At 61.0% G+C, this 110,058-nt stretch overlaps 5 protein-coding genes and 1 non-coding gene across 12 annotated transcripts in view; 2 read left to right on the top strand and 4 right to left on the bottom strand.

The window, feature by feature from the left end:
- Positions 1-414: 414 nt before the first annotated feature.
- Positions 415-35,831, bottom strand: GRK4 (G protein-coupled receptor kinase 4). Its single transcript, XM_037530527.1, has 17 exons — positions 35,550-35,831; positions 35,097-35,229; positions 25,117-25,212; positions 24,787-24,899; positions 23,246-23,323; positions 20,151-20,248; positions 17,401-17,493; positions 16,643-16,706; positions 14,712-14,852; positions 11,967-12,157; positions 8,011-8,048; positions 5,033-5,122; positions 3,893-4,101; positions 3,152-3,289; positions 1,905-2,042; positions 1,401-1,535; positions 415-549 (listed from the first exon to the last, which is right to left on the bottom strand). Exons 1-17 carry the CDS (start codon positions 35,829-35,831, stop codon positions 496-498), a joined length of 2,091 nt encoding a protein of 696 aa, XP_037386424.1. The 3' UTR covers positions 415-495.
- NOP14 (NOP14 nucleolar protein) lies at positions 35,830-47,573 on the top strand. The gene is made up of 18 exons (XM_037529793.2): positions 35,830-36,021; positions 37,173-37,307; positions 37,639-37,780; positions 38,187-38,329; positions 38,487-38,621; positions 40,221-40,343; positions 40,490-40,621; positions 40,929-41,184; positions 41,890-42,020; positions 42,388-42,473; positions 43,115-43,250; positions 44,679-44,780; positions 45,141-45,294; positions 45,916-46,075; positions 46,622-46,769; positions 46,922-47,040; positions 47,107-47,262; positions 47,438-47,573. The coding sequence occupies exons 1-18, from the start codon at positions 35,830-35,832 to the stop codon at positions 47,535-47,537; spliced, it is 2,550 nt and encodes an 849-aa protein (XP_037385690.1). The 3' UTR covers positions 47,538-47,573.
- A 325-nt stretch (positions 47,574-47,898) lies between these two features.
- MFSD10 (major facilitator superfamily domain containing 10) lies at positions 47,899-50,394 on the top strand. Its single transcript, XM_037529448.2, has 12 exons — positions 47,899-48,072; positions 48,149-48,245; positions 48,343-48,446; positions 48,549-48,707; positions 48,774-48,935; positions 49,170-49,278; positions 49,374-49,485; positions 49,577-49,685; positions 49,774-49,864; positions 49,944-49,991; positions 50,082-50,171; positions 50,247-50,394. The coding sequence occupies exons 1-12, from the start codon at positions 47,899-47,901 to the stop codon at positions 50,360-50,362; spliced, it is 1,371 nt and encodes a 456-aa protein (XP_037385345.1). The 3' UTR covers positions 50,363-50,394.
- Positions 50,395-50,769: 375 nt separating this feature from the next.
- ADD1 (adducin 1) lies at positions 50,770-99,894 on the bottom strand. 5 transcript variants are annotated; one of them, XM_037530752.2, is made up of 17 exons: positions 99,823-99,894; positions 81,622-81,836; positions 78,555-78,717; positions 74,326-74,477; positions 70,081-70,161; positions 69,698-69,847; positions 68,047-68,190; positions 67,856-67,954; positions 67,020-67,196; positions 64,003-64,347; positions 61,717-61,818; positions 61,049-61,138; positions 60,279-60,371; positions 56,455-56,611; positions 53,852-53,950; positions 53,288-53,323; positions 52,238-52,279 (listed from the first exon to the last, which is right to left on the bottom strand). In XM_037530752.2, the coding sequence occupies exons 2-16, from the start codon at positions 81,814-81,816 to the stop codon at positions 53,304-53,306; spliced, it is 2,067 nt and encodes a 688-aa protein (XP_037386649.1). In that variant the 5' UTR covers positions 81,817-81,836; positions 99,823-99,894; the 3' UTR covers positions 52,238-52,279; positions 53,288-53,303. The 5 variants fall into 5 exon arrangements, with proteins under 5 accessions (XP_037386645.1, XP_037386646.1, XP_037386647.1 ...); XM_037530748.2 differs by lacking the exon at positions 53,288-53,323 and having other exon boundaries at positions 50,770-52,279; XM_037530749.2 differs by lacking the exon at positions 53,288-53,323 and having other exon boundaries at positions 50,770-52,279; positions 64,096-64,347.
- On the bottom strand, positions 96,512-96,675 carry LOC119230240 (U1 spliceosomal RNA). The gene has a single exon (XR_005121702.1). It is a non-coding gene; the product is annotated as a U1 spliceosomal RNA (small nuclear RNA).
- A 4,279-nt stretch (positions 99,895-104,173) lies between the features above and the next one.
- SH3BP2 (SH3 domain binding protein 2) overlaps positions 104,174-110,058 on the bottom strand; it is a 14,307-nt gene continuing 8,422 nt past the window's right edge. For 2 of the 3 annotated variants that reach the window (XM_037530085.1, XM_037530084.1), the window contains exons 4-13: positions 109,533-109,650; positions 109,275-109,345; positions 108,680-108,768; positions 108,423-108,485; positions 107,308-107,950; positions 106,212-106,320; positions 105,960-106,015; positions 105,608-105,689; positions 105,084-105,143; positions 104,174-104,767 (exon numbers count right to left, since the gene is read on the bottom strand). In XM_037530085.1, coding sequence (XP_037385982.1) covers positions 104,630-104,767; positions 105,084-105,143; positions 105,608-105,689; positions 105,960-106,015; positions 106,212-106,320; positions 107,308-107,950; positions 108,423-108,485; positions 108,680-108,768; positions 109,275-109,345; positions 109,533-109,650 — 1,429 coding nt within the window. In that variant the 3' untranslated portion in view covers positions 104,174-104,629. The remainder of the gene's footprint in view (positions 104,768-105,083; positions 105,144-105,607; positions 105,690-105,959; positions 106,016-106,211; positions 106,321-107,307; positions 107,951-108,422; positions 108,486-108,679; positions 108,769-109,274; positions 109,346-109,532; positions 109,651-110,058) is intronic. The other variant, XM_037530086.1, reaches the window with a different exon arrangement.

Raw genomic sequence — 110,058 nt, 5'->3', positions numbered from 1 at the left:
CAGCCAAAGGACCCCTTCTCCTGAGACCTAAGCCTGACCTGCGCCCACTCGCCGAGGTCCTGCCCCAGGCTGCTCTGCCAGAAACCCCTCTGACACCCCAGACAGCCAAGCCTCACCGCAGGCTCCTGGCAATGCCCTCTCTCCAGGGGGGGACAGCAGTGTCCAGGCAAGTAGCCACAAAGACGGGCACTCAGGCCAGAGCACGAGGTGAGGCGGACACAGGAGCAAAGACATCCAACCCCTCCGGGGGGCATGTGGACCCCAGGCCAGGAGAAGGGCCCATTCCCCACACTGCTGGGAGGAGGCCCAGGCCCCACCCCATCCTCATCCACCTTGGGGCATCAAGCGCCCTCGAGTGGCTGGCCCATCCATCCGGCTTTCACGGAAAGACAGCTCTTGCGCAGGAGACGCAGATCACACGCAGGCGCATCTTACACGTTTATTGCAAGTCCGGGGGGGCAGGGCTGCAGCTCCCGACGCGGGCTGCATGTGCGCTCACCGCCTGGTGGACAGCTCTTCCTTCTGGCCGGGGCAGTCTTTGAGGCAGCCCTGCAACACAGCAGCAGGCCGGCCAGTCAGCCCAGCCTAGCCGCCTGGCCCCCTGCCGCCAGCCACACTTGGGCCGCGCACATGCAGGTCACAGGCAGCGTACACACCCTCTCTCCCCCACCACGGCGGCTGGACCCCAGGGGCGGGCCCGGATCTGCGCCCCTGCACAGACCACAGCCCGTGGCACACTCACTCCCACGGACACGGCAGGGCGGGTGGGGGCCAGGGCTCCTCTGTGAGCCCCCGGAGCCTTCCTGTCCACGAACGCCCAGCTGGCCACCCTGCCGAAAGCAGCCCGTGCCCAGGGACCGTGGTCACGCCCAGGACCTGCACGCCCCAGGGGCTTCCTCTTCACAAACAAGGTGGCGAGGATGCTAGTGGACAACCTCGAAGCAAATTGCTTGGGGAGGAACGCTAGCTAGCTGTCCGCCCGTCCAGGAGAAAAGGCCACTGGGAAGAAAAGTCCTAAACGTTGCTGCAGACACCATCCCTCCAGGGCAGTCTCGCCGGAGAAGCAACTCTCGCTGTGAAAACCGGCCGGCGAGCAGACACCCGAGGGGCGGCCCGCAACGCCGAGGCAAGTGGCACGTGACTTTATGACCGTCTGAGAAGGTGCTGGCGTCTGAGCCCAGCGGGACGTGGCGTTGGAGGGGCACCTGCTGCTGGCCATGGGCCCTGGGCCAGGACAGCCTGGCCCCACGGCAGAGGCCAGCCAGCTCTGGGGCCAGCAGAGCCTAACGGCTGCTCAGCGGCGCGTGGTGTCGAACACAGGGGCCTTGCCAACAGAGAAGGCCTCTGTAGTGCGGGAACCGTCATGTCACAAACAAGCCGCCGACGTCCGCTCTGCTCACCCCTCCGCTGAAGAGTCTAGAGAAGAAGCCCTTCTTTGGCCTGGAAACTAGAGGCTTCATCTCTTCTGCACTGAGCGTCGTATTTTCCTCATTCATAGTTTCATTGATGTCCTTGAAACATTCGGATTCGATCATCTGCAGAAGAGCAGGGGAGTGGAGAGGCACAGGGCAGCCAGTCCCGCCGCCGCATCCCTGCCCAGCGCTCCGGCCCTGCAGTTCCCGGCCTGGACGCCACTTCCACTGCTTCCCAACTGCTTCCTGAGGCCAGTAACTTGGCCACCCCCTCCTCCTTTCTGAGTGTGCCCCCAAAGCAGCTGGCCACAGTGGAGCTGGCTGCCAGCCCTCCTGGGGAGTGGGACTCGGGACCAGGAAGCCCGCGTCAGCACGGCCTGCGTAGGGAGCGGAGGCTGCTGCCACCCAGACCCACTCACACACGCCCACATGGAACTTTTGCTTTTGTCATCACCGTGACCAGCGTCCACTGCTGTGCTGAGCAGGCGGTACCTCATTCTGCCAGGGGATGGAGACACAGCCGGTGGCAAACTCAGCGTAGAATTCCTCATCTGAAGTGTCTAGGAAGACCCCCTTCACGGTGGAGAACTGATCAATGTCCAAGATGTCCTTACAGTACACTGCCTGAGGCTGCACCAAGAACAAGGACAGCCACTGGAGGCCTGCTCGGTGTCTCTCTCTCTCTCTCTCTTTCACGCACACACACACACACACACACACACACACAGAGTCATGTGAGGACGCCCCACGCTCCCGTCTGCCCCCTGAAGCACTTCCTAGCCCCACGCAGTCTCTCTCCCGGCTCGTCCTCTAGTGGCATTCCTGTGTTCAGAGGCCAGGAGTGGGGCGAGCAGGCAGGTAGTCTAGGCCTGGGCCACCTCCTCCAAGTGGCTGCCTGGACTTCTGAGGCCCAGGCACAAAATGCACAGGAGGAGACCCCGACCAGGCCACCCGGATCAAGAGGCACCGGGGTTCTGAGCGGCAGGCAGGCACTGCCCTCAGGACAGTCAGGGAGGCAGGCTAGGAGGGGACCTGGGGGAAGGCCAGCACCCCAGACCGCTGGACAGGCTGAGAAAGGCCCGAAGCACCTGGAGAACATCTGGCCTATCCGGTGGGAAGCAGCTCTTTGAAGGCCCGCAGAACTGGCTCGCTGCCACCGTGGCCTCCTCAGCCTGGTTTCACTGCCGTCTTCCCAGGCCGCCACGGCTCCCCACCCATGCCCACCCAGGCCCTGATGCCCGGAGCCTTGTGCAGTCGCAGGGAAGCCCGCGGCCTGCGTGTGCGAGGAGAGTGCTCTAGTTTTTGTTTTTAAACTCTTCTTCCCTGCCCCTTTGCAAGGAGAATAATCATCCAACTTCCGCACATCCCACAGGAGCATCTCGGAGGGCTTTCTAGAACATGCTGGTGGATGTTTTCATTTGCACGTGCCCCTCCAGGGTTAGGCCTGTGGTCTCCGCACGGCCCCAGCACTGGCCTGTGGACGACATGGCCTCCCTGGGCCACAGCCCACTCCGGCTCCCAGCCCGCTGCAGGCCCAGCTGCAGAGCCACCCACAGGGAGGTGCGGACCCTGGGAACATGGGGGCCCGGCAGGGCCCAGCACAGAGGCACTCCAGCAGAGGGGCCTGGGAGGCTGGGGAGCCACGTGGGGCTTGGGGGAGAAGCAGCAGTTCCCAGGGGCTCTGGCATAAGAAGCTGCAAGGCAGGTGGCCACAACCCTCACGCCCCAGAGGAACTCACATCAGGGCAGAAAGGGGGCTCGAGCATATTTGCTTCCAGTCGCTTGAAGTTGATGTCCTTGAACACAGGGTGCTCCTTCACCCTGGCTGCCCCGTCACCCGTGCACCCCAGGCGCTGCTTGGGGTTCTTGGTGAGTAGCTGTGGGAGGCAGAAAGGAGCCAATTTCAGGGCCTCCCTGATGGCGCAGGGATTAAAGACAGTGCTACCCAGCTATCCGCAGCCTCTGCAGCACAAGTTTGATCCCTGGCCAGGGAGCAACCCACAGGGCGCAGTAGACCTCTTCTGTCTCCCCGCTGCTCCCCTCGGCAGTATGTTTCAGTGGATCCGCCTGTTCTGCTCCCCACTGTCTCTGGAGAATCCTCTCACCCCCACACCTCTGGCCTGCACCCCAGTTCTTGTATGCATAAATACATCTTTTAAAAAAATCACTGAGGACCTTAGTAAAAATTTCCCAAACGCAGGTCTAGATGCTGTGTATTCTTAAAATTAATGCAAGGTGTTTATTTTATCCTATGAACAGAAAGCGTCTCTCTGAAAGACACAGGCATTTTTGTCATTGTCACACACTGAATCAGGCCTTCCCCACGGTGAGCATCAAGCACAGCCAAGCGGTCCCCAGCCCAGGCAGGAGACCTGGCGCCGCTCCCCGGGGGAACCTCACCAGCCCTGCAGCGCCCCCGCCCCCACTGCCTCCCCAGGCCGGAGCCGGGCTCAGCTCCCAGTGCCCCGAACCTGACCCACCATCCTGCAGATGGATTTGGCGTCCTCAGAAAACTTCTCGGAGTACTGCTCGGGGTCCCGCCTCACCCTGCGGTCCACCTCCTCCCGCCTGACCTTCTCCTTGAAGCGCTTGAAGGGAGCGTGTCCCTCGATCATCTCATACAGCAGGCAGCCGAGTCCCCACCAGTCAGGGCTGAAGGTGTAGCTCTCGTTGCTGATGACTTCGGGGGCTACGGGACGGACACCGGAAATGGGATCAGATGTCTGGCTCTGGGTGCACGTCCCTGGAGCGCCCTGCGGCACACGCTTGATCACTGGCACGTGCTCCTGCAGCACAGACACCACAGCCCTGCACTGGAACGCGCGTCTCAAACGCGTGAACTGTGAAGTCATGTCAAGCCAACAAAGCCAGACACAAAACCATAGTGTGTGACCCCCCTTAACCGGAGGGGGCGGGACAGCCTGGCCTGGGCACAGAGTGGCCTGGAGGCTGCGGGGCAGGGGAGGCCGGCGATCCTCGTGAGTGTGCGGGCCGGGCTCTGACTGGAACTGGCACAGAGCTGCCACCGCAGGCGGGATTCCTGGGCCGCGCTACCCGTCCGCACAGCTGCAGTTAGAAGAGGGCGCTATGTCCGTTGAGGATGAAGCGGGTCAGCACAGAGTAGCTAGCGCGGGATCACGCCTCCAGGGAAGGCCTGTCTCCCAAGGGTGCTCCCCCACGCTCAGGGTGCCCTCTACTCCCAGGCATCAAGAGTGGGGCACAGGGACCACCATGGGGCTCTGCAGAGGCAGCCAGGGACCTCTGTCCAAGGCCACCTGGGTCAGGAGCCACTGCAGCTGTGCGGCCACGCCTCCGGAGCTGACCACGGCCCCCTGCCCCCACCGGGAGATGGAGGCCTCACACAGAGGGTGAGGCCAGCAGGCAAGGGTGGGCAGCGGCCGGCGGAGACGATCCCGAGTCTGCCTTCTCCTGGCTGTGTGGCATCTGGGCCTCAGTCCCCACCTGCAGGCGAGGAGGGCGGCCCAGAGGGTCCACGCCCTGGCACCAGGGCAGGCTTGACCACCCACGGCATCACTAGCGCTCGCGGGCTCACGCGGTCCCACCTCAGCCTCTCTGTGCCCTGAGGGCGTGGCCTCCGGAGCTGGAGGGTCTTCACATACCCATGTAGCCCACCGTTCCGACTCTTCCTCGAACCGTCTCCCCTTCGGGGACCACCAGGGCTAGACCGAGATCTGAAATCCGGATGTGCCCTGTGTGTTCAAACACAGGACTCAAGTCACAGGGGCCCGCGGCACTTTAACAACAATGAAAAATGGGGGCTTCATGGGGGACCAGGGGTTAATCTCAGCACTATGAAGCTGTCCGCAGCCACTGCAGCCTGAGTTTGATCCCCAGCCAGGGAGCTACCCACATGGCGCAGCAGACCTCTCCTGTCTCCCCGCTGCTCCCCTCAGCAGTGGATTTCAGTGGATCCACTTGTTCTGCTCCCCGCTCTGTCTCTGGTGAATCCTCTCACTCCCCACCCCTCTGGCCTGCACCCCAGCTTTGTGTGCATAAGTAAAAATAAATCTTTAAAAACAGTGAAAATGGGGGAAGCACATCTGCAAAGCCATGGATGGAAATGGAAGCATCCCACACTCAGAGTCCCTTCATCTGACATCCCAGAGAACTCCCCGCGCTCCTGAGGCCCCACTCCAGGCAGCAGCACCATGCACAGCAGGGAGTGGGGCTTCAGAGACCACCATTCCCCTGGGAAACCCGCCAGCTGGTGAGAGGCGGGGCCTGTGCTCTGACCTCTGGGCACGACAGGCCTGCGGGGCTGCAGGGGAGATGACCGTCTGAGCAGGCTTCTCCGCAGAGACCACAGACGGCGGGGGGGGGGGGGGGGGGGGGGGCAGGGGAGGAGCTGTCTCCCAGGACAGATGAGTTAGGGAAACAGCAAATAAAATCAAAGAACTCACATTTAAAACTGCATTATGTGGTAATACATAGGAGGATTAAGAGAGTTTCAAAATTCCTTACAAAAACAACAAATCATGGAAAACATTCTTTTGGAAGTCTGGGGCGGGAGGCCGCCTGAGGCAGGAGCCAGGTCCGAGGCTGGCAGCCTCCTGCGTGCACGGAGACTGGGGGTGGGGGTGGGGGGAGGTGGTCAGTGAGCATAAGCCAGCAGGAGGGCGCTGGCCTCCTCTATGCACCCTGGAGAGCAGCGTGGAGAAGCGCCTGAGGGCTCGTGGCCGCTGCCCTAGCAGGGAGCAAAGGTCAAGCACAGCGAGAGGGCGCAGTGACCTGAGCCCAGGGGCTCCCTGGGCCAGCAGGATGGGGTCTGATATCTGGAGGAGCGTGGTCTGCCTTGGAGCCCTGTCTTTGGAACCACAGGCCTGTTTTACTCAATCACAAGACAAAACTTAGACAATTGAAAGCACAACGGAGAAGATGCAGCGAGCGCAGAGCAAGGCTGGCCGCCCAGCAGGGGGCCACACAGCCGAGCAGCCGCCCTCCCGCGTCAGAGCTGCGCCGGCCGCGCAGTCACGTGCTAACCCACGAACACCAGCGTGGCTCCAAAGCTCTCTTACGTCTACGGTGGGTGAAGCAGATAGATGATTAGGAACTAGAATTTTCAGAAAAATACAAATGTGAACCAAGAATTGGAAACAGTGATAGGAATCCATGACGAGCATTTTCTTAAAAAAATTCAGAACAAAGTGTCCCTCTGTCCACAGCAGGGGCCAGCACAATGACCGGCGCAGCAGTGGCCCCACAGCCAGGTACCAGGTGCTCGGGAGAAGAGGCCGATGCCCGCACAGTCCCCGACTTCATGACGGCGGGAGACCAGGAGATCGTCCAAGACAACAGCCTGCCTGGCCGGAGAAGGGACAGCCCGGCCAGCAGGAAGGACAGTGAGGCTGTTAGGGGGAAAAGGCTGTCCTAAAGCTGATCCCATACGGGCTTTGTGGACTCCACCCCCACCCCAGGCCAAAGCCAAAGACACTGGGGACTCCACATCCCATCCCCACCCAAGGGAAGGTGGCTGGGACTGGAGGGTGGGGTTCAGCAGCCAGGTGGGTACAAAGGCAGACACGTGGGCTTTGGGGGGGGGTCCCCCATGTTGGCTCCCCGCCAGCTTGCAGCGTCCGGCCAGCTCGGAGAGCGCCTTTGGGTTTCCAGGTCAGCGGATTGGGTAGGACGCATTAGACTTTATTTCCCTATTTTCTCTCTGAGTTGTACATGTTCCTTATTTCCTTTTCCCTTGTAAATAAACCTTTTATGAACCTTTTGTGTGTGCCTGTAGTGGAGTATTCGTAAGTCCCTTGTAAGCGCGCGGGTGAGGACCCACAGCCAGGAACCCGTTCAATATCGGGGCTGTCCTATAACAAGGCCACTGGCTGAGCATCCAGACGGCCAAGATCCTCGTGGCCACAATGTCCCAGGACAGACGCCTCGTGGGCTGTCTTGACGCATGACACAGCACCGCAGCTCTGGACAGTGGCGGTGAGGGGGGCCACGCCCCACCTGCTCCTCCGTCTGTGCGGCTTAGAGCCAACAGGCAGTTGCAGGAGTGGCGGGATCCAGCATGTCCTTCCCTTTCGGAGGAGCCATGCGTCCCCACACTGGCCCACAAGACAGGCTGGTGGGGACGGGGTGAAGGCCGGATCACCACCAGGCAAGCTGGACCTCGAGCAAAGAGCCACTCGGGCCCTCATGCCTCCTGTGCAGTTAACAGCCGTGCCCACGGGGTAGGCCCACAGCAACCGATCACATCCAACCCAGCCAGCCCAGAGCAAGGGTGAGCCGGCGGAACAACGTCTGTGCGGGGCAGCCACAGCAAAGCGCTCTGGGGCAGGGGCAGTGCCGGGGAGCAGCACAGCCGTGGAGCACAGGAGGGGGTCAGCAGAGAGAAAACATTCTCACCCTGAGTTTACTGCACACGCATCTATCTGAGTTTGTGAACACAGTTAGCCAGGAGCAGGGACCTTCCGCTACGGGCGCACGGGACGACAGCGTGCCTGGGCGTCATCCTCTGAGGGACTCATGCCGGAGAATTCCTTTGCTGCTGGCTCTATTCTGCATTAACTGGCAGCCCCTTGTTAACTGTTTCCAAGTCCCTGTTAACACAGCCTACAAGGCCTCCACTTACCCCGGTCATCCAGCAGAATATTCTCCGGCTTTAAGTCTCTACGAGGAAAGAAAAAACACAGGAGCTCGGTTACACAGAAGCCCGCACGATCCCAGCCACAGCCCCAGCCCTGGGCTCTGCGCCTGCACCCCCGGAGCCCGCGGCGAGCCTGGCCTGTGGGCACAAGGAGGGACGGGGTCCACAAAGGGCTGGTGGCCGCCGACCTGGTCTGACCTAGGAAGACTGCCAAGCGCACATCCAGCCCCCTCAGGGCCAGGGCGGCCGGAAGGGCTGGCTGGCCCTCGGGTGCCCGGCCTCAGCCATCTCCGGGGACAGACACCGCGAGAACTGGGCGTGGTGGGCGCCACACAACACAGCCTTGCTCCCCGAGGGAGCAGGAGGCCGGGCCAGCTTTCAACCGTTCACAGCTTAAAATAAATTCTCCCCCAAAGCGGCTGATCACCATGACTCACGCGCGCGCCCTCCTCACTGCCTCATGGCCTCTTTCAGGGCAAAAAATTGCTTCCTGACCCTCAAGAAGCTGCCTGTCAGGGCCTCCCCGGTGGCGCAGCGGTTGAGCGCTGGGTTGCGAAGCTGCCCTCAGCCTCCGCAGCGCCAGTTCGATCCCCGGATGCTCCCCGGCCACCGGAGGAGGGTCCCACATGGCGCGCAGACCTCTCCTGCCGCCTGCTGCTCCCCTCAGCAGTGTCCTTCGGTCCTCCTGCCTGCTCTGCTCCCCGCTCCGGCTCTGGTGGATTCTCTCACCTTCCCCCGCGCTTCTGACTGTACCCAGTGCTTGTATAAATAAATAAATAAAAATAAATCTTTTTTAAAAAAAAAAAGAAGCAGCAGCTACCTGTCAGCGCACTCCTAGCTCCCAGGAGTGGAGTCAAGCACCCAGGCCCCTCAGAACCTCAAGAGTATGGGGCAGGCCCTGGGGCCGGGATACCCTGCCCCTGGGCGGAGGCCTCAGCCTGGGGGTTGATCTGCGAAGGGCTCGGTACAGCTGTGGCTGCTGAGAAAGGACCTCGGCGTTCTGGCCTAGACCTTAATTTCCCACCAAGACAAAGCAAAATAATTGATCTAATGGTTAATAAAAGCAGCAAAATTGAACTCCCAGTCTGATAAGGGGACTTGGAACCCCGAGAATCCACAGGAGAAAATAGCAGACCCAAGAAGACAGCGGCGCGAGCACCGTGCCCGGAACCGCGGCCTGCACGCCCCCCACGCACACGCGGGCGCCTCTGCCTGCCGCTGCCGGTCGAGCCGGGAGCTGCCCACGTAAGTGAGCCCGAGGGCAGGACGCCCCCTCCCTCGGCTGCGGGGAATCCTGGGTCATGTGGTGTTTCTCTTTTCGGTTGAGAAACCTCCACACGGTTTCCATAGAGGCAAAACGGGAACATTTCTTTTGAAATGAGAACATTTTAGACGTTCATCTTTCCTATTTTCTATTCTCTGCCACACACGTCTGCACATGCAGCAAACATCGCTATGAAGACAGTGACTCCTGCACTGAGGGGACACCCTCAACGCAACAAAGCAACACACAGCACCCCGAGAACCGGCAGTGGTCCTCCAAGTGCAGCCCCCCGGTAGCCCTTCCCTCGCCACAGGCCGGTCTGGACTTGCCCCCAAGCTCGGGTACCCAGATGCCTTCAGACGGAGGTCAGACTCTCAGAAGCCTGTCCCCGGGCTGATTCTAAGACATCAGACGCTCGGCCGGTCCCGCGTGCCCCTGTGCCCTTGAGTGGTTTGCTCGTTGTTTCGGGCACTTTAACTGAACAAGCAGCCCGGCTGCAGAGAAAACGCATAAGAGAGGGCCTCAGGGATGGGGCTTTCTCACCCTCTTAACCTTCTCTCCAAATAACTAGCAGCTGCAGCAGGCACAGCCTCAGGCCTGACAGGCAAGGGAATGCCAGGCTGCCCCTCGCGCCCGGGGTTTGCTGCTCTGATAAGAAAGAAAAGGCGAGGGCAGGCCTCTGGAGCCTCAGGGCAGGGCAGCCGCAGGACCCGACAGCCCGGACGTGTCCACAGAGAAGAAAGGGCCAGACTGCCCGCCATGCCCAGCAGAAACCCAACCAATGACAGCCTGGCACACTCCCCACCGCCTGGCCTGCGCTGCCTGCGGGTACACCCTTGCAGGTGCAGCCCTGCCCGGTGGCCCGCAGCCTCTGCCCCCGGGGCTTCCTGCCCCTGTGCCCAGCGGGAAATAGGCGCCAGTGGCCAATGAGGCAGTGGAAGGCATGTCCCCAAGATGCGGCCTCTGCTTCTCACCCCGCTCCTGTCTCGGTGTCTTCCAGCGGCTACCTCCCTCCACCAGGAGGCCTTTGTGGTCAGCCTGGACCTGCTGAGTTGCTGGTCCTAGAGGGGACTCTGGGCTCCCTTTCATGGACTTGCAAACAAGCGCGGTTGCTCCCGGCCCGGCGCCCGGCCCTCAGCTCAGTGGCGACACACTGTTCCCTCAGGACAGCTCAAGCCCAGGGGAGAGCTACCCAGGTGAGGAAGGCGTTTGTGTTCTGCTGTCTCTTTACCAAAAGGGAGCCCACCTTTGTGGTGTCTGGTGTGACAGCAGCTGGGGGCGCTCCCTGGTGACAGAAGTGAGGACAAAAGCCTCCCGCAAGGGTGCTCCAGAGGCTCAAAGGGAGGACGGCGCGCACACCCTTAGGGGCCCACCAGTGGCAGGCGCTGTGGTGACTGCGGAGGACACGACACGGTCCAGTTTCCATGCATGTGGCTGCCGCAGTGCGGGCCCGGTGAGGGACAGGGAGAACCTTCTGGCCTCCAGCAGACCTCGGAGCCCCGGGGCGAGCATGGCCCTGGACAAGCTCCGCTCCCGTGCCTCCTCCCAGAGAAAGCGCAGCGCTTGTCTGTGCCCAGCACTGCCACCCAGCAGGCCAGCAGTGGTGACAAGGCAGCACACCCTGGCAGCCACCGCAGTGTGGGGCGTCGAGGGCCGCTGTTCGCCCTTGCTCTGCGCTGGCGGTTCGAGCATGTCAGCCCAAGGAGGCAGGCGTCTGTCCTTGGCAGAAGGGACAGAGAGGACTGAGGTCAGAGGTCACCAGAACAGGAGGAATGAGATGCGGCCTTCCGAGGAGCTCAGGCGCGAGGGGCCTGCTGGGCGTGAGGGCAGGCTTGCTTGCGCAGGCGGCCGGCCCTGACTGAGGGAGGGGCCGGGGTGGGGAAAGACACCCCCAAACGCATGGAGCCCAAGGGGCGCCCAGGCATAGGGTGCCCCAAGAGCTCCCAGGCCAGGCAGGGCTGGCAGTGAGGGCAGAGGCCCCCCTTGGGGCGCAGCAGGAAGGACAGGGCCAGAGAAGTCAGAGGGGAGTGGGCTGTGGGGCCCCAGTGGGGCCAGCACCAACTCCAAGCCAGAGAGCAGGCTCGTGCGGGCTGTGGAGAGGGACGGGCATGGCCGGGGGCAGCTCGTGCACCGAGTGTGGCCCGGGTGACATTGAGGGGAGATTTGGTGACCCCCTAGTCAGGGACGATGAGGCGAGGACCCCAGACCCTGCAGGAACGGAGCACGTGAGGCTGCCAGCGCCGCGAGCACGGGGAGGGGCTGCTTTCCCCACAGCTAGGTCCACGGACGTGCTGGACTGGCCCTGACCGTCACGTGGGCTTCATTTTCTTTACTGAATTCTGAGGCAAAATTTTTTAATTTTAAGGCATTTGTTGTGTTATCTTGTTAGAACAAAGTTATTAGCAGAACTGTCGAGGCAGCTGAGGGCCTTGCAGTGGGCCCTTCTCTTGCCTGCACCGGCCGTGCAACCTCTATCAACTGCTCATTGGAAACTAAAGAGAACTGAAAAGAAAACGAGGGTCCACCTCTGACTGGCCAAATTTCCAATAGTGTGCGTGGCCGACCTCTAGGAACCAACCCAGGGCTCCCCAGCTGCCCTCAGGCCCAGGCACCTAAGCCGGGAGCCGGGGCTGGGGAGCAGCCGGCCCCGAGGCCCACGGGTGAGTGCCCATCGTACCTGTACACAATTCTCTCCCTCTGCAGGTCCTCCAGGCCACAGCACAGCTCCGCGGCGTAGAAAAGAGCTCGCCGCTCCTCAAAGCCGGGGCTGCCCAGGTTGTAGATGTGAAACTTGAGGTCCCCTCCATTCATGATGGTCAGCACCAAGCACAGGCAGTCTTTGGTCTCATAAGCGTAGGCCAGACTGACCTGTGGGTGACACAGCACAGAAGCCCACAGTCACCGGAGACACTCGATTCCTGCCACAAGCAGACAGCGTCCAAGTAGCCCACACTAGAGTCATCACCGGGCACCGGTGCCATGGCAGGGAGGGCCAGCATCGGGCGCATCGCAGCCCTTTACCCATCCAGGGCCTCCCAGCAGTGCTGTGGCAAAAGGAGAGACCTTTCTATGCCAAGCGGGCAGCTGGCAAGACTTCCTCTAGACTCTGGGAAGCCGTGCTCTGCCGTGCAGCCCCCCACATGCCCTACTTCCGGAGCAACAGCTGTCAGCACCTGCAGTGAGGCTCTGCCTGGGCCCACGTTTATCATGGGGGAGAAGCGGCATCTTCACATGGAAGTGACACCCTCGATTGCCAAGGCCCCTGTAATTTGCTGTGATGGCTTTTAGCATTTCTCAGTCTTGCAGTTTTGTTAGATTTTTGCCTTGAGTTTTACATTTCTTTTTTTTTTTTAATGTGTAATTTCACAATTAGGTTTTTTCAGAGAAAAGAAAAGTTATATGCACCCCTAGAAAAATTCTATACCATTGACAAGTCCTTGAGTGTTTTAAGCGTCAAGGATTTAAGCAACCACTGTAGAGAACGGCAGTTCAATGCAATAAAAATTTTGATATGGAATTAAAAAAAAATTTAAAAAAAGATTTCTTTCTATTTTTTTTTTTTTTTAGAGATTGATTTATTTATTTATACAAGAACCGGAGTACAAGCCAGATGTGTGGGAGGGTGAGAGGACTCACCAGAGACAGAGCGGGGAACGGAACAGGCAGACTGACTGAATACACTGCTGAGGGGAGCAGCAGGAGAGACAGGAGAGGTCTGCTGCGCCATGTGGGATTCTCACCGGCTGGCTGGGATCCAACGCGCACTGCAGAGGGTGCGGACAGCTTCACAGTGGGGTGCTCAACCACCTGCGCCACCAGAAAGACTCCAAGATTTATTTATTTATGCACACAAGAGCTGGGGTGCAGGCCAGAGGTGCAGGGGATGAGCGTATTCTCCAGAGAGAGAGCGGGGAGCAGAACAGGCGGATCGACTGAAGTACACTGCTGAGGGGAGCAGCGGGCGAGTCAGGAGAGGTCGGCTGTGCCATGCGGGTAGCTCCCTGGCCAGCCAGGGATGGAACTCGTGCTGCAGAGGCTGCGGACAGCTTCATACTGCTGTGCTTAACCTTGTACCACCAGGGAGGCCCCTGAGTTTTACATTTCTTGATATCTTTCTAAGTGGAGTCAATTAAAGCTCCTCACTTCTATGGTCTGCAGCGGTGTCAGGTCTGGGAGCGTGGTTCAGTTCTTGGTTACCCAGAAAGCTGTGGCTGCCACACATGGCTCTGGGAGACAGCATCCTTGCCTCCCCTGGCCCTTGGTTCTGAGCTCGCCCTGCTCATGTGGGCCCGCTTGGCCTGGCCTGCCCGTGTCTGTCCAGTGCTTGTCCACAGCCTGCCCCCACCCCGTTCAACACAGAAACAAAAGTGCCTCATCTCAATAGAATAGACCATAACTGCTACTTGCGTCACTCTCACCAAGCCGACGTGGAGGTCCATGTTTCAAGCAGTCACATACATGTGTTCCAAATGCTAAAAGCCGTCACAGCAAATCAAAGAGGCCTTAGCAATCGCGGGGTGTCGCTTCCGCATGAAGACACCACTTCTCCCCGCGTGGTAAATGCGGTCCTGGTCAGAGGCTCACGGGGGGTGTGTACTTGGACACAGGAAACAGGCACTTCCCCACAAAGCTTCCAGATGGGTGGGCGGTACCTATGTGGACAGTGCGGCAGGCGCCCCCGTGTCTGCTCATGTAGAGAAGCAGGTGGACACCGCACAAGCCGAGTCCTCTCAGCACTTGGTCATGCTCCGTGCACACCAGCCCGTGCACGCGGGCCCTGACTGTTACAGCTGAAGAGGCCAGGAGGCTGCCCGTGTGCGGCCTTGGCCAAGCACAGAGCAGCTGACATCAGCACCGGGAATGAGCCGACCGCGGGGCATTTTCTGCACGCCTGTCTCCACCGACCCTTTGTGGCGCAAGAGGTAGAGAGAAAGCCACACTGAATGCCCCACCTGGAGCCCGGCCTCAGTCCTGCCCCTGCCCCAGCACCCCCACCCCTGTCTAGCCCTCCCCCGAGTCAGTGACGGCGGGGCCTGGGCTCCATCCAGCCGCTCCTGCTGGTCGAGGGCCAGTTGGTGGGTGGCCAGGTCAGAAAGAGGCCCTGGGGGAGAGGGCTAGAGGAGGCACGTCAGCCAGGGTGCCCCGTAGCCCGGCGCCCACCCAGACCGCGGGCCCCGACGGCTCAAGCCCTGCCAGCAGCAGCAGGGGGAGGGCACCGGCAGGCAGAAGAGCCACAGCGGCCGGTGCAGTTCAGGCGGTCACCCTGCTTCTGTGCCCTGCCAGGGGGCCTGGTGGGAAGCAGGCATCACCCCCGCATTGCCCTCCAGGCCCGTCACCTGCTGCAGCACAGCGCGGTGCCCCGGATATTGACCCCGAGCCCACCGGCTGGCCAGCCGGGACACTGGGGGCAGGGAGCACTCACCACAAACCTGCTGTGTACTTTCTCTAGGAGCCGCTTTTCGTTCAGAGCCATGGCTTCGCCTCTCCTCCTCTTGATTCTCTTCTTCTCCAGCTTCTTGCAGGCGTACATCTTCCCCGTGGCGCGCACTTGGCAGGCGCAGACCTAGAGCGCAGAGAGAGGGTTCACTGTCCCCGACCTTTCTTGCGCTTGGCCCAGGCCAGTCAGTGGAAGGGACCCTGGGCCTGCTCAGCCCTCTCGCCCCAACGGTGCCCCCAGCACGGGCCCCAGACCCAGACGGAGAAGCGCCGGTACCCCCAGAGCTCTAGCTGCCCCACAAGTCGCGCCTCACACCAGCCCCTGTGGGGTGCCCGGCCTGCGGTGAAGGAAGGCACAGAGGGCCTGCCTTTGTGCCCTGGATGCCCCGGGCACCGCGCCGGCCCTAGGCGGGGGAGGCGTGAGTGGGAGGACCACCACGGGCCTACAGCCTCCTGCAGACAGGCCTTGGCCCCATCGCCAGAACCGTCTGGTCTGGGACACGCCAGGCCCCTGCCCACAGTGGAAGCTGGTGCTGCTGGGGGTGGGGGGCGGTGCCTCCCCTGGGGCGACTTCAGGCTGGCCCAGGGTCAGGGCGCTGAGAACGCCAAGCCCAGGCTGCGACCATGGCCTCCGTGGGAGCGAGCTGCTCTAGACGCGGTGTGGCCTCCCACGAGACTGTTCTGACCTCCAGGCTGCTGACCACGAACGGTCTGGACTCACACAAAAGCGCCCCCCACCTCCCCCGCAGACACAGCGGATGGCCCGGCGCCAACATTGAGTCCCCAGTCGCCCGCCAAAGTTGCGGGTTCTCCGGGAAGCCCAAGGAGCCGTGCAGGACAAGCATGAGAAGCCCTCCCGCCCGGGGAGAGGCAAGCGCAGCCCTGACTCGGCCGGCGGTCCCCGGCCTGGCTGGGAGGACGCGCGATGGCCGTGCGGGCTGCCCCTCGGCCGCCTCCGCTACCTCAAAGCTCCACGTCCCCTTTCCCTTATATTTTGGAAGACACATGCTGTGTGTTTCTTGAGCTGTTTTCACACGAGCTCTCCCCTCCCTGTGAAACAGCTCCCCCATGAAACATGGGCCCCCGAGCCGTGAAGGTGGCGTGGGACCCAACAGTCACATCGGCGAGACTGCAGTCCAGCGGGGGATCCACCTTTGTTTCCAAAATTAAATTAATCCTGGGTAAGAGCTGGTTCTTCTTTTCCCTAGAAGTTAGTCCTTGACCACGAACTTGGTTGGCACTGCCGTTTTGGGTGCAGGCCTGCACCCAAAGTTCCTGCACTCACGGGAACTTGTGAGTGCTTGTGACAGAATAAACTGCTTTTCTACGAAGTGCATAAACACCGAGCCGCTCACACAGACGACGCCTGATTCTCTCCGCCACCCAGGGGCCCGTCCGGGAGCGCCGTCCCGGTCCTCAACCAGCTCACGGACTTGTGGGCAGTTTCCTTAGGACTTGCCCGAATTTACACAACCTCTAACACCTTCAGATGTAGGAGTGAGGCACATAAAGGCCCAGAGTTGAGTGAAAGAAGCGCATTTGCTAATACATGCCCTGACCTTCTAGGCTGATCCGAAGTTACAGGAATAGAGTGACAAACGTCCCCATGGTGACAGGTGGTGTTTTCAAGCAGGACAAACCGGGCCACCAAGCACAGAGACACATTCTTCGAGAAATGCGAAGTGAAAGGTAAAATCACACAGATGGAATTTTTTTCCTGGATTCCCCAAATTTTTAAAACGTTTGCAGCGAAGTTCCTTTTGCTCAAAATTCAATCTTAATTCTCAGAGTTGGTTAAATTAAATCCCCAAATAGGCAGTAAGGAAGTAAATGTGTCAGTCAAGTTGATGCTTGATCCTAAGACCAAGCCTCTCCCGGTGGGGGAGGAGCCAGCTGGCCCCTGCGCGCAGCACTCACCTCCCCAAAGCCACCTTTCCCCAGGACTCTGTAATGGCGGAAGGTGTTCTTCGTCACCGGGCGCCTGTGAATCCAACAGAAAAGCTTCAGATCCCCATTGCTTGTGAGCAGGACAGCCAGGTGGCCACCAGCTGCAGGAGAGCAGCAAGCCTGGGGGCCTTCAGGAGGCACTGACCACAGGGAACCAGGAAGACAGGAAGCAGCCCCAGTTCCCCTCTGACTGGGGACGGTCTACCTCACCCACCGGGCCCCGGACAGCCGCCAGGCAGCTCCTCAAGCCCACCCGGGAGTTGTTGGGGGAAAATGACACGCTGACTGCACACCCTCTTGAAAGAGGACCTTGGAGGAGGTCAGACCCGTTGCCACAGGGAGACGTGCAGAGCCGGGCAGCGGGGGCCACAGGCCAGTGGTTGGCGGGGCCCCGGGGCAGCCGCCCATCCAGAGCAACCCGCGCTGTGCCCGCGCGAGCTGCGCCTCGGGCCCCACCCGCCTCTGGTGACCCTGTGCCCACAGGGTAGAGTTGCCACTGCCTCTGCCTGGCAGAAGAAGGGCCAGGAGCTCAGAGAGGCCGAGGACCTGACCCGAGCCACGCAGCTAGAATGAGGGCGAGCAGGGCGAGCAGGGCGAGCAGGGCTTCGCCGTGAAGACACAGCCGCCCAGGGCCACACTCCCGAGTCCAGGGCACAAGACCCCCTGGCTTCCACTCCCCGGGGACACCTGCGCTTTCACAAGCCAGAACACAGCTGAGTGGAGCATACCTTTCCAGCCATTTCCACTGTAAAAACCGAGAAAAATATGTGCTTTCTTGGTATTCTTTAAATGGTTCTCCACTTAAATAGTTATGGACAATTCTAGAAAAAAATTATGCAATTATATACATTTGTTGCATTATAACATGAAAACAGCTGTGCTTCAGTGCACTAATGAGCACTGGTTACGGTAGAATCAGCACACACCACTCGACATACTGAATGTTGGCAGTTAGAGAACCCCACACAGTGCCTACTGTTGTCAGGGAAAATAGGAAGGCAAGGTCTCAAAAGAAATGAAAAGATGTTACCCTTCCAAAACCCAACGTTCTTGGTATGCACATGAAGAGCAGAGAAGCTGTTGCGTCATAAAGACGATCCAATAGCAGCGAGATGTCAGAAATTAAAGGGTGCGTCATGTGTGCGCGTGCGCGCACGGGCATGCAGGCGGGTGTGTTCCGGAATAGAATGAGAACATTCTGCGAGCAGGGCTGGAGTGGCCGCCTGGATGAGAACAGCTCCACGGCAGAAAACGTTAGCATGCGACACCCCCCGGCGCCTATCATCGTTCCATTACACGCTCCCTGGAGAAACGTTGTGCAGTTAGCCACGACTTAGGTTTTCTTTAAAATTTTGTCACAGAGGAAGGAAGATGCACGCTCGGGGGTGGATGAGGGACAGAAGGCAGCCTGCTGTTCCAATCGTTCCTCGTCAGGGAGCGCCTGCTGGGCGGGTGCTGGGCTCCAGGGCAAGGCAGGCAGCTTCCCGGCGAGGAGGCGGTAGGCGGCTGAAGGGACACCTCTGTCCTAGGCCGAGTGTCCCAGGTAAAGAAAGAAGGGGGCCCAAGCCCAGGCCACGCTCCAGGCGAGAAGAGATGAAGCTGTGTGAGGACTTGCCAGACTCAGAGGCTTTGGGGGATCCCATCGTCCCCACTGATACTCAGGATCATGGAACAATGATCCTCAAAATGTGCTCTGAGGGTCTCTAGGTCCTGAGCCCCCTCAGGGAGCTCAGCGACAAAGCTGCGTTGGTAACAGCCCCGGGCCTTCACTGCCTTTACAGCCTGAGCCCCGTGGGCGCGGCTGCGGGAACTGTGGGCCGGGGCCACCGTGTGACGGGACTCCTGTGTCCGCTGTTATCTGAAATGAGCAACAGCCCTTGGGCTGCTCGGTGCTTTCTGGGCATGTGCCAGACCCAAGGCTGCTGCTCACCACAAGCCTGACCCAAGGCTGTCTGGAAGGTGTTGTGGCCGCTGGCTCAGGGTCTCCCTGAAGGTGCAGGCCCTCACCTCAGGCCCTATAGGCCCCACTTGGGGAGCCTGGCAGTGTGGGCACAGTGCGCCCTCTCCATAAAAGTGCTTCCGTGGAGGGGCCCACACAGGGACCGGCCCACCTGAGCATTGCACCTGCACAGCCCAGGGCCGCGGGACGAAGGGATGGACGGCCGTACCTCTCAGGCCCGCACGCCAGGACCTCTCACTTCAGAAGCTGCAGGCTGCCCAGCCGGCCGGCCTGGGGAGCCACGGGCCTGAAACTCCCGTGCAGCCCCTGGTGCACCACACCGCCCCCGCAGCGGGCAGGTGGCAGCCATTCCTGGGCACGCAGCCGCTCCCAAAAGAGAAGGGCAGGTTGAGGGGAATGAAGAAACCAACCACTAAGAAGTGAGGCAGAGGGCCTCCCCGGGGGCGCAGCGGTTGAGCGCTGGGCTGCGAAGCTGCCCACACGCAGCTTCTGCAGCGCTGGTTCGATCCCCGGCCGCCGGGTGAGGGTCCACATGGCGCGCAGACCTCTCCTGCCGCCCGCTGCTCCCCTCAGCAGTGTCCTTCGGTCCTTCTGCCTGCTCTGCTCCCCGCTCTGGCTCTGGTGAATTCTCTCACCCTCCCGCGCTTCTGACTGTACCCAGTGCTTGTAAAAATAAATAAATAAATGAGTCTTAAAAAAAAAAAAGAAGTGAGGCGGAGTAATACAGACTCCCCAGCCTGGGCTCACCACGGGCCGGGGTGAGGAAGAAGCAGACCAGAGGGGAAAAACACAAATGAGCTGTGAACAGGAAACAGCCCGGGCCGGGCGGGTGGAGGGAGACGGCGGGAACTAAAGACGCTCTTCCAGGCAGGAAGAGGAGTCACGGACACGGCTGAAGCTGAGTGACACGGAGGCCAACCGCAGACAAGGGGGCGAGGGGCTGGGGAAGGGCGGGGAGCCGTGGGCTGGGGAAGAGAGCCTCAGGCCGGTCCCACCAACTGGGGCTGCGCCCCCCACCCCCAGCCCGGAGACAGTGCAGAGTCTGGCTTTTAGGAGCTGGGGCTCGGGCGGGCGTGGAGCCCTGGACAGCAGGCCCCGCTCCAGAACCCGCAGCAATGTGCGCTGGCACTTCGCCACGCTGGCCATGCAGACATGCCAGAGAAGGCAGGCGGGTGAGCGCAGAGGTGGGCCCCGGCCTGCACTGACCCCTGGCGCCGCCCCCAGCAGGCCCGCTCCCCAGTGCCAAGGGAGCTGGGCCAGCCAGTCTCTGAAGGACGGCTTCTTCCATACTGCAGGGATCCAGAGGGGAAATAGTTTCTCGCAAGCGCCTGGTCTGAATGAAACCTCTGCGGGAAGGCCTGGCGCCCTAGACAGGCGCGGCCGGGGGCTGGATGGGCCGGGCTGTTGCTCTCCCTCTGCCTCATCCCATGGAACGACCACTTTGTTTTGGAATATGCTCTACTAGGAGCTGGCCCTGGCCAGGGGAGCCCCTGCAGGCCACACCCGAGGGCCACTGACCTGGTGCACTCCTCAAAGATGTCCTTGGAGGGGTCCTTCCGCACTCGGCCTTCCAGCACGCCTCGGGGCGGGAGTTTTGATAACGGGGCTTCCCGCTCCTTAATAAACCAAACCAACAATGGGTGACTTCATAATTCCCAAGGGGGAGAACTCACAGTCACTGCAAAAAAGCTAAAATATGCAAGGTGGAAATGCTGAGCCTGCCTCACGTCCAAGGTAGAGTGGCCGCCACCCCCTCGCACACCATCCTACGCTGTCAGAACAGGGTCCCCAGACTCGCAGCCATGGTCACCGGCAGCAGAGACACAGTGGCCGAGCGAGCCAGCGCCAGGGAGGGAGTGAAGACCAGGGGGCAGCGCCCCTTCTGTTAATCCTCATCCTGAGGACTGGATGGAGACACAAAACCGCTGTCCAGGGCACTGGGGAGTGCCCACGGCCCGTTCCGTGTGGGCCTGGCGTGACCGGACCGGCCAGCGTCCCGCAGGCGTTTGCTGAAGGCTGTGGGGGCACCCCCCCTCCCAGAGCACTGGCGTTGCCAGTGCAGCACTGTACTTCTTCTGTTACGCCTATTCCTAGTTCACGCCTTCTGACGCTATTGTCATGGAATTTCTTTCCTAGTCTCATTTTGGGGTTTCAGTTGCTAGTGAGCAGAAGCGTGTTTCAGGTTCCAGTCAGGCTCTTCCATCCTGCGACTTGCTGACTCAAGTCCCTCAGACTTTCCATGTACACGTGTGTCCCCCAAAATTCAAACACTGAAATCCCGATCCCCAAAGTGACACTGCGCAGAGGGAGCCTTAGGGAGGCGGGGGTCCTGGGGCAGCGCCCTCCCCGTGGGATTCCGTGCCTGGGGAAGCAGACCCTGGCCTCTGGCACCAAGGTCAGCTGTGTGGGCACCTCAGGCTCAGACTTCCGGCCTCCAGACCTGGGAGCAGCAAGTTCCGGCTTTGGACAAGCTGCCTTCTGGCGCGCTCTCCCTGAGCAGCCTGAGCGACGGGGGTAGCCAGGTCACGCGGTCTGCAAGCAGCTTTCTTCTCCCTTTCCTACCTGGGTATGTTCTGTTCACTTTTCTCGCCTAGTTGTCCTGGTCAGAGCTCCCAGCACAACGCGAGGCGGGCGGCAGGAGCAGGGCGCTGGTCTGTCCCTCCCGCGTCGCCAGCACGGCGCGAGATGTGTCCCGTCCTTAGTGGGATGAGCCTGACCAAGAAGAAGTCTTGGGGCCTAAACTACAGAAAGACACCCCATGTCCACGGGTGAGACTGACTCTACAAGACGGGCGCTGTCCGAGGTGATGGGCAGAGAAACAGCCCCTGTCAAGACCCGAGCTGCCTTCGCTGCCAAGTGCTTCGTCACGCGGAGCTGGTGAGGGCGCCCGCCGCGACGGCGTCCTCGGGTTTTGTGAAAGCCTTTTCTGCCTCTACTGTCATGACGATCGGGGCTTTCTGTCGTTTGTTAATACGATGTTTTTATATTAATTGCTTATCAGATGCTGCCCCAACTCGGTTTTGGTCATTTTTCACATTGTAAATAAAATTTGGCTGGGAGTCCTGAGGAAACAACAACTCAGAAGGAGCAAAGATACGCAGGTGCACATGCCCCCTTCGCCTCCCTTCCGGCCATGACAGCCGCGGGGTGCTCCCTTTCCGTGCCATCTCCGCTCTGCTGCCGTCCCCCCGCAATGGCTGAGCCCGGCGGCCGACAGGAGAGCCTTGGACTTGGGACTGAGGCTGGGTGACACGAGTGTGGACTCACGACTGTGCGGTCACACCTCCACCACCGCTGCCGCGGCCCGGCCGCTCTCGGCCCCTCGCTGGTGAGGAGACCCTCCGCCTCCCCTGCAGCGAGGCCCCAAGTATGAGCGCCCCGACCCGTTCTCCCTGCACTGCTCGTCAGCTCTGCCCCACGCGCCTGGCTCCCGGCTCCTGTGCTTACTAGCTTGTAAAACCTCCAGGGAGGGGGCCTCCCCGGTGGCGCAGCGGTTGAGCGCTGGGTTGCGAAGCTGCCCGCAGCCTCGGCAGCGCCGGTTCGATCCCCGGCTGCTCCCCGGCCACCGGAGGAGGGTCCCACATGGCGCGCAGACCTCTCCTGCCGCCCGCTGCTCCCCTCAGCAGTGTACTTCGGTCCTTCTGCCTGCTCTGCTCCCCGCTCTGGCTCTGGTGAATTCTCTCACCCTCCCGCGCTTCTGACTGTACCCAGTGCTTGTATAAATAAATAAATAAATAAATAAATAAATAAATAAATAAATAAAAAAAATAAAACCTCCAGGGAGCTCCGAACCAGCCTGGTTTTGGCCTCACCACATGAGAACGAGATCTGGGCCTGGAGTGGTGCCTACTCCCAGGTCTGCTGTGGGGTCACGCGTTCACAAGGAAACTTGGGGTGGCGTTGCTAAGTGTCAGCAATGTCGCTGTGACTGTTCCGTGACCCTACAACAGGCTCTTCCCAGTGTGGGGGCTTCTGATGGCCCTCAAAAGGAGATCACATGAAGGGAAGCAGGTGACTTCTAACGTCAGTGCCAAATCTCATGAGTCAGAAAGTAAAAACTAAGATCCGATGGTACTTTTAGGGGGGAAATATTATTTCCCATTCAAGAGAGGCAAATGCAATCCTCTTTGCCCATGTTCTGTTGGCGGAAACATGGAAACTTCCACATTCTTGGAATCAAATTTTTAAGAAATTCAATTGAGCCTCCCTGGTGGCGCAAAGGGTTAAGACGCAACCTATGAAGCTGTCCGCAGTCTCTGCAGCGCAAGTTCCATCCCCGGCCAGGGAGCTCCCCACAGGGCGCAGCAGACCTCTCCTGGCTCCCCGCTGCTCCCCGCAGCAGTGTATTTCTGTCGTCTGCCTGTTCTGCTCCCCACTCTGTCTCTGGTGAGTCCTCTCACCCCCCACACCTCTGGCCTGCACCCCAGCTCTTGTGTGCATAAATAAATAAATCTTTTTTAAGCATTCAACTAATGTCCTTACTGCATTGAAAGGAGCTGCACAAGAGGAGCACTGATAGGAAATTAAAGATCTTAACTTGCCACGGTTTATCCAACTAAGCAAACGTGGCTTCGGTACGCTACAGACCTTTATACCTGAAGAAGAAAACACACCTTGTTACTGAGGAATTTCTCTAAGAGGAACAATCCACAGTCTCTCCGGTCTTCATCAGCGGCCACTTCGTATTCTGCCTGATGACAGAGACGGGAGACATCTGGATTCCTCCGGCTGACCGGACAGGATTGGGGCGGGCACAGGGCAGGATCAGCACTGCAGGCCAGTGTCTATAGCTCTGGGGCGTTAGTCAGGTGGAGGCGGCTTTCCCAAGGCTCCTGACGGAGCAGAGCAGCGCCCCAGGGGACTGTGAGGTCAGAGGCCAGCCCAGACGGCTGCAGGGGGATGATGGCGTTCAGGAGGGTGCGAGTGGAAGTCCCAGGTGGGCAACACAGGCGGCTCCCACGCTGCCGCTGCCGGGGAGGGGCTGCCGAGGGGGAGACACCCCACAGGCCAGGAAACAAAAGACAGGTCAGAAGTGGACCTGAGCCACACCCAACCCCTTCCAGGGGATGAGCCCAGAAGAGACGGAAAAGAAGACCAGAGGGGAAGGCTGGAGGCCCTGAAGCCCGGAGAGGGCTTCCGGACGAGGTGCCTCCACGCTGTCCCTGGTCGCAGAGACTCGTGGGAGGGCCTGTGGCACCCAGGTCTTTGTGAGCGAGAGGCCCTGGAAGAGCAGGGAGGCGCTGAAGGCCCTGGGCCCTCCCAGGCCTAGCACAGGGGGCGACCACCAGTGGGCACCGGGCAGACCACCTCCCCGCCCCGGGGTTCAAGGACATCGCGTGGGTCCTGACTGCAACTGGCCACCGTTCACTGAAACTTTAGATTTGGGTTCTGGCGTCCTGAGCCCGGGGTGGCAAGTGTTGTAGAAAGCACAGCGCTGCGACCCTGGGCTCGCACTGAGCGCCCACACTCAGTCGCCCCGAGACCCTCCTCAACAACCCGGGTGGGCCAGAGCAGAGCTGAGGCTTCCTTGGAAAAATTCTGCCAGGGGACAACAGCTCACCCCACTGCTGGAGAGTTCCAGCTGCCCCTGCCGACGGCCCCCTACGGACCTCAGACTTTCTAGTCGGGCTTCACAAACGCGTGAGTCAATCCCTTGCAGTAAATCTCTTCCTCACTCTAATAACTGGAAGCGCCCACACATTTAGGATATGGTAGGCATCTCGGGAGAGAGCCCCCCATCAGTGCGCTCTCTAATAATTGAGAACACAGTTTCCTGCCTAGAAGGATATCACAGTAACTACTGCCCAGGACGCGGGAGGGTGCGGGAAGACGTGTCGCTCACAGTAACCGCCCTCACGTGCTAGCTCTGGGGACACTGGCCTCACGGGGCTGCGCCTGAGTGTGCAGCACACAGGGTCTGCTGGGGAGAGCGGGAGGACGCGCTTCAGGCGGCCAAACAAACACTTCCCACAAACAGGCCAGCCAGCCAGCGCGCCTCTGCGTGAAGGCCCCGTGCCCCGCGGGGCCTCTGCGGGGACAAAACAGCGCTGACACACAAGCGTGTCCGCTCCAACACCGTCCAACCAACCATCGGGGCCTCGTCTTAGCTTTCAATTTTCAGAACAGGGTGCCCAGCGCCGAGTGAGCCACTTACCACCGCGTCCAGGAAGGCAACGCACACCCTCAGCTCCGGCCTGGTGTCGCAGAACTGCCGGAACAGGAGCCGCCCTATTGGCTGCTTGTCACAAAGACTGCCGTAGTCCCTCTCTGGGGGGAGAGGGAGGCAGTCAGTCTAGTTGCTGCAACTCGGAAGGGACTTTTCCGGGCCCTCCTGTTCTGCCCCACGCAGTGCCAGCTAGAAACTGTATTAATCTGCTGTCTACTCAGACCGGGCCACTGTGGACATCTACAAGACCGAGGCAGAGCCCCGGACTCAGAGGAAGCGTCGGGAAGGGCCTGCTGCCGCCAGGAGGGCACCACGCACCGGTGGACTTCCTCAGCTCACTGCACTGGCTGACGGGCGGCAGCTTCAGCATCTCCTTCCACTTCTTACTACGGCCACTTTTTCTGCCATAGCCTCCTGCAGTTGGGGGAGAAGGCACTTTGTAAAGGCACCAAAAATATCCAATTACAAAAACTACTTTTCTGGAGTGCCCCGCCACGGACTAACATCACCGCGCGGTGACACTGGTGAGAACAGATGCCCGGGCCAGGCTGGGTGTGACTGAGGCTCCGAGGATCCCGGCTCCAGCGTCCAAGAGCCAGGACCGCTCGAGAGGCCCGCGCACCTGGAGGGGCCAGCGCCGGCGGACACGGAGGCTGTGGGCGCTGGAGAGGTGGCAGGCGCAGTCCCAGGGTGAAGGGTGCCGGGCCAGCCTCGCACCTCACTCGCCTCTCATTGCGCTGTGTCCACTGTCCTCGCCCCGCCTGAGGCCCTGAACCAGCTGCCCCAGGAAAACTGCAGCCCCAGCCACAGAGCGCCTGCGTTGGTCCTCCAAACCGCCCTGTCCACACGGCCGTCCTCCTGGCCAGCTGCTTCCCCAGGCCAGCCAGTCCCTTCTCCGCGGCGCTGAGGTGCCTTTAGGAAGGACACGGTCCGGCAGCACCAGCAGACAGGCCGCAAGCAGGAGGGGCCCCCGGGGCAGGCTCCGGCCAGGCTGCAGGCGCCGTGGAGGTGGGGCCCGGATGCAGGTGAGGGGGCCTCTGGCCCCAGGCCCGCGTCCTGGCAGGAGCAGCGAGGGCCCTGCCAGGCGGCCTCTCCCTGCCAGGCGGCCTCTCCCTGCGCGCACAGGGAAGGTGGCGCTGCTGCTCCGGGACCAGACTTGGCCAGAGGGAACCGCCTCGCTTGTCAGCCTCGACTCGGACCTCCGCGGAGTCTCGCCGCTCACTGCTCACTGATTTATAGGCGATCGAGTGAGCGAAGTGCCAATGATTTACCTTAGACTCTGATTTACCTTAAAGTCTTTGGAAGAAAAATAAAGTCGTGTCACATCAAAAAACTAGGCGTTGTGCCCACCTAGCACCTCCCCGGGTGGGCTCCCGCCGCACTCCCCGAGCTGTGGATGGCAGCAGACGGGCGATGGCCGTGTCACTGACCCTCTGCCCCCAGGGGTGGCCAAATGCAGCGCTGCCTTGCGCCGCGCCTGGGAGCTGACCACGGCCTCGCGCGCACATGAAGTGAAACATGCTCCGTGCTCTCTGGATGTGATTTTAACTTTCTCTGGAACCATCTTTTAATCCTCCTTGGTCCTGGCCAAGCTGCCTCAACCCGCCGCCTGGCCCAGCGGCAGCGCAGACCCCGCTTCTGGGTGGGTGGGGCTCCGGCGCACAGCCGAGCAGAGGCAAGGAGGGAGCACGACGCCCCGCGGACCAGCTGTGTGCCTCCTCAGCCCAGGGAGCGCGGGCCTAGCTGCATGCTTCACAAACACAGCTTTCCAGAAAATCCAGTTCGTGCTTTGTCCTTCTGTGCAGCCCCACATTTTGTCAAGAATGTCAAACAGGGGCCTCCCTGGTGGCGCAGCAGTTGAGCGCTGGGTTGCAAAGCTGCCCCCCCCCCCCCCCCCGCATGGCGCGCAGCCCTCTCCTGCCGCCCGCTGCTCCCCTCAGCAGTGTCCTTCGGTCCTTCTGCCTGCTCTGCTCCCCGCTCTGGCTCTGGTGAATCCTCTCACCCTCCCGCGCTTCTGACTGTACCCAGTGCTTGTATAAATAAATAAATAAATAAACCTTAAAAAAAAAAAAAAAGAAGTGGCTCCCGAGGGCGGAGCCTGGGCCATGATGGACGAAGGATAGGAGGTTGGGCGTCCACCCAGAGGGCAGAACCAGGTTCCTACCGAGGTGCGGGACTCCACTCCCAGGGCCCACGGAGGGGCCTCCATCCTCCCCCTTCCTAGAAGGGGGTCTTGCAGGTCCCCTGCTCGGCTGCCAGGCCCTCCATAGCACACCCAGGGAAGGCCGTCTGCAGCTTAAGGAAAGCCGCTGGCCCTCGAGGAGAAACCCAGCCCCAGGCTATTCTCGTGCTCGAGTTCGGGCTTCTGACCCTGTGCAGAAGTCGCTGACTTAAGCTTTGCCCGCCGGGCCTCAAGGCTGTGGTCTCAAGCAGACACACCACCAGCCTCAGGGCTGGGTAGAGCCCGGCTCCCCTCACCCCCACTTTGCTTAACACAGATGGCTGGCGCCCCGCCCTCTCCCTGTGCTTCAAAGCCCCACGCTTCTGTTTTAAATTCACCTCTAAAGAGTGAGCCTGTGACACTGCAGGCCCTACGGCCCCCAGGCCTGCGCTTACTGAGCAGCCAGCACGCGCCAGGCGCTGCTCCGGCGCAGAAGACTCAACGGCGAAAGACAGACGACACGTCCATCCTCTTTTAAGCGGCATTTCAGGCAAGACCAGGGAACAAAAATAAGCAAAACGCGCAGCACAGTAGGTAAGTGCTACAGAAAACCAGGAAGGAAATCAGGCAGTGAAAGGGGCACCATTTTCAAGTCAACTTTATTTCTTAAGTAAGTTTTAGACTTAGAGAAACGAAGGGGAAAGCAGAGCCCTACATGCCCTCCCACATGCACAGCCCCCACCCTCAGCACCCCCTGCCGCGGACCAGCACAGCAGGAGACGATGAGGCCGTCTCAGGGTTGAGAGAAGCGCGCAGGGTGGTCAGGGCGTCGGCGAAAGAAATGACACACAGACACACTTCAAGAGAGTGAAAATCTGAGTGTAATTTAATTTGAGTTGGTGACCAGCATATGTATGTTCTCTAAAGGCATAGGAAAGGCGAGCATCAGTGAAGAAATCCGCTTGCTTATAGGTTTAGCTTATCATTGACAGGGCAGTGATCTACACCTGGGCCCAGGCGCAGTCCTAAGTAGTTAGGGTATTCATTTTTCTTTTTATTTTATGTGATTACTTTTTTGTTTTAACTACTCACTACCACTAAATTACTATTAATTAGCACGGGTGAGTTTTACTTTTCACAATGTAATATTTTTATCATTAAGATTAATGCTAACAGGGCCTCCCCGGTGGCGCAGCGGTTGAGCGCTGGGTTGCGAAGCTGCCCGCGGCCTCTGCGGCGCCGGTTCGATCCCCGGCTGCTCCCCGGCCACCGGAGGAGGGTCCCACATGGCGCGCAGACCCCTCCTGCCGCCCGCTGCTCCCCTCAGCAGTGTACTTCGGTCCTTCTGCCTGCTCTGCTCCCCGCTCTGGCTCTGGTGAATTCTCTCACCCTCCCGAGCTTCTGACTGTACCCAGTGCATGTATAAACAAAACAAACAAACAAACCAGCAAACAAATAAATAAAGCATGCCTCTATAAAAAAAAAAAAAAAGATTAATGCTAACAAGGCTAAGCATACAACAGAGAGATTATTAAGCTAACGGTTCTATTAATACGCAGAGTTTAGGGCCTCCCCTGATGGCGCAGGCGGTTGAGCACTGCACTGCGTAGCTGTCCGCAGCCTCGGCAGAGCCGGTTCGATCCCGGCCGGCCGGTGATGGTCCCGCATGGCGTGGCAGACCTCTCCTGTCGTGCCCGCTGCTCCCCTCAGCTGTGTGTTTCATCAGCCTGCTTGTTCTGTTCCGCGCTCTGTCTCTGGTGAATCCTCTCACCCTCCCGTGCATCTGGCCTGCACCCCAGTTCTTGAATAAATAAATAAATCTTTAAAAAAAAATACGCAGAGTTTAGTAACGTTTCATTTGAATTAGCCTAGTTATTAGATTTTGTATGTTTTTTTTTAATCAGCAACCAGTGACCTTTTTAGACAGAGAAAGAGAAAAGATTTTAGAGAGACAGTTGTAGTAGAATAAAGTTTGTGGGCCTTGAGTAGGCGAGATAAGGTTCCGTGTGGTCAGCATTCCTGTAGTGGCTCCTGGGGGTCATTATCTTTCAACAGGCTTCCGTCTTATCTATGTCTTCGGGGGGTTTTGCTGTTCTCCCCCTGCGCGCTGGTTCCTTGACAGCCGGACCTAGGGACCGAGGCGAAAGCTATTAGCCCTAAAGGTCACTGCAGGGGGAGGTGCAGCACCCCCACAGCAGCGGTCCCTTTATTGTGCCCGATGAGTCTGCAGAGGGCAAACATCAACCAAAGTCCCAGGGCCTCCTGCAGTTGGCACATCGGGTGGTCGGGGGTTGGGTGAACGCAGACAGCAGGCATCCTCTGCCGCAGGACCACAGAAGCCACAGACCCCAGGGCCTCCCCGGTGGCGCAGCGGTTGAGCGCTGGGTTGCGAGGCTGCCCGCAGCCTCTGCGGTGCCGGTTCGATCCCTGGCTGTTCCCCGACCACCGGAGGAGGGTCCCGCATGGCGCGCAGACCTCTCCTGCCGCCCGCTGCTCCTCTCGGCGGTGTGCTTCAGTCCTTCTGCCTGCTCTGCTCCCCGCTCTGGCTCTGGTGAATTCTCTCACCCTCCCGCGCTTCTGACTGTACCCAGTGCTTGTATAAACAAAACAAACAAACAAATAAATAAAACATGCCTCTATTAAAAAAAAAAAAAGTTAAAAAAAAAAAAGAAGCCACAGACCCCAAATGCTCTTCGCCTTTTCAACTCTCCCTCTCTCCCAAGTCCTGGCAGCCACGTCTTGGTTGCCGCAAGTTTTGGGAATAACAAACCACCACTGGAAAGGTTGGGTTTTTATGTGGACAGAGACTGTCCACTCCTTTGGGTAAACACTAGGGAGCGTGACTGCTCAGCTGGGCAGTGTTTCATTTTCCCTCTGAAACCAACCGTCCCAAGTGGCTGCACCACTTCTGACAGCGCGAAGGGGCCTTCCTGGGATGCCATGCCCTTGTCAGCATTCATGGTTGTTTCGATTTTGACCATCAGAACAGGCACATGGTGGCCTCGTGCATCTCCCTGGCACGCCATCCTCTTCCGTCGGCTCTCTGGCCAGGTCTCACTGCATTTGTTAAGTGTCTGTTCAGATCTTGCCTTTTTTTTTTTTTTAAGATTCATTCATGCACACAAGAACTGGGGTACAGGCCAGTGGTACAGGGAAGGGGTGAGAGGCTTCACCAGAGACAGAATGGGGAGCAGAACAGGCAGATTGACCTAAGTACACTGCTGAGGGGAGCAGCGGGAAGACAAGAGAGGTTCGCTGCGCCATGTGGATCAGCTCCCTGGCAGGGCTGCAGGGGCTGCCGACAGCTCCATAGTGCTGAGGCTTAAACCCTGCGCCCCCAGGGAGGCCCGCTTTGTGTTTTATGTGCTTTTTCTAAACATGTGGATACCCAGTTGCTCCAGCGCCATTTTGTTGAAAAGCCTATCTTTGTTCCATTGTAGTAACTTCGCTCTTTCGTCAAATCCAAATGACTCTATTTGAGCCCATTTTGGACTCCATTCTGTTCCACTAATCTATTCCTTATCACTGTAACATCATAGCAAATTTTGAATTTGACTAATTGAAGTTTTTTTTGGTTCCCACAAAGCATTAGAATCAATCTGCTGATATCTATGAAATAACTTGCTGGAACTATGAGTGGGGGTTACGCTGTCCACAGACCAAGTCTTGATCTTTCTTGACATTGTGGAGTTTTTCTATCCATGGACACTGAATTTTCCACTTAGTCTCTCTTTGGTATCTCTCATCAGAATTTTGGAGTCACAGGGCCTCCCCTGGTGGGGCAGGCGGTTGAGCGCTGCCCTGTGAAGCTGTCCGCAGCCTCGGCACCGCGGGTCCAATCCCGGCCAGCCGGCGAGGGTCTCACATGCGCCGCAGACCTCTCCTGTCTCGCCCGCTGCTCCCCTCAGGAGTGTGTTTCGGTCTGCCTGTTCTGCTCCCCACTCTGTCTCTGGTGAATCCTCTCACCCTCCTGCGAATCTGGCCTGTACCCCGGTTCTTGTATAAATAAATAGACAAATAAATCTTTAAAAAAAAGATTAAATTTAAAAAAAGAATTTTGGAATTACAAAGCTCTTGTGCATATTGTTAGATTTTAAGTATCTCAGTTGGAGGGAGAGGTGCTAAGGTAAATGGTAATATTCTTAGTTTCGAATTTCAATTGCTCATTGCTGGAATCTAAGAGACTTTACATTACCTTGTGTCTTTCAACTTGGCTGTAACCACTTCATCTTGTTGATTCTTTCAGATTTTCTACAGAATCATATCACCTGTGAGCAGTTTTATTTCCTTCCCAATCTGTACACCTTTTACTTCCTCTTGAGTCATGCCACACAAGCCAGGACTCCCAGCACAGTGGGAACAAGCAGTGACAAGAGGGAACATCCCTGGCGTGTCCTGCCTACCAGCATGCTGCGTTTCTATTAAGTACAATGATGGCTGCCAAGTTCCTCAAATTGAGGAAATTCCCCTCAGTTACTAGTTGCTAATTCTTTCATGAATGGCCGCATTTTGTCAAGTGCTCTTCCTGCATCCATTGATATGACATGATGTTTCCTTAGCCTGTTGATGTCATGGTTTAACTGATTTTCAACTGTGGAGCTGACCTTGCATACCCGGGGAAACTGCCCAGTGACTGCAGCATGTAACTCTCCGTACACAATCTTGCACTTGACTTGCTAGTCCTCTGTTGAGAATTTCTGCATCTGTATTCACGAGGTATCGCTCTATGCTTTTCTTGTAATGTCTTCTCCTGGTTTTGGTATTACGGTAACGCTGGCCTCGTAATGAGGCAGGAAGCAGTCCCTCTGCCTCTACAGATGCAACTTCTTACCTAATGTTTGGTACTATTTACCAGTTAACCCATCTAGGCCTGGTGTGCTTGCTCTGAAAGGTTAATTACTGACTCAATTTATTTTTTTTAAAAGGTTTATTTATGCATGCAAGAGCTGGGGTGCAGGCCAGAGATGCGGGGGCAAGGGGTGGGGGGAATGAGAGGATTCACCAGAGACAGAGCGGGGAACAGAACAGGCAGACCCACTGAAATCCACTGCTGAGTGGATCAGTGGGCGAGACAGGAGAGGTCTGCTGCGCCCTGTGGGTAGCTCCCTGGCCAGGGATCAAACTCATGCTGCAGTGTCTGGAGATAGCTTCATAGTGCAGTCTTAACCCCTTGTGCCACCAGGGAGGCCCTGACTCAATTTATTTCAACTGGACAATTTATATTATCCTCTCCTTGTGCAAGTCTTGATCATTTTCTCTTTCAAGGAATTCATTCATTTCATCTAATAAACAAAACTGCATTCAGTTGTTCATAACATTCCTTTATCCTTTTAATGTCCGTAGGGTCTGCAGTGCTGGCCCCTCTCATATCTGATACCAGTGATGTCTTTTTTCAGTGACCTTCGCAAGAATGTTCGAGACTTTATCAATTTCTCAAGAAATTTTTGATTTCCTGCTGTTTCTGCTTTATTACTGCTTTTCTTCTACTCTGAATTTGATTTTTCTATTTACCTAAAGCAGAAGTGTAGATTCAGAGTCTTCTCTAATAGCTGCAGTCAAGGCTATACACATCCCTCCAAGCACTGCTCATTTGTCTTGATGTTTCATTTTCATTCAGTTCCAAATATCCAATTTCTCCTGAGATGTCTCTGACCCATTTGTTAAAAAGGTGCTGTTTAATCGCCACTTAGGTGTTTTTAGCTATTGTTGATTTCTAGTTTAACTCCACTGGGCATGAGATGTTGTGACTGCTGTTCTTCTACACTGGCCAAGTGTATCGTGTGGCCCCCAAAGGGGTCTACCTTGGAGAATGTTTCATGTGTGTGAGGAAAACGTGTAGAATATTCATCTATTTCTCCTAACAGTCCTGCCAGGTCTGCCTTACGTATTCTGACGGCGTTACTAGGCCACACACACTAAGGATCGCTGTGTCTTGGGGAACTCACCGCTCTATCATTACGTAATACCCCTATTTACCCTCCACACTTTCCTTGCTACGCATAAGCTGTCTGTGTCACGCAGGCGCTCTCCCTGCTCCTGCACAATGTCTCTGCGAGGAGCGGTGACCGACGGGCACGGAATAAGGGCCGCAACCGTAAGAACGGCCCGTCCTCTCAACCGGGGAAAAGCGCACGCTCTACATTCCGAAAGAAACACGCGTGCCTGGCCTGCTGCTGAGGTCATCATTTCTGGCTGACCCTGCTGCTACTGTTAGAGATGAACACACGTACATATGTGTGCGTGTACACGCGCACATACATGTATTTCGAGAAGGGGACTGCTGGATGTGTCACAAGTATGATGGAACATTTTATTAACGATTTATAATGACTTTATGAACAATAAAAACACTCAAACAAGCAGCGACGTGCAGGGCCCTCTAGCACTCCAGAGACGGGGTTTGCTCTTTAATTCCAGGCATTAGTCCGAAGGGTCCCCGCGACCTTGCCCCCTGGTTGCTGTCGGCACCCACCGGCTTCCGGGCGTGTGCGCTCTTGTCCGCGGCCCCTGCGGAGCACCTTAGACAGGAGCACGGAGGCGGGCGCTGGTGCCACACAAGCAGGCCCGAGTGGCCCACGTGTGCCCAAGCAGCCACAGCCCACCCTGGCACCACCACGGCCCGGGGACCGAGTGACCAAGGCTCCCCAGCAGCATGCACAGCCCCCAGAAAAGATAGGTGAAGTGGAACACGATGGAGAAACAAGATCGTGCCAGAGAAGAGAAATGGCCAGCGGCGTGGAGCACAGAGCTGCGGGCAGGAGCCACCGCGCGAAGGGAAAGAGCAGGTGGGGGTGATGCAGAAAAGACCTGTGTCCCGGCAGCATGAGAAATGACGCACAGAAACGACGTCCGGGAGCAGAGCCACCAGGCAGGAAACGCCGAGTTAAGTCTTCCGGGACAAAACTGAAACTCCCGTTTTGAAACTATCCCCATGGGCCTCAGCTTTGTTAGAAAAACCTGGGCTTACGTTATGTGACGTGCATGGAGTGCTGGATTTACTGTCTCATCTCTGCAGCACTGCGAGGAAGCTGGCTGGGGACACGTCCCCCATGTGCACCTCACACCAGGTGTGGGGAGCAGAGTGGGAAGGAGGCAGGTCAGCTCAGACCCAGTTTCCCTGGAAGATGAGTCACTTCTACGGTTGATGTGGGACAAAGCGCTCCCCCCAGACAGATGTCAAGAGCACGTGTGAAGGGTCCTCCCTGGGGGTGCAAGGGGTTAGGCATCAGCACTAGGAAGCTGTCCACAGCCACCACAGCGTGAGTTTGATTCCTGGCCAGGGAGCTGCCCATGTGGCGGGGCAGACCTCTCCTGTCTCCCCCGCTGCGCCCCGCAGCAGTGTTTTCAGTCAGCCTGCCTGATCTGTTCCCCGCTCTGTCTCCGGGGAGTCCTCTCACCACCACCCCCGTCCTGTGCCTCTGGCCTGCGCCCCAGCTCTTGTGCGCATAAATAAACAAAGCTCTAAAAAAGAACCCACGTGAAGACCCTGTTCTCCTCCCAGTCATGCTTGGCCCTGCTCAAGCTAGTGCTCGAAGGTAGGAAGGTGAGGCCTGTGTTTCCAACTTGCAATGCTGACAAAGTGGAAGTCTGCTACTTAATTCCAGATCCTTCCATCTAAACCCTGAGTAACTCTCCACGGGTACAAAGCGCCTTCTATCAAGAGCTTCCCCCTAGAGATCACTGAGGACACGGGGGACTGGACGGGTGGGGGAGGCGCAAAAAAGAAACAAAATCCTGGGCGTCCCTGGTGGCCTCGGGTTGGTCTCAGCGCGATGACCACTGCGCCGAGCTCGACGCCCGGCCAGGGAGCTGCCCTCAGGGCGCCGCAGACCCCTCCTGCCTCCCCCGCTCCCCCAGCACAGGGTTTCCGTGGGTTCGCCCGTTCTACTCCCCGCCGTCTCGGGGGAGTCCTCTCACACAGAGCGCCCCCACCCCTAGCCTGCACCCCACTTCTCCCTCGCAGAAACAAATAAAATCTCAAAAAAAACCAACCCAAAGACCTGGAACTCGAGCTCCGGGCGGCGATCGCGACGCGGGCAGGCGGCGGCACCGGAGCCCTCGCGGCGCCCGCGGCCAGCGCGGAGGGGCCGTCCCGGGGCGCAGGGCCCGCCGCGCCGGCCGGGGCCGGGGCACCCACCTTGGCGCGCCTTGAGCAGCAGCGCGTTGGCCAGGAGGCTCTCCAGCTCCAGGCGCCGCCGCCGCCGCCGCCGCCGCGGCCCGCGGCCCGCACGACGCGGCGAGGCCGGGCCGGGCGCCGCCTCCGCGCTCCGCTGGCCGGACGCCTCCAGCCCGCCGGGCCCCGCGCCGGGCCCGGGAGCGCCGCCCCGCGGCCGCCGCCGCCGCCACGGCCAGCACCCGACCCGCCGCCTCGGGGCCCGCCGCCGCCTCGGGGCCCGCCGCCGCCTCCGGGCCCGCCGCCGCCTCCGGGCCCGCCGTCCGGGCCGGCGAGCCGGGCGCGGGGACTCCGGGCGCCGGCCGCCGCGGGCCTCCGCGCTCACCGCCGCCGCGCCGGGGCCGCCGGAGCCCTCGCCCTCGCCGCGCGCGCGCAACGCCCCCGGCCGCCCCGCCGCCCGCCAACGGCTGCCGGCACCCGGGCCGCTGCCGCCGCGCCCTGAGGCGGCTGTGGGGTCGCGCGACCGCGCTCCCGGCGGCCGCGCGGCGGGGCGCGCTGGGAGTTGTAGTCCGGGCGCCACCGGAAGTGGCGGCGAGCGCCGGCCTTACGCGTCGGCGGCTCGCGGGCGGCGCGGCGGGCGCGGGGGGCTCTGGGAGTTGTAGTCCGCGCGCTGCCGGACGCGCCGGGATCGCGTCGGGAGCGGCGGCCGCACGTGTCGGCGGCGCCGGGTCTGCGCGCCGGGCCGGGCGGAGGGGCCATGGGCAGGGCCGGGGCGGCCGGGGCGCGCCAGGCCCCCGGGGGCCCGGCGGGAGCGCGGGGCGGCCGGCCGAGGCCCAACCCCAACCCGTTCGAGGTGAAGTTCAACCGGCAGAAGTTCCCGGTGCTGGGCCGCAGGACGCGCCACGACGTGGGGCTGCCCGGGGTGTCGCGCGCGCGGGCCATCCAGAAGGTGAGTCCGGCCTCGGGGCCCGCGGGCAGCCCCGCGTCGGGCCCGGGACGCAGACCCCGCCCGTGGGGCCCCCGCCGCCGGGCCCGGGCCCGGGCCGGGCTCGCGCGCCCTCCCCGGCGTGGCGCGCGGAAGCGGGGTGCGGCGGAGCCCCAGGGCGGGCCGGCCGGCCGGTGGCCCTTCCCAGGCGGGTCACGCCCCAGCCCTGAGGCGCGAGCGGAGCAGAGGGCGCGCAGCGGAGTCCAGGCCTTGTCCTGCGAGTGGCGGGCGTGGACAGCTGCCGAGGCGCCGGCCAGGGCAGGGCACGCTGCTGGGCGGCCCCAGGAAGTGAAAGGCTGTCCCGGGTGCCCTCGTTCCGCGGTGGCACTTTGTGGGGACCCTTGATGGGGGCGGGTCGAGGCTTGGGCAGAGACGCCAGGCGGCTGGCGCAGCCGGCGCTCCCGCAGAGCCTGTCTCCGTGTTCTGAACTCAGTGCCCACCACCGTCCCTGCAGCTGCCCCTGGGGGGGGGTGCGGACACCCTGCGGAGTGTGCCTCGGATCCCCGCCCCCAGCCAGGGTGTTGCTGTTTGGCAGGAAACAGGCAAGGCGCTGTTCCTACCTTTCTCAGGCTAGAAGCTGTGGAGCCCAGACCGGGATCCCAACTCCAGTGACCTTCACTGACCAGGCAGTCCCCAGGCTGGCACAGCAGGCCAGCTCCACCTCCCAGGCCACATGCCCCCTAACTGCCAGTCCTAGCTGGGAGTGGTGGTGCGAGCTGGTGGGCTTCAGGGTCCACAGCTCAAGGCCGCATGCACTTGCCCCTGAGTGCCCCAAGAGTGCTGTGAGCGTTGGTTTGGGGTTGCAAGTTCACAGATACGGAGTCAGCGGATAGGCAGGGAGGCTGTACAGATCACAGCAGGTATGTGACCAGCACCGAGAAAGGCTGCTGCGCCCGCCTGTGCCGCTCACGTTGTCCTGGAGGCCCGGTGTTTCTCAGGCAGCCCCGGGCCCGCATGCACCTGCGCCTAGGCGGGGCCTTTCACCTGATGGAGTGTCTTGTTCTCTGACTGGCTTGTCAGCTGTGGAAGTGCTGGGTGCCCTGAGCCCTGGGTGCCAGCCGTTGGGGCACAGCGTCAGCAGGACCTGACTGAGGTGGCCTCGACCTGTTTTCCAGCGCATGCAGACGCTGCTCAGGGAGTACAAGGAGAGGGACAAGGCCAGTGTGTTTGCGGACAAGCGCTTGGGGGAGTACGACAGCGGCCTCACCCCCGAGGAAGCGATGACGAAGAGGTTTGCGCTGGAGCAGCAGGTAGGGACCAGCGCACTGGCTGGCGTGCCCTCTCGGCGCACTGGTGCAGCCCTGAGCCCTCTGCCGGCAAACATGGAGGGTGGGTGAGCCTGGGATGGTGGGTGAGCCTGGGATGTAGCGTGGTGGCGGTGCATGCCTGGGGGTGTGCCCCAAGCTGGCCCCTCAGGCAAGCCTGCCTCCCGCGGGGCCGGCCGCATCACCCAAATGGGCCAGGGGCTCCGGCTACCTTGGTTGCATCGTCAGGGTTCATGAGGAACGGGAACGTATTGGGTTTCACTGTTAAATGGCCGTGGAATTTTAGGGAACTGATTTCCCCCCTTTCATTGGCCAGCGACAACATGAAAAAAAAAGTATCTACAACCTGAACGAAGATGAAGAGCTGACCCACTACGGCCAGTCTCTGGCAGACATGGAGAAGCACAATGACATCGTGGACAGCGACAGCGACGTGGAGGACCGGGGGACGCTGTCGGGTGAGCACAGGAGGCGGGAAGGGGGCGGCCCCCTGAAGCCCTTCCGCCTGCCCTTTAGGCCGGCTCTGGGTCAGGCTGTTGCGGGTTTCCCCTCGGCCCCTGCCAGGGATGTGAGGCCGGAGGGCGTGCAGCTGCCCTGGCCCTGACTTGCCACCCGCCCCCCGCCTGTCTTCCATGTGGCCTGAGCGCTGCCCTTGGCGTCTCAGATGCTCAGCTTGGGGCCAGGAGGTGTTTTTCTCTCTGGGCTTTGCTGGAGGGACCCAGCTGTGCTGTGGGGGCTTTTCCTGGTATGTGGAGTCAGTTCTCTGGGTGCAGTTGGGAGGTGCTGGCAGTGCTGCCCCCAGCACTGGTGACGCCCCTCCCCATGCACTCAGCTTCACCCAGGGTCTCTGTCCTCTGTCTCCAGCCGAACTGACCGCAGCCCATTTTGGAGGTGGCAGCAGGCTCCTTGCTAAGAAGGCCCCTCAGCAGCAAGGCAAGGAGGCCGAGAAGCCAAAATCACGCAAAGAACTGATTGAGGAGCTCATCACAAAGTCAAAGCAAGAGAAGGTGTGGAGCGCCCTGGATGCGGTGGCCACAGTGCTCTGAGTCTCTCTGGTCCGAGGCTGTTTTTCCTGTTGACACCTCGGGTGCGGAGTAAGTCAGGGATCCTTGTGTGTGGCCTGCACACTGACGTCAGGCTGCCTTGTCTGTCCTTTCTCCCCAGAGGGAGAGGCAGGCGCAGAGAGAAGACGCCCTGGAGCTCACGGAGAAGCTAGACCAAGACTGGAAAGAGATCCAGACTCTCGTGGCACGCAGAACGCCCAGGCCAGAGGGCAGCAACAAAAAGGAGAAGCCCAAGGTGCGCGTGGGCAGCGCCAGAGCCAGGCTTCGGCCGCCACCTGGCCATCTGTGGGGAGGGCGCCGTGCGGAAGTCTGCCTGTGGCCTCGGCTGGCACCTCTGGTCTCCATATCTGTGAGGGTCTGCATTTACTGCTGCGCTTTTCTGTCAGCTTTCCCACTGCCCGAAGGGAAGAGAAACCTTTCATAAGCCCCTGTGGTGTAAAGCCCAGAGTCAGCGACCATTAGTTTTTATTTTATTTTTTTTTAAAGATTTATTTTACTTATTTATGTATAGAAGAACTGGGGTACAGGCCAGAGGGGCGGGGGTGAGAGGACTCACCAGAGACAGAGTGGGGAGCAGAACAGGGGGATCCACTGAAATGCACTGCTGAGGGGAGCAGCAGGGAGACAGGAGAGGTCTGCTGCGCCCTGTGGGTAGCTCCCTGGCGGGGGACCGAACTCGTGTTGCAGAGGCTGCGGACAGCTTCATGATGCTGAGACTTAACTCCTGCGCCACCAGGGGGCCCCCCCCCACTAGTTTTTTTTTTTTTTTTTTTTTTTTAAAGATTTTATGTATTTATTTATACATGCACTGGGTACAGTCAGAAGCGCGGGAGGGTGAGAGAATCCACCAGAGCCAGAGCGGGGAGCAGAGCAGGCAGAAGGACCGAAGCACACTGCTGAGGGGAGCAGCGGGCGGCAGGAGAGGTCTGCGCGCCATGTGGGACCCTCCTCCGGTGGCCGGGGAGCAGCCGGGGATGGAACCGGCGCTGCAGAGGCTGCGGGCAGCTTCGCAACCCAGCGCTCAACCGCTGCGCCACCGGGGAGGCCCCCCCACTAGTTTTTATATGGGAAGATATTTCAGTGTTTGCAAACCTAAATATAATGTGTTCAATCGTACCAAGTAGCCCACAAAGCCTGAGCTGACAGCGGCGCGTGCACACACGGGGCGCCCGAGTGCGTGTACAGCCTTCCTTCCGGGAAGGGCGGGCTCATCTGGACTGGGCGTGCTGCTGAGCAGACATGACGCTTTGCCCGCTTTTTACCTTTGGGTCTCTGTGAGCAAAGCAGGCGCCAGCACAGGTCTTTGTGACAGTGCAGCGGTGTGCCGCGGGCCTCAACGCGGGGCCGTGCATCTGGCGTGGTGTCCATGTGGATGCCGGTCCTGACCTGTCCTCCGCCTTCGTGGTGCCCCAGAGGTGTGGGCTTCCTGGGGCATGCGTGCACGCCTGCAGGAGCACTCCCCCCCGCCCTCCCCCCACGGCGTCTGGTTCTGTGCACTCTGTCTGGGTTGCCGGGAAAGGCTGCGTCATCTGAGTGCCTGGCTTCGAGAGCCGAGAGCTTCACCAGGTCACCTCAAGCCATCTCGAGTCACCCTTCTGTCCACCCCAGCACCTTTGGGGGCTTATCGCATAGGTGAGCTGCATTTAGTTTTGTTAAAGCAGATTTTGAGAAGAATTTTCTAGCAGAGGCCCAGTGATCACAAAGCATCCCGAAGACCGGTCCCTGAAGACGAGCCTGGCAGGGCACGTGCAGCGTCTCTGTGGCGTCCAGCCGGCTGCACACATCTGTCCTTAACAAAACGCTGAGCGTCGACAATTTCCCCCCGCTGCCCTAGCCTGATGCGTACGATGTGATGGTGCGTGAGCTCGGCTTTGAGATGAAGGCGCAGCCCTCTAACAGGATGAAAACCGAAGAGGAACTGGCCAGGGAGGAGGAGGCGCGGCTGCGGGGCCTGGAGGTGAGGCCTGCGCCAGTGCCACAATGCTTATTTTATTTTTGTTGAAGTCTCCCACCTGCTGCTCCTGGACTGAACCCAGGACGCAGCCCGGTGGCTGGGGCACCCCCTGCAGGCCTAGCCCTGAGGCTGTGCTTCCTCCTGCCCAGGCTGAGCGGGTGAGGCGCATGCTGGGCCAGGACCAGGATGCGTGCGCCAGGAGACCCCCCCACGCTTCGGCCGATGACCTGAGTGACAGCTTCGTCCTCGATCACGACGACAGGCGTCTGCTTTCTTACAAGGTAAGGTGCTCCCTTAGCTTTCTTTCCTTCTTCTTGCTATTGAGAACCTCCCTGTCACTGCATTTAGGAGATGCTGGCCACGGGTGGACCTCGTACCTCTAGAAGCGGTTTCTCCGCTGGGGATGCCGTAGGCCCTCCACCCGGGAGCGGGAGTGGATGAAGGAGGAGGCCCAGCGCCAGTGCCGCGCCGGCACCAGGCTCGCAGCCCACGCAGACAGGGGAGAGGCTCGCCCCGCGCGCGTGGCATTTCCACAGGGTCACAGGAGGCCGTGGCCCACTCCCGGCGGTGTCCATCCTCTGTGCCCAGGATGGAAGGATGGACGTGGAGGAAGAGCCAGGCCAGGATGCCAGTGACGGCGAGAGAGAGGAGCAGGGGGGCGAGGACTCGAGCGAGGACGACGCAGAGCAGAGCAGTGGCCCGGACAGCCACTCGGACTTGGACTCGGACCTGGACTCGGACGCAGAGAGCGAGGAGCGCGGCGAGGCGCCCAGGGGGAGCGTGCCTGGCGAGGACCCTGGCGCTCGGGCTGCGGCCGGCACAGAGCTGCCCTACACATTCGCAGGTAGGCAGACGCGGGTGTCCCGGGCTTGGGGGTGACCACGCCCCGGCCGCGCGCCTTCTGTGCTGGGCTGCGGTCTGGAGTGGAGCCGAGGATGCACGCTAGACGCGTAGACACATCCCCGTCCACGTGACCACGGGCAGTGGGTGGCCACCGCAGGTGAGGACACGCGCCCTCCTGTGGAGTCTTCTGCCTGCCCCGTGGACAGGTGCCCACGAGGCCCAGAGTTGCCTGTGACGCGGCTTCTTCCCTCAGTCCCGGGCGCCCTTGCTCGGCCACGTGTGCCTCCCGGGATGCAGCTGCTTTGTCTGGCGCACAGAGAACCCGCCCCATGACGCAAGCGCCGTCTGGGAGCAGGGCGGCTGGTGAGGCGGGCCTCCACAAGGCGGACGGCTCGGCTCGGGGCTCCTTCCCGCGCCCTCTGACCCAGCCTGACTCGTGGCATGTCGGGACTGAAGCGCATTCTAACCAGAGAAAGTTTGGTTGTCTCTGCTTTGAGCCTGTTCTCGGGTCCTCCCGGTCCTCAGGACGCGCTGGTGCCTGTGGCTTCTTCCCACGTGAGACGAGACCCCGCCTCTGGGAGCTGGCCAGTTCCCTCTCGGGCCAGTAGGCGGGCGGCGTCGTGCTGTCGGCCGTATCGCCGCGTTGTCAGGAGCGTGCGTGACGCTCACTTGGAGCGCTCAGTACGGGTGTTGGTGGTTTGGACAGCTCCCGAGTCTTACGACGCTCTGAAGTCTCTGCTGTCGGGACGACCCCCGGAAGAGCAGCTCCTGGTGGTGGAGAGAATCCGGAAGTGCAGCCACCCCAGCCTGGCAGTGGGGAACAAGGCCAAGTTAGAAGTAAGCCGCAGGGGCCCCGGCTGGGGAGGGGTGGCTCCGGCAGCAGAGGCGTCGCATCAGTCATCGGTGGGGCGGACATGCCGACCAGGCCCGCGGTAGACCCAGGAAAGGCGCCGTGCCCTTGGGTGCAGGGAGCGCGCCTCACCTGCCTGTGGCGACGAGCACACATTCACTCTGCTCTGAGTAAATGCCGAGCGCGTGTGGAGCGGGGCCCCGCGCTGGGCCTCTGCTCCCTGACAGGTCACCGGCTGGCCTGGGGACACGGTCCTCGCGCTTCCCTTCCCGCCCCGCCCGCTCTGGCCAGAGCACTGTGAGCCTGCGGTGGCTCGTGGGTCCCCCTGAGCTGTGCCCACTCACACTCCTGCAGAAACTATTCGGCTTCCTCCTGGAGTACGTTGGAGACCTGGCTACGCGCGACCCGCCAGACCTCACAGTCATCGATAAGTTGGTTGTGTGAGTAAAACGGCTGTCCGCAGCGTGGGCCTGAGCCGAACAGGGTGTGTCCTCTTGGGCCTGGGCGTGCCTTCCCAGTCAGCCAGCCCAGCCCTTCAGCAGCCACGCAGCACCACGAGCGGGACCGCGCCAGGGGTGGCCGCTTGGACGTGTCCTCTTGGCCAAGCCCCCTCGGGCCTCTTCCGGTTATTGGGCGGCTGTTTCACTCACCGGCAGGACCCCTGGCTCTGCTTGGCTGGGCGGAGGTGCGGGGCCTGTGGGTAGCACCCACTGCCCCCGGGAACACCCTGCAGTCCGCACCCCAAGGTGCTGGGGCACCCTCGCGTTAGCACCCCACGGGGTAGGCCCTGCCACATTGCTGGAAGACTGTGCCTCGGGTGCAGGCGGCCTGGGGGCGCACGCCACGTCCTGAAGCCTTGGCCTCCGGGTGCGTTCACACGCCCAACGCCTGGGCCGCGCCGTCAGCCGCTCGGAAAGTTACCTGGGCGACCCAGGCCCGCAAGCGGAAGGCGAGTCCCCGGCGTCAGGGCCCCGGTTCTCGCCTGCTCCGAGGCGGCCCCCAGGAGGACACCAGCACGGAGTTGTGGCGCTTTCCGTGCCGTCCCTGGACGTGGCCTCCTGACTGGCGTTCTGACTCGCAGGCAGCTGTACAGCCTCTGCCAGATGTTCCCCGAGGCCGCGAGCAGCGCCACGAGGTTCGTCCTGCGTGACGCCATGCACGACGTGGAGGAGCTGGTGGAGGCCAAGGGCCGGGCTGCCTTCCCGGGGCTGGATGTGGTGAGCGGAGCGGGTGGTGCCGGGCAGGCGGGGGCGGGCACTGAGGGGTCACTCCCCCCTGCGCTGCCAGGGCAGGCGTGTCTAATAAGAGGAGAAGCCCTGGCTTGAGTCCACGTGACTGGAGCTGTTTGGCGGTAGCAGCAAAGGGGTCTTGAAGCAAGCATGGCGCGTCCCCCAGGAGCCCTGCCCTGCTCTGAGGCGGCGGATCCAGCCAAGGGGGCGCTCTCCGCCCCGGGGCCCAGTCTCCGTCCACGGCTTGCCGCGCTCCCGTAGCGCTGGTCGGTGCTGGAGCTGCTGCCGGAGCAGAAGGGCGAAGTGGGGCTCCCGGTGCCGACAAGCCCCACCGTGCTCGGGGCCGCGTGTCTCGGGAGCTCTCGATGCCCCTGGGCACGCTGGGGCCCTCTGGAGCCCCCACGGCCTGGCTGCCCTGACTGGGACCAGGCTTTTTGGCCCTGACCCTAGCCGGGGTGGGGTGCCCTGAAGCCCCACCCGGGCCCTCGGCCCCTTCCCCGCCTGTCCTGTCCACGTGGGTCGGCTGAGGCGTGTCCACGCGTGTGCGGGACGGTCCCTCCGTGAGCCGCCTTCGCACGGCCCCCACCCGTCTCTCCGCCAGCTGGCGGGCGTCTCGGAGGCCCAGGTGTGTGGGGTGACGGGGCTTCGCCCGGGGCCGCTTTTAGCGAGAACAAGCCAGTGGGACGTGCGGGGTCCTCTTCGCTGGTAGCCACTCTCCTGCCCCGGGGCTGTGCCGGCTGCTCCTGCCTCTGGCCCGGGCCCCCCACCGCTGCGCAGCGCCGCGCTCCCGGCCCGTCCTGCGGGGCCAGGCAGGCCAGGACTCCGTCTCCTCGGCCGCCGTGCGGAGGCTGTTTCTTCCGAGTGGCCCCTTTTCAGAGGTCCCGGCGTGACGCGCGAGGAGGGCAGCCTGTCCGGGGCAGGCTGGCAGCCCGGGTGAAAGGGGCGCCTCCCGGGACGCCGAAGCCATGTCTGCGGGCCGGGCGAGCAGCCAAGGCTGCTCCCGTCACCGTGCGGGCCGTGGGGCAGGCTCCGGGCGGGAGCAGAGAGGTGGGGAGGGCCCAGCTGTGGCCCCCCATCCTTCCCGCTCACAGAGCCCCTGTCCTCCTGCTGGACAGGGAGGGCGGGCTAGAAAGAGGCTCCCCTCCCTTGGAGCTGGCGCCCCAAACAGCTGACAGTGCTGGCTCCAAGCTGCGGCTGGCTGGGGAGGAGGGGCCCCTGCGCCCCCGGCCTGGAGAGGCGGCGCTGGGGTCCTCAGCAGGGCCAGGCTTGCGGGGAGCCCCCTTCCTTGCCCGGAGAGTGAGGGGCGTGTGCGGCCACCATGATGCACGTCTGGACGCTTCGTGGCCTTTCAAGCCCTCGGAGGCCTGGTTTTCGCCAACGCTGCTCCCTTGACGCTGTGGTGCCCTCTGTGTCCAGCTCGTTTACTTGCGAATTACTGGGCTGCTGTTTCCGACCTCTGACTTCTGGCACCCCGTCGTGACCCCTGCCCTGCTGTGCATGAGCCAGCTGCTCACCAAGGTGCGTCGCCCCCCCCCCCGCCGGGCTGGGCCCTGCAGGCGGACGGGGTCCAGAAACGTGGGTCAGCGGGAGGGGCCTGGCAAGGCAGGCGGCGTGGAGGGAAAAGCAGCAGAGCTGGGGGCCTCGGTAGCCCCGGGGGGTGGGGGTCCCTGCCGCCTTCTGTTCCTCTGTCTTAAAGGCGATTCCCTTTCCCTGGTGGGCCAGGAGGGGGCGCCCGCTGCAGGGATCTGCCGCGTGGGGCCGGAGCCCAAGCGCCCGCAGCCTGATGGGCCTCCCGGGGTCCTGCAGCACCGGCTGGCTGCCCTGCTGGGGGGCGGGGAGCGGGGCGCCGGGTGGGTCACCGGCCTGCTCCCCCCGCAGTGCCGCGTGCTGGGCCTGCCTGACGTGGTGAAGGGGCTCTTCGTGTGCTGCACCTTCCTGGACTACGTGTCTCTGTCCCGGAGGCTCATCCCCGAGCTGCTCAACTTTCTGCTCGCCGTCCTCCGCATGGCAGCCCCCGGCGGGCCAGGCCAAGGTGAGCGGCTCGAGGGACCACCCGCAAGAATATTGTGCTTTAACTGTAGAAAGCTTGGGGTGTGCGAGGTGGAAGACAGCCCCCCGCCCCCCCAGGCCCCTGACTCCACTGGGTGGAGCCGCGGCCCCACCTGCTGCCAAGGCGCACGGAGCCCGTGGTCTGGACCGACTGTTGCCAGAGGGGTGGTGTCGTGCTTCAGGCCGAGCAGCGTCTCGCTGAGACTTGTCCATGCGCTTTCTTAGACCCTGGTCCCCTCCCTGTGGGCCGCAAGACTCCGGCCGCCGCAGCGTCGGGCCTCTGTCAGCAGTGGTCAGTGCCACCCTGCGCCTGACGGCCTTCTCTCTGCCCACTGCTCCCTTCCAGTATAACGCCCAGTCTGTTCAAGGCCGGTCTCCTCACGAGGGCAGGCCAGCCCGTCTGGGGCCTGGCCCGCGGTCCTAGAGCCACATGGCGCTTAGTAGGCCCACAGGAAGCACTGGTTGAAAGCAGCCTCCGGCGTGGGGGCAGGCCTGCGTCTGCTGCCCCCCAAAGCTGCCCATCCGCCTGGGGTGGACGTGCGGGCTTCCGTGCAGTCTGCCCGGGCGCTGCAGCCCCTCCTTGCCCGTCGTGCTTGGCATTCAGGTCGCCCCCCAGCACACCCTGTCAAGGCCCTCGGGAAGAGCGCGGAGCTGCTCTTGGTTTCGGATGACGAGGACGTGGCCACGTGGCAGCGGAGCAGCCTTTCCCTCCAGTGGGCGAGCGGCCTGAGGGCCCAGACGAGGACGGAGGCCAACCACGCCAGGTGCGTGCGGCCCGGGCAGACGGTGGGCTCTCCCCTGGGAGGCGGGTCTGCTGAATCTGGCAGGTTGGGGTCACGGGAGGTCAGCACACTGTGCCTCAGGAAGGGCCGGAGCTGGGGGTGAGGGCGCCGAGGAGCAGGGACCTGTGACAGACGGGAGAGGCCAGCAGGCGGGACCGGCCTGGGGGGTGGCCCCTGGGCCTGTGGGGGGCAAGGCGGGGGCCATCCCAGCTTCTGCTTCCCGGTTAGCGAGGGGCAGCGCAGCACCGCCGCGGGGTGTGCAGGGCAGGGGGTGTGGGGTGGCCGCAGGTGTTGGCCACTACCTGCAGCCACCCCAGAACCCGCCTTGCTGGTCAGGGCTGCCGCGCACACTCGCTCCCCACCGCTCCCCTGCGGGCCGGGCCGGCTGGCGCTGGGCCATCGCAGGGGCTTCCTCCGCCCATGCCTGGGCTTGCCTGGCCAGCGGCAAGGACGGGACCCCCTTCTCTGGGGCGCGGTGGGCCGGCGCGCCTCTCCCCGGCTGAGCGAGACCCCCGCGGCCTCCTGCAGGCTGTCCTGCCTGGCCGTGTGCCTGGACCTGCTGCGGCGCTGCGCGCTGACCTACGGCCCGCTGCCCGCCTTCCACGACCTCACCCAGCCCCTCCGGGCGCTCCTGGAGCAGCACCTGGCGCGCGGCGTGCGCCCCCCGGAGCTGCAGGTGAGGGCCCGGCTGGGTCTGTCTGCGCAGCGCCCCTGCCCCGTCCACCCCCACGGCCGGGGCGCGCGCACAGCGTCTGCACGCACACCCCGTTATTTGGCCAGGGGCAGGGGGTTCAGAGGCCTGGGGGGGCCGCGCCCCTGCCGTTTCAGGCGCTGTACCGGAGCGTGTTGGCGGAGATGCGCGCCCAGGAGCGGCGCTACCGGCCGCTGGTGTGCGCGAGGAGCCGGCCCGCGCCCCTCAGGCTCTTCACGCCGCGGCTGGTCAGAGTGTGAGTGCGGGGGGCCGGGGAGGGGGGCCGGGCCGCCCCGCGCGCGCTGACCGCCGCCGCCCGCAGCCTGGAGTCCGGGAGGAGGCAGGGGGGCAGCCGCGAGGAGCAGGAGCGGCGGCGGCTGATCCACAAGCACCGGCGCGAGTTCAAGGGCGCGGTCCGCGAGATCCGCAAGGACAACCAGTTCTTGGCGCGCGCGCAGCTCGCCGAGGCCCTGGAGCGGTGAGGGCGCGGGGGGCGGGCGCCGGGGTGGGCGCGGGCACCGGGGCGGGCGCGGGCACCGGGGCGGGGGCGGGCGCGGGCGCCGGGGGTGGGCGCGGGCACCGGGCGGGGGCGGGCACCGGGGCGGGCGCCGGGGCGGGCGCGGGCACCCCGGGCTCACGCCGGCCGCCCGCAGGGACGCGGAGCGGCGGCGGCGGGTGCAGCGGCTGGTGCAGAGCCTGGCGGCGCAGGAGGGCGAGTGGAAGGCGCTGAGGAGGAGAAAGTCCAAACAATAAACGCGTTTCCCACAGGCCGGCTCCGGCTCTCCCTGCGCGGCGGCGGGCGCGGGGGGTCGGGGGGCGCCGGGGGTGCGGCCGGGGGGCGGCGGCTTCTCGCGGGGGGCCGGGCCGCGCCCAGGTCCCCCTGCCGGGTCCCCAGGGCGGCGGGGCGCCGGCGGGCGGGCGGAAGGGGAGGCGCGGGGCGCAGCCGCTTCCGGGGCGGGGGCGGCCGGGCGCGCAGGGCCGGGCGGGGCGCACTCGGCTCCCGGGGCGCGGGCGGGCGCGCGGGCGGCGGCGCGGGCTAGAGGCGCGGCGTGCGCGGGGCGTGCGCGGGGCGGCCCTCGCGGGGAGGGGGCGCGGGCGGGGCGCGCGGCCCGCCATGGGCTGGGGGGCCGGCGGCAGCTGCACCCCGCGCCCGCCCATCCGCCCGCGGCCGGCGTCGGAGCGCCGCGTGGTCGCCGTGGTCTTCCTGAGCCTGCTGCTGGACCTGCTGGCCTTCACGCTGCTGCTGCCGCTGCTGCCCGCGCTGCTGGAGCGCCACGGCCGCGCGCAGGTGAGCGCGCCCCGCCCCGCCCGCGGCCCCCGCGCGCCCCCCAGCCCGGCGCGCCCTCATCGCCGCCCGTCCCCAGGACCCCCTCTACGGCTCCTGGCAGCGCGCGGTGGACCGCTTCGCCGCGGCCGTCGGGGTGCCGGCCGAGAAGAGCTACCACAGCGTCCTGTTCGGAGGTGGGGCCCGGCGCGCGGCGGCGGCAGCCCGAGGAGCGCGAGGCCGGGGCGCCGGGGCGCCGGGCCGGATCCTGACCGACGCCCCGGCCCCGCGCAGGGCTGGTGGGCTCCGTCTTCTCCCTCCTGCAGTTCCTGTGCGCCCCGCTCACCGGCGCCGTCTCCGACCGCCTGGGGCGGCGCCCCGTGATGCTGCTGTCGCTGGTGCGGCCCCTGGGGTGGTGCTGGGGTCCGAGGGGCGTCGCCGGCTGGCCGGCCCCGCTCTGGGCCCCGTGACAGCACCTGCCCCTTGGCCCGGCCCCGCAGGCAGGACTGGCCGCCTCGTACGCCGTGTGGGCCGCCTCCTCGAGCTTCGCCGCCTTCCTGGCCTCCAGGGTCATCGGGGGCGTGAGCAAGGGCAACGTCAGCCTGTCCACGGCCGTCGTGGCCGACCTGGGCTCGCCGCCCGCCCGCGGCCGGGGCATGGTGAGTGCGCGGGGGCCGCGCGGGCGGGGCCTGGGCGCGGTCTCCGCTCAGCCGCCCTCTCCCCAGGCGGCCATCGGGGCGGCCTTCTCGCTGGGCTTCACGCTGGGCCCCATGCTGGGCGCCTCCCTGCCGGCCGACGCGGTGCCCTGGCTCGCTCTGCTCTTCGCGCTCTCCGACCTGCTGTTCGTGCTCTGCTTCCTGCCGGAGACGCTGCCCCCGGAGAAGCGGGTACGAGAAGCGGGTGCGGGGCTCCGCAGAGAAGCCTGGCGGGTCGGGGGCTGGGTTGGGTCCCCAGAGGGCCGCCCTGGCTGAGGCCGAGGCAGGCCCTGCCGGCCGGGACTCCTGGGACTTTACCCTTCGGCGGCCACGGGGGCCAGGGGCCGGGGCCTGCGGGGCACAGAAAGCTGGGTGGGCGCAGCCCGACGCCCCTCGGGCGGCTGCAGCTCCACAACCCCCGCCCAGGCGCCCTCCTTCGCCCTGGGCTTCCGGGCTGCCGCGGACCTGCTCAGCCCCCTGGCCCTGCTGCGCTTCTCAGCTGTGGCCCAGGGCCGGGACCCACCCTCGGGAGCAGGTAAGAGCCAGAGCCTCCAGGGCAGGGGGGGCGGGCTGGGGGGGGGGTGCGCCCCACCGGCAGGGCCGACGGCCCCCAGCTGCTCCTGTGCCCAGGGCTCAGCCGCCTGCGCCGCCTGGGCCTGGTCTACTTCCTCTACCTCTTCCTGTTCTCGGGCCTGGAGTTCACCCTGAGCTTCCTGGCGCACCAGCACTTCCGGTTCAGCAGGTGGGTGTGGGGCCCACCCAGGGGCCTGCTGGCTCCGGGGCGTGGGGGCTGGGGACGTGGGGGCGGGCCCGGCGCTCACGCTCCCTCCCAGCCTGCAGCAGGGAAAGATGTTTTTCTTCATCGGCCTCACCATGGCCACCATCCAGGGCGCCTACGCCCGGCGGATGAGCCCTGGCCGGGAAGCAGCAGCCGTGAGGCGGGTACGAGGGGCTTCCTGGAAGCGGGGGGGGGGGGGGGGTCGGCGTCCTGCAGCTGAGGGGCGTCCTGAGTTGGCCGTTTGTCCCCCAGGCCATCCTGCTGCTGGTCCCCGCCTTCCTCCTCATAGGCTGGGGGCGCTCGCTGCCAACACTGGGCCTGGGCCTGCTGCTCTACTCCTTCGGTGAGTGGACCGGCCAGGGCTGGGGGGCTGGAGCGCTCGGGGCCCGCCTCTGGCTGACAGGCTCCCCGTGTCCCCTCAGCTGCCGCTGTGGTGGTGCCCTGCCTGTCCTCCATGGTCGCCGGCTACGGTGAGTGGCCCGTCCCCCGACAGGGAGACCCAGGCCCCTGGGGTGGGGGCCGCCCCTGACAGCCTCCCTCACCCCCACCCCCCCCCACAGGCTCACCCGGGCAGAAGGGCACCGTCATGGGCACGCTGAGGAGCCTGGGCGCCCTGGCCCGGGCAGTGGGGCCCGTGGCGGCCGCCTCAGGTGAGGGCTGCAGGGAAGCCCCGGGGCGTGGGGCGGCGCCCCGCCTGCAGCCTCCCTGACTCTGCTCTCCCGCAGCGTACTGGCTGGCCGGGGCCCGGGCCTGCTTCACCGCCTGCTCGGTGCTCTTCCTGCTGCCCTTCCTGCTCCTGTGGGACCTCGGGCCTCCGGAGCAGACGCTCAAGGCCCAGTAGCCACAGCCCCGCAGCCCCGCAGCCCCGCGGGACATGAGACCCGCCCTCCCCGTGCGGGGCAGCCGCCCTGTCGTGCCGGCCAAGCGGGCTGGGCTTCTGCGCTTTCCACCCCGCGGACAGCCCAGGCCTCTGAGCCACAAATAAAGCAGCTATTACCACAAGTGCCTCTGTCACTGCCCAGCGCCCGCCTCCCAGGCCCCGCCCTCAGCAGAAGCCGCCGTGCAGGGACGCTCTGCTGGGCTGTCCTCGCCACAGGTCCCGCCCCATCTAGGCCGATCGCGGGGGACGGGCACCGGGACACGGCCTCTGCTCCTGCCCCCACCGCGGCCCAAGGCCAGCTCCAACGCAGGCACCCGCGGGGAGACGGGCGGGGGGTGGGGGGTGACGCAGCGCGCTCCCTGCTGAGGTTCAGGCGAGGAAACGGCTTCAAGGTTTTATTTGTGAGTAAAACACATTACGGTGAAGGACGCGGCCCGTCCTCCCAACCCGCGCCCGTGCGTGTGGCTACACTTCATGTGGTGATACAAAGAGTTAAAATAAACTACAAAAGTGAAATCAAGGAGCTGCGCGGGTGGGAGGCGGCGGGGCTGCAGGAGGCGCCGGCGCCTGGCCAGGGGACCACGCCCGCAGCCTTGGGCCTGGAGCTCGAGGGCAGTGGCCACGCGCCAGCCTCGGGTCCTGCCTGGGCCGGGCTGGTGGGACGCCGGGTCTGGCACTGGCCCTGCCCCTCCCAGGCCTGTCTGGAGGGGCTCCTGGGGCGGCTCCATCCCCGGGAAGCATCCAGGGAAATAAACTAAGCCTCGAACCGGGCTGGGGGCGCCTGGGACGGCGGGTGCCAGGCAGGGGCCGCGGGGACTGTCGGGACCGACTGACTCTGCCTTGAGCTACGTTTGATGAAAACCAGAGTCTTCCCGGCGGCATCAAGGCCGAGAAGACAACCTTCCTCAGTCAGGAGAAGAACGCCCTGCTGCGACCACAGCGGGCCCTAGGGAGAAAACCAAAGCGAAGAGCGGCCTGGGCCTGCGCGTGGTCGCCGTCACAGGCGGGGCGGACCGCCGGCCTGCTGAGCAGCTGCAGGAAGGTCTCGTCCCCTCCTGACGGGCCCCACTGAAGTCTGGGGGCCCAGGGGGTGAGACACGGCCCTGAGCCTGGTTCTGGCGGGTGGCTGGCGAGACCATGCATAGGTTGAGCTGGGGGTGCACAGGGGCGCTTGCTGCTGGGGTTCCCACCTTGTCGGGGCCCACGGGGCCCCAGGCGGGCGGCGGGCACTTGAGTTCTCACAGGACTGAGGGTTTGTACAGGAGCAGAGTCACCGAGCGGAGGACGCCGGCGGGAAGCCCCCTGAGACCTGGGGGGGGCCCACCCTGCCCGCCGGGACGGCAAGACCGAGGCGGGGAAGTGGACAGAGCGGGCGCGGAGGGGCCGGGAAAGCGCGTCTCCTGGCGGTGGGCTGGGGGCGGGGGTGGGGACCGCGCGAGCACGAGGGTAGCACCGGTCTCCGAGGGCTGGTCACGCTGAGGGGAGCGCTAGCTACGTGGCGGGCGGGCGGGCGTCGCATTCCATGGCGCGAGAGACAGACGAGACACGGGGCGGGGGGCCTTCAGGCGTCGCTCCTCTTCTTGGTCTTCTTCAGGAAGGAGGGGGTGCGGAACTTCTTCTTCTTCTTGGACGGGGACTTGCCGGGGGACCCGTCGCTGCCCGGGTCCGCGGGGGCCCCCTCCTCGGCAGCGGGGGAGGCAGCCTCTTCCGCCGCCGGGGCTGGGGCCGGCTCGGGGCCGGCGACCAGGGTGGGCCCTTGCGGCTCCGAGGCCGGGAGGCCCGCTGCGTCCACGGGCTCGTCAGGGGACAGGTCGGGGAGAGTTGGCTTGAAGGTGGCCGCGTCGCTGTCGTCTCCCGAAGTTGGCTCCGGCGGCAGGTCTGGGGGCGGGGGAGGAGAGGCCGGGTTAAAGGGCGACTGCCCAGCCCTCCAGGGGGGGCCCGAGACAGGCAGCGTCCCCCGCACAGAAGCTGCCTCTGCGCCCAGCTCGGCGTTCCCCACGACCGGTGTGGGCGCGCCGAGGGGCTCAGGGGCGTGGGGCTGGGCCGCAGCGTGGGCGGCGCGCCCCGGGCCCTCGTGGCACACAGGGAGCCGACCCACCCAGCCCAGCCCAGGCGCGTCCCGTGGCTGAGGACACCCCAGCCATGGGGACATGGCGGGAAGGTTTGCTCCAGAACCTGGGGCGAGTGGGGGGCCGGGGGCACTAATAGCAGCAGCAGCAGCCCTGAAATGATTTGGGTCCACAGCACCTGGTCTCCCCGAAGGGGGAAACCACGGAAGCCGGTGAACCTCCCCAGACCACACACGCTGCAGAGCCAACAAAGCCGCTGCCGGCCCGAGCTCGTGGACACGCGTGCGCAGTGGCTGGCTTTGAAGAAAGCCAGGGCAGGCCCCGGGGAAGATTCCGCGCGGTTGGGGGAAGCCAGTTTTCTGGATTGTGTTTATCAGCCTACGAAGTTGCAAGCGACGGGCCTGTTAGCAACACGGGGTTTGGCCGCTGGGAGCCAGCCCAGGGTAGGGCGGGGAGACCTGACTGGGCGGCGGGGCGGCCGTCGGGCTCGGCCGTCACACGCGGCACTGTGGCGGCGCCTGCCGGAGCGAGGCCAGACGGGCGCGGCCCCCATGGCCACCCGCCCCGTCTGGGCCCGCCTGGACTGTGTGTGACCCCACACGGCAAAACCTTCCCACCGAGTCTGCGCTGAACAGGACAGACTCTGAGGCCCAGGGAGCCCGGGCAGCGCACTTGGGCCCCTACCCCTGCCCCTGCCCCCTCCCAGAGCGCAGGGGCCTGTTTTTATGTGGAATGAACAGAAAACAAAAGCGAATGAACAACGAGGGGGGGGGGCGCAGAGCAGGCGAAGCGCGGGCTGGCGGCGGGCGGTACTTACTATGGCGACAGGTACTCTAGCACATCCGCCTCCCGTCTGTGCCGCAGCCACAGGGAGAGAAAGCACAGGAAGAGAATCTACGCACGCGGCCGTGGCCCCGTCACAGGAGAAGGGCCGGGCCGTCCCGGGGCCGCGGAGGGCGTGGGAGGCGAGCCGCGGGCTCCTGACAGGCAGGGAAGCACGAGGACGAGACCGGGGCGGACACACGGGCCACAGACATGCGGGGGCCGCCTGCGGGGCCGGACGCCCCCGACGGGCAGGCAGGCATCCTGGCACCGACACACAAGACCTCTCCAGAGGGGAGTCGACAGCGAGGCCCAGAAGGTGCAAGCAGTGGGCAAAGCCGACGTCACAGGAGGTGGGCCCGAGTCACCGCCCACCTGGGGGGGCACCTCAGGCGGAATGTTCGGCCTCGAGTCACCAGGACAGAAGCAGGCGGGCGGCCCAGAGCACGTGACGGACGGTCTCCCGCGCACACGCACGTCTCCACGCGGCCTGCCCTCCCCGCACGCCCAGTGCCCTCCTGCTGGATGACAGCGCGCCCCCACCTGGCCCGGGGCTCACCTTCCTCAGGCTTCACCGGGGTGCTGGGGGGAGTGTGGGGGGCCATCGGGTGCTCTGGAGGGCTCTTTTCTTTCTGTTCTTCAGGCTCATCCGGGTTCTCTGCAGAAAAACGAGGAGGACGACGACGCGGTCAGGATCGTCGGGTGCCACGAGCCCTCCCATCTGGCCATCACAGAGGGGGCGGCAGGGCTTCCTGGGGGGGCCTCATCCTTCCCCAACTCCCTCCCAGCGGAGGAGGGGAGGCCTGCTTGCGACGGGGCGTTGATCTAAACTCCAGAAGCATTTACTCAACCTTGGACATAAGGCTAATTTCCACCGTTACCTGGACGAGAACCTCCCCGAACGGCCCTGCTGCGCAGGGAGCCAGTGGCGCCCCCCAGAGGCCTGGCCTGTGAGCACGGCTCTGGCTTTTCCCACCTTGAGTATTTTCTACCAGGGATTGTAACTTGGCCGTTGTAAGGCCTGTTTTCAGTTTCTGAAGTAAAATACATGCATAAGGACCAGAGGGAAAATGGCAGGAATTAGGACCCAGAATTTGGAAAATCTACTTTCTCATTTAAAGAAAAATGCAAAACCGTATTATCCTTATTCTTTAAATCTCTCCTTGCATTTTTCACATTACTAACTTGGGGCCAATAGGTCCCACTTTTGAACAGCAGCTGTGAGCAGAGCCTCAGGCCTCACAGAGCTACCAACCACCTTCCTATGCCAAAGGCCTGGGCAAGTCTTGCCTGCATGAGCCAAGGCGAGGCTGCCCGTGGCCACCCCCACCAGAGGGACTGATCTTGACAGACACCTTGAATTTTACCCGTGACTCACGGCCCCTGGGCCTCAAAGGCCAGCATCAGTGGGGGCCGGAGTCTCCTGGCAGCCGCTCACCACTGACAGCTCAGGATGGAGGTCAGTTGCACCACCCCCCGCACTGACGTGCAATAATGTCCCTCCTGATAGAGCTCAAATGAGGGGACACTATGCATCTTGTAATTTGACTCAAAAAAAAAAAAAAAAAAAAAATCCAGGCTTTCCAGCTACCCAAGGGCCGCCACACTGAGAGGCACAGAGGGCACCGGGTCCCGGACAAGGGCCAGCATGCCCAGGCCGTGCACCCAGGGTGAGGGCTCAGGCGCTGTGTGCAGGGAGGGGCCCCCGGGGACACACGTGGAGGCGGGACCCAGCGAGGGCATGCAGAGAGCCTGCCTCGTGCACACCACTGACAGGAACCAACAGGCTAGCCCTCAACCCAGCTCAGCAACAGCGTCCACACGATGCGTCAGTCACACAGACTGAAGAAGGCAGGCTGGGACAGACCTGGGGCGGGCGTGGGAGCAGAGCACAGCTCCCTGATGAGCCCCACCTGGAGGGGGATGGTGTGAGCCTCCTGGGGGACCCAGGGCACATGGCGCCAGGCAGGGCACTGGGGAGAGTGTTCAGACCCTCCTGGCAAAGGGGTCAGGGGAACCCCATCTCTCGTCAACCTTCAGGCAGCTCACAGCCCAGAGCCCGCCGTGTTGAGCAGCCCGCCCCATGGCTCCAGCTGGCAGCCATCTTACTCTTCTGAGGTCAACTAGTCCCATCACGTTCACCGAAAAAAGACTGCCCTGGTCAGCGAGTTACCGAGAGAAACAAAGACTGCACAGGCATGAGGTCGCCCTCACCCGTGAGCGGGGACGGGCTGGAGCAGCCAGCACGCCAGACCTGCCTGGGGTCCCTGGGAGTTCTGGAGGCAGAGCACCTGTGAGGGACCCCGTTGTGAGGACTGAGAGGAGGGTGGCTGTGGGGATGGCTGGGCACGCGGAGCCGACGCCAGGCCTCCGCGTGGGGCCCGAGAAGGTGCCGGCAGATGTGCTGGGTGAGCGCCCACAGGACACGTGGAGGAAGGAGCCCCGCTCAGAGGCTTTGGCAGAGGACAGCGCAGGCCACTGGCCCCAGCACCTCAGATGACTGCTTCGCAGACGCCACCTTCTCCAGGAGAAGGCTGGCAGGGCCCACGTGCAGCCTGACACCCCCACAGCAGGGCCCGTGTGTCTGTGTCACACTTAACCAGGTGTGCCCGCTGCCCTCCAGACACAGCAGTGCACACGCAGCGGTGTCTCCCACCACGGAGCTGTGGCACGTGTGACCAACCGTGCCGTGTTTCCACCGGACACATCCAGGCAGGCTTCCCCACTAACAACCCTGGTCAGGAGTTCCTCTGTCAGTCCTGCCTGCTGCCCAGGGCCCCGGGGGCAGAGAACCCTGTGAGCACTGCCAAGGCCTGGTAGGGACACCCGGGCTGCTGTGAGCGCCACACAGGTCCACGCCCTCCTGGCCCTGCCCTCCCACCCGCCGTGTGCAGGAGAACGGGCCTGGCTGGTGCTGGTGGGCACATGCGAGCCAGGGCCCCACTGTGTCTGGGGACAGCACAGAGGCTGTCTGGAAGTCAGGGGAGGGATGTGGTCTCTCACACGGACTCTGGGCCCCTGCTGCCCAGGACCACTGACAAGCATGTATGCCTTCTGGGCCCTTTAGACCTCGTCGAACGAGTGGGCGAGAAACGGCACCGGCATCGTTCTCCCGCCTGTCCTCAGTGCCACCTGCGCCACCCTCTGCCCAGACCTGCTCACCTTCAGGGCCCCTCTGCTTGCGCGCCACCTCCCTACGGTACTCCTCCAGCTCCCGGTCGGTGAGCGTGTTGAAGGGATTGGGGCCTGTGGTGCTCACGATGACGTGGGGCTGGTACTCCTTCTCGATGATGGCCTTTGAGGCCGTGACCAGCTCCCCCTGTGAACGACAGAGACACCCCATCTGCAACAGCCTGCCAGGAGCAGGGCTTCCCTCCTCCCAGGCCAGGCCTCGGGCAGGCGGGGTGCCCCTCAGGACTGCAGAAGCCCCCTCTCCTGACACAGGCGCGGGGGAGGACAATCTGCCAGCTCCATCACCCTCCTGACGCCAGAAAGGGCCCTGGGCCGCAGCACTGGGGAGGCTGCCTGGGGCTCTGTTTTCTGAAGAGCACAGCTACGTTCTGTTCTTGATGATGCGTTTCGTTTAAAATCATCGCCTAGAACTTCCCCCAAAACCTTTAAAGATTACAAAATGGTGCCAAACAGCAGCGCTTATCTGGGAAATCTGGGAGACTGAAAATGGTACTGCACAAAGGGAAACCAAGCCAGGCACAAAGGGGCCTCCCAGGCCAGGCCTCGGAGCGGGGTGCAGGCAGGCCGCCCGCCCGCCCTGCACGGTGCTGTGCCCCCAGGCTCTGCGGCTGCCGGAGGGAGTTAAGCAGACCCAGGCCCCGACACCTGGACAGGTGCTTCAGAGCCGCTCGGAGCCCAGCCAGGCCTGGTCGGGGCTCCTCTCAAGGACGGGCAGCACAGGGGCGGGGGCGTCCTGCATCGAGCACATGTGGCAGGACCCGGGAAAGGGTGCACGTGACGGCTGGCCAGGCCGCAGACCTGGGGCGGGGGGCGGGCCAGGGTCTGCTGGGGCGGGCAGCCTGTGACTAGACAGCGGGAAGGCCAAGGGGAGCCTCCTCCTGACAGCCTGACACCTGGCCGGCAGTCTCCTTTACAGCAGCCCTGCCTCACTGGACAGGGTGGCGCCTGCGCCCGTGCCTGACCCAGGCCTGCCCCCACCCTCCCGAGGGTGCTGAGCCCCACTGAGCGCTGGTGCACTGGGATCTGGGCCCCTGGCTGGTTGCATTTGCACCAGGCTTCCCTGCCAATAAAAATAAGGCTGGGGAAGCACCAAGGTCACGTCAGTCAGAAGTTCAAAATCAGTAAAGGAATAAACTCCGCAGAACCAACCGCAACCCATGGGCAGCCTGGCCCTGGGCTGGGCGCAGCGCCAGGTCCCGCCCCCACCGGCAGGGGGCCCGCCTCCAGAGGTGCCCAGCCCCGACAGGACCTAGGGACAGAGGCAGCAACCTGGGGGAGAATCGGGGGCTAGCTGCTCTCCCCCACGGGCCCCACGGAGGCCCTGGTTTTCCTGCTCCCAACCGCCTAACAGGCACCTCAGCAAGAGATGCCCAGGAGCTACCCGCACCCAGGCACGACTGGGATCGCGGCCCTGTCGCTGACGCGTGGCAAGGGGCTGGCCTCGCTGAGCAAATGGGCTCATCTGTGAAACCCACTTGGACTGTGACATACACCCTTAGCTCATCATAGGTGCTCAGCACCCAGCCACCACGTGAGTCCACAAGACAGGCCCAGGCCCTAGGCATTTCTGCCCCCCCGCACGGCAGGGTAGGCACAGGCCAGGGAAGCTGTGCATGCAGATGATGGCAGAGGCCTGCCCGCCCTGAGCTCAGCCTGAGCTTTCACTGCTAGACTTGTCTGCAACGAGATCCAGAAGGCAGTTCAAACTGGGTATGCCACACTTGAGGCTGCGGCCCTTCCTCCGCAGAAGACGGGACAAGACTCCCCTGCAGGATAGGCCAGGCCTCTATGGTGGCGCAGGCGGTTGAGCACCACACTGTGAAGCTGTCCGCAGCCTCTGCAGCGCAGGTTCGATCCCGCCGGGCAGTGAGAATCCCACATGGCGCAGCAGACCGCTCCTGTCTGCCCGCTGCTCCCCTCAGCAGTGTGTTTCAGTCAGTCTGCCTGTTCTGCTCCCCACTCTGTCTCTGGTGAATCCTCTCACCCCCCGCCCCGCATGTCTGGCCTGTACCCCGGTTCTTGTATGTATGTATGTATGTATGTATGTATAAATAAGTATATAAAGGAAAGGCCGTCTTCAGGAAGAGAGAAACCGACCCTTCCAGAAAAGCCCACTCCGAGTCCCCAACACCAGCCCTGCAGGTCTGCGACCAGGAAGCAGGAGTCCAGACACTGGCCTCCCAGGAAAGAAATATTTTCAGGTATTTGTGGAACACCATCCTCCCCACCCCATCAAGGAGAAATCTGACTTGCTAGTGAGCCAGAGGGAGCAGCGTTACCTGTGCTGAGGCCCACGCAGGCCGGCCTGCCCCAGCATCGAGGGCTCCAGAAAGAATCACAGCCAGCCAGCGGGTACAAGCGCAGGCACCAGGAAGAGCACAGTGGACAGGAGAAAATGTGGAGCCCAAGAGGGTTCCAGGCCTGATGCCCCAGCCCTGGCTCAGCACGCTGCCGCTGCCCTCTCCCCCTGACCCAAGCCCGCCGCGCGGCACTGAGACTGGAGCATGAAGAACTGTCAGAAACCCCAGCCCCGCACAGTGACTCCCAGGCAGCAGAGCTGGGTCTACACTTCAGGAAGCCACGGGTCGCTGAAGCCACCATGCCTGAACTGGACAAAGCAAAACACCCTGACTGGGCCGGGTCGGTCCCAAAGGCTCTGCTAACACAGCCAAGCAGCCTGCCTCACTGCGGCACTAACCAGGCACACCCCGCAACCTTGCACCGCAAGGCAACCCCAAGTCTGCCAAGTGGGGCTGTGGGACAGGCGCTGGCTCACGCCCTCACATCTGAGACAAAGACTTACAGGACCATGACCTTGACCCCTCACGCGCAGCACCGAAGCAGGACAAGAGGCCGAAGGAGCCAAGGACCGGCACGGCCTCTGCCCTGCTCTCGGGGGTGCCCCCGAGATGGCAGCAGGAAGTCAATCCCAAGGGCCAGGAAAGGAAAAGCAGGCCCATCAGAGACAGTGGGGAGCAACATGTCACTGGCGGGGTCCTAGACAGGACTGCAGAGTCTCGTGACCGGGACACGGCTCAGGTGCTCTCACTGGATAGCGAGGCCTGAAGACAGCCCCTGGGGTGCCGTGGAACTCAGGCCAGACTGGACAGAGCCGCAGCCTCCTCTGCCCTCAGCACTGAGCTCCGCACTCCAGCAGCCCGCGGGCCAGAGGCAGTTTCCTTCTGCCAGGAAAGTCAACCCCAAGCTCCCACCCATTCAACAAGGAAGTGTGCGTGTACGTGGAGAGATGACCGCTCTGGATCTCAAATATTCACGTCTCTCTCCCTTGTAACATTCAAGGATTTTATCCAGTGTTTTCAGAAGTGAAAACGAGCACAGTGCATGCATCAACAGGGCTGACGAAAGCTGCCTTGTCTGATTCACACTCTCCTGAACTGATGTCTTCCAGTCAGACAACCCTAGTGCTGCCGGCCTGTGGCATCCAAGGTCACGGCGCAGCAGACAGTTGGCAGCTGCTGGCAAGCAGCACCTTGTAAAAGACAAACTCCTAAAACCCCAGAATATGCACCAACCACAGCCACATGCAGAACCTTGGCAACGCCTACACCCCGGCGACGGGGGCCTCTCGACCACAGCGCGCAGCCCAGCGTTGTGAGAACCCCCATCACACACTTTAAGAGAAGGCAGCACAGAACCTTCTGTGGGCTCACGGACAAGCCAGAGGTCCCTAGCAAGCCACCGTGACAGACGAGGCAGCGCCTGGCGAGCGGAGACCAGGGGCGGGGGGCAGGCCGAGCAGCACTGGCAGGCGGGAGGCGCGGGGCAGTGAGTACCTTTCTACAAGACAGAGATCTAGCGGGGCTAAAGGTCTGCCCTGTGAGCTCGAGCCCTTCGATTGTCTCCGTACAGTCAGAGAGGGGCGCATCCTGCAACAGTAAACTGAGTCATCAGAGCCCACCAGTCCCAAGCTGAACCCCCCCCCCCGGCCTCCCTCCCCGAGGCAGGGCGGAGCTGGCAGGAGCATGCAGGAGGGCGTTGGCGGGCAGGGAGGGCGGTCACGTGCAACAGGCTGGCAGGCCACCAGGCTGGCCAGATCCTGGGAGCACAGCCCGCCAGGTCGCGGGTCCAGGCAGCAAGCACCAGGCGGCGCCTGACCCTCCGAGGCCACTACTCTCGCACCCTCTTCCAGGAACACCAGGGCAGCCCTTCGTAGAATGCAGCGGGCGCCCCACACTCACCACCTCCGTTGCCAGGCCGCGCCGTGCCGCGCACAGCAGCATGTATGGAGCAGAAACCCAGGGAGCCCACCCTCTCCTGTGGCTGGCACTCACACGACCACCTCAGGCCAGGACTACCCAGAGCAGGTGGCCAGCTGTGGCCCCTGAGGCATGCGGGCACAGAGGGCAGGCTGGGGACATGGCCTCGCATGCGGGAGGGGGGCAGCTCAGCGGCTTGGGGGAAGTGGGCGATTCCTTATCAGGAATCATTTTCAACACCCGGTTGCCTCTGACACTTACCTCGGGGGCTTTCACAATGTAATGGTTTCGGGGTCACCATCAATAAGGTCACACCCATTCATGGCACAGACACCCTGAGCTCTCACCTGGACGAGGCTCCTGTCCATCACGACGCCGCACAGAACCTGCGACTGGGGGCCCGCCGTCTTGATGTCCTGTAAGTTCTGCTCCCGGATCTGAGGACCACAGAGTAACAACAGGTCAACAGCGCAGAGGCCTCGCAGTGCGTCAGGCATAGCCGCACTGCCACTCTGCCGTGCCCACGGGCTGGGGGGCCACCACGCGGCTGGATGGTGCCGCTTTGGCCTGCCGAGGACCTCGTGCAACTGAGGGGACAGAGGGCCAGGCTGACTTGGGCAGCTTCCCAGAGCCCTGGCAGGCTTGGGTCGCCCCAGTGCGCAACAGGTCAGAGCTGCCCACAGGTGTGCACCTCACGTGGCTCTGCGAGCCCTGGCAGCTCATGTGCTGCCACCGGGACACTCAAGAGTGTCTTAGTGAACACTGAAAGGCAGGCAAATTTGGGCTGCACCCCAGGCATAGGCTTTCCAGCTTCCAATTCTGCTCCGTCACGTGAGCCAGCAACAGCTCAAGAGCCAAGGGCCTCAGTCCGTCCGCTGACCTGGCATCACAGGTGAGCGCAGCTGCAGAAGTGGTGCAGGAAGCCGCGGGCCGGGACTGTCTGCTGCAGCGCGGGCCCGCCAACCTGCACACCCCTCCCTTGGGCCCCCCCAATGCCGCTGGCGGCCATACGCACCTTGTTCCTCATCTCCTGGACCTCTTTGGGGTTAGTGTTCAATGGAACAAACAGGTTAGGGACAGCAGAGGTGGAAGTTCTATGTCCCTCCTCTTTAGTCCACTGCAATATCAAGAACAGCGGCAGTCAGAACGAGGCACTGTCGGGGGAGCACAGCGTCCACGTCGCCCAGCGCATCTCACACCTGGTCATGCACTGAACGTCACAGAGAATGAACCAATGACCACACCTCCTGTGTCACCCCCGCGGCAGGACGGCCACCAGAGTGTGACTGGCTGGCCAGTGCCATTTGGAAAGCCCAGCTGAGGCTTGGGGCGCGACCGGCTGACGACAGCCAGGGCCCAGGCCGGCGCGGGACCACCAGAGCACATTGGTTCACTGCCCCGGGCGTCGTCAACACCGAGCCAGCCGGAAGCATGAGATGACAGGCCGTGGAAAGCGATGAGATGTCGCCCCCCCCCCCACCCCGTAGAGAGGAGGCTGGGCTGCACGGGCGTCGCCGGCGCGGCGCTGAGACAGCATGGGAAGCGCCTCTCTGGGCCGTCTCACCTGAGAGGACTGCTGTCTGCACCCTGACCGGGGCCGCCCGGAGAAGAGCTGGGTGACGCTGAGTATTTCACATCACTCAGTACTCGAGTACTACAAAATACCCCGGGCTGGAGGCGCTGCGTGAGCCTGACTTAGGGGGCCATTTTAGCTGCCAGTGCATCTCGGCGGTGCGGCACCCTGTGCCCCGACGCCGCCTTTTGGATTCCAATCAAAAAGGAGCATTTTAGTCAAATTCCAGCTGTTAGGCGCAAGCAGGCACTGAACATTAAAACAAGCCCATCCTAGAAAGCAAATGTTACATCTTTTGGGATATTTTCAGGGCGATCGGATGGCCATAAGCCGCAAGAGTGTCGAGGAAGCAGGGCACTGCCAGGCGGGGCCGCCGCGGAGGGTAGGAGGGCATGGGGCCGAGAGGTACTCACTGACGGCATCTTCTCAGAAAAATAAGTCCAGCTTTTTGTTAGGAACAACTTTTAGTCAAAACAGTGAAACAGCCTCAGAAGTCTGAACAGTTAGGGCAGGTCAACATACCAACCTGGAAGCTCTGCACGGACTCTGCGTGACTCCAGAGCAGTGAGAAACAAGCGTGACGGTAAGCAAGGTCTCCCGCCAACGCACACACTGACTCAAAGACCAGAAGTGGCTGAACGTCTTTTCAGACCAACGGGATCTACAGCTTGAAGCTGCTGCCTCTACACACACTTGGGAAACTGTCGGTTTCTCGGCCTATGAACTTGCGTCATCAGCAGAAGGGTTTTTAAGGCGCATTGTTGTTTAACAAGCAAATTACATAAGAACTAAACAGACGGAAATAAAAACAAGGGGAGAGGGAGGCAAGGAGGGAGAAAGGAGGCGGCGGCCGCGCCCACACCAAGCCGGGCCACGGCCAGAGTCTGCGCCGGACCCGACGGTTCAGGACACTCCAGAACCACCTGGGGGAGAAAGAACTTTCCTTTAAGTGACTCTGTGAGTGAGAGCACGTCACGGGCCCGGGAGGCGGGGCTGCCGTGGGGGCCACCGCTCTCAGGCCTCCGCACTCATCCAGCTGAACCGACAGCCGTGCACACAGGAGTGCGTTCCGCCGGGTCTCCGCAGAGACGCCACCCAGGCCTCTCCTGCTCTGCACAGCCGGGCGTAGTGAGGGCTGGGACCCTGCAGCCCCAGGACAGCGGAGTCACGGCGGCGGCACCGCACTTGGGTCATGCCGCACCCAGCAGGAGCCAGAGGGCCCCACTATGGCCGTCTACTCACATGCAACAGTCCATGCAGAAGGTAGCTGGCTGGTGGCGTTCGGAGGCTTTGGGACAGCAAGCAGGGGACAAAGCTAACGAGAGAGGACGAGGGTCAGCTGAGAGAATGCCCACGAGTCACGAGGGAAAACTGCTTAAGAAAACAGAAGACTTTTGAGAACAAGCTCCAGAGACTGGGTGGGAGCACTGCGTCCACTTCGGCAAGCCCCAGGAGGCGCGGGCGCTCCTGTGGGGCAGTGGCCGGAGCAGGCCGCGGTCGTGCCGTGTGGCTAGCGGTTCCTGGAGAGGAACAGTGAGCGCATCTTAAGCAGTTTCAGGCCGACAGCAGTAAGTCACAGCGACTGCACACAGTGGGCGTGGCCCCGGCCAGAGGAGGTTAGTGAGGAGGGTTCGCGGTCAGAAGGGCTGGATTCCCGAAGCCTCCGAAGCCCCAGCTACCCAACTTGCTCTACATCGTCTAACTATGAACAGTAAGGTAGGCACAGACCAAGCAGTTGGTAATACAGCTTGGCACGCAGACACCGGACGAGAGAGACTGCAGCAAGGGTTTCACGTGATCGTGTGTAATGTTCGTCCACACCTTAGTCTTCGCCTTGGGACTGCTTCCATTCTGCCCTTCCTCTGAAGCATCGTCACCCCGGCCAGAGTTCAGCCATCTTGTCTTCTCTCGCTGCTGCTTCTGAAAACTGTGTCTGAGAGGGGAGCCAGCGCCCGAGTCCCCGTCACTAGCAAAGGAGTAACCTGTGACGCTAGCAGGGACCTCCACGTCGCTGTACTTTTTACACCTCTCTCTCAGAGCAGGGTAGCGGTAAGGGTAGCCGGTTCTGTAACCCTGGGGTTTAGAAGAGGAAGAAACAGTCAAAATCCCGCTGGAAGGTTGTGAAGAAACAGCCACCACGGCAGAGCACAGCCCCCTCGGACTCAGCGCCTCCGCACCCAGGCGCACAGCCCAAGGGGCTCAGGCACACGCCGCCGGAGCAAGGGACGAACGCCACCGCTGCACCCCTCCTGCTGGTCACCCCCAATCAGGCGCAGCCGAGAGCCCACGGTAAGCGTTTGCCGACTCGTACGCTGCCCCTGCACAGGACACAGCTGCGGCACACAGAAGGGCCCCACCAGCCAGCGCCGAGGCCACAGGCTTCGGAGAGGACACCGACTCCACTGGGACTCTTTGCCGCAGGAAGAGGGACAGTTGGCGCCCTCGGGTGGGCTGAGGGCTGAGGGCGCTGGTAATGGAGTGAGCTCGGTTCCTCTTTAGCGCGCGGAATGCCCGCCTGGGTGTGCTCTCCCAGTACACGCTGCACCGAAACCCAACCCGGAATGTAGAGCGCCGGGGCTCCGCGGCGCGGCTCCAGCACAGGCCATGCGGCCCAGCCCACACGCTGACACATTCTCCCCTTTGAGTCACGCCGAAGCAGCATGACAAGTCACTTGTCACTGCCTCTTGAAGGGTCAGCTGTCAGCCCCAACTCTGCCCCTGACATGCCCTGGGCTCGGTCAACACACCCCCTCAGCGGGTGGCTGCAACAGCGCTTACCCCGGTGCTGCCCGGCCGGCCACCGGCTCGGGCACGGCTCGCTGACAGCGACCAACGCAAGGAAGTGCCTCGTGCCCCCTCCTGAGCAGGGCTCCGTGTGGAGGCAGGAGGGGCCACAGGGCCACACAGCCCCCACCTCCCAAGCTGCCCTCCTTGAGCACGGGAGGGGCCTGGACTTGCTTCCAGCACTGGAATTGGGCGAGAGTGGTGGACGAATCACACACGAGGGCAGTGCCCACCAGGAGCGCCGTGTCCGCTCCCAGCTCTGAGGCAGCAAGCTGCCAAGGCTTCCCATCTGAGCAAGGAAATTCTGCCCAACACCCGGGGGGCTCGGAGAGAACCCTCCCCCTTTGGGCAACACCCTAAGTCAAGGACCTGGCTGGCTGGGCCTGGACGCCAGCCACATGGTTCTATGCTGGGGTTCATGTTCCTGGCACCTTCACAGCATGGACCCCACAGGGCTGCTCACGAAGGCCCCGAGCCCAGGGGCTCTGGAGTCACTCACCTATCTCTCCCCCCAGGCTCTCCTCACATCCGGGCCGCCTCTACAACCACCACTCCCTTTAACACACTTAGAAGGGCAGTGCCAGCCTGCAAGCGCCATCCTCAGGAGGCCGGGCGTGTCTGCACTAGGGCGCCCCGCTGCGAGCAGGCTTGGCTGAGGAACCGCAGGAGTGACTCGGCTATAAGGAAGGCCGCAGAAATACCGTTATTACTGATGCAAGTCTCCTCTGGCCTCAGGTACCAGGGCTCTTGAGTAACCTCCAAAACACCAGGACAAACCACCCAGGAACCCCCAGAATTTTACCCTGAGAGGGTTTGGGTTTTTCTTTATTACATGCTCTCAAACCGAAGTGAGAGGCGGTACTCGGAGCTCAGGTCTTCCAGTTAAGAATATCGACTGTTCCTTCACTGAGAAGCTGGGACTGCATCTTGATTGGGGGGAGGCAACGCAGCGTTTCTCCTACTAGTATGTGCTGAGCGTCTCTTACGGCATGTGACTCGTAGGCGGCGCCCTGCCCCGCGCGGTGACCAGCAAGCGTGGGCAATGCGAGTGCTCGGTCAGAGACTGCCCTCGGTCTCACCACCACGTGGCCTTCTAGCACGACAAATGCGACACTCACTCCTGGGTGCAGGGAGCCCGTGAGAAGACCCCGAGGACGCTCACCACACCCTGATCAGACCCAGACGTTCTTTTCACTCCGAAATACTCAGGAACATTAAGCCTCTGGCTCCTGAAGCACCTGGCCAAGCTGGCCTTGACGTTGTCAGGCTGGACCGTGCCCCATTGCCCCAGGGGCCCACGCAAGGAGGCCAGGCCCTCTCGAGGCTTCTCTCCCCCACGCCGGCTCCGAGCGGGCCCCCTCGTAGCCCAGCTGCAGCACGAAAGGGTCGCGCTACGGGCTGTGTGTCTTACATCTGGTCCCTTAGTCTGAGTACTTAAGCCTCCAGGTCAGACCAAGGGAGAGCCTGAAAGGCAGGCGCCCACCATCCTCCAGGCCTGTCCTTTCCTCGTGACCCTCCTTGACGCAGCCCCCATCTACCATGCCTCACTGGGTGCCCTGGCCATGCCATGTCCTGCCACCATGGTGTCCACATCACTGTTCGTCCAGAGGCGCCAGCCCCACAGCTTCTGTGCGGGCAGGCTGTGTCCCGGCAGGAGGCGGGCAGCATGTCTGTGGGCACAGCGATCAGGTCCCGGGTCACTACAGCTCACGCCCGGAGCCTGTCCCACTACTCCAGACTCTCCCCAGCTCCCGCCCCATGCAGGCCAAGCATGACCCACCCCTCTCGCGCCATCACACTCTAGCTTCAAAGTGAAACTGCGCTGCCGCGCCTCTGCACCCCGAGGGCGGAACGCCAGCACAGCACCAGGACAGCCGCCCCTGCGCGGCTGCGCGGTCAGAAAAACGCCACCGCGCGCTCTGAGCGCGGTCTCTATCGTCAAGTGGCAGCACAACTCTTACCAGATTGTCGAGCATCCTCATGAGGGCTTCAAACTCTTGCTCGCCAACCTGCCACTTGGGAGGCGCGCCGCTGCCCCCCGCCACTGGGGAGCCTGGGGAGCGGGCCTTCGCTTTGTACTTTTCAGGGTCCAGCAGGACCAAGTTGTCCGGTCCTCCCGAGCTGGCCAGAGTCCGGACCTTTTTGGAAACAAGCAAACATGACGGTGTGATGCCCGGACTGAGCGCAAGCAGGGCCTGGCCCAGAGAGAGTGCGTGAGCGGGAGCGCAGGATTCAAAGGGCCACATCAGTAGGGCAGAAGAGTGAAAACTGCACGGGGAGAGCCGGAGGCGAGTCACAGGGCCCTCTGCATCATTCCTTCCCGGACAGGAACACTGGCGCTCGCAGTGGAAGGGGAGCGGAGGAGAAAGCACCTTCAAGAGCGCGGAAGGAAGACTCAGCTGTGAGGAGCTGCCCGGAGAGAGCCAGGTGAGTGGCCCTCGGGGCTCGGACCGGGCAGCTCTGTCTCCCCGCACCCGCTTTCCCGCAGCAGAGCCGGGAAGGGCAACCAAAGTGCCACGGGTGACACACGCAGCGCCTGACAGCAGGGCTGGCACAAGCTCGTGTTCCGTAAGAGGCAGTGACTTGTATTTGAAAAATTAGAAATTAGAAATGAAAAGTCCACTAGTCATCTGCCAACTTACGTCAGTGAAACGGCATTTGCCCTGGCCCATCTCCAGATCTCGGAGCTCCTCTTAGCCAAGGGGGCCGCTCAACGAGTCAGTCCTACGCAAGCGCCAACATGGAGGGGAGCCCCGCGACCTCCTGGGGCTGCGGCTGGAACGGAGGGCAGGCCTACCTGGATCTCGCAGGCAACCACGAGGTTGTGGATGTGGTAGAAGGCCTCCTCCACGCTCCCGCCGACGGACACGAGCCCGTGGTTGCGGAGAATGAGGACCTGGGGGTGCGGGCTCCCGTGAGCTAGGTAGATGGGGTGCATGGCCCCTTCCCCCCTCGAGTACCGAGATGCCACATCAGACGCTCACTGACCTTGCTTCTAGGGCCCAAATTTTTCTGAATTAAAACTTTCTCTTCCTCATCGACCAGAATGCCGTGATAGTCGTGGTAAGTCACTTCTCCAAGGGACAGGGCCTCTGGGGACAGGGGTAAGAGGCCGCACCTCATGGCCGAGACCTGGAAACCGAGGCACTGGCGTGAGCAGGAGCAACACACACCTGGGACACCCTGCCTTCCCTGTAGAGTCAGGCCAGGGCGACATTTTAGGGTGTCTCCCCTCGGAAGTAAATGCACCCAAGAACTATATGGAAGGCTTCCTACCAATCTCCACGTACAAATAAAAGCCATCCCTGAGCCGGGAGAGGCTCAGAAGGAACGTGACCTCTCCCTGATCTCCCACCCTGACCACGGACACACGCCCCCAGACAGCACTGCCGGAGCCCAGGTCCTGGGAGGCGGCTGTGAGCCCCGCCGTAGACGGCAGGCGGGGTCCAAAGGCCTGCACATTAGATCACAGCGAGCTCACTGGGGGGGTTTGTACACCACAGCACTTGTCCACGTGTACGTAAGTAAAGGCTGTGTGTTCTACAGAGCCCTCATACTGCATTTGAATTTCTCGAGCTGACTTGATGCTAAACTTGATGTCCTTTTTACCTAAAGAGGCTCCAGAAATTCACATAATATCCACAGGCACAATTCCAACAGAAAAGCTCATCTAAAAGGAATGGTATGGGATGCCACAAAAAAAACAAGCACCAAACCATATTTCACCCCGTTTACAGGATCAGCCTTCCTGTAAGAAGCAATTTCCCCACCAACTAAAGTTATTTTGATCAATTTTAAAACAAGCTAGACAGCAGCTGTTTGCAGCCACTGTCTCCGGCGCCTCCCTAGGCCTGCACGGCCACTGGCTTGTGTGGAGCGTGTGTACCCTACTAGGAGGAGTTGCGCTGCTCAGAAGGGCACGGCAGAGACAACTGGCAGCTCTGCAGTAAAACACCAGCGCAAACAGGCGCCCAGCGCCCCCAGGGCACGAGGCAAACGTGTCAGACACAGTTGGTCAGCATGACCGAGCCAGCGAGGCCAACTGCCGTCCAGGTCGTTCATGCCTAACACGGGTGATAAAGGTGGGTTCAAGAGAGGGCTTGAGTGTTCGGCTTTCGTGTGACCTTGTGCCCAACAACCAGGACATGCATTTTCATTCTCAGAGGCCTGGGTGTCGTCCAGGAGGCCACTTTGCGCCAGACGCACTGGGCACCGATGGTCCACACCGTCTGTGCCTCTCCCTGTGGTGACACACCTGGGCTCCAGGGGCCACAGAAGGTCTGTGGGGAAGCCCCAGGTTTCTCTCCTGGGCCTCGCCCCTGGTTTCCTTCCCAGAGCCCACAGCACCAGCCCCCACCCCCCGACCTCCCACCCTGTGGAGGTCCCTCCCAACTGCAGTCTTCAGCACTCCCCTGCCTGCCCCACGCTGAAACGGCACCACCGCAGCTGGCCGCCGGGACGCTCTAACTGTGACGGTTAATGGACACGAGTCCTAGAGCTTTCCAGCCCAGGCAGTCTGTGGGTTCTCTGAAGAGTCTGTGAGTGTAATTCCAAGGTTTTGTTTACTGATTTGTTGCAACAGGAACAGGCCTCCGGGGGAGCAGGTGATGGTGCCAAGAAGCCGCCTGGGGGCACTCACCGCGGCCCCAGCGGGCGTGTGAATGTGCACCACGCACTTCACGTCCGGCCGCGCAGCGTAGATGGCGGAATGCAGCGTGAAGCCAGCCTGGTTGACGCCGAGGTTGGTGCTGCCCCGGTCCACCACATCGCCTTGCAAGTTGACTTTGATCTGAGGAGACAAGAGCGACAGGACAAATGTCAAGGCCATTTCAAATTCCCCTGCCTCAAAAGCCCTTCAACCACACTGTGAGGTGTTTGTGACTCATTTTAAAGGTTTCCCTGAGTTCATCACTCCCCATCTCCTCCTCCCTGGGCTTCCTCTGTCTGACAGGACTAGACAGCCTTCGATGACGTGAGGGGCCCGCGCCGACGTGAGCCCGCAAGGAGAGGGTGCATTCTTACCAGGCTGGACGCAGTCACTTCACTGTAGAGAAGCCCAAAAGGCACAATGAGGAAGTGCTCCTGCTCGGAGCTCACTCTGGTCTGTGAGAAAAATCCTGAGTCAGCTCTAAGTCGACTGGAGGGACCTGCATTTCCTCCAGGCTCCAGCCCGCACCCATAGGCCGGGTTGGGGGGGGGGGGGCACCGACAGCGCAGCCCTGCTCCCGGGACAAGCGCAGACGCTTCCCAGCACTGGGCCGCGGGTTACCAGGCACACACAGGCCCCGGGTCACGGTGTGACAGACTGTGGAGGAGGGACCGCTCTGTGCTGGTCCAGACAGGTCGCAGGCTATCGGGAGGTGGCCCTACCTGGTTCTGGTAGACACAGAACCAGGCTGGGCAGGACATGACAGCTCTGCACTTTTTTTTTTTTTAAATTAGTATTTATTGGGCCTCCCCGGTGGCGCAGAGGTTGAGCGCTGGGTTGTGAAGCTGCCCGCAGCCTCTGCAGCGCCGGTTCGATCCCCAGCTGCTCCCCGGCCACTGGAGGAGGGTCCCACATGGCGCGCAGACCTCTCCTGCCGCCCGCTGCTCCCCTCAGCAGTGTACTTCGGTCCTTCTGCCTGCTCTGCTCCCCGCTCTGGCTCTGGTGAATTCTCTCACCCTCCCACGCTTCTGACTGTACCCAGTGCTTGTATAAATAAATAAATAAATAAATAAATAAATAAATAAATCTTTAAAAAAAAAAAAAATTAGTATTTATTTTGCGTAGAAGACCTGGGGTGCCGGCCAGAGTTATAAGGGGTGAGAGAACTCACTAGAGACAGAGTGGGGAGCAGAACAGGCAGATCTACTGAAACCAACTGCTGAGAGGAGCAGTAGGGAGACAGGAGAGGTCTGCTGTGCCCTGTGGGTCAGCTCCCTGGCCGGGGATCTCATTCAGGCCACGGCGGTGACAGCCTGAGACTCAACCCCTAGGCCACAGGGAAGTCCCAGCTCTGTGCTTCTATAATCACCTTTTTAAAAAATTAAAATATGATGTCTGATGAGGTATTGCACTCTGGCTGTAATTTAGAGTTTCCCGGTTACTAAGGAGCTCAGCAGCCTTTCAGATGCTTATAAGCCACTCTTATTTTCCCTTCTCTGAAATTCCTTCCTTGTCTTTTGTCCATTTTATACTGGGTTATTCTTTTCTTATGGATGGTTCTTTATCTATTGTGGTTATTAGATTTTTGTGGATGACCTGTGAAGCACTATCTCCCAGGTTGTCGCTTTTACTCTCGCTCTCTTTATGGGGCCTCTGGATGGCAAGAAGTTTGCTGTTTCAGAGTCGTCAGACTGTCCAGGGGCTATGGTGGGCGCTCTGGTGCCCTAAGCCATCCAGCCTGAGGTCAGAGGTGGCAGGGTCTTCACCTATATTGATTCTAAATTAAATGAAGCGTTGCCTTTCCATTTAATCCTCCCCATTGGCGCTGCACTGGAGTATGTAGATGAAGGCAGGAATCCAACACGACTTCCAGCTCCTGTCGTCCAGCCTGTCTACGCCAGCACTGGCCACTGTCTGGTCAGCACCCCAGAGGCCTCCCGGCTCTTCACGCCTGATTCCAGGCGAGGCCCTCCGCTCCGCACGGGCCCAGTGTCTCTTTTCCCCAAAGCCCACGATTCTAATCACCAGCACTTTAGACTACGCTTGACATTTGGTGGGAAAACTCTCCGTACCTACTACTTCCGAATTCTGTTAGCTATTCTTCGTCTTTTTTGCTTCCCTATAAATTTAGATGCAGGCTGTCGGCTCCACACTAAGGAAATACCACCTAAGGGTTTTGAATCATTCCCCCTTTTCCATGTCTAAATGTGCACGTTTCAGACAGCTGTGAACAGCATGTACATTTTGTTTTCTTTTTTTAATAATTACCGTTCATATTTTCATATGTTCCATACAGTTACTTTTCATGGTGTTCATGGCATAACATTCCCTCAAATTAACGTTAAATAAGTAAGTCACAACTGAGTGATTTCCACAATTGCTGGATTTTGTTTAGGCTTTTTCTTAACTGATATTCACTTCAGGAACTCGAGTCTGCAGACACAACGCCGACTCTCCAGGCACGCCCACCTCGGCCGTACCACAGACGATGCTGTAACATGCCTGCATCTCACACTTTCTGATTTGGCTTGATTTCAGTAACGTTTATTTCCATGGGTGAGCTTAACAAATCCACACATTTCAATAGGGAGAAATCTAAACGTAGGATTTTCTGAGTCTGAAGCACACCTGACAACGCGCGAGATACTGATGTGGCGTGAAAAGAGAGGTCATTTCAGAACAAGCCGGCTTGGCTGGGTCCCTCCCGAAGGACCAGCACCGGCCACACTGAGTCTTCCCAGGACTCACTGTCCCCGCAGCCTGGAGGCTCATGGCACATCTCAAGTCACGTCTGCCAAGGCCCCACACGCATCCCCAAGCACGGGGCACCAGTCCACAGGCTGGCTCTAGACCACACCCCAGTGGCTGGCATTCCCTGGGGTCCAGAACAGAGCCAATCCCGGCAGTCACTGACCCGAGAGGCATTCACGGATGAAAAGGCCTGTCCACAGGCATAAAACATAAAAGCACAAGCCCTGTTTGTCGTGTTAACTGGGTCGAACTGTCCTCTACCCGCCCCCCAACCCCGGAAGCATCTGCGTGTCCAACGACTCCTAAAATGGAGCTCCGATCCACATACCCCTCCCCCGGCACCTGGCAGCATTTCGCCATGCCTGAAGAAAACCCCACCAATCCCCCAAAGGGGGATTGTGATTGCACTGTGATTGCACTGACAGATACTATTAAGATTTCTTTTGTTAGGTGTTGAAATGATAACACCTAGATTGTGAAACAAACAAGAGAAGCTGTGTGTGCGTGTGTGCGTACAGACAGACAGACACACACATGCAAACAAAATTTCCTCCTCAGAGTCCCTAATACAAAAGACACAGGAGATATTTTTAGTAACCTGAATTTCTTCTTAACTCAGTATAAGAACTCAAGCAGGTCACTTACACAAGAGCAAACACGTAACCAACATTTTGATTCTGGCAAGTCCTAAACGGTACAAGGGTTGGAAACAGCAACCAACCTAAGAAATTCAAACTACTGCCCCGGCTTCCGTGACAGGACTAGTGGTAAACGGCATTTAAAAGTCTCAAAGGACAAGAGGCCGTTGTCAAAGCCGAGGGTTACATTTCCTGCTACAACCTGCACATTTTCAGGGAACCAATTTCTAGGTGACCATTAGCATCGCAGTGAGCGGCTACCCAGGTCGCTCTGCCCATGAGGGGCGGCGGGCACAAGGGAGCAAGCGCGTTCTGCTGGCCAGGCCCTGCTCAGAGCCGGGCCACTGTGAGCCTGCTCTGTGCCCACCCCAGCTCCTGGTGATGCAGCAGCAAATGCAGCTGGGAGCTGAGCCCCGTGGGAAGAGGTGGACAACACACAAGTGGGCAGTAAGGGGCACAGCCTGTGCTGGGGGACGGATGCAGGCAGCAGAATGGGGGCACTGCGCTGCCAGCCTGTGTGACAGGTGCCACGGGACCAGGCCTGCATTCTGGAAAATTCACTTTAGTAGCATCCCAGACCACCAGCAAGGAGAGAGTGACTCGGGGTCCCTGGCGTCCGAGCAGCACAGAGAACTGGTCAGCACCACCAAAGTTCCCGCCTCAGAGTCCAGAGTGGAGCTGAATCGAGCACCACAGGTTGTGAGTTCAGCCCACGCGAGCCGCTGAGAAAAGGGCCAGCAAGCCGAGGGCGCCGGCCTCTCAAGGAAGGAGTTCTCCGGGCACCGGAGTGAGGTACCTGCTCCAGTGAGTCGTTTAAAACATGCAGAAATTACCCCAGGAAACTGAGACTGGAAAAAGGAAGTCAAAGGAGACTGGGATAAGTATAAAGTCAGAAGAAGGAGCCATTCACAGAAGGCACGTCCCCAGAGGAGGAGAGAGGGGGGCCACGCCGCGAGGAGGAGAGCTGGGAGGCTTTCGTCAGAGAAGGAAAGAAACATCTACATTCTTAGACGTTCAGGACTAAACGTCACCTCAGGACCCACCTGGACCTGGCGCACACTCACGTGCAGGGAAGGGCCTAGAAGAACCACTGCTCTCGACATCTGCACTCAAACCGCAACTCCCCAAACAGTGCACAGGGTCGGGAACCCGGAAGCGGGGGGGCTGCCCTCCGCCCTCCCAGACAGCGCCCGCCCAGCGCCCCCAGCCCGGAGGCCCGGCCCCGCTTACTGTGATGTGGTTGTAGATGAGCTGAGCCCACCCAAAGAGGTCAGCCAGCCGGTAAAATGCCGCCAGCTTGCAGCGCAGCAGCTTCTCCCCTTTGTCGTAGGCGATGGAGTCGGACCCTCTCAGGTCGTTCACAGGCGTCACCATGCCAAGGCCTGCAGCCAGGAAAGCAAAGCTCAGAGGCAGGACGAACGCTTCCTGTCAAATGCAGCCCCGCATCAGGCCAGAGTCAGTCTTTGGAAAATTGAAGACCTCGTTCTCCACAGCTCTGTAACGCCGCTAAATTAGAAGTCAGTAACAAAAAGCAAAGTGTGGGGGCCTCCCCTGGTGCGCAGCGGTTGAGTGCTGGGTTGAGAAGCTGCCCGCAGCCTCTGCAGCGCCAGTTCGATCCCCGGCCGCTGGGCGAGGGTCCCACATGGCGCGCAGACCTCTCCTGCCGGCCGCTGCTCCCCTCAGCAGTGTCCTTCGGTCCTTCTGCCTGCTCTGCTCCCCGCTCTGGCTCTGGTGAATTCTCTCACCCTCCCGCGCTTCTGACTGTACCCAGTGCTTGTATAAACAAATAAATCTTTAAAAATAAATAAATAAATAAAAATTCTCTTAAATTAACCATCCAAAGGGCCTCCCCTGGTGGCACAGCAGTTGAGCACTGGGCTGTGAGGCTGCCCACAGCCTCTGCAGCACCAGTTCGTTCCCTGGCCGCCTGCGAGGGTCCCACCAGAAAAAAAAAAAAAAGTAACCATCCAAAATTGTCTTCCACAGCAGTGACACATTAAGAAATTTGTGGAAACTAGAAACCAATCAAAGTAATGCAGGACAGGGAAAAAGAAAGGAAGAGAAAAGAAAATCTAGGTAAAGGCGAGGGAGGGGGACAGAACAAGACTTCATTAATGGAGCTGCCGGGTAGATGGATGGATGGATGGATGGATGGATGGATGGATGGAGACAGAGATATATAGATCCCTTTTTTGCCATATATTTTTGGAACTTCACAAAAACAACAGAAGAGGGAGCACGAGAGCCATGACATCGAGAAGCTTTCCTGAAAGTCCCCAAGGGAAATCATTTCATATAAAAATGAACCAAAAATGGTCATGCAAAATATTTACAAGAAAAAACAGAATAACGTTCCTAGAGATCATGAAAGCACATGGGAAAGACATGTCCACAGAGCAGATAAGAACTATGACCTATTGTTTCATAACAAGGCAATAATAAAGGCATTAAGAAAATAAAAGCTGGGCATCCCCGATAGAGCAGCGGTTGAGCGCTGGGCTGCGAAGCTGCCCGCAGCCTCTGCAGAGCCGGTTCGATCCCCGGCTGCTCCCCGGCCACCGGAGGAGGGTCCCACATGGCACGCAGACCTCTCCTGCCACGCTCGTTGCTCCCCACAGCAGTGTGAATTTCGTCGCTCTGCCTGCTCTGCTCCCCGCTCTGGCTCTGGCAAATTCTCTCACCCTCCCGCGCTTCTGACTGTACCCAGTGCTTGTATAAATAAATAAATAAATAAATCTTTAAAAAAAAAAAAAAATTACCTCTGCTTTAAAAAAGAAAAAAAAAAAAATGATGCAGTGGCGGCGGGGGGCCTTCCTGCTGGTGCAAGGGGCTAAGTCACAGCACTATAAAGCTGTCCGCAGCCACTGTAGCGTGAGTTTGATCCCCAGGGAGTGACCCACATGGCGCGCAGACCTCTCCTGCCGCCCGCTGCTCCCCTCAGCAGTGTACTTCGTCAGTCTGCCTGTTCTGCTCCCGCTCTAGCTCTGGTGAATTCTCTCACCCTCCCGCGCTTCTGACTGTACCCGGTGCCTGTATAAATAAATAAATCAATCTTTTAAAAAAAAAAAAAGAAAGAAAGAAAAGGGGCCTCCCCGGTGGCACAGCAGCTGAGCACTGGGTTGCGAAGCTGCCCGCAGCCTCTGTGGCGCCGGTTCGATCCCCAGCTGCTCCCCGGCCCCCAGAGGAGGGTCCCACCTGGCGCGCAGACCTCTCCTGCCGCCCGCTGCTCCCCTCAGCAGTGTCCTTCGGTCCTTCTGCCTGCTCTGCTTCCCGCTCTGGCTCTGGTGAATTCTCTCACCCTCCCGCGCTTCTGACTGCACCCAGTGCATGTATAAACAAAACAAATAAATAAATAAATAAAACATGCCTCTATTTAAAAAAAAAAAAAAAGTGCATGATGACGTAATACTCTGTTTTGAGAACCAGAATTCTTGGGGTGGAAGAAAGGAAGACAAGTGTTAAACAGAGAGGGCAAATAAAAATCCCTTAATAATGAATTTTAATTGAGTCATGACTTCAATATATTTATAATTTACTTACAATTTCAATATACCAATAAAGAATACTACCCATGATTTCCTATTTCTGACCACTAAAAAGGAAAAGAAAGATAACGTGATGACAAAGGACATTCCCAGCACCCACACGAAACTCCACTGCCCCAGAAGGAACAAGGTTTCTAGGAGAGGGCTGTTCCAGACGGGCAGGGCCAGCACCGGGCACCGAGACCTGCCTGCCAGAGATAGCCGGCCGGGAGGCGGTCAGAGACTGCTGGGCTCAGGGGTGAACCTGGATCTCCCAGTGGTCCAAGATGGGACAATTTGGGTAAGAACAGGTATAACTACAACGTTTCCAAACACATTCAATGTACTGAAACCAGTAAGTTCAAAATAATACTAAAAACATGGTGCCTGGTCACCTCAGAGGGATGATAGCAAGCAGACTTCTTATTTTAAACAGGGTTGCTTTCCTGCACAAACCGTTCCGATACACACTGGGTAACCAAAAAGAGGACGAGGGGACGAATTCCTTCACTGAAAAATTCCAATAGCCATGGAAGGAGGAGTGACCATCTTGGCACCTTGGTTACGTAACGGCATGGAGCCTCCACGGCTGCTGACCTGGCAAAGGGACCCCGCGGACACCAGGCCTCCTGAGAGGGCACCGCTGTCTGCACAGCACAGCTGGCGAGATGGCAGCCGGGCCTGAGGTCAAGGCAAGTGCAGAAAATGAAGACACACTAGCGCCTGGGATGGAATCAGCAAAAATCAGCATCTGGGCACACTGCACAGGTCAACAAACCCATCTTTTTCAAACTTAACTTGCAAGGAGAAAAAAGGGAGATGAACTGTGACCTGTGGTTTAAAGAGGGTTCACAAGCACTCAGTATAAACACAGAGCCGCACAGAAAGGTGGGGCAGCCCCGGCCCGGAGCAGTCAGGGCAAGAGGCCAGCGCGCATCCTCGGCCGGGCGGTCACACGGGCGTCGCCCCCCAGTCACCCGCAAGCTCAGTATCATCTGTCCTGTCACTACCTTCTGTCTGCATTATGTTCTACAGCGAAGGATAACATCTGTTTCTAAAATTTTAGGAAACTCTTAGATCAATTAGGGCGAATTCTATTTTTCCCTTGCTTTTTCCTGTGGCATTACTGAAATAAAATTTCCTCTATCTGATTAGAAAACAGTATGTAAGTGCCTATTCTTTCATTAGCTAATAGATGTGAAATGTCATCAAAATCCATTAAGAGGTCATGTGAAAATATGAAAACCTTTCTAACTTCAGGACAGAGGTTTGCGCTGCTAAGTCAGCGATTCTTAAGCCTTTCCAGACACTAATGACATCACGCTGGTGAAGATCAGTGCATTTCTAAGAACACCATGGGACAGAGAGAGAGACAGCAAACACCAGGTGACCGAACAGAAACCAGCTCCTTCCCTCGTTCGCACAGAAGCTGGCTAGCCCACGGGCCGTCGGAGACTGGCGGGCATAGCACACGACAGGTCAGACTCTGCCCTGGATGCCGCCTTGTCACGCTCTGTTGACACACTTAACAGCCACGCAAAGCTCCGCCCTCCTGGAGCTGACCATTCTCTGCTCACATTCACCATCCAGCATCTCCCTCTGCTCTCCCTCGGGGAGGAACAGAGGGTAAAGAACACTGGCCTGGCTGCAGTGGGTCCCAGCAGTACTGACTTGCGCCTCCACAAGTGTCCTCTCACGGGTCACAAACAGTCACCTGCCTGAGAAAGGACAGCCTCCCTGGCTCACAACAGATCCCTCCAAACTCAAGACATTTTCAGGTGCACAGCCTCCCCGTCGCTCTAACTCACACATGCTACTTCCCCAGAGATTCAGCACTGAGTGTGATGTGGTCGGGTGTCCATTCACTTCACACGAGAAGGGCCAGAAGTTCCACACGCAAACAAAAGCGCACAGACAGAGCCGGGAGCTACTCACTCATGTTCAAGGCGGCCATCCCTCCCTGCGGAGCTGCTGGGTAGACATTCGGGACGTTCGTGGTCATAAAATCCGCAATCTGCTGCAGTGCCAACAGGCCTGTGGGGTTCTTCCCCTTCTTAAACTGCTCCTGGATCATGGATTCCAATTCTTCACAGAAAGCCTGAAAAAGGCAAACCGAGACAGTGAGACGCCCCTGCTTCTGTCCGGGGTGGGCAGGCTGAACTGTCACACAGACGGCTCCACTCAGTTCTCGGGCAGAGCAGCACGGCACACGCATACGTGCATCCAGCCCACGGCCAGCAGCATCCTGGGCTTGCCTCCGGGAGGGAGCTGAGTGGTTGGAAAGCAGGCACTCCATCCCTGAGACAAGCTCTTAGGAAATAATCACAAGTGTGCTCAAAGATGTATGCACGCCTGCGCTGGCGACAGAAGGGAAAGAGGCTACGGCGCAGAGAACTGACTGAATACACTGACCGCCTCACAGTGAAATTCATACACACGCATTCAACATGCAAGGTCAAAAAAATTAAGTAACTGCTCCTGATCTGTTTTTGAATGAAGCTTACAAAGCACATAACCAGCTTTCATAAGAGCAAGCATGTTTCTGAATACAGAAAAAGACGGCCTGCTCCCTGCAGTTCCGAGATGGATTATTAGCCATTTTCATGTTCTATACTCTGTGCTTGCGAACATCTTCAAAACGCATGTCTTAAAAAAATAATCCTGAAACATCCGCTAGCAAATAATCCTATATAGAAAAGTTCAGTTGGGGCCTTCCTGGTGGTGCAGGGGGTTAAGATGCAACTCCTATGAAGCTGTCGGCAGCCTCTGCAGCACGAGTTCCATCCCCAGCCAGGGAGCTACCCACATGGCGCAGCGGACCTCGCCTGTCTCCCCTCAGCAGTGTGTTTCAGTCCATCCACCTGTTCTGCTCCCCACTCTGTCTCTGGTGAATCTTCTCACACACACACCCCCCACACACACACCTCTGGCCTGTACCCCAGTTCTTGTATGCATAAATAAATAAATCTTTAAAAAAAAAAGGTTCAGTTGAAGGTTATTTTACTGCCAAGTCAGTGCTGAAACAATGCAGGTGATTGATGGTATCGCCAAACTGCAGTAAAATAATTTTTCACACAAGTCACAAAGAAGTAAGCATCTTCTGGTCACATCGTGGCGAATGCTATCTAGCAGGAGCTGCGAGCTCGCGAAATGCTTGTTCGCAGCGAGTCACAAGCACTTGGGCTTTTCCGCGGTTCTGTTGCACACTAAACATCTCGAGCTCACGCTGAGTTTCAAAGGGGCACTCCAGAGACAGCCCAGCGACCGCCGGAAGGAGCACTCAGCGATCGAACATGCCTCGGCGAGCAGGAGCGCCCCTGCCCCTCCCGCACTGCGGACGCCCGAGGCCACATGGAGGCAGGGGAGTGAGAGCGACAGGCTTTGGCTGCGATGAAGTAAACCACACAAACGAGCCACGCGTCTGTCACAAAGCAGAACGTAGCAGGACAGGCAGCCGTGTGCGGATACGAAGTGCCACGGATCACAGGGACAGAGACCAGGCCGCAGTGGACATGCTGGGCGCAGGGACACCACGGCGGCCTAGGCAGCCCCGCCCCGGCGGGTGCGCCTTCTCGAAACGCGACCATCTCTTCGAACAGCCCTCAGGTCCACACAGACAGGTGCAGGAAGTGCCCTTCCTCAGGCACACTGTATGCGCATGCAGGCGCGCTCCAGGACTCAGCCTGCGCACAAGGCCAAGTCCAAGACACTGCTCTAGGCACTGAGCAGGAAAACATGACAATCAGAAAACTACGAGGGGGCCTCCCCGGTGGCGCAGTGGTTGAGCGCTGGGTTGCGAAGCCGCCCGCAGCCTCTGCAGCGCCGGTTCGATCCCCGGCTGCTCCCCGGCCACCAGAGGAGGGTCCCACATGGCGCGCAGACCTCTCCTGCCGCCCGCTGCTCCCCTCAGCAGTGTACTTCGGTCCTTCTGCCTGCTCTGCTCCCCGCGCTGGCTCTGGTGAATCCTCTCACCCTCCCGCGCTTCTGACTGTACCCAGTGCTTGCATAAATAAATAAAAATAAATCTTTAAAAAAAAAAAAAGAAAAGAAAATTACAAGGGATTTGCAAAACCAACCCCCGGCCTGGGCTCCTAAAGCCTCCTGGACCTGCTCACGCTGCCTCCCGGTGCAGGCCCCATTGGCAGCTTCTGACCCCTACACTTCCGCTCAGGCTGCTCCCGCCCGCTTGCTCCCCACTGCCCTGGAGGGCAGGCTCCTCCCTGACCCCACAATTCAGACAGTGCCTCCCTCCTCAGAGGCCTGCTCACCCAGCACAGCCCCACCGCAGGCTGCTCCTAAGCAGTGCTCCGGCCGGTCGTTCACACTCATCTCCTTCGACTAGGGGCTGAAGTGTAGACCTGAGCGGGGCTGTGTGTGTGCCAAGACTCCTCAGGCCACGTAGCTACAACCTGCGCACACCCCCACCAGCGACGCCGCGGTAACCAAACAGCCAAGAGGGTCCGCCCAAGCTAAGACACCTCATGGCTTACCTACTAACCCCCCGCTGCTCGAACAGCACTTAAGAGACACCAACATCCGTCCACAAATGAAAAGGGACTGCATGCCCACAACCCCACACACACCCGAGGGACCCACACAAGCAGGCCAGAAGGGGAAGAAGGAAACACACACAGGCAGCAGCTTCACCCGGAGAAACGACGCAGCTAGCACCGCGAGAGCACGCGGGCAGCCCCCCGAGGCCGGCAATCAGCCGCTGGGGCCGCTGAGCTAGCAGCCCGGTGTCGCAGCATGAAGAGCCATTTCCAAAGGTCCCCATGTGGAAAGACCCGAGAGAGAGTGAAGAGGAGAAACAAACAGCTCCTCCTCTTTAGGACGCTGAAGGTTTTTCACTTATTGTGTCTGACCACTCGCACAGGCCCCTTCAGCAGCCACGCCCACGCCCACGCCCACGGCACGGACGTCCTGCATTAAGACAGACGGGACTCGCCCGGAGAGCCGCGTCCAGGGTGGAGGGCCCCGCGGGCGGGGATGCTGCTCTTACGGGGCTCTGCAGAATCATGGACACTCTCTTTTTTTGCTCCATCATATTGAAGTCCTGGCGAAGGTCTGGTGCCATGTTCCTCTCTCGCAAGTATTCTGGATTGTTCTCATCCACCCTGTCGAAGTATCTCTCTTTGTGAGGCGCCGTGGTCGGGGGTGGTGAGGTCACCACGGCAGCCCGAGTATCACCATTCATTGCGCGATCTTGCGAGGTTCCTATGAATCAAAATAAAAGAAAGCATTGTTTGGAATCAATGTCCAAAAGCATTTCACACTGAGCACGTCAGCCTGTAAACATGTCTGGTGTGAGGACGCTCTGGCTGACCTACCCGCCGGAGCCGTGAGGGTGAGGACTCCGCGGCCTGAGGCCCATGGCTGACCCGCCATCTCCCACCCGCCGCTAAGCAGCGGTGTCTTCTATCCGTGCCGTTGTCCTCCACCAGAGAGTAAATAATCTAACGACGCTGTCATCCCCTCTGACAAACCAAAAGGGAACCAGACACTAAAAATCTGACAACAAGTCACAGTGTTGCCCCGTGCCCACACAGTCTGCTAACAGCCACACGGTTTGTTTCTGGAGAAATCTCACCTAACAAAATTTTTACTAAAAAGCATCAGTAAAAAATGAATAAATAAAAGGCACCAGCAGTGACCATGCAGGACCCCCGGGACAGATGGACAGACAGCAGTCGCTCCCATCTGGGATCCACGCACATGGGAGAGCTCCCGAGGAACATTTTTAAAATATACAAATGCTTTAGTTCATAACTATCCCAAAGTGATACCCAAATGGCTCCAAGGTAAAAGCCTGCTAACAGGGCTGCGTGTTTCACATTCTTCAGCCCCATCTGTTATCTGAAACAACAATGCTAGGGTCCCATCCATCCTGAACCACCAGGTCGCTAAGCAGCACCTTCCCCAGTCCCAGGAAGAGCTCAGTCTCTGCTGCTTCCATGACACGCGGAGCCGCGGCGTTAGCAGCATTTAGGTCCAGGCAGCATTTACTGAGCATCCGCAACGTCCACTCACTGTGCTGGGCACAGCACCCAGTCAGACGCGGCCCACAGCTGGGCAGGTGGGGCCTACAGTCTAGCAGGGAGCGCCTTCTGGAGCCAGCGGCACAGAGGGTCGGGGAAAGTTGGAGGCGGGGAGCCAAGCTGGACAGCAGAGACTGAGCAGAACAGTCTCCAGGGCACAGTGCACATTAAATAATTTTTGAATATTTAAGAAGGAACTGCATGGAGACAAGAAGAGAAAGTGCCTCAGAAGCCACAGGCAGAGTTTTCGCGGGGAGCAGGTGGAGAGCTCCTCGTGTCACAGAGCAGGAATCTGAGAGCTCACAAATCAGCAATTAAAAAACTGGTGGCAGGCCTCCCTGATGTCGCAAGAGGTTAAAACGCAACCTATGAAGCGGTCCGCAGCCTCTGCAGCACCAGTTCGATCCCCAGCCGGCCAGGGAGCTACCCACATGGCACAGCAGACCTCTCCTTTCTCGCCCGCTGCTCCCCTCAGCAGTGGATTTCAGTCCGTCTGCCTGTTCTGCTCCCCACTCTGTCTCTGGTGAATCCTCTCACCCTCCCCCGGCCTCTGGCCTGTACCCCAGCTCTTGTGTGCATAAACAAATAAATCTTTAAGAGCCTCCCCAGTGGCGCAGCAGGTTGAGCGCAGCGCTGTGAAGCTGTCCTAGCCTCTGCAGTGCGGGTTCGATTCCTGGCCGGCCAGGGAGATTCCCACATGGCCCGCAGACCTCTCCTATCTCCCTGCTGCTCCCCTCAGCAGTGGATTTCTGACTGTTCTGCTCCCCACTCTGGCTCTAGTGAATCCTCACTCCCCACATCTCTTGCCTGTACCCCACTTTTTGCATGCATAAACAAATCTTTAAAAAAAAATACAGGGCCGGGCCTCCCCTGGTGGCGCAGCGGTTGAGCGCTGGGCTGCGAAGCTGCCCACAGCCTCTGCAGCGCCGGTTCGATCCCCGGCTGCTCCCCGGCCACCAGAGGAGGGTCCCACATGGCGCGCAGACCTCTCCTGCCGCCCGCTGCTCCCCTCAGCAGTGTACTTCGGTCCTTCTGCCTGCTCTGCTCCCCGCTCTGGCTCTGGGGAATTCTCTCACCCTCCCGCGCTTCTGACTGTACCCAGTGCTTGGATAAATAAATAAATAAATCTTTAAAAAAAAAAAAAAAAATACAGGGCCTCCCCTGGTGGCACAGGCAGTTGAGCGCCGCACTGTGAAGCTGTCCACAGCCTCCGCAGCACGGGTTCAATCCTGGCCGGCCAGCCAGCAAGTCCCACATGACGAGGAGACCTCTCCTGTCACGCCCGCTGCTCGCCTCAGCAGTGTCTTCAGTCCATCTGCCTGCTCTGCTCCCAGCTCTGTCTCTGGTGAATCCTCTCACCCTCCCGAAAATCTGGCCTGTACCCCGGTTCTTGTGTAAATAAATAAATAAATAAATCTTTAAAAAGAATACACAACTGATTGTAACACACATGCTAAGATCCGTGCGATACCGTCCTGTGGAACCAGGGTGCTTTCCTGTCACCACATGCACAGAGTGACATGCTAAGTGGAAATCTACACAGTCCCCCATCCCCGATGCCACCAATACGCTCACCCTAACCCCACATAGGGTGCTGGTTGGCACAGGGGCGGGGGAAGGGCAGGCGGGCTCGCCACACGGAGCCCTCGGCAGCTGTCTGAGACGCCCACGACCCCCTGGCTGCCAGAACAGAGCCCTCCAGGCCCGTGGCCTCTGCCTGCCGCGGCACGAGCACACTTTCACAGGCGCTTCTGGACAGAGCTGCTGACACCAGACGAGCAGCAGTTTGGGACGGACACACCTTTCCAGTGTCCCGGGGGTCACCCTCACCATGGACCTGCAGATAATGGGCATCCCTGGGCCTCCTCCCCTCAAAGGCCCAGGCTCAGGACAGGGACCACACTAATGAGTAACTCAAAGTAGACCAGACTCCTGCTTCTCTGCACAGCTGCTGAGCTCGGGCTAAGCCGGGGCAGGTTCAGTTATTTCTCAGCACGTCCCTCCTGGCACGACATCTGGTTAACAGCTAACAGTCTGACCACTGACACGCTGACCTGTGTCCGAGCGGCTGAAGTCAGGGCGCGCAGACCAAAGGCTGAAACGAGAAGGCAGCCGCCAACAAAGCCACCTACAGCAAGTGCCTGCAGGAAACCCAGGTCTTGTTCGTTTCTGAACATCCTTAGAACATTCCTCCCCAGGAGCAAGGTGCCTGCCCGGTGAGAAGGATTCTGCTCCATGGAAAATCAATCAGGAGACACCAAATCGTGAATAATAAGGGTGGTGGCCACTGCTGGGCCCTTGGCTACCCGACGCCCTCTCCAGACAGCCTTGTGGACTGTCCCTGGGAGAACAAGAGGTGACCTGTGCAGGCACCGCCTTCGAGCTGAGCCTCCCCGGGGCTACCCCCACAGACAAAGCAAGGCGCCACTGACCAAAGTCACAGCGTAAGGAGGGACAGACAAATTAACGTGACACCCTTAGTGCCAAGACTCCACTCCCATATCAGCAGAGACAGGAGGGACGCAGAGAGGGTGCGTGGGTACACTGTGTCCCCAACCCATGCGTGTCGAAGCCCTAACCCAGCCCCTCAGGATGTGACCTTATTTGGAAACAGGGTCGCCGCAGACATGATCAGCAAAGATGGCCGCAGGCCGGGTCGGCAGGGGCCCTGATGGACTGGCACTGGGGACTGACGGGAAGAGGGAACCTGGACACATGCAGGCAGGCACCAGCCGTGCGAGGATGAAGGCAGAGGCCAGCCGGGGTGGGCAGTGCAGGCTGCAGTCGTGTGGCTGGCGGACAACCTCCCTCACGGCCTCCAGGGCAAGCAGCCCTGCCCGTACTATGCCCTGAGACTCCTCTCCCCAGAACTGAGCCACAACCCCAAGTGCCCAGCTGCGCGCGCGCCACGCTGGCAGGCCCGAGAGCAGGTGCCGGTGGCGTCCCCAAAGAGCGCGTGGCGGGAGGGCTGGCGGGCGGCAGGCGCCTGCTGCAGGAGCAGCCACTGCGCGGGGCAGGGGCGGCACAAGCAGGGCCCTCACGCGGACTCCCAGGGCCAGCGCCGGTGCCTGCGGCAAGTGCCCACAGTCTGGGGGCCCCCCGCACACTGCGGTCCTCCTCCGCCACGCTCAGCCACCCCCACTCTGAAGCCACTCAGCCCTCACGGGGACTGCTCTCCAGCCCGACCTTGGCCCCCGCCGCCTGTGCTCCCCTGCGCAGAGGGGCAGGTCATCCGTGCAAGTGCTTGTGCCTTTGCCAGGGCCCGGCCCGGGAAGCCAGTGTCGGGCCTTCCCACTCTGGACTCGGCCGCGGTTCTGCGGGATGCAGACACACCGGGCCCACCCGCTCCTTCCGCAGAGGCCTCTGGACTTGCCCTCACCTCCCCCAGGACGAGCACACCTCCCCACCCCCGCATCGCTGGGGGTGCGGGGGGGGGGGGGGTATCAGGCCCCGCCCACCTGGTTCTGGGTGGTTTCCCAGACCCCCACAGCCCCATCCCTGTTGGGGGAGTCCTACTCCCAGCCCCCAGGTCACCTGGGCTTGCACTGGGTTTCCTTCGAGTCACAGCCTCAGCCAGACTGCCCAGTCACCTGCCGACCCGCAACAAGCTGGGAGAATTTCCGGTCTGTTTCCACCTGTGCAGTGGCGAGGCCAACAGCACCAGCACCAACCGGCACCGCTGAGGACAAGCGCCGACACGCAGGAGGGTCACAGTGCCAGTATCGCTGTCAGACCCCCGCCTTCACCCCTATTGGCATGTGAGCCCCAAGGAGGCCGGGGACTCACGGTCTCAGCCCCTGCTGTGTCCACCGGGCCAGAACCTGACAGCCCCCCACGATACTCAGCAGGGAACTAACGCCCTCGGACTAGTCGCACGCCAACGTGGGCTCGCCTGGCAGGGAGCAAAGTCACCAGGCTGGCAGGCCCCGGAGAAGACAATGGGCAGACCCGGGCACTCGGGCACACCCGAGGCCCGCAGGCAAGCGCCGAGGGACGTCGTGTATGGGGCTGGTCTTGTGTCTTGAGCTTCATGTTTCTGAGAACCACAAAGTTGGCATAAAACACGCTGCAGAAGCAGCCTCCAGTGGCTTGGACTGGGAGAAGCCAGTGTGCGCAGCTGCCGGAGGCAGGCAGAGCAGACAGGGGAAGCCGAGCCTCCAGAGGGTGCCTTGCTGGGCAGCCGGATGCACTCGAGACCCGCCGACAGCGTGACTGCCAGCGTGACGCGGTGGCCTGGCCTCTTGGTCCCATCCCACCCGCTCGGTCAGCACCGGCTTCAGAGGAAGGAGCCCTGAGCAGCCAGAGTCCAGCTCAGTCGGGCAGAAAGCCCCCTGCGCCAGGCGCTCCGACCAATCACACCGCAGTTTCGAACACCTTGGGCACAACGAAACCTCACCGCCAACAGCACCAGGCACATGAAGGCCTGCAGTTAGAACTGCCCAGAAGGCCCGCGCGTCCCTACGTCAATGCTAACTCCTCTCAACATAAACCCCAAGTTTAAAAAAGCATAAGCTTCTTGAGACTGAGGGAACCCCGTTCTTGCAGACCCCACTCCTTTAAAAAAGAAAGAGCCGCCCATTACTTGTCTCTGAATCCTTGAAATCATGAGGTTAGATTAAAATTCTGGAAATAAAACCTTGCAATTCAGGTCAGAAAGCAACCTGCAGACAGAGGGATGCACATACCTCACACCGCTGCCGGCTGGCCGGCCCGGACACACTGGCTGCGCACCACGGAGGGCCCTCGAGATCCAGGGGACACGGAGGAGCATGCCCACACCGGGGCGCCCGGCACCCTTCCCAGAGAAGAGACCTGTACGCGGCCCTGCACCGGCCCTGAGCACCGACTCGGCCTGGCTTGCAGACCAGCGCGTGACCCGCCGTCCCGGGAGGCCGCCCCGCGCCGCCACGGCAGCTGGGGCCCACGTGGCCTGACCGATGGAGCGACATGGTTCAAAGAGCAGGTAACACACTTCTCCTCGGTTCCTGGAGCAGGTAACACACTTGCTAGGATCCTCACCAGCACCCAGGGCTCCCCTGCAGCACGTCTTCCCCGGCCGGGGGGACGCCGGGCACTCAAAGGACACGGCAGGTGAGATGAACAGCCCAGAAAGCGGCCCTGTGGGGCAGGCCGTGCCCAGGCCGCGCTCACCAGGCAGCTGAATGGAACGGGGTGGCCCGTGCAGGAAGTGGGGGGGCACCCCTCTGCAGTGCTCCTGGGGCCTGGAGCCCCTGCCTTCTGGGCTTTTTTCTGGAGAACAGGTGAGGGCACCTTTCATGGCCATTTCCACCTGCAATTTCCCAGGGGGCCACTGATCGCCTGTCTCTCTCTTGCATGTCTCTCTCTCTCTCTCTCACAGTCGTGACGCACTCACTACAACTCTGAAGCGAGCACAGTACACCTACTGGCCTATGCTCAGGGCTCCCAGAGCCTTCTCTCCCGTGAGCAAGGGCCTGGGCGAGAGCGTCTGTGCACACACAGCCCTCGTCCTCCACGCGCACTGCTGCTCAAGTGGCCCAAGCAAGTTTTAGGCTGTCGGGGTCTCCCTGGAGGCGCAAGGGGTGAAGACACAATAGCCTCTGCGGCGCGAGTTCCATCCCCGGCCAGGGAGCTGCCACAGGGCGTGGCCGACCTCTCCTGTCTCCCTTCTGCTCCCCTCAGGAGTGTGTTTCAGTCTGCCTGTTCTGCTCCCCGCTCTGTTTCTGGGGAATCCTCTCACCACCCCCCACACCTCTGGCCTGTACCCCAGCAATTGTGTGCATAAATAAATAAATCTTTAAAAAAAAAAAAAAATCCTCTGACAAACGTTTTATTTTGCCTTCTCCCGTGGCTGTAATTGTAGACATTTCCCTGTAATCCCCTCTGGACTTGGACGGCGTTTCCATCTCTTCAGCAACAGCCCCCTCCGGCGGCATCTTCGCGCCCCAGCAGCACCCACTGACTCCAGGCAGCACCCCCATCCCGCCACTTGCCTGTGGGACGTCGGGGCACGTGGTTCCTCATGGAACCCACGAGCCCTGCCCAAGGCTGCAGGGAAGCACCCGGCGTGACGCCTGGCACCCGGGTCCTAGTAAGACGGCGTCTACTAAGCTAAAGGCTGAGAGATCGTAACAGGGACTGACTGAACGGTTCATTTCAAAAACTTCAAGAACATCATTTAACAAGCTGTTATTTTAATCAGCAATAACTTCCTATCAGAATCGCCTCCCGCCCCGTTTACATTTTAAGCACAACTAAGTGCCCCACCTGAGTCAGCACAGGCCAGACCCCAGGGGCGGCCCCCAACGTCACCCCACCCCGGCTCACTGAAACAGACTTGGGTGTGGTTCTGAAAACTGGGAGAGGCAGCTAGAGATAAGCCAAATGAACCACTCCAGGAACTCCAGCGCACCCTGCCCTGTTTACATTTCCATCTGCCTGACTGCACTGCGCCCAGGCCGCCCCGACCCCTCCTGCCAGCGGCCGACCCGCCACCGCCCACCAGCCCAGGGTGGCCCACCACCTCATCTGCCCCCCCAGCTTCAGCTCCACCCTCTGTAAAATGGGGATGATGCCCTCCTGGCCGCCCTGACCTGAGACTGACAAGTCGGCCAAGTCCTGGGGGCACCGGACACACCCTGAGCAGCCCCACAGGGACCAGGGCCACTGGGGAGAGACTGATGTGGGGTGGAGGGGGGAGGAGCAGAAGAGCATCCTGAGGAGCAGGAGCGGGTCTCCTGCTGCACCCCAGGCACTCCCATAGGCCGGTGAGGGGTGCCTCCTACAGACCCTCTGCTGCAGTGTCTCCCTCAGCCCTCCTTTTCAGGTACTTACAGGAGAATCTAGTTACCTTGTCTGGGCTCCCGTCAAGCAGGACTTTTTTTTTTTTTTTAAAGATTTATTTATTTATACACACAAGAACTGGGGTACAGGCCAGAGATGGGGGGGGTGAGAGGATTCCCCAGAGACAGAGTGGGGAGCAGAACAGGCAGATCCACTGAAATCCCCTGCTGAGGGGAGCAGCGGGGAGACAGGAGCATGGCTCGTTCCAGCTGTGCCTAACAGAACCCCCTAGACTCAACGTGCCCCTTATTTGCGAGGCCTCACCACTCAAACCAACGTCATCTGCAGATAAGAAATACTTGACACCAAGCCCCGCCCCCGGTAAGCGAGCAAAGACAAACTGTCAGGATGAGACAGGAGCCGTGGGAACGGAGTCCCTCTCACAGCAGCAGGTGTCACGCACCGCACCGCACCGCAGAGCTGGGCTCCCTGGCCAGGGACCGAACTCAGGCCGTGGTGGCTCTGGACAGCTTCACAGCGCTACGTCCTAGGCCCCGCGCCACGGAGGGGAGGGAAGGGGCAGGGGGCAGATTTAAACTAAGCTCCTCAGAGTAAGAGGAGACAGGGCCGTGGGGGGCAGGACAGGGTACAGCCCGGAGCTGCGAGCCCGCTCCCCGCCTCGACCACCCCCCACACCAGGGAGTCCAACCCACAGCCCAAGGCAGCCTGGGACCACCGCAGGGGTCGCCGCAGACACCTGCATGTGGGGAAAGTCACGCAGGTGGGCGCGGGAACGGGGGCATCTCTATAAGAGCGACTTGGACGTGGCCAGGGGACACGAGCGCTGGTATCAAGGGGCCCCTGCGCCTGAGGACGCGGCAGCAGGCACTGTGCAGCTCCAGAGCCGGGGGCCGCGGCGGCTCCTGACAGTGAGGAGTTGCAGAAGTCACCCAGCGGCGACAGAGTGACAGCGCGCGTGCAGGACGAAGCGCACGGGACAGTGCACTGGCACCACGCCTGCCCCACCACCGGGGGCGTGCCGAGACGAGACTGCAGTGTGGGGCGCGGGCCAGTCCACCCTGGCCCCTGGCTTCCTCACCCGCAGACGGGCCCGCAGCACACCCCAGCAGGTCCACACGGCATGGCCACGTGACCACACCACCACTGACACGCACCACTAACCGCTGCGGTGACTGGACCGGCCCCACACACACAACCAGCTTCATCCAGTGCCCGTGTCAGGCAGTGGGCACCTGCTCAGCTTCCTCCACAAGCTCACAGCCAGATGCGCCTTTCCAGATGCCTCCCCTGCATAGCCTGCCCCTTCGGGACAGCCACCAAGCGGCAGCAGAGAACCATGTGCAGAGGGACAAGGCTCCATGCCCAAATGCTCCCCCAAACACGACCTTGACCTCTAATCAAATGTCACCTCCGAGAAGCCCACCTTGCTCTCCCACCCAAAGCAGGCCCTGCCCGTCCTTACCTCCCATCCCAGGTCCTGCCCGCAGTCCTCGCAGCAGTTCTGACTACCTGACACTACGGCACTTCTGTAACCCCTGCCTTCTGTTCCAGAAGATAAGTAGCCAAGGTGGGGGCAAAGAGTGTGTCTCAGTGCCTGCCCTGTGGCCAGGATGTGCCTGCGTGTGACAGGTGTCCCGCAAATACATATGAGGAGATGGAACTGACATGCAAGTGAGTAAAAGCCATAGAATTAAAATATGCCTGCAAAATAGCAAAATAACACTTTTGAAAGTTACTGTTGTGGGGCTTCCCTGGTGCGGCACTATCAAGCCACCCCCGGCAACTGTGGCCTGAGGTCTGAGTTCCGCCAGGGAGCTTACCCACAGGGAGCCCTCTCACCCCCCCACACTTCTGGCCTGTACCCCAGTTCTTGCATGCATAAATAGAGCTTTTTCAAGAATAAATTAATTAATTAATGCAGCCAAAGAAGAAGGCAACGCGATATAAAGGAACAAAGATCATGACAACAGATTTCTTTGCCGGAAATAGCAAGACAGTGAAACAACACCTTCAAATGAAAACTGAGATTTCAGCCCAAAGCTTCAAGACCCCCAATCCTTCGGCTCCAGTCTAAATTCTGGGCGCGCTGAGCTGCACGCCGCCTCTTGTCCCAGGCCGTCGCCTCGTCTGGCTAGCTCAAAGGAAAGGCACCCAGCCTCCCCTGACTTCACAGTACAATGTTCCACAGCCAAAAGGCACAAAATAAACATCTGCTGAGGGTGCACGTTAGGAGCATTTAAGGCAATACTGGCATGGCTCCCCTCTCCGTTTCTGCACCCAGGCGTAGTGAGTAAGCGTAGGATAGCGCAGCGCACCTGCAGGATAAGGATTTTCAGGCTTTCCTGCCCTCCTGCCATGAGGACTGAGGCCTGATGATGGAGCACCGGCATGTGTTTGTTGCACTGCTGTAAGTTGCGTTGTTTACTTCTGCGAGCCATGGCAGCTATTGATATATTCGCCAAGAGAAGCAGAGGCTGGAGACAGAACCGGAGTGAGAAGGGGAGAAAGAACGCCAGAGAACCCAGAGCGAACATCTGGCACAGGCTGAGAGGCCAACTGGCCTCCTGGCCCCCCAGCAGCCCTGCCGGCCGTGTCCCTGGTTGCCGCACTGTATGTAGAAGCCTGAGAAACCTACCGAGGGCTCCAGGACTCTCCTTTACCCCGTCTGCTCGGATCAGAGAGAACCAGCTCTGCCCTTCCTGCCGCTACAGCACCCTTACGGTGGCACCGACAAAGTACTTTTTCATGTAAGCTTCCTGCAAACACTACAAAGCAGGCGAGGAAGGTATGACCCCACCCACTGGGTGAAGAAACGAAGTTCAGAAAAAGGGAAGTGACTTGCCCAAAGGCCTGTGGTGGAGGAAGGGAGGGAGGGAGGGGGTGGGAGGACAGCCAGCTCGCTCACACCTCACCTCACCCCCCAGGAGCCCTCTCCTCGCCAGCTCAGGAGAGTTAATAAGCAGCAGGGTGTGACCGGGTCTTTCTGACTCCAAGTAGCTCTATTAAACCACAACTAAAATATATTACAGGAAAAACATAAGATACAAAAATTCATTCTGGGACAGAACTAGAATAATGAAGTAGAAAATTCTACTCAAGGTAAAACGAATTTCTTTCTTTTTTTTTTTTAAAGATTTATTTATTTATACAAGAACTGGGGCACAGGGCAGAGGTATGGGAGGGTGAGAGGATTCACCAGACACAGAGCGGGGAGCAGAACAGGCAGACAGACTGAAGACACTGCCGAGGGGAGCAGCAGGTGAGACAGGAGAGGTCTGCGCACCATGCGGGACCCTCCTCCGGTGGCCGGGGAGCAGCCGGGGATCGAACCGGCTCTGCAGAAGCCGAGGGCAGCTTCACAACCCAGCGCTCACCCGCTGCGCCAACGGGGAGGCCCATATATGCTTTTTTTTTTAAAGATTTATTTATTGGGCCTCCCTGGTGGCGCAGCAGTTGAGCACTGGGCTGCAAAGCTGCCCGCAGCCTCTGCAGCACCGGTTCGATCCCCGGCTGCTCCCCGGCCACGGGAGGAGGGTCCCGCATGGCGCGCAGACCTCTCCTGCCACGCTCGTTGCTCCCCTCAGCAGTGTATTTCGTCAGTCTACCTGTTCTGCTCCCCGCTCTGGCTCTGGCGAATTCTCTCACCCTCCCGCGCTTCTGACTGTACCCAGTGCTTGTATAAATAAATATTTAAAAAATAAAAATTAAAAAATATATATTTATACACACAAGAGCTGGGGTACAGGCCAGAGGTGTGGGGGATGAGAAGATTCACCAGAGACAGAGTGGGGAGCAGGACAGGCAGACTGACTGAAATCCACTGCTGAGGGGAGCAGCGGGAGACAGGAGAGGTCTGCTGCACCATGTGGGTAGCTCCCTGGCCGGGGATCGAAGTGCTGCAGTGACTACAGCAAGCTTCACAGATCATTTCTTAACCCCTTGCGCCACCAGGAAGGCCCAAGAAAAAAAATATATTATCTACTTAATTAGACTGTTCACCATGGAAAGAATCTCCATCTATGCCTTCATCCCAGCCTTATAAAGTACAAGAGCAGAGCATCTAAAAACAAGTGAGGGCCTCCCTGGTGGCACAAGGGGTTCAGCACCGCACTATGAAGCAAATCCGCAGCCTCTGCAGCAACCCACACGGAGCAGCAGACCTCTCCTGTCTCACCCATTGCTCCCCTCAGCAGTGTATTTCAGTCACTCTGCCTGTTCTGTTCCCCACTCTGTCTCTGGTGAGTCCTCTCACACCCCGACCCCGCATCTCTGGCCTGTACCCCAGCTCTTGTATGCATAAATAAACCAATCTTTAAAAAATAAAAATAAAAGAACTGTCACGAGGATTAAGTGAGATAATACACAGAAGCACAATGCCTAACAAGTATTTAAGAAGATGAAAACTCAAAATTATAAACTAAATTTTAGCAATTCAACATTTAACAGCATATCTCTATTTCTCAGTAATCATTTAAAAAGAGCTGGAAAAATCTCAAAGGAAAATCGTGAGGCACTTAACCACGACCTACGTACCCAGTAGTAACGCCACCTCCAGAATGGCGGTCCTGGTCCATGCCAAGACTGGTTAAACGGGGGCCCACTTCTAAGAGCAAGGCCAAGGGCAGTCAGTGGTTATGAATCAGGGATTCATCTGAATTGCCTGGTCCAAGGTCAGGGTTCAGCAGGCTGAAGGGGTAGGGATGCATGTGTAAGGCACTGCCATAAAACATGACGACAAAAGCTTTAGCCAAAAATCACTTTTCCTGCACAGCTTGACATTCTTTTCCTTACTCAACTACCAGGCTTTCAAGGATAAATTCATGCAGAGGGAGCAACATGTAATTCCCTAAATCAAAAAAGGGCCAGGCAAGTTCTAGGAAGTCCTCTGGAAATGCAAAATAAATGAGCAAGAGGAAGAAAGGTAGAAAATAAGCTTGGAGATCATGGTAAGAAATCTGGATTTCGTTACGGGTATAATGGACTTTTTTATTTTGTTTGCAGACATACTTTATTCTGAGTACATCATCCAATCACGGGGCCACACACTGGTCAGTCTCCCACCCTCCCTCCCAACAGCCATATGGCCCCTTAGAAGCAACCACCATCTGTCTTTGAAAGGTCTTAAGCAAGACAGAACATGATCCAATTTAAATTTTATGTATTTATGCATGCAAGAGCCGGGGTACAGGCCAGACGCACGGGCGGGGGGGGGGGGAGGTGAGAGGATCCACCAGAGACCGAGTGGGGAGCAGAACAGGCAGACTGACTGCAACACACTGCTGAGGGGAGCAGCGGGGAGACAGGAGAGGTCTGCTGCGCCATGTGGGTAGCTCCTGGTAAATCACCCTGGCTGATGGGCGGAGAATGAGCAGGAAGGAAGGGCCGGGAGAGACCAGCTGAAAGCTGGCACAGTCCGAGAGACGATGGCAGCGAGTCTCCGGCTGTGACCACGGAGATGGGACAGGAGGACTGATTCACAGTGGATTCCGAAGACAGAACTGACCCAACTGATGTGAGCAAATCAGCATTAATAACCACAGCTACAGACATTTCTTCACAACCTGTAGGTCTAATATTTTACACTTTAAAGTTATTATGTCTCTGGGCCTCCCTGTGGCGCAGCGGTTGAGCGCTGGGTTGCGAAGCTGCCCGCAGCCTCTGCAGCACCGGTTCGATCCCCGGCTGCTCCCCGGCCACCGGAGGAGGGTCCCACATGGCGCGCAGACCTCTCCTGCCGCCCGCTGCTCCCCTCAGCAGTGTGCTTCGGTCCTTCTGCCTGCTCTGCTCCCCGCTCTGGCTCTGGTGAATTCTCTCACCCTCCCGCGCTTCTGACTGTACCCAGTGCTTGTATACATAAATAAATAAACAAATCTTTAAAAAAAAAAAAGTTATATGTCTCAAAGTCCAGTGACTATGTATATGGCAAGAGAATAAAGGGTAAAGCAACAGATTATTAAAATTTGATGTTAACAATCTGATTAACAATAATGAACTTACTATATCAACAGGTAATCTATTTTACTTCAGGAGTACCACTTCTGAAACCAACCCAAGTGTGTTCATCTAACTAAGGAGCTATAACGGCAGCTGTTTTAAAGAAGAAAAATGCAAAACTGATACAGGGATGGAGGGTTACAGGGACGGGCGGTGGTGATGGCTACACAACAGTATGACTGATGCGTCCGAATTATATACTTTAAAATGATTAAGATGGTAAAATTTTATGTTGCCTCTATTTTAGCATAATAAAAAAATTTGAGCACATGGTGGAGAAATGTATCTAGTCCACCACTATTTATCTACCAGAGCAGAGGGATGAATGTCACCACAAACAGGAGATTAAAGAGCCATCTATGGAGACTGCAGGGAGGGAGCACGGAGGCTGGGAGCAGAAGCAGCAGGCTCCTCTGCATGCGCCTTGTCTTACATTTACACGTTTGATTCTGAAAGCTTTTTTTCTTTTAAATAAAAAACCAGGACCTCCCTGGTGACGTAAGGGGTTAAGCACCGCACTGTGAGGTAATCCAGCCTCTGCAGCACGAGTTTGATCCCCGGCCAGCCAATTCGATCCCCTCACCACAGGGCGCAGCAGACCTTTCTGGTCTCCCCGCTGCTCCCCTCAGCAGTGTGTTTCAGTCCTCCTGTTCTGTTCCCCACTCTGTCTCTGGTGAATCCTCTCACCCCCGCATCTCTGGCCTGTACCCCAGCTTTTGTATGCTTAAATAAATCTTAAAAAAAAAAAAAGTTCTATAGGGCCTCCCCGGTGGCGCAGCGGTTGAGCGCTGGGTTACGAAGCTGCCCGCAGCCGCTGCAGCACCAATTCAATCCCCGGCTGCTCCCCGGCCACCAGAGGAGGGTCCCACATGGCGTGCAGACCTCTCCTGCTGACCTCTCCTGCCGCCCACTGCTCCCCTCAGCAGTATACTTCATCAGTCTGCCTGTTTTGCTCTCCCCTCTGGCTCTGGTGAATTCTCTCACCCTCCCACACTTCTGATTGTACCCAGTGCTTGTATAAATAAATAAATAAATCTTTAAAAAAAAGTTCCATAAAACAAATAAATAATCGTGTTACCAGGGAGCGCGCGAACGCAGTCCCCCACTACCACAAATCATGCAGGCAAGTTTCCCACATTTGGGGACATGGCAAGAGTCAGCACACCCGGAGTGCCATGGACAAGCACCACCCTGGGAAAACCATCTTTGTGATCATGGTATCTCCCCTGCCAGGTAAGCATGAAAGCTTTTTAATATTTTACCTAATTAACAAAGCTAAAATTTAAAAAAGCAATCCCCAAATACTGAAAGCTAAATAAAAAAAAAAACAAAAGAACTCTATGCCCAGAATCACACTCCAAGGGACTTTAATCAGTAATGGACTCCACATCCCTAGCAAGGACGCAAAATCCCCTCTCAGGGCCTCCCTGGTGGCGCAGGCAGGTTGAGCGTTGCGCTGTGAAGCTGTCCACAGCCTCTGCAGCGCGGGTTCGATCCTGGCCGGCAAGAACCCCACATGGCATGGCAGACCTTTCCTGTCTCGCCTGCTGCTCCCCTCACCAGTGTATTTCTTCAGTCTGCCTGTTCTGTTCCCCACTCTGTCTCCGGTGAATCCTCTCACCCTCCCATGCCTCTGGCCTGTACCACAGTTAGCTGGTTACCCTAGTGTATCCTTCTGAGGCTGAGAGGCAGCCGTGTGTGATAAAACAACGTGCAGCAGAATCAAGACGCCTGTCTCAGAAGAATAAAACATTGCTGTGAGATCTAGAAGGGAAAACAGAACCCTGTGGTTTTGTTCGACCAGCTCAGGACAAGTTCCCCAGTCTCTGCACGCTGACGGAGAGACCAGCCAAGTCGGGCTGCACAGCCCCAGGGCCCAGACTGCAGGTCAGTCAGTACCATTCTCCAGAAAAATAAATCAAGGCCCTGGGCCTCCCCGGTGGCCCAGCGGTTGAGCGCTGGGCTGTGAAGGTGCCCTCAGCCTCTGCAGTGCCGGTTCGATCCCCGACCTCCCCGACCTCCAGCGAGGGTCCCACATGGCGCACAGACCTCTCCTGCCGCCCGCTGCTCCCCTCAGCAGAGTGCTTCAATCCTTCTGCCTGTTCTGTTCCCCACTCTGGCTCTGGTGAATCCTCTCACGCTCTCGCACTTCTGACTGTACCCAGTGCTTGTATAAATAAATAAATAAATAAATAAATCTTTTAAAGTCTGAACTAAATAAATAAATAAAGGCCCCTTGAAGAAATAACTGGCTCCAGGGTTGGAACAGAAACCGTACAAGTTGAGCCTAATGTAGTTTGTTATACCACAAAAAGAGCCACGGGAGGCCAGTAGATCCGTGCCGGCAGCAGTCAGGAGTCACCCTGAGCAGACCATACTGGACAAACATGAGCCAATCTGAGCACCAATAAGGACAGTGTCTAGTGGGCTGAACCAAAGCAAATGATTTTTTTTTAAAGTTACTTTAAAAAAAAGATTTATTTATTTCTGCACACAAGAATAGGGGTGTAGGCCAGAGGTGCGGGGGCGGGGGGGGGAGGAGAATTCACCAGAGACAGAGTGGGGAGCAGAACAGGCGCGTTGACTGAAATCCACTGCTGAGGGGAGCAGCAGGGAGACAGGAGAGGTCTGCTGTGCCATGTGGGCTGCTCCCTGCCCAGGAATCGAACTCATGCTGCAGAGGCTGCAGATAGCTTGATAACAGCACTGAGACTGTAACCCTGTGCCACCAGGGAGGCCCTCACTGACTACTGCTTGAGGATGCCAAGTCATTATTTTGAAAACTAGTAAATAATAGAGACTAATTAAGAATTTACCATGCCTTTCCTAAAAGAGCTGTAATTCAAAGTAATCAAATAAAGGAGTGAAAATTTCTCTTTAGAGAAGTATTCCACTAATATGTGAAGTAAAAGAATTAAAATGTCAACATTTTTCAACATCTAGCGAAACTGAGTGACGAGAACTAAGATTGCTCATCAGTCTGCCCCCTAACCTTCTTGCCCAAAATAAATCAAATCTTAATAAAGCACATCCAGCCCGCACGAGATCACACTTTTAGATCTAACTACCAATTTACAGCAACTTCCGGGCAGTAAAATCCAGACTGTAACTCCACAGGGCAAAGCGTGGAATGTCATAAGTAAGTTGAAGGAGAAGAGCAAAGACGGGGCGGGAAGCCACCGGTTAAACGAAGTCTGCAGGGACGGCTGCCCTTCGGATGCGGCCCAGGCTGCTGGGGACACAGGAGACGAGAGAAGGTTAACGCGGAGTATCTGGAGGCAATAAAGAACTGTTTCTTGTGGAAGTGGTATCTATGCTTTTAAAAGACAGAGTCTGCAGGGCCTCCCCGGTGGCGCAGCCTCTGCGGCGCCGGTTCGATCCCCGGCTGCTCCCCGGCCCTGGAGGAGGGTCCCACATGGCGCGCAGACCTCTCCTGCCGCCCGCGGCTCCCCTCAGCAGTGTCCTTCGGTCCTTCTGCCTGCTCTGCTTCCCGCTCTGGCTCTGGTGAATTCTCTCGCCCTCCCGCGCTTCTGACTGTGCCCCGTGCTTGTGTAAATAAATAAATAAATCTTTTTTAAAAAACAAAATGAAATGAAATGAAAGACGTCTGCAGAGGCCCAGAATGAAGAGCCCGCGGCCGCCGCGCCGCGCCGCGGGGCCGGTCCACAGCTGAACGGCGACGGGCGGCGCGGGAGGCGGCGCGGGAGGCGGCGCGGGAGGCGGCGCGGGGCTGGGCTCCCGGGCGCCCGCAACTTCCTTCGCTCCGCGTCAAACTCCGTACGACGAGGCGGCAGGAGGACGCGCCGCGCGGGCGGGACGGCCGGCGCGCGCCAAGTCTCTCCGGCACCGCTCGAGCCGCGGCCCGGCCCGACGACGCCCGGCGGGGGGCGAGGAGGCGCCGCCGACTGAAGCGGCTCTGCGGGCGCGTCGCGGGGAACCGCAGGCGCGCGCGGCCGGGGGGGGGGGGCGGCGGACCCCGCCCCGGCAGGCGCGGCTGGGCCCAGAGCCCCGCACAGGCCCGAGGGGCGAGGCCGGGCTCGGGCTCTAAACCCCAACCTGCGGCCGAACCGCGGGCCCCGCCGGCCGGCCCGCGCAGCGCAGGCCCCGCGCCCCGCCCCCGCCTCCCCCCGCCCCGCCGCCCCCGCCGCCCGCGCCGCCCGCAGGGGCAGGGGACGGGCCCCGCCGGGCCGCGCGGCCTCCGCCCACCGGGGCCCGGGGCCGCAGCGGCGGGCGCGGGGCCCTGGGAGCGGCGGCGGGGCCGCGGCGCAGGGGCAGCCCCGAGGGGCTGCGGGGTCCCGAGAGCGCGGAGCGGGGCGCGGGCCCGCGGGAGAGCCGGACCCGCCGGGCCTGGGCCTCGTCGCGCCGCCGCCGCTCGGCGCGGGCCTCACCTCGCGGGAGAAGGTCGGGCCGCGGCTCCCGGGTCTGCTCGGCCGCCCGTCGCTCGGGTGGGCTCGGCTCGCTCGGCCCCGCCCGCGCCTGCGCCTCGGCCCGCGCCTCGGCCCGCGCCGGCCAGCTGGGTGCGGCCTGCGCGCGGCCGCCAAACACGCGCCACCCCATAGGCCCGGCCCGCGCCGCGCCGCCCAGCAACGCGCCCTGCGATTGGCTGAGCGCGGCCGGGTGAGCGCGGCGGGGCGGGGCCGGGGCGGGGGCGGGGCCGAGGCGGGGGCGGGGCGGCTCTCGGGCCCCGGCTCCCCGCGGCCGCCCCCGCCGCGCCCCGCCCCGGCCCGCCCCGCGCCCCGACGGCGGGTCGCGGTGGGCAGCGCGCGGGCGGGCGGCGGGAGGCGCCCGGGGCCCGGCGGACGGCGGCGCAGCCGGGGCGGGCACTCCCCCGGGCCGACCCGTCCCCAGCGCCCGGGCCGGGGTGGGCGCAGAGCGGCCCGCCGCCCCAGCCGAGCCGAGGTGGCCTGAGGGAAAGGCAGAAAAACAACAGACGAAGGCGGGGTCCACTGCACGGGGTCGATGCCCCCCAGGGAGCTGCCCACTGGGCGCGCCGGGCCCTCCCGCCGCCCCGCCGCCCCCCAGCAGGGAGCGCCGGTCAGTCTGCTGCTCTGCTCCCCGCTCTGAACCCCTCACCCCCGCGCCTCTGGCCTGCACCCCAGTTCTCTGTGCATAAATAAATCTTCAAAAAATAAAAAAAGAAAGTTCTCTGACGGTGGACAGATGGCCGAAGAGCACATGAGAAGGAGCAATAAGCACTGGGGAGCTGCAAGCCACAACCACCACTGGACACCACTCTATGTCCACTGGGGCGGCCTCTGAAAAGTGTGGCGAGGCTGGGGAGAGACGCAGCCCGGTGGAAAGGGGTATGGCGCTTCCTCAAAAAGCTAAAGAGTCGCCATGGACCCAGCACGCGGATCGGATCACAGTGCCGTGGACACCAAAGCCAGCAATCCTGCCCCTACTCCCGGAGGCTGCCCGGAGAGATGGAAACAGCCTGACAGAGACGTGTGTGTCCGTGGCGACAGCAGGAACAGGAGCCGAAAGGCAGCAGCGACCATCCTCAGGGCACCTGCCTGGGCAGACAGAAGGTGTCTGTCTCCACACAAGATGACATTGTTCAGCCTCGGGAGGAAGGACTGGCTTCGCCAGCTGTCAAGACAGAGCTGAGCTGCAGTAACCAAAGCCTCTTGACACTGGCGCAGGCGTAGACGGGTGGGTGAAACAGCACCGAGCCAGACGCACCTGCACGGACATGGGCGCGGGCCAGGGGACCGGGCCAGGCAGGTTATAAATAAAGGCTGCGGACATAGGTCTGTGGCCACAAGGGGGACGGGGATGAAAGCGAACCCTCCCCTCGTACCACATGCAGAAAACCAGAGTCAGAGAAGATATTGGCAGCGCAGGTGACTGGGACAGCAAGACTAGAGAAACCCGTAAGAAAACAGGAGTCATAAGAAAACAGGAAAATGGGCAGAAGACAACATTTTGGAGGAAGCAAAATCAAAATGGTTAATAAACACATGAAAATGTGCTCAACTTCATTAGTAATTAGCTGGATGCAAATTAAAACCATCATCACACCCACCAGATTAGCAAAAAACGAACAAAGTGTGACAAAACCGAGCACTGGCGAGGACGTGCAAGCCAAGGAGCCCCGCTGCCGGTGGGAGTGCCAGCTGGAACAACCCTGCTCCTGGAAATCAGCGCACCGTGTCGCCCTGGGGCCCAGGTTCAGCTCCTGGGCCGGGCCCTAGGGCCACACGGGCACCTGTGGCCTCTGTCGGCACCCCAGGTGGGGCCAGACCTGAGTCCTACGGCCACAGGAGCCCAAACAACAGCCGCTCCCAGCCATGAGCTTGGACAGACCAAGGACGCCCCTGTGGGCAAATCAGAGTTGGAGCTAAAGCAGCCACCCCTCAACTCTGGAGCACAGAAAGCACAAACAGGAAAAGGGCACCGCGGGAGGCGCGGAGGTGGGCGGCGGTGCAGGCTTCAGAGCAAAACGCGCTCTGAAGCGCTTCCCCAGGCAGGGCTTCCCCAGGCAGGGCGGCGGCTGATCTCACCTAGTGGTTTAGGCCACTGGGAAAGGATGCGGGAGCACCCCCCCCCCCCCCCCCCCCCCCCCCCCCCCCCGCCTCTGGGTAGCCCCGCAGGGAGCCAGGGCCCGCAGGGAGGAAGTTCCAAGGGGTGCATCTGCTCTGCACCACCCAACCCAGCGTGGGAGAGCTGGGAGGATGCGGATGGCCACTGCCCCCTGGAGTCCCCCGGGCCCCCGGCGGGCCATCTTTTCCAGGGGAGGGACAGGACACACAGGCACAGATCAGGAGCCGGCGGGGCCCGTGGGGTCAGGCTGCGGGACAGTCTTCTCCTTGGCTCCCTCTCTCCGCCTCCCAGACACGCGGATTTGGGCCAAGCGCCAGTTCTGCCCTACAACTGAGTGGTCTTGGTGTCTGGCTGGCCATCCCTCCAGTGGGCCCTGGGCAGGAAGCCCCTTGGCGCCAGGCCTGCTGCTGTCTTCCTGTATCCTGCCAGAGGCACCCACCCCCCCTAGGCCTGGCGGGGGCGCTGTCCAAGATGCGGCTCAGGGCTGGGGGTGTTTGGGCTCTGGACCTGCTTTAGGAGGTCTCTCCCATCTCTAAAATCATGTCTTTTTACAATGGAACTCCAGCAACAGGGTCTGGAGGCTCTCGGCATGCTTTGCAGCCAGCGTGGACAGGCTGGACCTTGGCCTGGAGTGGTGCCCAGAGTGCCTGGAGCCCCTCTCCTAAGCGAGCCATCTCCAACCTCTTCATGGTGCTAGGCAAGTCAATGAAACCTCCCTGAGCCTCAGTTTCCCTACCTGTAAGATGAGGGAACGGGATAGCTGTTCAGTAGCTGTGTCCCCCTGGCTGGGTGCGGGTGGGGGCACACCCAGAAGCCTGGGAGACGGACTAATGGGACACCCCACAATGACTCTGAGGTGTGGGGGTGCTGGGGAGCTAGGCAGGCATCATGAGGGCGCAGAGCAGTGAAGGACGGACGGGTGATGTGGCAGGAAGTGCAGGCTTCTGGGAGCCCTTGCTCCATGTGAAATGGGACAGACCACATGCCTCCACCCCTACACAGGGAGTGACCTCCACAGCAGGTCTCAAGAAGGAGTGGGGCCACGGCGGCTGCCCTGTCATGCTGGAGAACCGTGGCCCAGGACCCCATCCACCACCCCCAACACGCACTTTCACAGCTGAGGCCCTGGGCCCAGGGGCAGTTCACAAAGGGATGGGCAGCTGTCCAGCAGGTCCAGGCCTAGGAGGTAATGTGAGGTTTCCCGGGCCAGGTCCTGAGGTGGGTGTTGGGCAGCCACAGGCCTCATCTGCCAGACGGGCCACAGGACCTGTCACCAGACTCTGGATCCCAGACCCTTTGAACCTTCTGGTGCAGGGGCCTTCAGCCAGCTTTCAGCCACGGAGCCGGCTCCAGGAGGCCAGGCACACGCTAGATAAAAGCCACATCAACCCGGCCCCCTGCACCCCCAGCACGCAGACCCCAGGCACAGGTTTCCTGGAAACACTTCACAAGGAGGGAAGCCACCACAGTTGGGCACAGGTACTCCCGGTGCCCCATGGGGCAGAGATGGCACCAGAGCTGCATTCTCCCAGAGATGGTGTGTGCGGGGCCAGGCGCCCGGTGCCCCAGACTTGACCTCGACACCCTGACCCTCCTGCAGGAAACACCTGCAGAGACGGTGCCAGACACTTGCTCCTGGAAGCAGATGGCCGCTGACCGGCCCAGCCCTCCCACGCCTGCAGCCACCCAGCCCCGCACCTGCCCGGGTGGGGCAGGGGAGGCCAGAGGCAGCCGCAGTTGGGTTTTACACAGCAAGTCCTCTTTCCCAGCATAAAACGGGGCAGGTCAGATGATCCTGGGGTCTGAGCTGGGTGTCTCCCAGAGGACTCTGGGTACCAGGGCCCCTACCAGTCCCCCTGCTGGGGGCCCACTCCCCACCACCGGGCAGCTGTCACTTCCTCCAAGGGGCCTCTGGCCCACAGCTGGGGCCCAGGCTGTGAGGCCGCGGTGCGGGCAGCACACGCCCAGTGCACACCGGGCCAGGCACACAGGAGGCGCTCGGTACCCGCGTGCTGATCCAGCGGTGGACCCAGTGCAGCCGATGCCCTGGATGCGGCGCTGGCGCGGGGCAGGGTGGGGCCAGCGGTGCGCCACAGAGCAGCATCTGCACCCGCCCGGAAGACGGGGGTCTCCCAGCCCTCACCCGCGTCTGCAGTCTCGTTGGCCTTGGTGTGCTGCTCAGCAAGGCGCCACCCTCTCCCCCACGGAGCCAGGCCACAGAGGCACGGGGCAACGGTCATCTGTGCTTTATTGTGCCGCCTCCCCCTGCAGAGCTGCAACTTAGCGTTCCCGGGTCCAGCCCGGCCCGTCCCCATTCCTGCTGCCCCTCCCTGCCAGGCTCCCAGACTGCGGCACGATGGGTGTTGGGGGGTCAGATTCTTGTCCACAAAACCTGGTGAAGGCTGGGGCCCTGGGCTCCTGGGAGGTGGGGCCGGGCAGGAGGGGTGCAGTAGGAGCACCCACAACCCTCGAGCCTGCTGTCGTGGGGACGCCATCTCCATGCAGCCTGGCCCGGAGGACTGCAGGTGCCATGGGGAGGCCCAGCTGCCAGCAGATGCAGCTCCTCTTCATCCTCCCCCACGGGCCAGACGCCATCCGTGGCCTGGGCACATGGCCCCGCGGTCACCTCTTGCCCAGCGGTGTGATGAAGGGTCACCTGGGCCCAGCGTAGCCGTAGGGCTGCTGCAGCAGCAGGCTCTGGTGGCCAGGCAGCACGTGGGTGTGGTAGTGTTCCGCCAGGCTGCCCACGCTCGCAAACATCGCCTCGCCCTCCAGGTAGACTTTAGAGTCCTGGAGAGGAGGAGAGTCAGGGCCAAGCCTGCACCTGGCGGCCACCCGTCCCCTCAGTCTCCGCCAAGCTGCCACCTCCCTCCCCCGGCGCCACCCAGGGCTGCAGGCAAGCCCAGGACGAACGCTGACGGCCCCATTCCCCCAGGTCGGCTGAGGACACAGAGGGCGAGGAGCAGGCAGGGGTGGACGGGGCCCCCAAGGTGCCAGCCCCAGTCCATCGCCGCCTCCCCGCCATCGGGGGACAGCCCGCCCGCCCAGGGCCCTGGACAAGGCTTCCACCCACCAACACCCCCCGCAGGGCGGGGCCCCAGCTCACCTTCTCAAAGATGCGGTAGTTCCTCACTTTGTGGGCGGCTTCATCCCACACGACCAGAACCTACCGGGGGAAGTGACAGCAGGCGCCTCAGCCACATGGACCTCGAGGGCCTGCAGGCTGGGCCCCTGGCCGGGGGCCGCGCGGGAGGGGCTGCTCTGCACTTGGGGGCCGGGGGGCTGAGACAACAGCCACGTGCTAGAGACCGGCCCCCCCACGGACCTCCGAGGAGACCTGGGAGACGGCGGCAGGTATCAGTTCTGCTCTGTGACCCCCTGATTCACAAGGGGAAACAGGCTCAGGGCAGGCCCTTGGAGGGACGGGGTAGAGCCGGCAGCCCTCCTGCCGTTCCCACCGCTGCAGCAGCCTCCCATCTGGGAGCTCGGCCTCCCTGTGCCCAGGCCAAGGGGTCGCTGTCAGTGCCCACTTTGCAGGTGGCATATAGCTCCTGGCGGGCAGCTGCCAGACAGAGACCCCCAGGACAGCCGTGGCCCGGGGCGTGAGCGAGAAGCTGTGGCCGCACCTACCTTCCCCGACTTGGTGGAGGAGTTCCGGATGCAGTAGAGCCCATCCTGGGGCTCTTCCCGTGGGCTCGTGGCTTTAAACAGCCTAAGACGGACAGTGTGGTCAGCGGGTGCGCACCCTCGCCAGCTTCCCGGGGACCCCAGCCCCACTCCCCCGGGCCGTCCTTCTGCTCTCCATCCCGCGGCTCGCGCTGCAGAGCCGCCGCCCCAGGGCCCCGGCCGGCCGCAGCGCGGGAAGGTGGGGCTGGGTGGGGTCGGCCGATGGACTAAGACTGGCCGCCGCTTGGCTGGGGCAACGAGGCTGGCGGGGGACAGAAAGGCCGGGACGGAGGCGGGGGGCTGGCTTGGTGCTGACCTTTCCACTTCGCAGGACTCCGTGGTGTTGATAAAGACCGAACTGGGCAGCGCCACCTGGAGAGGGGCCAGCAGTGGTCAGGGCCGGGCCTGAGTGCTGCTCATGGCGGCCCTGCCCCCACTGGCTGCCACAGCTTGAGGCCCGCGCCGACGCCGACGTGTGCACCACAGCCCCAGGCCCCCTCGGAAGGGCCAGTGAGGGGTCGCCCTGCCCGCAGCCGCTATTCCCTGGGTGGGGCCGCCCCCGCCTTGCCTTCTCGTAGTCCTCATCCGAGTCCTCCCCGCCGGAGTCGGCCTGCAGGGGCTGCCGCGGTTTCTCAAAGGAGAAGCTCCGGAAGCTCTGCCCATCGGGGGGCGAGCGCCTGGAAGGGCCAGGGAAGAAGGCACCCGTCAGACCCCGAGGCCCCGTGCTCCAGCAGCCGCCGTGCCTGAGCCAGCCTGGGCACCTGCCAAGGGGCCAGGCCTGGTGGGCAGACCTCGGGGAGGCCGCACTGATGTCCCACGCAGCAGGGACAGCCTGAGGCCCACAGGCCCAGCCCGGACACTGGCGACGGGGAGGCTGACCCCGCTGATGTTGTCACACCCCACCAGTGCCTGGACGCAGTGGGAGAAGGCCCCGCCTGCCGCTGGCCAGCTCTGCGACCTCAGCAAGCCCCATCCCTCCCCGAGCCAGAGCCTGGAAGGACGTGAAGGTCGGAGCCCAGGTCAGGCACCCCACCCGCAGCCAGGCAGCCCTGCGCCCGGCCTTCAGGGAGTGCCAAGGGAGGCCACTGGACGGGCTATGGGGGAGGCCGTGCGTGGACAGTCAGGGGACGACGCCCCAGGGAGCAGGCCCCACTATCGAGGTGCCCCCACTGGGCACTCGCCCTGTGACCCAGCCCTCTGGTTTCCGACCCCCACCACGGGGGGCTGCGGGTGGACGCCGTGAGAGTGGGGGACACAGTGGCATCCTAGCTGCCCCGCAGGAAAGCAGCAACGCCTGCCGCGAGCTCGGGCGAGGCAGGGAGAGACACGCGTCTCCTTGCGCGCGGAAGGGGCTGGCTCTGGCGCAGGAGGGCCTGCCTGCTGGGAGTGGGCCCCCTGCCCCGCCCCGCCCATGCCCGGGCTGATCCCCGAGGGCCGCACCCTGCACGGCAGGGCCTCTGGGGCAGCCTGTGTCCCCAAGGCCTCCCTTGCCCACTGCTCCCTGGGCAGCCGCAGACCCCAGGCCCACTGCCCAGCAGGCAGGACGTCTGCGAGAGACGGGCCGACACTGGTGCCTCTGGTCTGGCGCAGGAGAGGCCGCCTGGCCCTGGCAGCTTGGGAGGCGGGGGTGGGGACCCCGGTGCACGGCGCGCGCGCGGACTCACTGGAGGTGGGGGTGGGGCGGTTTGTCGGGCCTGGGCAGGACGGGGGGCCGGACCATGGCCTCGGGCATGGGCAGCTTCAGGGCAGGAGGCTTGGGGGCCACGGGGAGCACGAAGAGTCCAGGTCTGGCTGCCTCCCTCGGGGTGGCCTCTCCAGCCATCTTCAGGAACTTGGGCTTGCTGGGCGGCACGGGTGGGGGCTCAGGCGCCGGCGGGCCCCGGGGGGACAGGTGGAAGGACTGGAGCTTGTCACAGTTCCGGGCGGCAGCAGAGGCCGTGCTGGTGGAGCTGGGCCCCTGGGCGGGGGGCCGGGGCTCTGGGCCGGGGCCAGGGCTCTCACGGAGGCAGGGGGCCTTCCAGATGCTGGGCATCACAGGCACGCTGCCCAGCGGGGGGTCGCTCAGCCTCCGGGAGGCAGCGGACACCCTGAGGGCAGGCTCAGCTCGCCGCAGACCCGGCAGCTCCTTCTTGGAGTCCTCGGAGGTCAGACCAACATCAGGCAGGCTGCGCTTCGGGGGAGGGGGAGGCAGCAGCGGGCCCGGCCCCTTGGAGGTAAAGGAGTGGGCCCGGGGCAGCTCAGCCATGGCGGGCTTCCTGGGCACGGGCACTGGGGGCGGGGGGTAGGCTGGCGGGTGGGTCAGGGCATCTGCAAAGCAAAGGCCCAGCGGTAAGTGCCGCCCGCCCACCTGCTGGAGACGGCCCCCCGCACCTGGCACCCTGCCCTCCGGGAGCAACGGCCCGCACCACGGTCCCCATGTCTGGTGCCCTGCCCCCTGGGAGCAGCTCCTCCATACAAAGACAGAAGCCCCGAAGCTGGCGTAACACCCATCCCTGGGGGGCAGGGGGAAAGGCTAGAGGCCAGGAGGGTCCCTAACCTTGGAGGAGAGGCTGGGACCCCTCAAAATGGGGGAGTTGGTGGGAGGAAGCAGGCACTGTGCTTGCTCATGCCAAGGTGACAGGCTCAGGGACATCAAGCAAGTGGCCGGGACAGAGCCAGGCTCAGACAAGAGGCCCGGGCTTCCTCTCAAGAGGCCCCCAAGTCCACACCCACGCTGACTTTCCACGGCCCTGAGCCAGGTGCCCGGCCCCGCCCCCACTCCGCCCCGGGACCCACCCACCTTCGGGCCTCAGGGGCTCTGGGGAGTCGGGCTCCATGTACGAGTCGTCCTCCTCATCGTAATCTGCGGGCAGAGGGCAGCTCAGGCAGGGTGGCTGGCAGCGCCCAGCGGGCTGCAGGCTGCCCCTCAGCGTAGCAGCCGGGGCCACGGCCAGCAGGGCACGGGCAGCAGCTTCGGCTGCTCCAAGACAGCCTGAGTGGATGCCCCGTCCTGGCACCGGCACACAAGGGGCCACGGGGGGCGCGCGGGGGCCTCACCTTCATTGTCTGTGGGGTATGGGGACAGGCTGATATCCACGGGCCGCTCGACCGCGCCGTAGAAGCTGTCTGTGTCTGAGCTGGAGTCACTGAGTGCGGGAGGGCGGGCGGGCGTGAGCGCAGGGCACACCCAGCTGGGACGCGCGGACACAAGACCAGACGCAAAGCACAGGCACTCAGGCCCGTGTGCCCTCCCCAAGCTCGTGGGCCTGCCACCAGCACGGCCACCCTGCCTGGCCAGCAGCTGCCCAGCCTCGGGCCCAGGCCCATGTCCCCTCGACTCCTGCCCAGAGCCCATCACGTCCAGGCTGAGCCCACCGCAGGGCCCAGCAGGAGCTGCCTTGGGGTTGCCCTGGGCCTCAGCTTCCTCCGCTATGAAAGGATAGGACCGTCTTCCTCCCTGGGGGCTGGCTGGCCCGCCTCGCAGGAGGTCTGGGCTGGTGGGCTGAGCTGGCACCCAGAGACCCATCACGCGCGCGTGGGCACACATGCAGCCCGTCAGTTCCAGAGACACCTGGGGGAGGGGCTCCGGCCAGGCCCCAGGGCTAGGAGCTGGGCAGGCCCGCCAACCTGTCCATCGCACCCTTGGGCCTACCTGGCATCCAGGAGCGGCTCCTTCTTCTCATGAAAGTGGCCGATCTCCCTGCGCAGCAAGGCCATCCAGCTCTGTGGGTCAGTCAGGGCCGTGGTGGGCACGGTGCTGCCCAGGCTGGGCCCCCTCCCCACCACGCCAGCCCATCTCAGGGACCGCCATGGGGGAATGGCGGCCGCAACTGCAGGCTCCAAGGGCAGGGCAGGGGCTGCCCATTCAGCTGCCCGTGCCCCCCGGACTCCTGCCCTGGCCAGCCCTCACCTTGCGCTCGTCCTCAGAGGAGGCCGAGAAGAACCAGGTGCGGTGCTTCTTGCTGATGTGGATGATCTTGAAGGGGAAGACGTTGTTGGACGTGGTCTCCTCAGCAGCCCGCATCACCCTGCGGGCACAGGCCAGTGGGCCAGGGCCCCACCCACACCCGCAAGCCTTGGCGCACCACACTGCTCAGCCAGACCGACCGGAAGCTCCCCCATGGATGCGGCAGGTGGAGGGAGGCACGGGTGAGGGACAGGGAGGCGCAGGGCGGGGACAGGGAGGGGCAGGACAGCCCATGCCGCAGGGAGGTGAGGACACGTCGCCCTCCCTGTCCGCCCGAAGGGGCCCCACAGGGCTTGGCCGCCCCCACACCCTGCACCCCACTGCCCGGCAGTGTCCTCAGAGCATTTCAGGGAAATGACTCACGCCTGCTCTGTGGCCGCGCCCCCGCCAGGATGTGGGGTGCACTGTAGGGGGGGTCCCCACGGGTCGGGCACCTGGGGGCAGGCGTGGTGTGCAGACCAGGACAGGG

This window comes from Talpa occidentalis, unplaced genomic scaffold, assembly GCF_014898055.3.
Source record: "Talpa occidentalis isolate TD23 unplaced genomic scaffold, MPIMG_talOcc4v2.1 talOcc4.6, whole genome shotgun sequence".
In the NCBI taxonomy this organism is placed as follows: Eukaryota; Metazoa; Chordata; class Mammalia; order Eulipotyphla; family Talpidae; genus Talpa; species Talpa occidentalis.
The sequence above is the reverse complement of the archived record's forward strand: the minus strand, read 5'-3'. Positions and strand labels throughout refer to the sequence as shown.

Excerpts from the sequence above, each read along its gene's own strand:
- NOP14 (XM_037529793.2), top strand. The coding sequence starts at position 35,830 with ATGGGCAGGGCCGGGGCGGCCGGGGCGCGCCAGGCCCCCGGGGGCCCG. Across the intron at positions 38,330-38,486 it reads CAAAGTCAAAGCAAGAGAAG|AGGGAGAGGCAGGCGCAGAG; the intron begins GTGTGGAGCGCC and ends CTTTCTCCCCAG. Across the intron at positions 40,344-40,489 it reads CGCGGCTGCGGGGCCTGGAG|GCTGAGCGGGTGAGGCGCAT; the intron begins GTGAGGCCTGCG and ends CCTCCTGCCCAG.
- GRK4 (XM_037530527.1), bottom strand. The coding sequence starts at position 35,831 with ATGGCCCCTCCGCCCGGCCCGGCGCGCAGACCCGGCGCCGCCGACACG. Across the intron at positions 20,249-23,245 it reads AGAAATTCCTCAGTAACAAG|GAGCGGGAAGCCCCGTTATC; the intron begins GTGTGTTTTCTT and ends TGGTTTATTAAG. Across the intron at positions 2,043-3,151 it reads AGCCCCCTTTCTGCCCTGAT|CCTCAGGCAGTGTACTGTAA; the intron begins GTGAGTTCCTCT and ends TTCTTGGTGCAG.
- MFSD10 (XM_037529448.2), top strand. The coding sequence starts at position 47,899 with ATGGGCTGGGGGGCCGGCGGCAGCTGCACCCCGCGCCCGCCCATCCGC. Across the intron at positions 49,486-49,576 it reads CAGCACTTCCGGTTCAGCAG|CCTGCAGCAGGGAAAGATGT; the intron begins GTGGGTGTGGGG and ends GCTCCCTCCCAG. Across the intron at positions 49,865-49,943 it reads CCTGCTGCTCTACTCCTTCG|CTGCCGCTGTGGTGGTGCCC; the intron begins GTGAGTGGACCG and ends GTGTCCCCTCAG.
- ADD1 (XM_037530748.2), bottom strand. The coding sequence starts at position 81,816 with ATGAATGGTGATACTCGGGCTGCCGTGGTGACCTCACCACCCCCGACC. Across the intron at positions 74,478-78,554 it reads GATGGCCGCCTTGAACATGA|GCCTTGGCATGGTGACGCCT; the intron begins GTGAGTAGCTCC and ends TCCTGGCTGCAG. Across the intron at positions 60,372-61,048 it reads TGGACAGGAGCCTCGTCCAG|GATGCGCCCCTCTCTGACTG; the intron begins GTGAGAGCTCAG and ends TTACTGTTGCAG.